This window comes from Rhinatrema bivittatum, chromosome 6 (assembly GCF_901001135.1).
Source record: "Rhinatrema bivittatum chromosome 6, aRhiBiv1.1, whole genome shotgun sequence".
Classification (NCBI taxonomy): Eukaryota; Metazoa; Chordata; class Amphibia; order Gymnophiona; family Rhinatrematidae; genus Rhinatrema; species Rhinatrema bivittatum.
In genome coordinates, this window is record NC_042620.1 from 174,605,940 (window position 1) to 174,750,118 (window position 144,179).

The following is a 144,179-nucleotide window of genomic DNA, read 5'->3' on the forward strand; positions in this document are numbered from 1 at the left end:
GCATGCAAAACTTAAAGAGAATTGTGTGGGGGTCCATGACACTTTTTGAAACTTAAAAGGGGTCTATATTCCCTGAAAGGTTGGGAACCCCTGCACTAGGTTACTCCTCCATCAATAGCTATTGCTATTGATGCTGTAATTGTGCTTCTCTGTATTATTCAAACTCTCACACACACACATTTTTGTACCTCTTTGTTGCACAGGCCTCGACTGTGTGTGTGCCAGGCCAGCAATTTTCTTATCTATCCAATTAGCAGTAGGGACCCTGAGAGCACCATCCCTTGCTTGAGAATACACTGTTCTTGAGCTAGTTATGTATCTTGTTAGGGTGCTGAAGGAAGTATCTTTTTTGCCAGTGGTTGTTAAATCTCCATGTACCATGCCAAATGTCCTTGAAGCTGCCGGCCATAATTTATTTTTTCTTCTGTGGGAAACATCTGAGCACATCACCCCCATCCTGCGCGACTTACATTGGTTCCCCATCAAATTTAGAATTCTCTACAAAGTCCTCATGATAATTTTCAAAGCTACACGCAATCTTTCTCCACTGGAGCTGACCTCTCCTCTTCGGCTTCATGAATCCTCCAGACCGATCAGATCTGCTTACAAAGGTACCCTCCATGCCCCCCCCAGTCAAGACAGCACTAAGGAAGCGCACCTTATCTACCGCTGGGCTATCACAATGGAACGCCCTTCCCCACGATCTACGGCAAGAACAATGCCTGCTCTCCTTCAAAAAAAAACTGAAAACCTGGCTATTCAAACAGGCTTTTCCATAACTTCACGAACCTTCCACCTTATAACTGTCCTTTCGACTTTATTTATTTTATTTATTTCATCAATCTGCACTCATGTTGGAGGCAGGTTTCTCCTCCTGTGTCCTAATAAGACAAAGGTCCTCAAAGGCTTGTATCCTTTATTCAATTGTTAATTTGCCCCATTTGCCATTGTAATTAGCCGTTCAACGATCCGTTCAGTTCGCCCGGTTTTTCCCAGTTCTATGTAACCCCTGTTTTTGTTCTATGTTATGCCCTTGCAACATTGTTCTATGTAATGCCTTGGGCTCTTCTGTTGTTATATGTACACCGATTTGATATGTTTGCTTTCAACATGAAGGTCGGTATAAAAAAAAGTTCTAAATAAATAAATAAATAAAGTAACTGTGTTCATGATGTCATCTAAAATTGTTTCTGCATGCTGGCACAAAGGTGGGAAGAGGCTGACAGTCAAAAGGTGTGAGCCCTTCATCTGTGGGGGGATTAGCGCTGCCCGGATAGCGAACCAGCTGGGCCCCACCAACAGTAGGCAGACTCGCTCAGACTGGGACAGGAATTAGGCTTCACATTCACCAGCCTCTTTCCCCTGCAGGTTGAGCCCTTGGGTTCAGAGGCTGGCAAGACTTAGGCGAGGGTCCTGTGGAGAGCAGTCAGGGATGCCGAGGTCAGCACCAGCTGAGGTCGGGCAGCGTCAGGATCAAGGAAATGCTCGGAGCAGGCGGAGATCAGGCAACATCAGTATCCAGGCAAAGGTCAAGCACAGAGATCAGGCAAGGAGGAGGACAGGAGAGTCTGGAGCAAGGAAGTGCAGGGCGAAGACTGAAGCAAGGCAGGGGCGAGCTGGATGAAGTAAGGCTAAAGAAGGCAAGACAAGAACAGGCTGGAGAAGGCAAGGCAGGAGCAGCAGACTGGATGAGGCAAGACAGGACAGGCTGGAGCAAGTCAAGGAGAAGGAGCAACATGCATTGCTGGCAAGGCTCGACAGGGGACCTGTTGCTGAGGCATTAGTGGATTGCAAGGTTCTGGTGACATCATCAGGGAGGGCTGTGATCATTTTCCTGCTGTGGGATCTTTAAGACTCAGGGTGCACATGTCTAAGGGGTGGCAAGGAGACAGAGCCATGGTGTTGTCCAGCCTGTTTGGCATCTCGCAGCCTGCCATATCGATGGCATCCTGCAGTTTGCAGTGTCGGCAGTGACCTGGGGTGACTGAGGCTGGTTGTGGAGCCAACACATGACAACCCAAATGTTATAGCTGACAACCCTTAACCTGACTGAGTAGGCCTCACTTCTAATGCTAAGTTAATGCTCATAGAAATATAGAAGTTTACCCATCTGTCCAATTAATTTAGCATCACAATTCTCATCACTTCCATAGAGATTGCCTGTATTTATCCCATGCTTTCTTGAAATCAGATACTGTTTTGGTTTCCATTACTTCCACTGGGAGTCTGTGTTTCGGGTTCAGACCGTGCACACTGGCATTCTGCCTAGAGGCTCTGACCTTGTGGGCTAATCCCCCTGAGGTCTACACTGGGGGCTACCTGAGGGGCTTATCGCCTGCGTGCACACAGGACTACTTTGGGGGCTTACCCAATATAAACACACACAATTACTGGGTTTATACCTGGGGGCTTGAAACCAGGAGCTTATTCCCTACACAAACTTAGATTCAGTACATCACAGTTCCAGGTACTTAGGATAGTAAGTTTAGTTGAGCAATAGGAGGATAGAACAAATAAAATCAGAACATACAGAAGAAGTAATAGTAGATAATAACAATTGCTACATATATATAAAAAGCTTACATGTGTTCAAAGGATCAGCCTGTGCTATCACGTCCAAAGTGCGCTCTCCCTCTCCCTAGCTGTTATTATTTCTTATACTCTAAAATGCTTGGGAAAAGCAGTGATGTTCTCTCTCAGGCCTTCATTCTCTCTCAGGCTTTAGTATAAGTTAATTGTTTGCTTTCTCATCATAGACCAACTGGAATAACTAAAATAAACAGACTCTTGCCTGTTCATAAACATTTCACAGTGCAAAACAGTAAATAGGAGTTCACTCAGAGGTTGGCCTGTGGCCTTCAAACTAGTCTGTGTCTGGGTGAGAACTCTGAATCCATACGACCTAATCTGTACCCAAAAAATGACTCCAACAGGCTGTTCTACACATCCACCACCTTCTCCGTAAATAAATATTTCCTAAGATTACTCCTGAATCTACCCCCTTTCAACCTCATCTCATGACCCCTTGTTCTAGAGCCTCCTTTCCAATGAAAAAGACTCACCTCCTGTACATGGAAACCTTTGAATGTCTCTATCATATCTCCCCTATCTCGCTTTTTCTCTAGGGTATATACATGTTTAGATCTAAGTCTATCCCATATGCTTTACAATGAAGACCACTTACCATTTTAGTAGCTACCCTCTGAATGGACTCCATCATGTTTATATCCTTTTGAAAGTGTGGTCTCTAGAATTGTACACAGTATTCCAAGTAATGTCCCATCAGGGATCTATACAGGGACAATATTACCTTCCTTTTTCTGGTGACCATTCCTCTCCCAATGCAGCCAAGCATTTTCTGGCTTTTACTGTCACTTTTACCATCTATTTGGCCACCATACGATCATCAGATACAACTACCTCCAGATCCTGCTCTTCCTTTGTACTTAGAAGAATTTCACCTCTAATACTGTACCTTTTCCTTGGGTTTTTTGCATCCTAAATGCATTACTCTGCATTTTTTATTATTAAATCTTAGCTGCCAGACCTTAGACCAGCGCTGTCCTAATACTAACAGCAAGAATGAAGAGCCTACAGGAGGCATGGAGATTGTTCAAAAATACCATCTTGGAAGCCCAGTTCAAACATATCCCACAAGTTAAAAAAGGTAGATAGAAGTCCAAATGTCTGCCAGTTTTACTAAAAGGTGCTGTAAAAAAAATTAGGGAATAATTTTCACATAAAAACTGGTTTTGTGTGTATAAGTAGCTTTTTGAATATAGCACTGGCAGGTATGTACATAAAAATACATGCAGACCCACAATTTTGATTGCAGTTTTACACACATTCTAAATTGGTGTTCCAGGGAGGGTGGAGTTGAGGTGGGATTGGGATTTATATGCATACTTTTTATTTCCAGAAGTATGCGTGTAAATCCACATGTACAAAGTTAGACCTGTTCTCAAGCAGGTGTAACTTTGTGTGCCTATGCTGCACGGGGTTCTGCACGGGGGTTCTGCACGCACCTTCATTTTCAAAGCAGATGTATGTGGGCATATCTACTTTGGAAATACTGGTTAAAGTCTGTAAAGGAAAAAGTGCCGGCAGACTTTAGCTTATGTGGGCTGTTTCAAAGTTACCCTCCTTAATCTTAAAAAGCAGCCCTTAGAAAATGGAAAGTAAGACTAAATGAGGAAAACAAGAAAGAGCATAAACACTAGCAAATTAGATGTAACAAGTTTAAAAGAAAGGCCAGGGAAAACCGATAGGAAGCTATTATAAATGGGCCATCTTGGTGAATGAATCCACCACTACCAGATTCATGATCCTACCTTGTGAGCGAGGCTCGGGGGTGATGACGTAGGCAGACCCTAGGAGCAGGAAGCCCGAGTTGACTCTCCGAAGCAGTGACGTAAGCCGCCCTGAGGAATGAGGCTGCGGACAATGGTATCTCTGGTAGAGAATCAAGAACTGCCCCAAGGAGCTGGGGAAAGCCCGGAGTTCAGTCACTATGTAGAACGTAGACACTACCCAGAGGAACAGGGAAGCACGGAGTACAGTCTCTTGTAGAACGTAGGCACTGCCCCGAGGAGCGGGGAAGCCCATGTTACGATCCTGTCCGTGGACCCCATCCCATAGACAGGCCCTCACCTCTTCTCCAGCTCTGCCTCCTCACCGCAGCTCGGACTGCCGCCAAGCCGCTCCTCCCTTCAACTTCATGGCCTTGCCGCCGCTGCTTCGCCTTCGGGGAATCCCCTCATGGGGATTCCTCCCTCCTGCGTGGCTCGAGTGCCGCCACAGAAGGCCTTCTTTGCGGCAGGAAGCTGCCACAGCTGCTCTCTTCTTTTTCGGGGCTTGGGACTCCCCGGTGCAGCTCCTCTTCGGCAGCGGAAGCAGCCTCTGGCCTACCTCTTCTTCACCAGCGTGGCAGGATGCTGTTGCAGGGCCTAGCTCCGCCCACTTACCTTCAGGGCTCCCTCTAGCGGTTGGCCGCATGGCTTTCTTCTTCTTTTAAAGGGCCAGAGACAGGAAGCACTCCTGTCCCCTCCCAGATGACGTCTTCAGGGCTCTTCCTAGTCCTGCCCTATAAATAGACACTGCTTCAGTTCCTCAATGCCTTCGAATGGAGTTACAACCTTTCCACTTCCCATCTTCAGAGTTACGTCTGCTCCAGTATCCATCTTCGGAGTTTCACCCTCCATGGAGTTCCACTGCTTCCACCGTGGTCCATCTTGCTCCTCCTGTCTGGAAGACTTCATGTTCCATGTCTTCTTCCTGATGTCTGTCAGATGCTCCAGGTTCCATTCCTCATCGGATCGTCTTCATTGTATGTTCCGGCCCTTGGCTTCCCTTCCTGTAGCCTCAGGGTTCCTCATCCATACCTAGATGTCTCAGATGTTCCCGTCACCCAGATGTCCAGATGTCCTCTGGTTCATGTGATTCAGATGTCCAAGTGTCCAGACGTCCTTCGTCCTGATGTCCGTCGCCCTCTTCTCTATGACCTTCTGATCTCTACTCGTCCTGTAGTCCACTCTTCCTGTGTCCACCATTCCAGATGTCCTGAGACCCTGATGTCCAGTTGTCTTCTCGTTCCGAGATCCAGATTTCTAGGTCTCCAGATGTCCAGGTGACCTGCACTTGAGGCTTCCCCTCTTGCGTATCTTCTTCTATCTCTCCTTCTCTTGTTACTGAAGGACCCCTGGCAGCCTTGTCGTCCCCCGGACTTCTCCTCCAGTCATCCTTCGCGGAAGCGTCCGGTGTCCCCAGTATCAGTCTTCAGGTGACCGGAATCGTCTCCGGCTGGACTTCTTTCAAGTACTGCCCGGACTCTCTTCTCTCTGTGCACATCCCGCTCTCAGTGTGGTCCACAACCAGCCTTCCAGGCTGTGTAGGGCTCTCCAATTGCTGCCAGCTCTCATCTAAGTTCGACAGTGACACTTCTGTCCCTATCCTCTGGACGTGGACTCTTAAGGCTCTGGCCTTTCTTTGCTCAAGCACCTTCAGTCAGTCCTCGTTCCTTGATGCTTGGGTTCCTGTACTGGGACCAGTCCAGGATAGAACTACGTTACCTGCTGGCTGCTGTCTCTGGGCTGAACTACCTGCCTTCGACATCCAATCTTGAGGCCGGCCTAAGACCTGCCGGTCCTGGCTCCCAAAGGCTCAGTCCGAGGGGAACGTGGGCTGGTATAGGTGAAGTTCCAGTAGCCTCTAGCTTCAGCCCACTCCACCTGCTGATGGTGGGGACCCATAGGCCCTTGCCTGCAAGTTGTGTCAACCCTATCTCAGCCCAAGAATCCACCTCCAAGCAACAGTACCTTACATTTTACATTTACATTTATTACATTTATGAATCTCCTAACTCAAAACAGGCCTAGGCGATGAACATAATAGCACATACATAATAATTAAAAGCAGCAAAATGAAAAGCAAATGTAAAAGCAAACTAAATTAAAGCCACACCTCTGGCCTTCAAACCCTGCCCCATTGTCCAAGTTCTTCCTCCGTAATTTATTCTGCCCTCCCTCCCTCCAAGTCCCTTCCCAGCTGAATCATCGTGCACCATGTAAACTGCTAAAATTCCAACAGGCCAATACAGTACGGAAGTCCTAAAAAAGGTTCGTCTGTTTCGGCGCCCGCTCTCAGAACGCACACACAGCCCCCCTCCAGGGCGCATGTTACATAATGCAAATGAGGGATCACCATAAAAGGAGGCGATAGGGACGATTACGCACCCTTAGCGCCTCCTTGGTTCAGGAAAGATGGCTGTCTGGCACTTTTTAATTTTTTTTACCTTTTTGTTTCCTCTGACTTAATATTGCTACGATATTAAGTCAGAGGATGTACAGAAAAGCAGTATTTTCTGCTTTTCTGAACACCTTTTTGGGCCACTCAGAAATGAGCACCTGCCCAAGGTGCACCTGTGGAACAGCTGCACTTTTTTTTTGGTATCCCGGGTGACTGACTAATAGCCTCATCAACATGCATTTGCATGTGCTGAGCGCTATTAGTTTGGGGGGGGGGGGTGGATGCGTGTTTTTGACACGCTAAACCTCTTTTTGTATAAGGAGTAGTGGGTTAATGCAGCTGAGCACACTTTACAGTATCAGCCTGCAAAGGAGGAACTGCTGGTTTGAGCTCATTTTTCATAATAATATGGTAAATGACTGCAGATAAAACTAATTGGTCCATCCAGTCTACCCAGTTGTTTTGGTCCCAACTGCCAGCTACATAATCAAGGATATAGCTCCTTTTCCATGTCAGTTTTTGTAATCTTCTCATTGTTTTTCTACCACCCTAGGTATGTGGCATGCAAGTTTTCTTAAGTAGACAACACCGAACCGTTCCTAACCCCCCCCCCCCTCCCCTTAGCAATAATCTAATCAATTACCAAAATGTCCTTTATCTACGCCTTGTTTTCTTATTACTTCTCTTTTCCCCTCTGCTTTCGAAAGATGGGTTGTTTGTAATACTGCTGCCTCCCTACCCTCTTCATACTTCTGCTTTACATATTTTAAACTGACAACAGCGGCTGGCAATGCCGTTCTTCAACAAATCTGCTGTCTGCAGAAATTCATGACATATAAAACTTGTGAGATTTCTTCAAGATTATTCTGAAAATCGTGGTGGGCACTAGTTTTCTCTATTGTGTGCTGCAATAGGAGTTCAAAAAAAAGATGCTTAGAGTGAATAATTAAATGGAATAAACTTATATATGGAGAGAAGAGCTGTAGTACTTGGTTTATAGTCACCAGTTATGTAAAAAACCAAGAAACACAGCCTGTACCAGAAAATAAACTGCCTCCAGCCGGCCAACGAGCCACCCATCTTTAGAGTGCGCGCGCGCCGGATGGGTGTCTGGTTTGGCAGAGAGCGGCGCGCGCGTGGACGTCGGGGGCGGTTCTACGCCGAGGGCGCGCGCGCTGAGAAGAACGAAAGGCGGTGCCTGATCTAGCGTCAGAGTTTGTCTGAAAACTTTTGTGTCGTTTGTTTTTTTTGTTTCTCGAATGAAAAAAATGGTGAAAGAAACGCGAACGCTCACAGCGTCCTGATTCTGTGTTGCTGCAGGCGAGGGGGACGGCCAGAAGTGGCAGAACGTTAACCGTGTTTTTGAAAGCGTGAGAGATTTGTTTGTGTGTGCGTGCGTACAGCGCCTGGAGAAGCCGCTACCTCGGTAACTGTTGAGAGCCCAGGGAAAAGGGTATTTTTTTTCTCCCTTGGCAGGGGGAGCGTTCTCTCGGTAAAGCTGTGTTGTGAACTTCGGAGGAGAAGATGCTGGGAGTCGGGCTTGGGGGACGCTGGCTCCCCGCCGCTCTGTGTGGGCTGTCGGCTCTGGGGCTTGCCCTGGCCGCACCTGACGCAGGTGAGCTGAGATTGACCCAGCACGAGCGCTTCCAGGAGGTGGGTGAGAGCCCACGCGCCCTCCTTAGCATGAGTGTCTTAGGAAAGAAGAGCTAACTTTGAAGCCTTGTCGATTGCCCTTCCTACTTGCAGATGTCCAAATCTGTGCTGCGTCTACCCTGTTGGGTGTCTGTCGATCCTGGTCCAACTAATTCTAGTTAAGCAAGATACTTTCCACTTGGATTACTCATTTCTAGCGCAGCCCCAATACGACCCTGCAGATGAATGGAGTTTTGAGTTCCACTGGCATATTAAATGGGAACCCAGTGGCGAAACCAGTCATGGGTGCATTTTGGATAAGGTTTCTAATATGAGTTGAAAAGCATGTAAACCCAGGTTCTTTAGTCTGGTTTACGTAATCTAGAAATAATACTTTTTTGGCAGATATCTAAGATTAAATTCAGGATTTTAACTTTAAGGCAAGTCTTTTATACAGCTATTTTTAAGAGACTTCTATAGAATGGGAGAAACACTTTGGAAAATAGCATCTTTAGTATGTCATGGTTTGAGTACATCTATTTTGAGGACTAAATAGGACACCACTTTTAAAAGTAAGAATCTTTTTATAGTTTTTCTTCCTTTTTTTTTTTTTTTGAGGGGATCCCTATCTGAGTGTTGTACTAGAAATTATCATAACTGAAATTTAAATAGTCATAAATCACAGAATTGCTTTAAATATCGAATTTATAGCAATTATTATAGTACTAAATATAAAAAAAATACCCTATAATTAATTATGACCACTTATAAAATATTAGAATTTACAAAATTATAGCTTAACTACAGCTCTTGAAAATAAGTTATAAAGGTAATTACTGAAACTCCAACTTATTCTCATTAACTACTTTTAAAAATTTATACATCATTTCATTTAGTCAGTTTTGATGAATTTCTGTATAGTTAGGGGGTGTGTTTTCTTGTTTTCCATTTTTCCTATTTTTTATAACCATCCCTATCTAGCTCACTGCCATGGTATTGCCAGCAAGGGTTACTGCAGTAGTAGTGCCCTCTTCCTCCTTAGGCATACTGTGCTCCCTCCATACATAGCCTGTAACAAAGCCCTCCTGGTTATGACGCAAATTTGAGTGTGCTGTACTCTAATGCTCTAAAATGCGCTTGCCACTCTATCTACTATGTTACTATGTAATCTGTGAAAACATTCAGTTTTAATAGATTACCTAGTAGTATCTACCATGTCACAATTAGCAAGGGTACTGTGACAGAAGGGATGATAGAATATGAATCAAATGTAGAATTTTCAGCAATCTAAAGATTATCCTATCTAAAACTCTGATATTCATTATTAGGCAGAGAAAATAAAAGGTGTACTCTTGTATACAGTTTGAGTTGTTTGGAGTGGGGTGGAAAATACCAGGCACCCCTCTGCCTGAGCCACCAAATTTTCATGATTGGTATCTGCTAGGCTATGTTGAACACTCTGCTTTTTAATATAATAAATATTTATTTATTTATTTAGGAGTTCTATATACAGGTGTTCCAAGATAAGATCACAACTATTTACAAAGTCATCATTAGGTTTCTGGGTCAACATTCATTTTAGGTCAGCATTTGTATTCTGGGTTAATACAAACAGCTAGCTAAAACATAGTCCAGTTCCTATTCATACATAATGTAGTTTCATGCATTATCTAGTTTCTTACAATTCTAAATACTAATTCTAGGTAAACGCAACATAATTAAGTATGCATTAATTAAGATGTTATTTCGCCTCCTTTTTGCTGGTAAGCACTGAATTGGCAGTGAACTTAAGCAAGAAGCTGCTAATGTTAACTTAGATCAAGATTTAACAGCTTACTTGGAAACGCCATCAGAAGAACAAATTGAACAACGAGGTATATTGCTAGTCTCATTTAATTTTCCATCTGATAGAGACTTGGTTTTAAGAACTTTTATGAAAAATCGCAATAAAATGTATCTCGGCCAAAAGTTACAAATATATCCAGATATTGTTAAAGACACGCAGATCCGGAGGAAAGCCTTCGTAGAATTAAGTCAGGAAGCCAGAAAGTTAGGTGCACAGGTAAATATCAGATACCCATGCAAGTGTTTAATGTTATATAAAGGGAAGAGGTTTGTCTATTTTGAACCTGAGTTAATGAAGAATTTTTTGGAGAGCCTAAAGAAAGAACTAGTAACTCATGACCAGTCTGGTAATTAAATATTATGGCTGTACTGTTTCTCCTGATTATGTATAATGATCGATTAATATGTTATGCTCCATATTTATTCAATTCAGATTCTTCGTATTCCTTATAACTGTTAAGTGTAAGATTATAGTTTGCAACTATGGATGTAAACTTTATTTTGCATTATAAATTTGGAAAATTGATAGATAAATAAATAAAAAAGATGTTATTTCATTTCATTATCCTATGTGCCATGCTCATAAAAATGTAAAAGACTACATTATATTCAGTTTTTTTACTCAATTTACTGATATTTTTAAAGATTTGGTAGTGACATTGTCAGTTTATTGACCTTTATGTTGGATTATATAGGCTTTTCTAAAGAGCCATGTTTTCAGTTCTCGTTTGAAACTTTGATATCCAGAATCATTTGTAATGCATAAAACTGGTTAAGTAAGGAACAATTTGATATAAACTGCACTTTGTCCTTGTGTTCCTTTATGGCCCCTTCATGAGTGCTGCTTATTCACCTCCACCATGGCTCCTTCCTGAGTGCTTTGCCTTCTGCTCTTTTCTCTCTGCAGTCCCTTTCTTCACTGGTTCTTGCTCTCTTGCCTTCCTCATGTGACCTCTTCCTGAGGGCTCGCCCTTTTGCCTCCATATGCCTTCCATCCTGTCCTGCTTGCCTCCACCCATGACTCTTTCCCTCATGCCTTCCCTTCTGACTTGTCTCCCCCTTCCCTGATGCTTCCTCCATTCTGATGTGCCTTCCTCTATGGCCCTGTCAGTTTTGTGCTCCCTCTTCATGACTAAGTATTTTTGGATTTTTTTTTTATATCCTGATTTCAGTAATTTCTCACTGTAGGGGCTCCTAGGGGGAATTAACTGGCTATTGAATTCAAACTTCATAATTTAACTTAGAACATTTATGAAACATCTCCCCTGTTTAGGAATCAAATCATGGTGGTGTACAGAGGTTAAAGTTGTATTGGCTAGTACTCATTTACTTCCTGTATCGCAGTGGATAATTTTTGGCTCCTCCCAGTCTTGGTGGCAGATTATTTCTTGTCTTTTTTTATTTTTTTTTAATTTTTCATTCTGTACTTGCCTTTCTATGTAGTTCATTTTTTTCCCTTCCGTTGCAACAGGGTCCTCCGTGATTATTTCATGTACTTGTGTTCTCTTCCACAGGCTCTGAGAGCAGCAGCAGGATGTCTAATTTGTAGGGTCACAGTCAATATTCAGTTAGTTACACTGGCTACTCCTCCCTCCTTTCCCCTTCTGACTCCACATCAGTGTTTCCCAACCTTTTCAAGCCCCAAGGCACAATTACATTAACAAAAATGTGTGGCGCACCAACGGTCACAGAACAGGTAGGACTCGTATTGCCAGAAGAAGCACCAAAAGCACTACACATGAACCATCACAATTGATCACATTCCCTCTAAATACAAGTATGGGAGAAAGCAGAAGCTGATGTGATGTGTGCAGCCAGCTCACAGGCTGAAGTAGTAATCTGTGTGTTAAAACACCATACATTGGATTTCAGTGCACAGCTTTAATGCTTAGTTTAAAAATAATTTTAGCTCCTGATGCAGTAAGCTGATGCTATGCAAATGCATCAGGAGTTTAAAAAAAATATTGTGTAAAATATGTGATTGGGCTGTACTGAATTCACATTTTAACTCAGGTGGTGGGGTGGTCCGACCATTATCTAATAGAAAGTCATCTCATCATCAATGCCTCCCCCGTGAAGACAAATCCTCAATACACTACTATAATAGCCAGAAAATCCTGCCCCAGTGAGGACCTCGCTTCTGCCCTCTCTTAACGCCCTGCCCAACCTAGACTGCTCTGCTCCTGCTTCTGCTTTAACTTCTTGGAGCAACCTTACAGAAGAGATAGCTAATAAACTCTGCCCTAATTCTAAATGTGTCAAACACTCCAACCCATGGTATACCACTGAATTAAAAACACTAAAAAATAAACTTAGACATAAAGAGAACCTGGCACAAGGACCCCACCCCGCAGCATGCTGCCAGTTTTAAAACTGCCCTGCACTATTACAGGCTCTCTACCTTGAAGCATAAACGAGACTTCTATGCCACTAAGATCCACGACTATAGATATAATCCTAAAGCTCTCTTCGCCTATGTGTCAAGTCTCGTCAAGCCCACCTTGCCCAGCATTCCGGACTCAGACGCTGATGCCAAGTGCAATGAACTCGCACTCTTCTTCCACAATAAAATAAAGAATCTCCTCTCTAGATTCCCCGATTCTACCTTCTCTTCCCTCTCAAGTCCTGCTCCTCCCACCTCCGCCCTCCCAGAGTGTTTGACCTCACTTCCTCTAAGGAAATAGAATCCATACTCAGAAAACTTAAACCTGCATTACACCCAAGCGACACTATGCCTACCAAAGCGCTTCTCGCTATCCCTAACACCATTTCCAGAGCGATAGCTGACGTCATCAATTGCTCGCTATCCACAGGCTCTGTCCCTGATTCACTTAAACAAGCAGGGGTCAAACCCCTCCTCAAGAAGCCCTCCCTAGATCCAAAAGACCCTTCAAATTTTCATCCTATATCAAACCTTCCTTTCATCGCCAAGATAATAAGACCATAAGCACAACCCCTACAACCAGCAAGAGTTCCTCATCATATCATTCTCCAGGACCTACTTGACTCTGTATCCATTCTCTTGCTGCAGGTCTCATGTGACATCTACTGTTTTGCTTTTATGCTTTTGTTTTTATTTATACTGCTCTCTGAGATTTGTTAGACAATTTGTTTACATTACAATGTTTTTTTTGATCTAGTTTACCCTCTTCCAAGTTCCACAACCTTGTTCTATGTAATGCCTATTGGCAAAAAAATTTATGTTCAGTTTCAGTGTAAACCGATGTGATTTGTATTTCATACAGGAACACCGGTATATAAAAATCTAAGAATAAATAAATAAAAATAATGGAAAGAGTAGTTAATTCGCAGCTCATGGACTACTTAGAAAACCACAACATCCTACATGCCTCACAATTCGGTTTCCGAAAACATCTTAACACTGAATCTCTCCTGCTCACCTTTAATGTACACCTTCTCATAGGTATGGACAAGAGTAGTAGCTACCTCCTTGCCCTCCTGGACATTTCTGCAGCGTTTGATACTTTATACCACAATCATCTACTTGCCCGTCTAGAAGGCATTGGTATCTCAGGCCTGGCAATAGCATGGCTCAAGTCTTACTCATCCAATAGAAATTTCTCAGTCAAAATTGGTAATGCTATCTCCTCTCCATACCCCCTACAACGTGTCCCCCAAGGCTCTTCCCTCTCTTCCACACTCTTTAATATTTACCTCACCCCCTTATGCCACCTCTTAACTGAGCTTAAACTCAAGTTCTTTCTTTACGCAGACGATATCCAAATCATAATCCCCATCCAAAATTCCGTCTCCGATGCGCTGCAGCACTGGGAATCCTGCCTTGCTCCCATAAACTCTCTCCTCACAAACCTCCACCTTGCCCTGAACACCAATAAAACCGAACTTCTTCTCATTTCACCTCATCCCCATCCCAAACCCTCCCCCCCCCTTCTGACACCCCTAAACCCCCCTCACTTTGTCTCACCTTGCATTTCAACCACTAACCAACCTTGTGTAAAAGATCTTGGAGTCCTCCTAGATAATCAACTAAACATGAAAAAATATGAGTTTCATTTTCAAAGATGGATTTTACAAACTTAATGTTCTAAAAAAAACTTAAGCCCCTGTTACACACTCAAGACCTTCGTACAGTGATTCAATCCTCCCTCTTATCCAAAATTGACTATTGTAATTCTCTCTTCCTTGGACTCCCATATGCTATGATAAAACCTCTCCAAATGTTGCAAAATGCAACTGCCAGAGTCATTACTAACACCCGTAAAACAGATCACATCACCCCTATTCTGAAAGACCTACACTGGCTACCCATCCCATCCAGAATTACTTATAAAACACTCACAACTATTCACAAATCCATATACTCCCACAATTCCCTCTGGTTGGACATACCTTTCAGTGCCATCCAACAGAACCGACCTATGAGATCAATTCACAAGGGTATCCTGCATGTTCCTTCTTTAAAAATAGCTCACCTCTCTTTGACTAGGGAGCGAGCACTGTCTATTGCAGGCCCCACATGCCGGAATTCCATGCCCATGATGCTTCGCATAGAATCTTGTCCAAATAAATTTAAAAAGAAATTAAAAACTTGGCTGTTTCACCAGGCCTACCCAGATTAGTGTACTTTTCATCCTCACCCTCACTGTCCTGCCCTCCCAGCTTCTTCTTCCCCTCTTGATTCTCTCTTAGGTTCCACTCACTTTACATTGCAGGTCCCTCGCTGTTCTCACTCTTCCTGAATCCTTCCAGTTCTACCCTTACGAGACAATGGAATCTCTAGTATGTTGATTTTATGTAATCTTGTCATTTAATGTTGATATATGTAATGTTAATTTTGTTATGCTGAATTTGTAATGTTGATTTTGTAATTTATTCTTGTCATCTAATGTTGCTATATGTAATGTTGATTGTAATGTTGATTTATGTAATGTTGATCTATTTTATGTTTTATGTAATCTTGTCATTTAATTTATAGTTGAATCTTGTTTTAATCTCAGTTTTTTAGATCTGTATTTTCATAGCCTTTTCCTTGGTTATTTTTATCCTGTTTCCCTTATCCCCTGTTATATTGTACTTTCCACTCCTTTTGTTAAAATGTAAACCGGCTTGATGTTTCCGACGAATGCCGGTATATAAAAGCCTTTAAATAAATAAATAAATCTGGCGAAGTGGTGACAGCAGTTGCCTATGTCAGATTTAGGCCTAGGCAACTGCTTTGATGTCAAATTTGATAAACGCTGAAGCATTGCTGCTGCTATACTTCTATCCAGGCCTGTCTTCCAGCCACTTATCTAAAGCAGTGATATCTAGATTGGCAGAAGTAGCAACTTTGGTGGGGGGGGGGAAAGAATTCAGCATGGGGTCTCCAGATGCCTGTCGCATGCTCAAGGTCCTAGGCAGTCCCACCCCTCGCATGGGTTTCCATTGTAATAGGAAGTCCAGGTGGAAGGAGGGGATGTGGCTACCACAGGACCTTGAGTGTTCAGTGGATGAATGGAAGCCCCATGCTGAGTTTATTTTTTTAAAGTTGTTGCTGATGCTGCCTGATTGGGTCACCACTATTTTAGGTATCAAGCAGTTGGAAGGGGAGGATCTAGACAAGGGTAATCTGGGTTTTTCTTTTTATCTCCCCCCCCCCCCCCCCCCAACCCTTCATGTGTTATGACTTTGGGGGTGGGATCAGAGTTGACTCCATACAACATCTTGCAGGGGGGATGAGGGGTAGAGCACCCACCTGCTGCCTGTGGGCACTCAAAATGTAAATCCAGTCATGTAACAGAGTAAAGAAAACTGGGTCCATTTGTAAAAATTGCTTCCCTTATGTGTATGATACATCTTTCTTGATTTATCCTCAGCATGTTCCTAGGTGGATGATTGTCACCCAGAGTATAAGTGTTTATATACCGCTTTTACAAATATAATTTAATCAAAATGGTTTACAATAATAGTAGACATTCATAATGCAAGAGAAAAGCTTATAAAATTACAAGAACTAAAATTAGAAATAAAATAAAATCATAAAACTTAAAGAATTTAATCAGGTGCCATGAATACTGCTAAAGGTGCTGCAATTCTGGGGGGGGGAGGGGAGTTTGAGTTAATGATGTAGGTGTGAGTTTATGATATAAATGTAATTATGGATGTTCTGTTGGGATTTTAAATGCAGTTTGAAATAAGTTTTTAAAAATTTCTTGAATTGTAAAGAGTTGGATATTTGGCAAAGAAAGTTAGGGAAGGACCAGCGACAGAGAATGCTCTTTTTCTGGTGATGTCTAGTCTCCATCGATGAATTGATGGAATATCCAAAAGATTTTTTGTCAAGGATCTTAAGTGTCTTGTGGGTTTGTAGATACGTAAAATGGAACATAACCAAGTTGAAGAATTATGTGAGTGAGTGAATTATGATTAAGATTTTGTATTGAATTCTGAATTTTATTGGAAGCCAGTGGAAAGATTTGTAGAATTGGAGTGTTATGGTTTCTGGAAGAAGTACCTGATAGGATGCGTGCGGCGGCATTCTGTACCAATTGTAATGGGTGAATGGTGGTATTGGGTAAGCCCAAGTAAAGCGCATTACAATAGTCGAGACCAGAGAACACGAGAGATTGAAGAACAGTACAAAAATCTTGAGGGAAGAGTAGAGGACAAAGACGTTTTAACAATTGAAGTTTGTAAAAGGATCTTTTTAGTACAGCTGAAATATGTTGAATCATTGTCAGATCGGAGTTAATTACTATTCCGAAGTTGGTTGCATATTTTAGAGTAGGGACAGACACTCCATTTGTGAAAAGATTGGATGGGGGACCAATCTTAGAACTAGAAATAGAGGTAAGATGAACAATTTCAGTTTTTGAAGGATTTCGTTTTAAACTGTTATGTGAAAGCCAAGTATAGTGACACCACAGAGTGGAAGAGCAGGAGGTATTGTACAGAACCAGGAACTGAATATCATCAGCATATATTTTGAATTGAAGAGAGGATATGACAGAGGAAGAAGATAAATATTGAAAAGGATAGGAGATAGGGAAGAACCTTGTGGGATACCGGAGGGAATTGTATATTGATCTGATGAATGGTTACCAAGGTAAAGGGTTGTTAACGTTTTGTTTTTTTTTCAGGAATAGGAGATGTAAAGAATGGGTTAAAGAAGGCAAGGTCTAGGGTATGTCCCCTAATGTGGGTAGGTACTTGGATCAGTTTAGGCTGGGAACAGCTATCATAGCCTCTAAAAAAAGAGGTTCTCACTGGAGAGAGTGGAAAGGCATTAATATGTACTTTTAAGGTGGACTGTATAAATGCTTGGACAACTAAGAATAAGTTTTTCTATGTCTGAATTGATTATTGAGCAAGGTCTTGATGTTTTGTGTACACTTAAATCTCTGTTGTCAGATACTAATGGCCTAATTATGAATGAGATGTGCCTACCAGGGTATTTGTATGATCATCAAGCCAGGTCACAAAATAAACTTGGTTCTCATTTATAAATCCTTTTACTTGTCTATTTCATTAGGGCCAAACTGAGGATTTAGTATTGTGGGCCAAAGATTTAACCAATATGTTGCCCTCCAAGACCTGAAGTAATTGTTCTTAGCTTTTTGGCAGAAATATTCCTAGCCTTCAATATTAAATAACTAATATGATAGCTGAAGATTTTAGCATTCATTACAATAGGCCCCATATGGTTTAGTTAATGTGTGGTGGTTTTTTTTTTTTGTTTTTTTGTTTTGTTAATTTAAACTTTAATGAGATCAATGCAGTTGATTGCTTTCCCCATGCATAAGACTGGGCATGTGTTGGACCTTTTTTTTTGTTCCTTTGTTGGGTGGAATTTAATTTGATTCAGGATCTTAGTTAAAGCAGGGTAATATGGTCTGATCATGTTTTTAATCATTTTAATTTAGAGAGATCGTAGTCAACCATAGCTATAAATAGGCCATTTGAGAATGTTGAGCCGGTGCCCTGTTGAGCCTGCCGCCTTTAAAACAATGTGGGAGGAATAGACAGAGGATCATAACTCAGGACCAGGCAAAGTCATAGTTAGTGGATAGTTTTGTTCCTCATCTATCAATTTAAATTAAGTTGCCCTGTTAAAAATGATTCGAGCTAACCTTCCCTGGTTTACGTCTGAGTGCCGTGAGAATGTCATGTGGAAAATTGAGGTGGTGGCACCAGATACTTGGAGAAGTTAGATATTTATAGATTAGTGTTAAAATTTTACAAGGCTGCCCTTGTTAAAGCAAAAAGACAATATTTTTCATTAAGATTGAAGTCAGTTGACCATGTGAGTTGTTTGTAGTGAATGAACTTATATCGAAGCCTAAGACTGTTTAATATTGAGATCCTTAGCTGTAGAGGATTTTTCAAAGATTAATATCATTTAAAAATCTCTGTGCCAAATTTTGATTTGGAAGGTCAGACTATTAATATTACAGCTGCTGTGCCCGTAAAAGTTTTGCATTTCAAAGACGCTGCAATTGTTGATTGCAGTACTTTTCAGTGGGGATGTGCATTTGTTACTCCATTTTTCATTCATTTTGGCTGTATTTGTATTTTTTTTTTTTAATATTCTGCTATGCAATAGACAATTTATATTTTGTGTATTTATACACCTCTAAAGTGAGAATATAAGCTATTCATATTCTGTGAACATAACATTGGATTCACTCTTCATTGCTTTTTAAATTTATGAACACCACCTCTAGCCATGCAATAAGCCTCAAGTGGTATTCAGTGGTAAGCACTCTCTCTTGCTCGATCATTTGCTGGTTCAGTGTGCCTATCTCAGTGTATTCATCTACAAAATCTTTATTAATCTCAAAAAGAAAAAATCTTAGTCTAAATTAAAAAAAACAACTTTTTTTTTTTTCCAATCAAAGGTGTCCTGGGGTCCCACTATCAATCAGTCTTTCACACTATCACCCGACACGAGCTTATGATTTGGTGAACACTGCCGCCTTCCTCAGGGGTTAACCATTCTGAAATTAAAACAAGTTGAAAGCAGTATCTAAATAGGTGGTTCCCAAACCTGTCCTGGGGACCCCCAGCAAGTCAGGTTTTCAGGATATCTGCAATGAATATGCATGAGAGAGATTTGCATGCAGTAGAGTGTATGGATAATTTCTCAAATGGTAAAACTTGGTCATTGAATGATAGAGGGCAAACAGAACAACATTGTGTGCCAAATGGACCCTTCTCTCCCAGCTGGTAGAGCTTTTGCTATATTTATTTTATTTTTATTTATTTAACATTTTTATATACCGACCTTCATGAAAGAAATTCATATCAGATCGGTTTACAAATAACATGAGGGGAATAACAAAGTCAACCATATAACAAGAAATGAAAGTTACATATAACAAGGGGTATTAACCTGGAGGGCTAGGATAGCCGGAGCGATAGAAGGCATAACTGAACAAGTTAGATAATACAATAATATGATGAGAAGAGGCATAAGTGTATAGGCTACACTTGTCAGAGAGTTTTGGTAGGAGTCAGTGTCTGAATTAGTGAGGAATTGCTGGATCTGTAGGTTAAGTGAAGGCCTGGATGAAGAGCCATGTCTTAAGTTTTTTACGGAAGGTAAGCGGGCATGGTTCTAATCTGAGTTCTGTGGGCATGCGTGGGATTTCCTGCTGTGCCTTGACTTGTGAGCCTCTGTCTTTTTTTTTTTTTTTCTTATGTTGGTGGTCAAGAGGTATACAGGCAGGGGTACCAGCCTGATGGCCCTGCTGTGGGAAGAGATAGGCTTGATGCAGGGGGTTATTCTGTGTCATGACCCCAACTTGTGTGCTATTGGCAGAAATTGGTGAGTGAGGCAACAGCAGGATTTGTGCTGGCTGCCTCCCACTGCAGAGAGAGAGATTGGGGTCGTGTGAAGAGAGACCACGGGAGTGTTTCCATCGCCAGGGGAGTGGGGAAAAGTGGTCCCACAGAGATTAGTGACACTGGGGAAAGGACCATGGAAAATTGCAGTCCCATAGAGCCACAGCTGCAGGGAGAAAAAAAGAAAGAGAAGTATAGGCCACAGGAATCGCAGCTGTGGGAAAAAGCAAAAAAAACAAACAAACCCCAAAAACCCCCCAGAAATGAGCAAAGAGCCTTGGTGGAGGCTCCTGTTCTGCCAGAACCAGCCTGCTGCCGGCCAGGTGTTAATTGCAGTGGCTATGCAGACATGGGGCTGCTGCGAGCAACACGGGTGTTTGTGTGATTGGATTGACCAGCCCATTGGAGCATGGCTGAAGCCCTGATAGACCAGTCAGCCCCTGATGGCAGTTGCCCTTCTAATATCTAACTCCATTGAGGAGATTTGCAAGGTTTATGATGTAGAAATGTCATTCCATTACTGTCCAGATGCAGATTCTCAGGGAGATGGTAGTTTTGGGCTCTTTGAGAGGGGAGAAACCAACTCCATCTCTTCTAGGACCCATTTTTAGAATTTCAGGGGGTCTTCCTGCTTTTAAAAAAAATGGAAAGGATTTTCCCAACAAATATTTCTTCAGTGGATGTTTATTGACAATTCTTAGCTAGGGAGTTCTACGTGTTTGGATTGGTGAACTGTCTGTAAAATAAAGCCAAGCTGATCACCTGCAAGATAAGTTCTTTGAAACCAGCAGTTAACCAGTCACATACACTCTTCTCCCCCAGTCAAAACCTTTATATGGAACTGAGGGGAGTCCCTGAGGGGTCCACTGAATTCAGGGACTACCATGCAAGGCAGTGAAAAGCTTTTGCCTTTTCAGAAAGCTCTGGAAGATTTATGTATGTTTCGAACTGAACAAAGTCACGATTCATCTGAGTGACTAGTCAGCTGTTGTCTTCAATTGAACGCCTGCCTGTTTCAAAGAAACAACTTTATTAGTTTGTTAGTTAGCCTAGGCCCCAGTAAAAGCAGGGGATGGGCTAGCTGTATATTAAGGAATATTATATTTTATTCCTGATACATAATTGTTACTATATTTCATTGATATAATTATTTTGACACACTGGAGACTGAGCCAAACATTAAGTTAAGGGCTAGATCATTTCTAAATAAAACTACAGCTATGATGTCTGACATGACAGGGTATGCATTGCCTTACCACCAAACATTCCTTGGTACATAGGACGTGTGACTGACTTGCACACCCAAAAAGTGTTATGCTTAGATAAAGCCTGTTTTGGGATATTTTTAATGTCACTGTAAAAAGGAGATTTTCTGTTTGTAAAATTTGTAATGTCATTTGTAATATGTTCGTTACAACACAGAGCCAGCTTTTATAACCAGTTGCATTCCACGCTGCATTTGAGGTGGTGATACAGACTCAAAATATCCAGATCACGACACTTTGCAATATAACTGTTCTTTCTAGTCTGTCCAGAGAAAATGGATGTCAGCACAAGGTCTTGTAGTGTTTTAATTAGTCAGTGTGCAGTTTGTTGAACTGATGTCATTAAGTCATAGTACTATAGTATAAAGCAAGGGTAAACAACGTTGGTTCAGGAGTGTCACAACCAGGTCTAGTTTTCAGGATATCCAATGAAAATCTGAGGTATGTTTTCATACACTATCTCCATTGCATGCAAATATCTCATGCATATTCATTGGTTTGTGGCACTCCAGGAATGAAGTTGCCTACCCCTATTATAAATCCTGCCCAGGCTTAAAAAAAAAAGAGCCTATCTCAAGATTAGTCAGATTGGAATTGCTAGTACAGGAACAGAGATGGAATCAAAGTATGTTTTTATAGCACAGATATTTAATAAACTGTGCTCTGAGACTGTATTCAAAGCATTTTGAAATTGGAAAATAAATTGGCAAAATGGAAAAGTAAACCATACAATGGCATTCATTCTGGACATCTATAGTATATTAAAGTGCATAGGACACATCAGAAATAGAGAATTCTTAGAGAAGAATCAGTGTGACATTCTTCTTTTATTTCCATAGGTTGCTCTAAGTATACCAATACCAGCTGCGAACAGTGCCTGAGCAATGTTACAGTAAGTAAAAGAATAGCAAAGCAGATGTCTTAGTTCAACAGATTTTGCTGATTTTGTTTGAAGAGCAAGAAAGAAAAAGAAGGGCTCTTTCATCCTTCAACAGCAATATCAGCTGGCCTGGTAGGTCTTCATGCTGCCGCAACTTAGCTGAGAATGTGGAGAGGAAGGGAGTCATGATCATTGCACATAGGTGATGGTGCCAGGATACTAGCCCTGATTCCAAGTAGGCTGGAGTCCCAAAGGAATAGGTGGAAACTGCCAGGACAAAAAGAAACAGCAAATAACTTTTTATTAGAAAATACTGCTGATTTGTTATAGCCTGAAAGAAACTGATAAAATGGGGAACAATTTTTAAAAACTGTGTATAATGCATCAGAGCATGTTTCGCTATTTATTTGTCAGGAATTAATATCCATATTTCCCTGAAAGAGAATGGACAATTGAGCCTTCATTATCAAATATCCATGTATTATACAAACATGTATTAAAAACATAAGAGATGCCATACTGGGTCAGACCAAGGGTCCATCAAGCCCAGTATCCTGTTTCCAACAGTGGCCAATCCAAGTCGCAAGTACCCAAACATTAGATCACAAATTACTATTCCTTATTAATTATCATCATAGCAGTTTATGGCTTTATCCTCTAGGAACTTACAAACCTTTTTTAAATCCAGTTACACTAACTGCTATAACCACATCCTCTGGCAATATATTCCAGAGCTTAACTATGCACTGAATGAACAAACTTTCTTCAATTTGTTTTAAATGGGCTACTTGCTAACTTCATGGTGGGCCCCCTGGTCCTTCTGAGAGAGTAAATGACTGATTTACATTAACTTATTCAAGTCCATTCATGATTTTGTAGACTTCTATCATATCCCCCCCTCAGTCGTCTCTTCTCCAAACTGAACAGCCCTAACTTCTTTATCCTTTCTTCATAGGGCAGTTGTTCCATGCCCCTTATCATTTTGGTTGCCCTTCTCTGCATATTCTCCAATGTAGCTATATCCTTTTTGAGATGCGGTGACCAGAAATGCACAGTATTCAAGGTGCTGTCTCACCATGGAGCATTAGAGGCATTATGACATCTTCCGTTTTTATTTTCCATTCCCTTCTTAATTCCTAATATTGTTTGCTTTATTGATTGCCACAGCACACTAAGCCGATTTCAATGTATTGTCCACTATGACGCCTAGATCTTTCCTGGGTGGTAACTCGTAAGATAGAACCTAACATTGTGTAACTACAGCTAGTTATTTTTCTCTATATGCATCACTTTGCATTTGTCCATGTTAAGTTTCAGCTGCCATTTGGAAGCCCAATCTTCCAGTCTCAAGGTCCTCCTGCAATTCATCACAATCCGCTTGAGATTTAACTACTCTGCTGATTTTTGTTTCATCCGCAGATTTGATTACCTTACTCGTCCTACCCCTTTCCAGATCTGTAATAAATGTATTGAAAAGCACTGGTCCAAGTACAGATCCCTGAGAGACTCCACTGTTTACCTTTTTCCATCGCTGGTTAAAAGACCAGGAAACAGAGAGCAGGATTAAATGTTTCTCATTGCTCTTGTTTTTATTTTCTGCAGTCTGAGGTACCCATGATTTCCTCTCTTGCATATCACTGGGATCTCGGAGGTCTCTGAATTCTGAGGGCCAAAACACATTTTGAATAGGAGACCTTGGTGGACGCAGAAAGGCATCAGATAGGACTGAGCTGCCTATATGATTGAATTTCAAGGATTCATTAGTTTATTACTTGATTTGAGTTAACACAGCTAGGATGCTTAAATGGTTTCTCATTTGGTGGAAGAAAAGATGAGCACAATCAGAACACTGGAATGGAGGAGTAGCTTAGTGGAGAACCAGAGAAACCAAGGTTCAAATCCCACTGACACTTCTTGTAACCTTAGGCAAGTCACGTCATCCTCCATTGCCTCAGGTACAAACTTAGGGCTCTATTTACTAAGCAATACTTGTAGGCTTAAAAACCAGGTGCACAGAGGAGTGTGAGCCTAAACTACCTGCTTGATTCAGGTATTTCTCTGTTTTTTATGATTGATTTATGTCCGTAATCCCATAACCTAATCTGCGTGCAACAAAACGAGACTGAAAGAAGAAAACTGTAAATTTGACTTGTTCAACCATGTTTCGAGAAGTACACAGTGGCTCTCTCCTTCATAGTAAATGGGCTGGGAGCTAATTGAATTCTTATGTTATTTCTTGCAGCAGTCTCATTCTGCTGTAAAACATGCTTAAGTTAACTTCAGGCGGCTTCCACTGTAAATAATCATAAGTCAAACATATTTTTAAAACTTGGTGCCCAGGAACATTTTTTGCTAAGTTATTTTATTTGAGGTTTTTTGCTTCATTGCTGCTTTTTCTTGCCTGTATTTTTTTTTCTCTTTTTTTTTCCTTCCTCTTCATAAAAACATAAGAAATTGCCATGCTGGGTTAGAACAAGGGTCCATTCAGCCCAGCATCCTGTTTCCAACAGAGGCCAAACCAGGCCACAAGAACCTGGAAATTACCCAAACACTAAGAAGATCCCATGCTACTGATGCAATTAATAGCAGTGGTATTCCCTAAGTAAACTCGATTAATAGCAGTTAATGGACTTCTCCAAGAACTTATCCAAACCTTTTTGAACCCAGCTACACTAACTGCACTAACCACATCCTCTGGCAACAAATTCCAGAGCTTATTGTGTGTTGAGTGAGAGAATTTTCTTGGATTAGTCTTAAATGTGCTACTTATTAACTTCATGGAATGCCCCCTAGTCCTTCTATTATTCGAAAGTGTAAATAACAGATTCAGTACCTGCTAACCTGTTTCTCTTAGTTTACTCTCCACCCTATCTGCCTCTGGGTGGGTAGCAAATCTCTAGTGATTCTTTTCAGACTTGAGCCTCCTGCAGCAGCAGTTGTCTCCTTCTGGGAAGCTGCAAACTCAACAGGAAAGCTATTGTGATCTCACTTCATAATGCATAATAAAAATCCAAAATTGTGAGAACCTTATATATACCGATAAACTAGATGCATTTAATTTTTGGTCAGTAACCTGCCAGTACGAGGTCAGTTTTGACGACAAACACATCTTTATCTAATCATGTACTATCATGGGTAAAGTGAGAAACACATTTTTGTTTTACCCTCCCCCCCCCCCCCCGTATGCAAAACACACTTTATTTAAATGGCAAAATAAGCCAGAAAAGCTTTTTTCCAATACACTTATCTCTGGCTATCAGTATCTCAACTCCTCAAAGTGGATAGCTAGGACACTTAGCTAAAGACCAGTGAGAGGCCCAACACTAGTATTTTGACATGGCGGAGCCTTTATATGTGGCCAGAGCTTGGCTGATCTGACATCCTGGTTGTGACTAAGATGCCTTGGGAAAGGATGATCCACTATATTGGAGGGAAAATTTGGTGAAACACAAGTGTTGTAGTTTCAAATGACCTAAATAGCTAATTTATGGACAGTGAAACAATGCTATAATTTTCTTGCTATAATTTGTTCAAATGCTTAGTAATATTTAGCTCTCTACCTTTGATTTAGGGATTTTGCACAGTAAAACAAATGAAGCTTTAAAAATACTATTAGAGTGAAAATAGTCATAGTTAATTAATACAGCTTGATCAAACAGTTTTTACTTGGATAATTGACAAATATTGAAGCTTTAATACCTCTCTGTAGAATCTGTAGCTTTAGGATTGTATTTAAAATGGTGATAACTGATATATTTGTGAACATAGCATATTGCCATTTTGAACAGCAGACCCTTTTTGTTTAAAGGATGTGATGATGTTTTAATTGCCTTGCATTGAAGATGAATTGCACTAACATTTTTAAAAATGAATACAGTGTACTTATTTGTTTTGGAATGCGGGTATTCAAGTTTTCCACCCAGAAGGCAGTTTCTCTGTCTGCTTTGAAATTCTGCAGATGGTTTTCTGCTTTTGTTTTGTTTTTGTTTTTTTTATAGTGTTTCAGGTCACAGATTAACCAATGAAAGCTTTTGTTCGCCTGCATTTAAAACATTTTTTAGATGGCTGGTTTATTTTTTAAATAAAATGTGAACTTTTATTTTTTTTTTTAAATGTCCATGTCTCTGGTATTTAGTTTACTTATGGAAACTAACTAAAGCTCTGAGAGTGGCGTCTAACTGAAGTATTTGAAATATGCTCTTTTTTCTGAAGTTAGAATGGATTTGTCCGTGCATGCAACTTGAATGAGATGTTCATGCAGGCAAATTTCCCAGGCTTTGAGTAATAGTTGGGTACCAGAGTGTGCTGTTCTATCACACCAGTGTGCTGAATGAGGAATCCCAAAATGCTGCTTAAATTGAAGATTATGCAATACTTGCACGGATTTGATTAGACAGCCCCACTCCCAGTATCTGCATGTTTTTACCTTTTTTTTTTCTTTTTGTGAGCTTTGCTATATAATAGCCATTTCATTGCTTCTCACCATCTTTATTTATTCAAATAAAGTATGACTGTTAGTTTTTATAGATATTTTAGTAGTATTGCTAATCCACAAACTTTATCTTTTTTTTTTTTTTTTTAACTTAGATCTTTGTTACTCAGACGACACTGGTAGCATATTTCCAAACTTTGGTTACACATGTTACTCTTGATTTTTATAGACAAAAACTATTTTCCTTGGTAGCCACAAGCAAAGTTTGGATTATAAAATACATAGAAATAAAGGTCAACAAACAAGCTGTAAATGGTACCTTTTTAGGTGGACTAAACACATTTGTGATTTGCTTTTGAGAGCTATACTCCTTTTTATTATGTCAGTTTTGGTGCATTGTGCCTTTGCTGCTGCATACAGCGGTATGTGGTATCTTCCATCTACTAGATAAATGAAACTTGACAGACGTGCTGCAAATGTGCAGTAGAGAGCAAGTCTACCGCGCATGCGCGGGCGAGCACGTCTGTCAGAGTTTGCCTGTAACAAAAATTGTGCTGGGAGGAGCAGTAGCGGCGGCGCGTGTGAGGGAGGGACCTCCCCCGGAGATCTTCCGTTTGTGCCGAAGGGGTTGTGAATGAGCTGAGAGGGGAGTGACTGGGGTAGAGAGGAGGGAGTGACTGAGGGGGGGAGGTGGGAGGGGGAAGGAAATGGACTGAAAATTTTTTTTTAATGTAGCCCGTTGTTACGGGCTTAACGGCTAGTTTTCAATAAAGTAATATAGTTGCAGTGTTACTCCACGTTAGTAGGTAGAAATAAAGGTTGACCAACAATGCTTGTAAGTGACCACTTTCGCAGCATTTCCAGTCCCAACTGGTTCAAGTATCAGAAATCAGGTTTGGAAATATAACACAGATCTCTGATAACACGCAAGCAGGTTAAATTATAATGTTACTGCAGGCATGAAATTTTGAATTGAGAACTCTGCAGTTCCTTCAGAAACCCAGATCTAACTGAATCAGTAGCAATGGAATCGATTTAAAAGTACCATGTTAGGAAATATTAAAAAAAAAAGTATTTTCCATAGGAGTCATTTTATATTAAAATTCTTAATGCATGAAAATCTTTTCATTTTAAAGAAGTGTATATCTTAATAGGTCAAAGTAGTGAAATGACCATTTTGCTAGAAATACAAATACATTACAATAAGTTTTGTATCTCTTTATTGGTGGTATAATTGAGGCCAGGAAACTTTTTAACAAGGTGCCCTAGAGTATGTATGTTTTGGCAGATGGCTCTGTTGCAGCCATAGTGAGGCACCAGGAATGTTGGTGTGGTGAAAGTGGAGTAACTAGGAAGATGTAGGCTTGTCTGCTGAGCTGGGGCTGAACAGTTTCAGCACTTTCAGAATAGCCCTCTTGTAATTTAAACAACTTGAGTAATAACATTTGTATATATAGTTGGTCATTTTATTACATAAAGGAAAGTTGTATCAGTAGGATAACATTGTGAGATTGAAAATATGAACACAGCTTCACTTGTTACTACTTTACAGAATTACATGAGGCAAAAAACTTGAAATATCAGAAAAACAATGACTAGCTGAAGCAATTTTCTCTAGTTAACTTGTAACTGGTCAATCCAGGATAATTTAAGGGGCAAAAAGTCTTTGACCTATGTTTGTTGGGAGTATGTTATCAGTTAGAATTTGTATCCATTTTATCAGATGAAAAATTGAAATGTCAAAATTGTGTGGGTGTTTTTTTTTTGTAAATTTAAGACTGCCTGTCATGTATCACTGTTGTCTAACATCTTCTGATTGGGTTGCGGTTACAGAGCAGCTAAAGTATCAAATCTTTAACAAACATAAGTGACTTGTTTTGTTTCCCTCTTTTTGTTCTAGTGCCTTTGGTGCAGTAGTACCAATGAGTGTCTGGTGTATCCAGTTAGAAATATCTTACCACCCAGCTCACTTTGTAAACTGAATGCAGCACGTTGGGGGGTTTGCTGGGGTAAGCCCAATAGTCTTCATTGCATTAAATTTATTCTGTTGTCTTCCTCTGAATTTTTAGGTAACATTTGTTGTGTATTGCCATTTGCCTAACTTTTTTCTCCATTTTCTCTAATTCTACTATAAGGCTGTAAACATTTTCTAATCCTCCTATCCCCAAAGGCCAGTTTGATCATACCTTTGGTTTTTGTCTTGGCAGTCTACACTCTGGGTTAATGGAAAATAGTGAGTGCCAAGCTATAGGTTGGTTTAGGAGATGTTTTTATACATTTATATCTTTTGGGCTGTAACACTGTCATTGTCAGAAAGATGATCTTCAAATTTAAATTTCTTAATTTCTTATTTCTGTCCTTTTGTAAAAAAAAAAAAAAAAAAAAATTGTGAATGTGGAATGCATTTATTTGAATATTTTGGTTCGAGCCCCTGCCTTGCGCTATAGAATTGGTTGGTTACTGCAGAATTGCTGGAAACCAGATATGCTGCCAACCTGGTCCCTGACCGTGTTGTAGTATATAATAATTTTTGAATTTGAGCTGGCTGAGCACTTTCCGGCCTCACCAATTCCTTGATTTTCTGGGGGAGAGGCTTGAGTGTATATCAGCCTGCTGAGTCCCTGCAATTATAACATTCTGCTGCCACTGCCAGACTAAAGACTATCCCTAAGGCCATCCCATCTACACCAAGGGAGAGGAAGATGGTGGTGCTTGTAAGGGTGGAGGAGAAATCCATGGGGGGGGGGCCCAGGGGAGAAGTCATCTGGAGGTGGGAGGCAGAGGAGGGTAAAGAGTAGGGTTGTTAGATGAGAAGATCTGTCATGATGGACTTGGAAGGAGTTCATGATCCTCTTCACCTTCAATTAACTTTTTTTTTTTTAAATCCCAAAACTAAATTAGCCAGAGACACAGCAAATAAAATAAGTGTAGAAATTATTTTTATTATACATACATTGTTTTCCAGTGAACTTTGAGGCCTTGATTATTGCAATGTCCGTGGTAGGAGGAGTTCTTATCATTGGTTTGTGTGTCTGCTGCTGGTGCTGCTGTTGCAGAAAGAAGAAGAGCAGAAAGTAAGTAGCTTTTCATGTATTTCTTGTATGCACTGCTGAAGGCTTTATTTTTAGCTAGATCTCCAATAGTTGTGATTAATTATTAACTCTGCAGATTAAACTTAAATCACAAGTCATATTTGCTATTTAATGACTAAGTTCTTTTCTTGCAGGCCAGATAAGGAAGATGAAAAAGCTGCTAGACAGAATGAGCAGAGGAGAGTTCGACAGGAGGAAAGGTAAGCAATACATGACTAACTTTCTAATTTAGTAGATCTTAGTTGCCATTTTCCCTAGTCTTAAATATTATACCATGCTTCATGTCATGTTGTTAAAGTGAGACCATTTGAATTATATAACTGCTGCCTTTGATTTCTCTGGACCATTTCCTTACCTTATTAAATATTGCAGAGAAAACGACCTGGTTAATTTCCATCTGTACTGTTTTTTCATTATTTCCTACTTGGATTGTTGTGGGTTGTTTTTTTTTCCATGATATGAATGTTCAGAAGGAGGTAGAACACAGAAATCTACCATGCCTTTATTGCATTAGTGTGACAGTCCAATTTTTTCCCTGTTGAAATTGTGGCCTTATTCATTCTTTGAGAACATGCTGGTGCAATAGTAATGCATACAAAATTATCAAAACAAGCATTGTTTCACTGTAAATTTGTATAACTTATCACTTAACTCTATATTTATTTTTTTATAAACTTTTATATACCGACATTCGTGGGAACATCACGCTGGTTTACAAATAACTGAGAAAGATTGGAAAAGTACAATGAACCAAGGAAAAGGGGAAGGAGGAGCAGGCGAGAAGAGATGGAGGCGGCAGCAGGGAAATAAAGAATTAGCGAAAGAACAGATAGGAACAATGCCATTGAGAGATACAGGCGGTGGATAACCTTATTATGGGAACATGGAGTGCCCCCTAATAGAAAGACTAGGGGGCACTCCATGAAGTTAGCATGTGGCACATTTAAAACTAATCGGAGAAAGTTCTTTTTTACTCAACGCACAATTAAACTCTGGAATTTGTTGCTAGAGGATGTGGTTAGTGCAGTTAGTATAGCTGGGTTTAAAAAAGGATTGGATAAGTTCTTGGAGGAGAAGTCCATTACCTGCTATTAATTAAGTTGACTTAGAAAATAGCCACTGCTATTACTAGCAACGGTAACATGAAATAGACTTAGATTTTGGGTACTTGCCAGGTTCTTATGGTCTGGATTGGCCACTGTTGGAAACAGGATGCTGGGCTTGATGGACCTTTGGTCTGACCCAGTATGGCATGTTCGTATGTTTTTATATGTACAAAAATAAATTTACAAAGCTGTACAAATTCTGAGGGAACATGGGAGGTGCATAAGAGCAGTAGTGGGGGGGGGGGGGAGGGGGTACAGGCATTGGAAAAAACTGGTTATTTAAGCAAACAGTGACAGTGTTATAATTACAGGTATAAGCAATTTACAATCTGTATGTTCTGTGGAGGCTAAGAGAAACGCAGGCGATATTAAACACAGATGAGGAAAACAAAGTGATAGCTACGGAGAGAAGCTTAAGGGGCGGCATATAGGAGCTGTACCAAATATTGGGCATCTGGCTAGGTTTGGTTCGAGTCAGGTTATGTAGAAATAAGTCAAACTTCATTAATGCATGCAAAATGATCTTGGCTATACATTTATCATAACTATGAAATAAATATTGCTCTATACTAATGAACATTTTTCACAAAATGTAGTACATTTTTATATGGGCACCTATAAATTCTGGTTTATGAGCATAAATTTGTGTGGAAGTAAAAGGAAAAATGCTGTTTTCTGAGTATGAGTGGTTCCGGCTCACACACATTGACATGACCACACTCTATGCCAATGGATACATTGTTCCAGGGCTTTCTGGAAAAGGCAAAAGCCTTTCATTGCATATATTCATTAGTACTGACAGTTCTATTTTGTCTGACACAAAATGCAATTTCCCAATTCTCTTGCATCTCTGCAGAGCTTTAAAGGTTTTTTCTTTATACAGTTTTACAATTAACCTACCTTGATTATACTACTTGGGAGGAAAGGGGGGAGGGGTTTGGCAATTTTGAAGTTCTATTTACTCTCATTGGGGTAGATTTTCAGACCGCGCGAATAGGCGTACTTTTGCTGGCGCATCAGGCGCAAGCAAAAGTACGCGGGATTTTAGTAGATACGCACGTAGCCACGCAAATCCTGGATCGGCGCGCGCAAGGCTATTGATTCTGTATAGCCGGCGCGCGCTGAGCCGCGCAGCCTACCCCCGTTCCCTCCGAGGCCGCTCCGAAATCGGAGCGGCCTCGGAGGGAATCCTCTAACGCCCTCCCCTCACCTTCCCCTCCCTTCCTCTACCTAACCCGCCCGCCCGACCCTGTCTAAACCCCCTCCTTACCTTTGTCGGGGGATTTACGCCTCCCAGAGGGAGGCGTAAATCCCCGCGCGCCAGCAGGCCGCTAGCGCGCGGGGACGGGACCTGGGGGCGGGTCCGGAGGGCGCGGCCATGCTCCCGGACCGCCCCGGGCCGTAACCACGCCCCCGGGCCCGCCCCCAAAATGCTGCCGACCCGCCCCCTCGCCAAACCCCGGGACTTACGCGAGTCCCGGGGTCTGTGCGCGCCGGTAGGCCTATTGAACATAGGCGCACCGGCGCGCAGGGCCCTGCTCGCCTAAATCAGCCCGGATTTAGGCGAGCAGGGCTCTTAAAATCCGCCCCATTCTGTTTAATGAGCACTTAGTGGTGGTCTTCAGCATGGTAGTGCCAGCAGGCCATCTGGTTGAAAAAGCATCTTCAGACCATTTTTCTTTTAGGAGGATGCTTTTTTTTTTTTTGGTCCTGAGATTAGACTTAAGCTGTACTGAGCATGAGCTATCTTTTATGTGTTTGTACAGTACTGCATATGTTGAGTAAGCCATATAGAAGTGTTAAGCAATAGTAATGAGATCCAGGAAGGTAAAGGAGGTTCCATACTATTCAGTGTCTGTACTGGTTGTGAACTCTGCCTCTTAGGTACAGTCAGTGCTGTGCCAGTCTCCAGGAGCCATTTGAGAATCTTCAGCAGCAACTTCCAGAGAGCCATGGAGTTTGTCTATTCCCCCTATGAGGCTAAACCTGGCATTGTCATTGTACTGTTAAATGTAGTCAGATTGAAGAATTGCTGTTGAACAAAAAATTGACCACAGCAGAAGGCTTAATTGTAAGTGAAGATATACTTGGTCAAAGTTGAGAATGTTAGACCTTCTGGCTTTCACAGTTTGTGTTAATCTCATAGTATATCTTCATATGAAACAGGCAAATATACCTGAAAATCCCAGTTGATCCAAGTCACTTGGGAACTCCAAAATTGCATCTGTCTCACAGAAGAACTAAAGTATCCTTCTTATCAAATTCCTTAACTACAGATTTTAACCTAGGCTGGAGAATTTACCAAAGAAGGCTTTGCACCCAGGATCCCTGGTCTGTCCAGGAAGAGAGGCTGAACATCAATCTACTGATTTTTAGGTGTACTGTGTAAAGGATTTAAATGTTTAGTGTTGCATGTTAATGTTATGTTGTAATCCGCTTAAAATAGTTGTACTAGAGGATTTAGGGAGGCAAGATGGCCGCATGAGTGCAGACTCCGAAAGATGTGCCTTTTTCCCCCAATTGCTTTGGATTCCTTTCTATCATCTATGGCGCCTAAAAGGAAGGGAAAGGTCAGGATTTATCCTTCCGAAACCAGTTACCTCGAGGGGCAGAAATTGATTACCTCATTTGCGTCTCTGTCCCTGATGTTGCTAGCAATTTGGTCCCCACTGAGCATGTCGGCGGAGGAGTACATGCCTCTCCAAGGGGAGAGGATTCTTTCAGCCCTCGGAATAAAAAAGCACTTTTGCCTACCAGCTACAAGTAAATCAATTGCAAAAAGGGTTTTAGAAAGAGAGATTCCATGTAAGCCAATGGTAAGCTACTTAAATTGTGAAAAAATAGATTGTGCTTTCTCTTAAAGATTTTATCCAATATGAGGGAATGGGTGAAAGGGGAAATGGATAAGGATGAATACTACTTACCAAAACATTTTCCCCTTCCAGGAGAGCAGAGATGAAATCTAGACATGATGAAATCAGGAAGAAATATGGTAAGACACCATTCATAACTGATTTCATGTCTGTAAGATAAGACTTTTCAATAAGCCATATGTATTTTAAAAGTGAAGTTTGTACTTAAAAATGCTTAAGCAAGCATAACATTTTATTCTCATTTACAACCAAAAAAAACAGTACCTGAATTTAATCCACTTTGAAATGCTGAAAAGCAGAATATATATCAAAATATTTAAACAAAACCTCATACTTCTTGAATATCAGCTACAATATTGCTGTGAGTGGCAGGCATAGAATGTAAATGCACGTGTCTGTTCTTGAGTTAAAATCATTGTCAGTAATGTGCGCATATAGTGATAACTTACAACTAGTTTTATGTACCTATTCATTATGTCCAAAAATGCAATATTTTTAAGTGATTAAAGCCTCTTAGTATACAAAATTAGGGGCAATGGGAAGGCCTGCCTGCCTAATTTCCTATGGCCTCAAGAAGCTATGGAGGGTCTGCTCTGTTCCCCAATTTTACTCTAGCCAGACATGGATTTATAACAAAAAGAATTTTATATAGGCCAGGTAGTGGTATTTGTACTTGCATTGCTTATTTTCAAAGAACTTTGGTACACCATTGAGGTGTGAAATATTTCTTTTTAAAGAACATAAACTGGTAATACTGTCGGAAAAGCTAAGTAATCCCAGTCAATGTAAGCCATAAAAAATGATCTGGTTACCACTTTCCTTTGGCAGCATTTAGCAATTTAGGTACATAGAGTGGATGATAGCATTCATGCTTATTTTGAGTGAGTATATACAGACACATTTAATTTTATTTATATATTCAATATTTGCTTGTGTGTGTTCTGTGCCTGCTACCTCAACATCAAAAGTCAGATTTTTTTTTTTTTTATTATGGGGATATATAATTTAAAACTAGAATTTTGTAAAACATTTGCACTATTCTGCAAATTATATTTTCTAGAGGTGGTCCTAAATATTTAAACATTATCTGCAACTTACTACTACAATTTTGAGTGAAGTGATTAGAGCAGTGAACTGAGAAACAGGGAAGCTAGGGTTCAAATTTTGCTTCTCCCACTGATGGTCCTTGTGATCTTGAGTAAGCCACTTCACCCTCAATTGGCTCAGGTAAAAATTTACATTTCTTAGATGAATCCAGAACAAGTGGATTATGCACCTCTACCAGCAGATGGAGACAGAGCAAACGGATGTCACTGCAGGGGTATATATACACTATAACCTCATCCTGCCAGTATTCTCTGCTCCAGTAGATGGTGGATGTGCATTTCCCTACTGGGGATTGCTTCATTTTGTAAAAGGAGAATTAAGGATATTATATTGCCCTGCTCTCCTGCAGGGATATACCACAAAGTCCCTCCCCCAGTTGAGTATTCCTGAGGTGATTTCCATGGTGTCTCAGATGAATGAGTAGCTGGTTTTTCAGCTGGCATGGACTTAGCTGCTTAAGTGGCTGAAAGGCAGTGGGTGCAGGAAGCTGAGCGCAGTGGTGACTGCATATGCTTTCCGCACCCCCGCAGTCTCTGTAATCAGCCAGGTAAGGCTGAACTCAGGTAAGTGTTTTGTTTTTTAAATCAGCTAGACGCATGCCTCTGGCTGCTGCTTAAGCGCACTGTTGGCCATTGCACTTCTCTTTGCACTGCCTGACATATTTGGGCATCTCAGGAGTGCCCACTAACTTGTGCCAACGCTGTTTGGAGGCTCAGGGAGAATTGCCTTTTTGGCAAGAGAGCATTTACATTTTTCAATTGTGTGTGCAGTCTCCAAGTGGACCACTATTCCCATGGAAGGAGTAGCAGCCTCGAAGGATACTCATGATAGGATTGAGACTATCCTTAAGCATCTGATTTCACTAAGCCTGGTTCTTCCCAGCTGGATATAGGCCTGGGTACAAATGGCTCAGATGGGGAACCTGATTTTGGAACTCCTCTAACTGATTTCTTAGCAGGGAATGGTAGCTTAGGGTGTATGCCTCAACAACCGCCTGGATTTGGAGGCTTCTACCTTTTTTTGGGTAGTTTTTTTTTTTGTTTGTTTGTGTTTCCCCCCCCCCCCCCCCAGGTGTTGCAATCCTTTCTTCAGGCGCAATGCCTCTGCCTCCTCCTTCTGTTCCAGAGCCGGGGCTGCTTGCTCCAAGTCTCCGAGGAAAAACTGGACCAGATGGTTCAGGAGGCCATCGACAAGGCGATGCATCGACTCCAGGTTCCTCAGACACCGGTACAGATTGTGGAATTGACCACTGACCTGATTCCAGCAGCATTGGCACTGCTGCTCTCGGATGGAAGCACTTATGGCCGCTTTTCCACCGATGGACCCTGGGTCACCGATGGCTCCGGTGCCCTCCCCACTTGCGTTGTCATCCGCATCCCTCCTTCGGGAGTTCTGCCGATACATCGGTCGGTGCCGACGCATCCATCGATGCCTTCATAGGTGTCTCGAGTTATTCCTTCGGAGCCTCGACCAGGACCTTCAGGGATCCACCGCCCCGTCCTCCTCTAGTCCCTAGAGGAGCAGGTGCTGATCCCTACGACACCTGGACTGATGATTCTTCACCAGACACCGATGATTTGCCTTCACCACCTTCACCTACTGAAAGTAGAAAGCATTCTCCTCCAGAGGAACTTTCCTTCATAAATTTTGTGAAGGAGATGTCTGAATTGGTATCTTTCCAATTACAGACTGAATAAGATGACAGGCATCAAATGATGGAGCTGTTACAATTCCTGGATGCTCCCAAGGAAATAACCTCCATCCCTATCCACCAGGTTCTTCTAGATCTCCTCAAAAAGAACTGGGAACATCCTGGCTCTGTGGCTCCAGTCCACAGGAAAGCTGACACCACCTATCTCGTTCAGTCAGCTCCAGGTTTTTGCAAACATCAATTGGATCACCAATCTGTGGTTGTCAAATCTGCCCAGAAAAGAGCAAGGAGAGCAAAACCTCACACTTCTTTCCCCCAGGCAAGGAACAGAAATTTCTAGATGCCATTGGTCATCGTGTCTTCCAGGGATCAATGCTAATCTCTAGAATTGCCTCTTATCAGCTCTATATGACCCAATATAATAGGGTCTTATTTAAGCAGATACAAGACTTAACAGACTCCCTGCCTCAGCAATTTCAAGAGCAACTCCAAACCCTAGTCAACAAGGGTTTTGAGGCAGGCAAGCATGAAATAAAATCATCTTATGACATCTTTGATCCTGCTACCAGGGTATCTGCAACTGTTATCTCGGCAAGGCGATGGGCCTGGTTCAAGTCTTCCGACCTTCGCCCTGAAGTACAGGACAGATTGTACAACCTGCCTTGTGTAGGAGATAATCTGTTTGGTGAGCAGATTCAATGGACTGTGGCGGAACTAAAGGACCATCATGAGACCCTAAGACAGCTCCCTCTCATGCCTTCAGAATACTGTTCAAAACAGCCTTTTAGAAAAGGCTCTAAGAAGTCATTCTTCCGCCTGAAGAAGTCCTACCCATCACCAACCAGAACCTGTTCTACAAGACCGTTTCAAAAAGCCCAGTCTTGTCAGACACGGAAACAAAAACCGCAAACAGCCCCTCAGCTGGTCCCTGCTTCCACTTTTTGGCTCTTACGTAGAGAGCAGCAGCCAGTTTCCATTGCCCCACATACCGGTGGGAGGTCGATTGTGCCATCAACAACAGGTGGCACTCTATCACCTCAGACCAATAGGTCCTAGCGATAATTGCTCAAGGTTATCATCTGAACTTTCTCTCCATTCCACCGGACTCCCCACCTCTACCGATGTGGAGAACATCAGACCACTCACTGCTCCTGGAGCAGGTCGTCTCCCTCCTCCTCCAGTCCAGAGCAATAGAACCAGTGCCATACTCACAAAAAGGCCTAGGGTTCTATTCCCGGTACTTTCTAATCCCCAAAGAATCGGGAGGTGTTTGTCCAATTCTGGATCTACGTGCCCTCAACAAGTACCTCCAGTGAGAAAAGTTCAAAATGGTAACCTTGGGCTCTCTTCTTCCTCTTCTACAAAGAGGAGACTGGCTCTGCTCTCTAGACCTCCAGGACACATACAATCATATCACAATAATTCCATCTCATCGCAAATACCTGAGGTTCTTAGTAGGCCCCAAGCACTGTCAGTACAGAGTGCTTCCATTCGGCCTTGCGTCTGCAACTACAACGATGCATTTTGTGAAGACTCGTGGTGCAGTCTTCCTTAGAACTCAAGGTGTTCACGTCTACCCCTATCTAGACGATTGGTTAATCAGGGCTCCCACTCAGCAAGCTGCTCTGTCGTCCCTACGTCTTACTTTACACACTCTAATTTCACTCGGATTTCTCGCCAACTACGACAAATCCTACTTAGTCCCATCTCAAACCTTATCGTTCATTGGGGCAGACTTGGACACCTTGCATTCAAAGGCTTTCCTGCCTTGACAGCAAGCGCTCTCTCTCTCTCTCTCTCTCTCTCTCTCTCGTGTCTCTTGCACACCGCTTTCTCATCCTCCTAGGGCACATGGCGTCCTCAGTTCAGGTCACCCCAATGGCCCGCTTGGCCATGAGTCATGCAGTGGACTCTAAGGTCACAATGGACTCAATCCATTCAGCCCCTGTCAACCACTGTCCACGTAACAGACTCACTCCGTCTGTCACTCGCCTGGTGGAAAAATCAGATCAAACTCCAGGGTTGCCCTTTCAGGCTGCAGACCCTCAAATAAATAACTCTCACCACTGATGCTTCAACCTTGGCTGGGGAGCCCTCATGGCCAATCTGCAGACACAAGGATCTTGGTCTCCAGGGGAAGCCAAACATCAAATAAACTTCCTAGAACTTCGAGCAATGCAATATGCTCTCAGGGCTTTTCAGGAACGCCTGTCAAATCACGTCATCCTGATTCAGACTGATAACTAGGTGGCCATGTGGTACATCAACAAGCAGGGAGGTACAGGCTCCTTCCTTCTGTGTCAGGAAGCTGTGCAGATATGGGCGGAGGCCCTCTTCCACTCTATGTTCCTCAGGGCCACCTACTTGTCGGGAGTGGACAATGTGTTTGCGGACAAGCTGAGTCGCACCTTTCAGCCGAACGATTGGTCTCTCAACCCCTCAGTAGCGAACTCAATCTTCCACCAATGGGGTTATCCTCAAATAGATCTCGTTGCGTCACCTCAGAATCGCAAAGTAGACAACTTCTGCTCTCTCACTCGCAGCCAACACTATCAGCCAAGAGACGCGTTCTCCCTATCATGGGCAACCGGTCTCCTATACGCATTCCCTCCACTTCCATTTCTCTCTAAGACTCTCGTGAAGTTACATCAGGACAAGGGAACTATGATCCTGATGGCACCCCACTGGCTGCGCCAAGTGTGGTTTCCAGTACTTCAGGATCTCTCCATTCGCGGGCACATTCCCTTGGGAAAGGACCCATTTCTAATCACTCAAAACGACGGGTGCCTACGCCACCCCCCAATCTTCAAGCCTTGTCCCTGACAGCATGGATGTTGAAAGGTTAATCCTTCAACCACTTAACCTTTCTGAACCAGTTTCCTGTGTCCTGATTGCGTCACAGAAGCCTTCCACAAGAAAATCTTATTCCTATAAATGGAAAAAGTACAAATCATGGTGCACTTCGCAGTCCCTTGATCCCTTTTCCTGTCCAATCCCAAGGTTTTTGGACTATCTCTGGCATTTGTCAGTCAAGTTTAAAGACCTCTTCAATCAGAATGCATGTCAGTGCGGTAGCCGCCTTCCATAAAGGTGTCGGGGATGTTCCTATATCAGTACAACCCCGTGTAACACGCTTTTTAAAGGGCTTGCTCCATATCAAGCCACCTTTACGTCCTCCGGCCCCTTCTTGGGACCTTAATCTGGTTCTTGGTCGGCTCATGAAACCACCATTCAAGCCTCTTCACTCCTGTGACCTAAAATATCTCACATGGAAAGTAATTTTCCTTTTGGCTATCACTTCAGCTCGCAGGGTTAGTGAGTTACAGGCCCTAGTTACCTATCTGCCTTACACTAAACTCCTGCAGGACCGGGCGGTACTCCGCACTCACCCTAAATTTTTACCTAAGGTAGTTTCGGAGTTTCACATTAATCAATCCATCATACTACCTACCTTCTTTCCCAGGCCCCATTCCAATCCAGGGGAACTGGCTCTGCATACCCTTGACTGTAAATGGACTCTAGCGTTCTACCTAGACCGTACAGCTGCCCACAGGAAAAGCACTCAACCGTTTGTCTCTTTCCATCCTAACAAGTTAGGGCAGACTGTGGGTAAGCAGACTCTCTCCTCCTGGTTGGCGGACTGCATATCTCTTTGCTATCAGCAAGCAGGCATTCCTTTTCAAGACAGTGTCAAAGCACACTCTGTGAGGGCCATGGCGACTTCAGTAGCACACCTACGATCAGTGCCGCTTCCTGACATTTGCAGGGCTGCCACCTGGAGTTCTCTCCACACTTTTGCAGCCCACTATTGCTTGGACAAAGCCGGAAGACAAGATTCCATCTTCGGCCAGTCTGTCCTGCGTAACTTATTTCCAATGTGACGTACCTACACCCTTCCGCCTGCCCGGTGGGGTTCAGGATGCCCTCTACCAAATTCCACCCCAGTTGTTGTGCCTGTTGCATGCCATTGGGTACATTTGGTGCATATTCGGACATCCTCAGCTCGGTACTCACCCATATGTGAGGACTACCATCCTGCTTTTCCTGTGAGAAAGCAAATGTTGCTTACCTGCATCAGGTTTTCTCACAGGACAGCAGGATGTTAGTCCTCACGAAACCCGCCCGCCGCCCTGCGGTGTTCATAACGTTTTGTTTTATTTTTTGGCACTACCTGTAGCTTTCAAATAAGACTGAAGGGGGACCCTTGCTGGCTGCTGGGTTAGTGCCATGCTGAGCATGCCCAGTAGGGGCCAGTCAAAGTTCTGGAAACTTTGACAGAAGTTTTCCGTGATTGGGCTCCATCCTGATGATGTCACCCATATGTGAGGACTAACATCCTGCTGTCCTGTGAGAACACCTGTTACAGGTAAGCAACATTTGCTATATTCTGAGTGGGCCATGACAAATCTGTTTGCATTTCCTTTGAACAGAAAAGTCTTGAATTTCAACTGCAGAAGAAACTCAAGGTAAATTAGCCTCAGATGCCTCTTCTATCCTTATCTATTAATTCCTCTAGTGACAAAAATTCCTTGTTAAAAATTTTTTGAAGAGACCATGGACCCATAATCCTTATAGCACCCTAATGCCTGAGGCAGATTTGGTTTTCCCCTTTGCTGGTGGTTATCTATCAGGGAACCAATGAAGTTAGGAAATTCTTATTTAGAATTAGGGAACATTTTGGAGGTATAGCTGAAGAACTGTTGGAACAGGAGTTCTCTGTTTAAATCTCAAGAATTTTCTTTGGAAACTTATGACTTGCTATTGAAGGACTGGGAAAAACTTTCAGGTCAGTATACCCAGATGTCTCAGATAATTTCCCTCAATTCTACAGTTTCAGCCCAGGAAACAGCCCTTATAGATTGTAAGAAGAGCTAGAAATTCTTGAAACCAGTTTTGAAGAAAATTCAACAAGATGAGATCTTTCTTTAAGGAGAATATGTATAAACTGGAAACATTCTGAAAATGCTTTTAAACATAAGAACTTGCTCTGGATTAACTTTCCTAAATTAGCACAAATTTCTCATAATGAAATGTTTAAAAGATATTTTCAAGAGATACTTAAAAATTCTTCTGGAAGCTATTTCCTCTGTATTAAGGACTTATCTGCCTAGACCTAAAAGAACAGAAACATCTGGAATTTGAGCTTTATCCAATTTCTTCTGAAAGTTTGGTGTTGAGTCCTTCCCAAGCTCTGTAATAAAGCTCTTATACCTGCTACCTTAATTTTGACTTTTGTGTTGGAGTTGGATAGAGACTGAATTCTACGTTTTTGTTTTTTAAATCACAGGGAGGATTTATTTGGAAAAATTAGATTAAAAAGTTTCCTGATGTGGTGAAAGTCACTCAGAAGAGGCAACAATTTTTATGACCTATAGTTAATACATTTGGGAGTGCTATTTTTTCTTGAGTTTCTATGTAAATGTCAAATTTTATGGTGGTAGGTTTTTTCTTTTTTTAGCCTGTTCAACTGATCTCTTTTCTTTAGTAATTTTCTTCAGGCCCCACTCCATTAACTCAGTCCAGGGAAGGGGTGACATTTGAGAGTTAGTTAATTATCAGTCAACCTGCATTTCTTCCTGTAATAAGAATGATGTTTAGGCAGTTGAGGTGTAACTTTTTTTTGCTTTTTTTCCTATGCGGTGATAGTTTCTATTTTTTCCTTTCTGATTTGATGCTTTGCCCTCCTTGTGTGAATGTGTGTGTTTTTTTCTTTTTGTTTGCCATGTTGATCATTTTGCTTAAGGTATCATTCTTGGAATTTTTGTTTAAATGCAATAAATAAAAAGTGAAGAAAAAAAATGGCATCCTAGCATCAGGTCCCTAACTAACAGTCTGGAGGGTAGCATTGAATTCTTTTGATCTTAAGATGTCTCTTGAATTCTTTTGGCTTGTAGAAAGGATTTTACAAAAAAATCCTATGGTTTTAAATAGAGATGTTTTTGTCTTCTGGTGTGAGGGAAAAGCTTTAGACCCTTTTTTCCTGCTTCACACACAAACTGTGAATACCTTTTTACATCTGAATCTATTTTGAAGACTATTAAGATTCATGTCAGTGTGATTGGTGCTTATCCATCACCATCTAGAAAGAAAACCCAACTCTGTACAGCCCTTAGTTTATCATCAATCATAAAGGGACACTCTTTCCTATTCACCCTGCTATTGTTGGACGTAATGTCATTAGACCATCATAATAGGCATCATAGTGTGGTATAATTTAGGGATGTGAATCGTGTCCTCGATCGTCTTAACGATCGATTTCGGCTGGGAGGGGGAGGGAATCGTATTGTTGCCGTTTGGGGGGGGTAAAATATCGTGAAAAATCGTTAAAAATCGAAAAACCGGCACATTAAAACCCCCTAAAACCCACCCCCGACCCTTTAAATTAAATCCCCCACCCCAAATAACTTAAATAACCTGCGGGTCCAGCGGCGGTCCAGAACGGCAGCGGTCCGGAACGGGCTCCTGCTCCTGAATCTTGTCTTCAGCCGGCGCCATTTTCCAAAATGGCGCCGAAAAATGGCGGCGGCCATAGACGAAAAAGATTGGACGGCAGGAGGTCCTTCCGGACCCCCGCTGGACTTTTGGCAAGTCTCGTGGGGGTCAGGAGGCCCCCCACAAGCTGGCCAAAAGTTCCTGGAGGTCCAGCGGGGGTCAGGGAGCGATTTCCCGCCGCGAATCGTTTTCGTACGGAAAATGGCGCCGGCAGGAGATCGACTGCAGGAGGTCGTTCAGCGACGCCCCTCGCTGAACGACCTCCTGCAGTCGATCTCCTGCCGGCGCCATTTTCCGTACGAAAACGATTCGCGGCGGGAAATCGCTCCCTGACCCCCGCTGGACCTCCAGGAACTTTTGGCCAGCTTGTGGGGGGCCTCCTGACCCCTACGAGACTTGCCAAAAGTCCAGCGGGGGTCCGGAAGGACCTCCTGCCGTCCAATCTTTTTCGTCTATGGCCGCCGCCATTTTTCGGCGCCATTTTGGAAAATGGCGCCGGCTGAAGACGACAAGATTGAGGAGCAGGAGCCCGTTCCGGACCGCTGCCGTTCCGGACTGCCGCTGGACCCGCAGGTTATTTAAGTTATGGGGGGGGGGGTTCGGGAGGGTGGGGGATTTAATTTAAAGGGTCGGGGGTGGGTTTTAGGGGGTTTTAGTGTGCCGGCTCACGATTCTAACGATTTATAACGATAAATCGTTAGAATCTGTATTGTATTGTGTTCCATAACGGTTTAAGACGATATTAAAATTATCGGACGATAATTTTAATCGTCCTAAAACGATTCACATCCCTAGTATAATTATACCGATATTACTCAGCCTTATATTTAATCATAGGTCCAAGCACAAAGTATTTTTTTCTTTTTTTCTTATGCGTGATCACTACTACTAGTGCATATCTTAAAATTCCTTAAGTTTAGTCATGTGAAGCTTGCTTGGGGCCTCACTGTGGTTCTCACCAAGTTGATGAAAGCTCTCTTTGAATCATTAGACTTTTTGTGAACCAAAATAGTTGACGCATGGAGTCAGTGTGCTTCAGGCCCTAATGACTTATGCATCTTATGCTAAGTTTTGTGTCTGGGTTGTGTGTAGGTTTTTTTTTTTTTTGATGGGTTGCGTGGCATCGAATCATCCTAAGTTCCTGCCTAAAGTAGCATCGGACTTCCATTTTAAATAGCCCATCATCCTTCCAAATGTTTTTCACAGGCCACATGTCCACAAAGGTGAACAAGCTTTGCAAACTTTGGATTACAAAAGAGCATTGGCTTTCTGTCTGCAGCAGACTGAAGCCCTTAAAGACCACCTGGCTTTTGTTTTGACCCCAATAAACCTGGAATTGCCATTGTCAAGTGCATCTGTTCTAACTGCATAGCAGCTTACATTTTTCTGGTATGCCCAGGTAAGTCTGACTGGGCATGTCAAGGCTCAGAGCTATAGTGGCATCGTCTGTCCTACTGAGATGAGTCTCCATGGAAGAAATTTGTAAGGCTGCAATTTGCAGCTCTGGGTTCACCAGAGGTGGCTAACTCCAGTCCTTGTGAGCCGCAAACAAGCCAGGTTTTCAGGATATCCACAATTTATATGCATGAGATTTGCATACAATGGAGGCAGTGCATGCAAATCTGCCTAATGCATATTCATTGTGGATATCCTGAAAACTTGGCCTGTTTGTGGCTCTTGAGGACCAGAGTTGGCTACCCCTGATTTACACATTCACATCATTATTGTTTGGATAAAGACTCCAAGCATGGCAGGTTTACATAACATAGAAACGGTCCATCCAGTCTGCCCAGCAAGCTTATGGTAGCATCAGCTGTGCCATACAGGTCTCCCCCCATAATGGTAGCATCTGCCGTGCCATACTAGTCACCTCCATACTTTCCCAAACAGTCAGTTCCCAGTACGTACCAGGATCAGTCCAGACAGCTGGGTTATGCCTCCCCTCCAGCAGATGGAGTCAGAGAGAAAACTGAAAGCACCCCCTAGATATACTGGTGTGCCACCTGCGATCCCTCAGTATATTCTCTGACTCCAGCAGATTGAGAGGCATAACCTGCGGTCCTGGTCTGGTCAGTTTATCGGTACTGGGAAACATTTAAAGTGTAAAAAAAAAAAAAAAAAAAAGGGACAAGATCAATTGGTTTCTTCCCTCCTATCGTCTGTCTGTCTGTGTTTTTAGTGTCTGGCGCAGCGCTGTTGGAGCTCATTGCGGGCAGGCAGGAGGGCAGTGTCCTCCTTAATTTCCCGGCTTACAGTGTCCTTGAACCTGGGGGAGAGATTACCGGTGGGCCGGTCACCCTCCCCCCAATTCCAGGGGATTCAGCCCTGAAGGGGGTTTGCAAAAAAAAAAAAAAAAAAAGTTTTTTGAATTGGGCTAGCTGAGCCACTTAAGTCCTGTTGGGGACAGGCAGTGAGCTATTTTTTCCCTTAACCCCGGCCTGCCAGCGTGTTCTTGGACCCGGAGGGGGTGGCTAGTTCACCCGGCGCGCTGTATCTGTGAGGCTCTTTCCTCACCTTGCTTTTGGCGCCGTTTTTGTGTTGCAGCTCCGTTCTCTTCGCTGATGCCGCGGTCGTCGCTCTGCGTGTCCTGTGGGGGGGCGGGGGCGCGACTCTCCCGAGAGGGTCTCTGTCCCCGATGTTTTCCCGGGGGCGAGGGATCCTCTCGGGGGCCGAGCGCTGCCCGCAGCAGGTCTCCTCTCCCCTCTCCGTCCCGGCATCGCAGCGCTGCAGGCAGTTGTTCTCCGGCCCCTCCTCCCTCGGGGAGGAGTGCGGCGGCCATCTTGGCCACGAGGCAGGCTGAGTCGTCAGCGTCGGAGGAGGAGGAAATCTCCCCTCCTCCCTCTCCTGGTGCACAGAGCGCGCGCTCCCAGCCCGATTTGGGGACTCCTCGAGCCCCCCCCTCTATTGATGCCCCGAAGAAAGGTTTGAAAAGGGCGGTCCCCTTTTCTTCTGATTTTGTGCTCCTAATGCACAAAGCCTTTTTGCAGGCAGAATCTGGCTGGGAGGCAGAGGCGCCCGCTCCCCCGAAGGTCCCCAGGACCACTGCCTTGCCCCAGGGGACCCCGCCGGGCGCAAGGTCCTCCGGGGGCCAGGGTCCCCGTCCGCGGGGGGGGGAGCTGAGGAGCCGGAAGACTCAGGAGCCGCGCCGGAGTCCCCGGGGGCTCCGGACTTGCTGACGGCGGATACTCAGGGGGCCGTAGAAGGGGATGACCCCCAGGTGCTACGTTTGTTTGGAAAGGAGGAATTGAGCTCCCTTATTCTCCACGTGTTACAGGAGCTAGAGTTAACGACTCCGCCGCAGGAGGCAGGACACGTCTACAGGGGATATTGCAATGGCAGGGATTAGAGCTCCCCCGCAGACCTTTCCCTTTCACCACAAGGTCTTGCAGATCGTTTCCAAGGAATGGGACCTCCCAGAGGCGTCCCTGCGGGTGAATCGGGCCATGGAAAGGCTATATCCCTTACCCAAGGAGTCATTGGAGCTCTTGAAGACGCCCGCGGTAGATTCGGCTGTCACGGCTGTGGTGAAGCATACGACTATCCCCGTGACGGGGGGTATAGCGCTGAAGGACCTCCAAGACCGCAAGCTTGAGGTCTTATTAAAGCGTATTTTTGACGTGGCGGCTCTGGGGGTCCGAGCGGCGGCTTGCAGCAGCCTTGTGCAGAGGGCCAACCTCCGCTGGGTTCAGCAGCTGCTGACCATGCAGGAGCTCCCTCCGGGAGAGGCTGAGCAGGCAAATTGTGTTGAGGCGGCGGTCGCTTATACTGCGGATGCCCTGTATGACTTGTTGCGCACATCGGCTCGCATTATGTCCTCGGCGGTCTCAGCCAGGAGGTTGCTGTGGCTCCGTCGTTGGTCGGCAGATGCCAACTCCAAGGCGAGGTTAGGTTCCTTCCCCTTTAAGGGCAAGTTGCTGTTTGGCGAGGAGCTGGATCAGCTCATTAAGGACCTGGGTGACAACAAAGTTTACAAGTTGCCTGAGGATAAGCTTCGGCAATCTCGGTCGTTTGGTAACGCTAGGGCTCGCTTTCGGGGGCAACGGCGTTTCCGTGGGGGAAGAGGGGGTTCCCTTCCCCAGCGGCAGCAGGCGACAAGATCCCAGGCCTGGTCGTCGTCTTCCTTTCGCGGCAGGAGGCCTCTACGCGGAGGCTCTTCCCAAGGCTTTCCTGCCATCAAGCCCGCACAATGAAGGTGCGCGGGCCCACTCCTCCGTTCCCGTTATCGGAGGTCGGCTGTCCCGGTTCTGGGAGGAGTGGGTCAAGATCACTTCGGATCAATGGGTCCTCGACGTGGTCCGGTACGGCTACGAGTTGGATTTTGTACGTCCCCCCCGGGATCTCTTTCTGGTATCGCCATGCGGCCCGGTAGAAAAACAGGTAGCTATCGCCCAAACGGTCGCCCATCTGCAGGCTCTGGGGGCGGTGGTTCCGGTGCCGCGGGACCAGCTACGGACGGGTCGGTATTCCATATACTTCCTGGTGCCCAAGAAAGAGGGCACCTTCCGACCCATTCTGGATCTCAAAGGAGTAAACAAGGCGTTGCGTGTGCCCCGCTTCCGGATGGAGACCCTCCGGTCTGTTATTGCGGCCGTCCACAAGGGAGAATTCTTGGCTTCTTTGGACCTGACAGAGGCCTATCTTCACATCGGAATAAGAGAACGGCATCAACGGTACTTGAGGTTCATGGTGATGGGGGACCACTACCAGTTTTGCGCCCTCCCCTTCGGGTTGGCCACCGCGCCGAGGGTGTTCACCAAAGTTCTCGTGGTGGTAGCGGCTTCCCTCCGCCGTCAAGGCGTCCTCGTGCATCCCTATCTCGACGATTGGCTCATTCGAGCAAAGTCGCAGGCGGCCTGCACCCGGGCGGTCTCCTTAGTGGTGCACCAGCTGCAGGAGTTGGGTTGGGTAGTCAACTTCACGAAGAGCAGACTCGAACCGACCCAACAGCTGGAGTTCCTGGGAGCTCGGTTCGACACCTTGGTGGGCAAGGTTTTTCTTCCGCAGCAACGCATGCTCAATCTCATGACTCAGGTACGGCGCCTGTTGGAGCTCGAGATTCCCACGGTCTGGGATTATTTACAAGTCATTGGTCATATGGTGTCTACTATGGAAATGGTACAATGGGCTTTTGCGCATATGCGTCCGTTACAAAGAGCACTTCTATCTCGCTGGGATCCCCGCTCGGAGGAGTACGGGATAGAATTGCCTTTGCTGGAGCCGGCTCGCTCCAGTCTCTCTTGGTGGCTGACTCCAGACAATCTTCTACAGGGGGTGGACCTCGAACCCCCGCCTTGGTTGGTGGTGACAACGGATGCCAGCCTGTCGGGCTGGGGAGCGGTCTGCCAGTCCCGTGCAGTCCAGGGCACCTGGTCAGCACTCCAAGCGACTTGGTCCATCAACCGATTGGAGACCAGAGCAGTTCGCCTGGCCTTGCGTTGTCTCCTTCCACTGGTACGCGGACGTGCAGTAAGAGTTCTGTCGGACAATGCGACCACAGTGGCGTACATAAATCGACAAGGAGGCACAAAAAGCCAGGCGGTAGCGACCGAGGCGGCGCTGTTGATGTCCTGGGCGGAAAGGCACATAGAGCGTCTCGCGGCCACCCACATTGCCGGCGTCGACAACGTTCAAGCGGATTACCTCAGCCGGCAGCACCTAGATCCAGGAGAATGGGAGATCTCGTCGGAGGCGATGGCTCTCATCGCGCGGCGGTGGGGGACTCCGCGCTTGGACCTCATGGCGACCCGTCAAAATGCAAAGGCGGTACGCTTCTTCAGTCGGAGGAGAGAGCACGCGTCAGAAGGGGTGGACGCGCTAGCACTTCCGTGGCCTCGTCACATTCTTCTTTATGTGTTCCCTCCGTGGCCCCTGGTAGGGAAAGTGCTAAGACGCAAAGAGTCCCATCACGGTCCGGTGATCCTCGTGGCTCCGGAATGGCCGCAGCGTCCGTGGTTCGCGGATCTGGTCAACTTGGCAGTCGACGGCCCACTACGTCTCTGTCATCTTCCCAATCTTCTTCGTCAGGGTCCGGTATTTTTCGATCTGGCGGATCGTTTTTGTCTGGCGGCTTGGCTTATGAAAGGAAGCAGTTGAAGAAGAGAGGTTATTCGGACGCGGTGGTGTCTACTCTCCTTCGGGCTCGTCGGTCGTCCACTACGCTCGCCTACGCGAGGGTTTGGAAAGTTTTCCATGATTGGTGTGACACGGTGGGTACTTCGGCCAGACGTTTGTCCGTGGCGGATATCCTTATGTTCTTACAGGATGGATTGAAGAAGGGGTTAGCGTATAATTCGCTTCGAGTTCAGGTGGCGGCTTTGGGCTGCTTGCGGGGTAAGGTCGAGGGCTCTTCCCTTGCGAGTCATCCAGATGTGGCGCGTTTTTTGCGAGGGGTTAAAAACTTGCGTCCTCCCGTCAGGCTTCCCTGTCCGTCTTGGAACTTGAACTTGGTACTCCGTGGCTTGTGTGCGGCTCCGTTTGAACCTATTAAGGCGGCTTCCTTGAAGGATCTGACTCTCAAGGCTGTCTTCCTTGTGGCCATTTCCTCGGCTCGTCGGGTGTCGGAGCTTCAGGCTCTCTCTTGCAGGGAACCGTTTTTGCGCATTTCGGCATCAGGGGTTTCCCTACGAACTGTTCCTTCCTTCCTGCCCAAGGTGGTCTCCGCGTTTCATGTCAACCAAACGGTGGAATTACCTTCCTTTTCGGACGAGGACCTGCAGTCTTCTCAAGGTAGGGACTTGAGGCGTCTGGATGTCCGTCGGATCCTTTTACGCTATTTGGAGGTTACCAATGACTTTAGGAAGTCAGATCACCTTTTCGTGTTGTGGAATGGACCCAAGAAGGGTCTCCAGGCATCCAAAGCTACGATTGCACGCTGGTTAAAGGGTGCTATTGTGGCCACGTATGTCGGATGTGGTAAACCTGTTCCTGCTGGGCTTAAGGCTCATTCTCTGCGATCTCAAGCGACTTCATGGGCGGAGAATTACTTGGTCTCTTGCCAAGAGATATGCAGGGCGGCCACATGGAAATCCTGGCATACTTTTGCCAGGCATTATCGCCTGGATGTCCGTGGTCCTCCTGCAGAGTCCTTTGGAAGCAATGTAATTCGAGCGGGACTCTCAGGGTCCCACCCCAGTTAAGGCGGCTTGGGTACATCCCAGCTGTCTGGACTGATCCTGGTACGTACTGGGAAAGGAAAATTAGGTTCTTACCTTTGCTAATTTTCATTCCCGTAGTACCATGGATCAGTCCAGACGCCCGCCCTCAGTACTTCTGGGAGTCCGCTCGTGTTCCATTTCTGTTTTTTCTTCCATTACAGTTTGTATTTGTAATAGATGCCACAGTTTCGAGGTGAAGTGTCTCCTTTCCTCGTGTTTTATTGTTCGCTCTGTGGTGTCCTATTTGTTATTTCTGGTTTTATCTGTTCTCGAGGAGGTTTCTACTTGATCTCGTCATTTAGGTGATGATATAGATAACAATTTTTGACATTCTCTTGGGGGTACAGTTGAAGGTGATTCATTCCTTATTTCTGCTTTGATATCACATATACTGAGGGATCGCAGGTGGCACACCAGTATATCTAGGGGGTGCTTTCAGTTTTCTCTCTGACTCCATCTGCTGGAGGGGAGGCATAACCCAGCTGTCTGGACTGATCCATGGTACTACGGGAACGAAAATTAGCAAAGGTAAGAACCTAATTTTCCTTTAGGGCCCTTGGTTGCTGTCTGAGTCCAATTTCCCCATTACCTCTTGCCATTGAAGCAGAGAGCTATGGTGGAGTTGCATCACAAGTATAAGGCTTTATTGGTTAAGGGGAGTAACAGCCACATCAGCCTTGACAATGCCCATACTTATTTGTTTTCCCAGACTGTAAAATTCAATGTCCTTGTTGGTTGCTGTCTAAAACTAATTCCCCTTTACCTCTTTTCCCCTGCCCTCAAAGCTGAGAGCAATAATGGAGTTGCATCAACAGTATGAAGACTTATTAAGGGTAGTAACTGCCACACCAGCAAGTCCATCCTCAAGCCTTTAGGGATCTACAGTGTTTATCCCATGTCCCTTTGAATTATTTCACTGTTTTCATCTTCAACTCCTCTGGAAGGGCATTCCAGGCATCCACCACCTTCTCCATGAAGAGATATTTCTTGTTGTTGGTTCTGAGTCATCCTCCCTGGAGTTTCACTTCATGACCCCTAGTTCTACTGACTTCTTTCCAAAGGAGAAGGTTTGTCGATTGTGCATTATTAAAACCTTTCAGGTATGTGAAGGTCTATAATCATATCTCCCCTGCATCTCCTGTCCTCCAGGGTATACATATTTAGGTCTTTCAGCCTCTCCTAATAAGTCATTTGATGGAGACCCCCCCCCCCCACACACACACACACACACTACCACCACCATTTTTGTTGCCCTTCTCTGGACTGCCTTCATCCTCTTTCTGTCCCTTTTGAGAGAGTCTCCAGAACTGAACACACTACTCCAGGTGAGGCCTCACCAAACACCTGTACAAGGGTATTATCACCTTTTTTTTTTTCTTACTGGTTATTCCTCTTTATGCAGCCCAGCATTTTTCTGGCTTTAACTATCACCTTGTCACATTGCTTTGCCGTCTTCAGATCACTAGACACTATCACCCCAAGGTCTGTCTCTTGCTCCATGCCCAACAGCCCTTCACCCTCATCACATACAGCTTTTTTGGATTACCACACCCCAGATGCATGACTCTGCACTTCTTGGCATTGAATCCCAGCTGCCATATCCTTTACCACTGTTCAAGCTGCTTGAATCACATCTTTCTCTCTACTCCTTACTGCGTGTCCACTCTGTTGCAGATCTTAGTATCATCTGCAAATAGACAAACTTCACCTTTTATCCCTTCTGCAATGTCGCTCACAAAGAGTTTGAACAGGACTGGTCCCAACACCAATCCTTATGGCACTCCACTTAACACAGTTTTCTCTTCACAGTAGGTTACATTTACCATCACATGCTGTCTTCTATCTGTCAACCAGTTTGTAATGCACGCCACCATCTTGGCGTTCACTCCCAAGCTTCTCATTTTATTCATAAGCCTCCTATGCACAACCGTATCAAAAGCTTTACTGAATATTGAATGCTCTTCCTTGATCCAATTCTTTAGTCACCCAATCAAAAAAATCACATTTGTCTGACAGGACCTTCACCTGATGAATCCATGCTGCCAAGGGTCCAGCAATCCTCCTGACTGTAGATAGTTCACTATTCTTTACTTCAGCAGAGTCTCCATTAATTTTCCCACCACCGAGGTGAGGCTAACTGGTCTGTAGTTTCCAGCCTCCTCTCTGCTCCCACTCTTGTGAAGTGGGACCACCACTGCTCTTCTCCAGTCACTCTGCACCTCTCCCGTTTCCAGGGATCTGTTGAACAGGTCATGCAGTGGACCTGCCAGCACATCTCTGAGCTGCCTTGATATCCTGGGATGAACCTCATCAGGCCCCATGGCTTTGTCCACTTTGTGTTCCTAGCTCTTCCCATACATTCTCTTCTGTAATCGGAGTTTTGTATACCCTACCCCAATCCACTGTCTTGTTAACTAGCAATGGTACTTCTCCAGGGTCGTCTTTAGTGAACACCGAACTGTAAGTATGTTTAATATTTCTTCCATTTTTGTCTCTCTCCACACATTAATACTTTTCAGTTTTACTATACCACTTCAGACCTTTCTCTGATGTATCTGAAAAATGTTTTGTCACTTCGCTTATTTCTTTGGCAATCCTTTCTTCTGCCTGACTTTTTACTTTCTTGATTACTTTCTTTGTCTCCCTCAGTTTCACCAGATATTTTTCCTCGTGTTCCTCTTTTTGGGATCCTTTGTATTTCTTGAACACTGTTCTTTTTGCTTTTATTTTTTCAGCCACTTCCTTTGAGAACCAGATAGGTTTCTTATTTCTCTTGCTTTTGTTTTACTTTTCTAATATATAGATTTGTTGCCTTTGTAATTCCTCCTTTTAGTTTGGCCCACTGTTCTACCTCTCTCATTTTTTCCCAATCTTCTAGTTCTACCTCCAGGTACTTCCCCCATCTCAACAAAGTCTGAATTTTTGAAATTCAAAACTTGGGTCTTCGTGTGACTTCTGTATCCTGTTTGTGATATCAAACAAACCATTTGATCTCTGGTGCTGAGGTGGGCACCCATCTGGACATTAGAGACATTATCCCCATTAGTTAGAACTAACACTCTCTCGTGGGTTCCATTACCATTTGTTTGAATAGAGCCCCTTGCAGGGCATCCACTATCTCTCTACTTCTGGTAGATTCTGCAGAAGGGATTCTCCAGTCTATGTCTGGCAGATTAAAATCTCCAACAATCAACACTTCTCCCTTCTTTCCCACCTTTTGGATGTCTTAAACCAGATCTCTGTCTAGTTCTTCCATTTGAGTCTGAGGCTTGTAAACAACTCCAATAAAAATGGATGCGCCATCTATTTTTTTTTTTTTTTAGGATGGCCCATAGTGCTGCTTCTCTACCCCACATTCTTTGCAGTTCAGTTGCTTGGATATTGCTTTTGACATAAAGAGCTGCTACTCCCCTTTTTCTGACTTCTCTGTCCTTCCTTAAGTTATAGCCTGGTATGGCCGTATCCCAATTATGAGAACCATGAACCATGTTTCCATAACAGCAGCAATGTCCAAGTCTGCCGCCACCATTAGGGCTTGCAGGTCTGGGATTTTATTGCCCAGACTACGAGCTTTGTGCTCATAGCTTTCTAGCTTCTGTCCTACAGGTTTCTGCTCTTCTTGGACTTTTGTGCCTTATTCAGCTGACTCTTGTTATCCCCTTCACCCATTTCATTGAGATTTGGGGGTGACATTCAATTTCCTTCTGCACCCCTGTCTGCTTTAAGGCATAGGATTAGAATTTCTCTTAGGATCCTTTTTCCTGCCATTAGACAGATGTAAGCTATCTTTGATATAAAATCTTTTACTGTTCCATACATGGACTCTGCCTCCAATATATCCAAAATTTTATTCCTTACACAAAGTTTTGAGCCATGCATTGAAGTTATCTTTATGGCTTAGCCTCTTTCCCCTTATCATGAACAGGTAATGCTTCTGAAAAGGCAATAGTCTTCACTATGTGACTACTCTACTTCACCAGAGTCTGAAAATCTCTCTGTACCACTTTGGATGTTTCTAGCAGGGTCATTGGTTCCCAGATGGATGATCATCAACTTCAGAGTCTTTACTTTCTTCTTGGATTGGATTGACTATCTGAATAGCATTTCTATCAGCTGATGATCCTGGAAGGCTTTTAACTATGTCTCCCTCCAAAAATAAATAAATAAATTCCCATATTAGTGCTTCTGAGTCACCAGCACAATGAACTGTTTCTTATGGTTATTGGTTGTATAATTGAATTTCTTCGTGCATTGGGTTTCTTCTTTCCTTTCAGATACCACTTCAGTCTCCATCGCAAGAGCTTCTTCGTTATTTAAGACAGAGAAAAGAAGGCATTTTGTACCCTCGCAGGTCTTATTATACCAGAGCCCACTGTAATCCATTTGTTCTTGGGTTCCTGTATGCTCTGTTTAAGTGGCCTGGGGTGGGGGGGCATGTGGGTTTGGTCAATCTGTCTTGTGGAGTCTATTTGAAGTTCAGTTCCACTCCTCCTAGGGCTCATTACCAAGTTTCCCCTTTAATAAAAAAACAAAACTTGTCGCCACCAAATACTTCTGTCCAATGGTGCAGTTTTTTCCCCCCACTTTTTTCATTAAGAGCAGCCTGTAGCTGGGGATTCTCCACCTGTAAGAACTACTGCATCCTGCTTGTCCTTGGAGAAAATGAAAGTTGCTTCCCTTTAACAGGTGTTCTCGGAGGACAGCAGAATGTAAATCCTCTCAACTCACCTTCCTCCCCTTGGATTCTCAGTCACTATTTTTGAAAAATTAAAGGAACCCTGTCTGATCATAACGTGAAATGGTGCACACATGCTCATAGCGTGTTAGAAGCTCTGTAGTAGTCTTTCTCACAGGACAAGCAGGATGGTAGTCCTCACATATGGGTGACATCACAGGATGGAGCCCAATCACGGAACACTTTTGTCAAAGTTTTCAGAACTTTGACTGGCCCCTACTGGGCATGCCCAGCATGGCATTAACCCTGCAGCCAGCAGGGGTCCCCCTTCAGTCTTCTTTTTTCCATGCAGCAGTAGCATCGTGGTTAAGGAGCTCTGCAGAGATTCCTGACAGGAATTTTCCTCACGGAATTACTAAAAGTTAATTTGCCCCACAGGGGGGTCTCTAACTTTTTCAAGCGTGGTACTCTGGTAAGTTTTTTACCCGTTCTCCGTCTATTACTGTCGAGTTTGGCCCTCGAGGCCTACTGGCTGTCAACCGTACTGCAGCTCAATTTTTGCCATGGCGTCTGGGTTCCGTCGGTGCCTGGACTGAAATTGCACCATGTCAATCACAGACCCCCATAAAGTCTGTGTAATGTGTCTTGGACGAGAGCATGATGTCTTGACCTGCACCAAATGTGCCCTAATGACACCAAAAGGTCGCAAGGCCAGAATGAAGAAGATGAAACTTCTCTTCCGTGCTCAAACCCCGACTCCGTCCGTTGCATCGACGTCGTCGTAACCAGCTCAGTCAACTTCGCGCCAGCATCAACCACCGGCCAGTGACCGTCCGGCATCGACATCTTGGCCTTTGACACCCTCTACTCTCCCCCTCATGACCAAGGAGATCGTAGAGACAAACATCGACATCTAAAGTCTCGGTCCATCGAGGGAGCAAAATCATCGACCTCTCCATTGTCCGAGTCGCCGTCGAAGAAAAGGCACAGACATTTTTGGCAACCGGGTCACCGAGGCAAACCTCACCCGACAGGGTATCGGGAGCCGCGACTCCGCCTTTAACTTTGGTCCCTCCAGTTATGCCTCTGCCTCCTTCTGTTCCGAAGCCGGGGCTGCTTGCTCCAGGTCTCCGAGAAGAACTGGACTGGATGGTTCAGGAGGCCATCGACAAGGCGATGCAATGACTCCAGGTTCCTCTGGCATAGAAACAGATTGTGGAACCGCCCACTGACCCGATTCCGGCAGTGTTAGGCACCGCTGCTCTCCAGGATGGAAGCACTCATTGCCGCTTTTCCACCGATGGACCCCGGGTCGCCAATGGCTCCGGTTCCCTCCCCGTTTACTCTGTCATCGGGAGGAGAAACACCGTGCCACATCCATCCATCGGGAGTTCTACCTCAGCCATCGATGCCGATACGTCCATAGCCACCGGTCCAACCATCGGTGCAGATACGCCCGTCGATGCCACAGCCATCCATCAATGCTCTCGATGCCTTCATCAGTGCCTCCAATTATTTCTTCGGAGCCTAGACCAGGACCCTCGGGTATCCCACCACCCCGTCACCCTCTAGTTCCTAGAGGGGCAGGTGCTGATCCCTATGATACCTGGACTGACGATTCCTCCCCAAACACTGATTTGCCTTCACCACCTTCAACCACTGAAAGTAGAAAGCATTCTCCTCCAGAGGACCTTTCCTTTATAAATTTTGTGAAGGAAATGTCTGAATTGGTTCCCTTCCAATTACAGACTGAGCAGGATGATAGACATTAGATGATGGAGTTGCTACAATTCCTGGATGCTCCCAAGGAAACTACCTCCATCCCTATCCACCAGGTTCTTCTGGATCTCCTCAAAAAGAACTGGGAACAACCTGGCTCCAGTCCACAGAAAAGCTGACACTACCTATTTGGTGCAGTCAGCTCCGGGTTTTCAGAAAACTCAATTGGATCACCAATCTGTAGTGGTTGAATCTACACAGAAAAGAGCAAAGAGATCAAAGCTTCACACTTCTTTTCTCCCTGGAAAGGAACAGAAGTTTCTAGATGCCATTGGTCGCCGTGTCTTCCAAGGATCAATGTTCATCTCCTGATTTTGCCACTTATCAGCTCTATATGACCCAATATAATAGGGTCATTTTTAAGCAGATTCAAGATTTCACAGTCTCCCTTCCTCAGCAATTTCAAGATCAGCTCCAAACCCTAGTAAACAAGGGGTTTGAGGCAGGCAAGCATGAGACCAGATCATTTTACGATATCTTTGACACTGCTACTAGGGTATCTGCAGCTGCTATTTCAGCAAGGAGATGGGCCTGGCTCAAGTCTTCTGACCTTCGCCCTGAGGTACATGACAGGTTATCCGACCTACCCTGTGTAGGAGATAATCTGTTTGGCGAACAGATTCAACGGACGGTGGCGGAACTTAAGGACCATCATGAGACCCTCAGACAGCTGTCTCTGATGCCTTCTGACTACTCTTCTAAACAGCCCTTCCAAAAGGACTCTAAGAAGTCATTCTTCCGCCCGAAGAAGTCCTACCCGTCACCAACCAGATCCTGTTCCACGAGACCTTTTCAAAAAGCCCAGTCTCGTCCGATACGGAAACAAAAACCGCAAGCAGCTCCTCAACCAGGTCCTGCTTCAGGTTTTTTTACTTCTACCTAGAGAGCAGCAGCCAGCTTCCATTGCCTCACATTCCAGTGGGAGGTAGACTGTGCCACTTCAACAACATATGGCACTCAATCACCTCAGACCAATGGGTACTGGCGATAATTGCTCAGGGTTACTATCTGAACTTTCTCTCTGTGCCACCGGACTCCCCCACCTCTACTGACATGGAGAACATCTGATCATTCCATCCTGCTGGATCAGGTGGTCTCCCTCCTTCTCCAGTCCAAGGCAATAAAACCCGTACCATACTCTCAGCACGGCCTAGGATTCTATTCCCGGTACTTTCTTATCCCCAAAATATCAGGAGGCATTCGTCCTATTTTGGACCTACAGGCCCTCAACAAGTACCTCCAGTGAGAGAAATTAAAGATGGTAACCTTAGGCTCGCTGCTTCCTCTTCTACAAAGAGGAGACTGGCTCTGCTCTCTGGACCTCCAGGACGCATACACTCATATTGTGATAACTCCATCTCATCGCAGATACCTGAGGTTTCTAGTAGGCCCCAAGCACTATCAGTACCGAGTACTTCCATTTGGCCTAGCGTCTGTGCCACGAGTATTTACAAAATGCCTCGTAGTAGTTGTAGCCTTCCTTAGGACTCAAGGTGTTCATGTCTACCCCTATCTAGACGATTGGTTAATCAGGGCTCCCACTCAGCAAGCTGCTCTGTTGTCCCTCAATCTAACCTCACACACTCTAATTTCATTAGGATTTCTCATCAACTACGACAAATCCTACTTAGTCCCATCTCAAACCTTGTCGTTCATTAGGGCAGACTTGGACACCTTGCATGCAAAGGCATTTCTGCCTCGACAGCAAGTTCTCACTCTCGTGTCGCTGGCACACCAGCTACAGTCTCAGCACTCCGCGACTGCATGCTACTTTCTCATCCTCCTGGGGCACATGGCGTCCTCAGTTCAGGTCACATCAATGGCCCGTTTGGCCATGTGAGTCATGCAGTGGACTCTAACGTCTCAATGGACTCATAGCATTCAGCCCCTGTTGACCATTGTCCACGTCACAAACTCACTCCGTCAATCTCTTGCTTGGTGGAAAAATCAGATCAATCTCCTCCAAGGCTTGCCCTTTCAGGCTCCAGACCCTCAAGTAAATCTCACCACCGATGCTTCCAACATCGGCTGGGGAGCCCATGTGGCCAATCTGCAGACACAAGGATCTTGGTCTCCAGAGGAAGCCAAACACTAAATAAATTTCCTGGAGCTTCGAGCATTCAGATACACTCTCAAGGCATTTCAGGATTGCCTTTCAAATAAAGTTATCCTGATCCAGACGGACAATCAGGTGGCCATGTGGTACATCAACAAACAGGGAGGCACGGGCTCCTTCCTTCTGTGTCAGGAAGCTGCACAGATATGGGCGGAAGCTCTCTCCCATTCGATGTACCTCAGGGCCACCTACTTGCCGGGAGTGGACAATGTGTTGGCAGACAAGCTGAGTCGCACCTTTCAACCGCACGAGTGGTCTCTCAACCCCCCTCAGTTGCAAACTCCATCTTCCTACAATGGGGCTATCCTCAGACCTCTTTGCAGCTCCTCACAACCGCAAAGTAGAGAACTTCTACTCTCTCATTCGCAGCAAACACTCTCAACCCAGACACGCATTCTCCCTCTCGTGGGCAACCGGTCTACTTTATGCATTCTCTCCACTTCTTCTTCTCTCGAAGGCTCTCCTGAAGTTATGTCAGGACAAGGGAACCTTGATCCTGATAGCAACTCACTGGCCACGCCAAGTGTGGTTTCCAATACTTCAGGATCTCTCCATTCGCAGGCACATTCCCTTAGGAAAGGACCTGCTTCTGATCACTCAAAACGACGGGTACCTGCGCCGCCCCAATCTTCAAGCCTTGTCCCTGAGTGCATGGATGTTGAAAGGTTAATCCTTCAGCCACTTAACCTTTCTGAACCAGTTTCTCGTGTCCTGATTGCTTCACGGAAGCCATCCACAAGAAAATCTTACTCTTACAAATGAAACAGGTTTACATCATGGTGCTCTTCTCAGTCTCTCGACCCCCTTTACCTGTCCAATCATGAAGTTTTTGGACTGTCTCTGGCTCTTATCAGAGTCAGGTCTAAAAACTTCCATCAGAATGCATGTCAGTGCGGTAGCCGCTTTCCATAAAGGTGTCTGATGTACCCATATCAGTCCAACCCCTTGTAACATGTTTTCTGAAGGGCTTGCTTCACCTCAAGCCTCCACTGCATCCTCCGGCCCCTTCTTGGGACCTCAATCTGGTTTTGGGTCGGTTCATGAAACCACCATTCAAGCCTCTTCAATCCTGTGATCTTCGCTATCTCACATGGAAAGTGATTTTCCTTCTGGCAATCACTTCGGCTCACAGAGTTAGTGAATTATAGGCTCTAGTTACCTATCTGCCTTACACTAAACTTCTGCAGGACCGGGCAGTACGCTGCGCTCACCCTAAATTCTTACCTAAGGTAGTATCGGCGTTTCATTTTAATCAATCCATTATACTACCTACCTTTTTCCCCAGTCCCCATTCCAATCCAGGAGAGCAGGCTATGCATACCCTTGACTGTAAATGGGCTCTAGCATTCTACCTAGACCGTACAGCTGCCCACAGGAAAAGCACTCAACCGTTTGTCTCTTTCCATCCTAACAAGTTAGGGCAGCCTGTGGATAAGCAGACTCTCTCCTCCTGGTTGGCGGTCTGCATATCCTTCTGCTATCAGCAAGCAGGCATTCCATTTCAAGACCGTGTTAAAGCACACTCTGAGGGCCATGGCGACTTCAGTAGCACACCTTCGATTGGTGTCGCTTCCTGACATTTGTAGGGCTGCCACCTGGAGTTCTCTCCACACCTTTGCAGCCCACAATTGCTTGGACAAGGTCGGAAGACAAGATTCCATCTTCGGCCAGTCTGACCTTCGTAACCTCTTTACAACGTGACGTACCAACACCCTTCCGCCTGCCCGTTAGGGTTCAGGATGCCCTTGGTCAAATTTGTATCTGTCCTTGTGCTTGCACACCTGGGTACATTTGGTGCATTTCTCGGACATCCTCAGCTCGGTACTCACCCATATGTGAGGACTACAATCCTGCTTGTCCTGTGAGAAAGCAAATGTTGCTTATCTGTAACCGGTGTTCTCACAGGGCAGCAGGATGTTAGTCCTCACGAAACCTGCCCGCCGCCCCGCGGTGTTGGGTTCGTAACGTTTTCTTATTTTATTTTTCGGCACTGCCTGTTGCTTTTAAACAAGACTGAAGGGGGACCCCTGCTGGCTGCAGGGTTAGTGCCATGCTGGGCATGCCCAGTAGGGGCCAGTCAAAGTTCTGGAAACTTTGACAGAAGTTTTCCGTGATTGGGCTCCATCCTGATGATGTCACCCATATGTGAGGACTAATATCCTGCGGTCCTGTAGGATCACCGGTTACAGGTAAGCAACATTTGCTTTACTGGCCAGACCTTTTTCTGATGACAGCTCTTGTGAGGACTTACATCCTTCTCTTTGAAAAACACCTGAAACAGTTAAGCAATTTTAGCTTTGCAGACTGAGGGGTCTGGAAGAATAATGGTGTTTATGGAGATAGAAAGGGGGAAAGTTGGCTTGGGAGGAAAGATAACTAGTTCTACAGAGTTGACAGTAGGGCATCCAGGTGATATCAGATAAGCAGATTGAAGACTTGATGCTGAATAAAAGTTCTCAGGCACAGAAGTAGACCTGGGAGTCATCAGCCTAAAGATATATAAAAGGCCTTGGGGTGCTATCAAAGCAGCAATGAAATAAGTGAAAAGAGGAGAGTTGCCAGGAGAGACACATGAGGCACATCAACTGATAGTGGTTCAGGGAGGATCCATCTGAGGATATACTACACTAAAAGTGTGATGGTAGAGATAACACAAGAACCAAGATAGGATGGAATCCTGAAATCCAAGTGAGGATAGTGTCTGAGTAGGTGGTAATCAACGTTATGAAAGTAGTTGATAGATCAGAGACTGAAGACTGAGTAAACGCCCCTGGTCTTGGCCATGAAAATGTTGGAAGCTTTTTGTCCAGGGCTATCTCCATGGTGTATAGAGAGCTAAAGCCAGATTGGAGTGGGTTGAGATACAGAAAATCAAGGCAGTGGAGGTATAGCACACTTGTAGTTTGGATATGACAGGTTTGTAAAATAAGATAAATATTCCAGTGAAGGTTTTTTGAGTAGAATAATCAGATTTATGGAAATACGAATAGTTACAGTGGAAAGCAGCAGATGGAGGGGAATGATTGCAGGGGAGATAAAACTGAGAAGCTCACTGGGAATGTGGTAAGGGACTAACAGTTATCTAAACTTAAATATCTAGTCATAACGCCCTCCCCACCACACTCAGGCTGGAGCCATGTTACTCCAAGTTCAGAAAAAAACTTAAAACATGGCTCTTCAGACAAGCCTACCCTGACTAATCTTCACCTCCTCCCCCCTCTACCCTAACTAATTTCTCCTCCCGCCCCCTACCTGCCCCTGCCTTATTGAACCCTCTTTTAAACTTTTCCTGTAAGTAACCTGCTTAAATTTGTATATAGTCCTGTAAATAGCCCGTTACAGTTTTAATGCTCTAATTTCTATGCCCCCTGCTCTTTGTATAATCCTCCTTGTTTTCCCCTCCCTGTTGATTGTAATTTCTGCCTTTAGTTACAATGTGAACCGGTATGATGTATGCTTACTAATACCGGTATATAAAAAGTTTCAAATAAATAAATAACATGAAATGGATTTATTCTGTCAGCTGTTGATGACAAGCTGCATTTTAAATAAACAAGAACATACAATGCATGGAGTATTCACGTGGAAATGTTTTTAAATTAAATTTTCCTAGCATGTAGACAGACTCAGAACCAAGTGGGTTATGCTCCCCTGCCAGCAGATGGAGACAGAGCAAGCGGAATCACAGTATATATATTCCTGCAGTAACCGCAGCCTGCCTTTATTCTCCATCTCCAGCAGATGGTGGACATGCATCTCCCTACAGGGATTGCCTTTGTTTTGGAAAGAGAATTTTAAATTGAAGAAAAGGAAAAGCCCCGCTCTTGCGGTGATACCTAAAGGTCCCTCCCCCATTGAGATATTCCTGAGGTGATTTCCATGGTCCCTCGGAGGTGTTCCTTGGTATGGTAGTCTGTTCCTGGCATGGACTTTGCTGCTTGTGCAGCTGAAAGGCAGCAGGTGCGCAGGCTGAGTGCGGCGGCAACAGCTAAAGACCCTCCCCAGCCAGAGCACATCTTGGTACTTGGCTGGTAAGCACTGAGCTCAGGTAAGTGTTATAAAATTAAAAAAAAAAAAGTTTTACTCTTTGCGACACAGTCAGAGGGGTTTTCAGGGCTTCCTCCAGTCTCTGTGCTTGGCACACCTTTCTGATGTCCTTTCCCGCTCCCATCAGTTTTTGGGACCTGGGCAGCCTCGCGGGTTGAGTGGGCCCCGGTGGGCTAGGCCCCGTTTTTTAGACTTTTGTCAGCACTCCGCGGCAGCAGTTTTATTCACACGCTCTTATGCCTGCCTTACTGCCCTCTACAGGACATCAGTGTGCGCAGTGCACTTAGTGTTCGGCACGTGCACAATTTTTTAGTTTGTGCAATGATGCTCTGACTTGGCCCACATGTGAGGATCCTCCCATTCTGATGATCTGGTTTGTTTTGACTGGAGGTATGCCAGATCTTGGTGCTTCCTTGACTGGCTTCTCTGCAAGAGATGGCAGTTCTCTTGGGCCCCCTCCAGTACCTTCTGGGCTTGGCATGAATAGCTTACAGGCCTTTGTTCAGGCTCACACTTCTGCTTTAACAACTCCTGTCAAGTTGGATCCTCAGCCGGTGGCCCCTCCCTCTTCCACTCCTATGGTTAAGCACCTAGGCACATATCATTTTGCTACAGGTTTCCATGACTGGGACCCGGATGGTACGGACGATGAGGCAGATTCTCGTTCCTTGGAAGATGGGGAAATTCTTCCTGGTTTGGAACCACATCTTATGTTACTGTTCTTTCATAAAGTTGAGTTGCCTACCCTGATTTCCCAGACTTGAAGATGCTGCGAGTGCCTGGGGTGGATCCTATGTTGGAGCAGAAGAAGAATCCCATTTTGGTTTCCTTGCGCAAAGCTTCTTGCTTTTCTCCTGTTATGGATGCTGATTGATCTTGAATGGGATGCCCTGAAAGCAAGTTTTGAAGGGGGACGGGAACTGGAGGGTTTCTACACTCTGGATCCAGCTGTGAGAGAGCGTTTACGATTTCCCAAGGTGGATACGCAGGTTTGTGCCATTGATAAGTGAACGACTATTCTCATGGAGGGAGGAGTGGCCTTGAAGGATGTGCATGATTGCATATATCCTTAAGCAGGCCTTTGCTACAGTGACAATGACCTTACAGATTGTTTCCTGTTGCACTCTTGTGGTCCGTTCTTGTCTGCTTCTCTCAGAAGGTAGATGATACTGGGGCAATTCCAGAGCAGTTATGGAACCCGCTACTGCATTTTTAGCAGATGTGAGTTGTGATTTGGTCCATACCTCAGCTGGAGGTAGGGCTTTGGTGGCAGCAGCCAGATATCAGCTATGGTTGCAGAATTGGTCTGCTGATTCAGTGCCCAAAGATAATCTTATGAAAACGTCCCTTAAAGAGTCGCTCTTTTTTGGGGAGCGAATTAGAAAAGCTGGCCGGTAATTGGGGAAGGGAGTCTCTTCTTTCCTGATTGCTGGGGGATAAGAAGAAACAGGTGCAGCACCCTTTTTCTATGAGGAGTCGTATCAGGGTCTGCCAGCACTTCATCACTACAGGAGGTCTTACTTTCAGAAGCCTCGACATTTTTTGTAGGTCTCGCTTATTTCACCCCCGACAGTCCAAAAGAGGACCGATCTTGAGTTTCGGTCCATCCCATGCTTCCCAATGAAGGCTTGACGACCCACCTTCGGGACAAGGAGATAGGGGAGTGCCAATCTCTCTTCTGTCAACTGTGGGTCAAGGTCACATCGGATCAATGGGTCCTGGAAGTGATATGGGAAGGATATGTGCTGGGTTTTCACAGCACTCCTCGGGATGTGTTCATGGTGTCTCCTTGCCACTTCCTGCAGAAGTAGTAGGCAGTGGAGTCTATGCTTCTGTCTCCTCAGGCTGAGGGCTGTGGTTCCAGTACCTGTGTCTCAGGAAAATGGGGGAGTTATTCCACTTATTCAATTTATTTTTGTTGTGCCCAAGAAGGAAAGTTCCTTTCGCCCCATCCTGGATCTCAAGGGTGTCAACCATCATCTGTGGGTAACTCATTTTCATATGGACACCTTGTGCTCTGTGTTAATGGTTGTGCAATCTGGAGAATTTCAGACCTCCCTGGACCTGACCGAGGCTTCCCTTAATATTCACATCCGATTGGAACACAGTTTTCTGCCTTTGTAGTACTGAATCGCTATTATCAGTTTTGGGCACTGCCCTTGGTCTGAACACTGTGTCCAGAACATTTTCCAAGGATATGGTGGTAGTGGCGGTGGCATTACGAAAAGATGGAATCCTGGTGCACCCATACTTGAATGACTGGCTGATTCGAGCCAAGTCATTGGAAGAGATGACTTCAGCCTCCCACATCGCAGGAAAAGACACTGTACGAGCAGACTTTCTCAGCAGGGAGAGTCTGGACCCCGGAGAGTGGGTGTTCTGCCGAGGCATTTCAGCTGATAGTGGATTGCAGGGGCCTCCTGTCCCTTGACCTACTGGCGACTTCTGGCATTGCAAAGGTTTCTCACTTCTTCAGTCACAGGAGAAAGAGCTGTGGTCCTGGGGCATCGATGCTGCTGTTCAGTCCTGACTGGAAGATAAGCTGCTTTATGCCTTTCCTCTGTGGCCCTTGGTGGGCAGGATCGAAGTCCACAGAGGGCTTGTACTCTTGGTGGCTCCGTTTTGGCCCAGGCATCCATGGTATGCGGATTTGCAGAGACTCCTGGTGGAGGATCCCTTTTGTCTTCCGCCGCACATGGATCTGTTGCAGCAGGGGCTGGTTCTTCATGAGGATCTGGCTTGGTTCTGTCTTATGGTTTGGCCCTTGAGAGGGCTCACTTATTGAAGCATGACTATTCTTCTGCGGTGCTTGCTACTTTACTCCGCGATCGGAGGTTCTCCTCTTCTCTGGCATCTGTGGGTCTGGAGAATGTTTGAGGCCTGGTTCGAGGAGCGCAGTGTTCTTCCTCATTTGGTTAAGATCCTGCTTATTCTGGATTTTTTACAGGATGGGTTGAATAAAGGATTGGCCCTCAATTCCTTTATGGTTCAGGTTGCGGTTCTTTCATATTTCAGAAGCATGATGAGTGGTGTCTCCTTATCATTCTATCCTGTTGTGGCCAGTTTCTTGTAGAGTGTGAAGCAACTTTGGCCTCCTTTGCGATTGCCAGCTTATTGTGGAGTCTTAACCTGGTGCTGGAATTTTTTTTTGCGGGCTCTGTTTCAACTGCTGTGCCGCCTTCCTCGCTGTTATTGACCCTGAAGTCAGTGTTCCTGGTGGCTATATGGTCTGCACGTCGTGTTTTGAGTTGTTGTCTTACCGGGAGCCATTCCTTCAGGTGACTCTAGGGGCGTTTCAGTTGTGTACTGTTCTGTCCTTCTTGCCTAAGATGGTCTCAATTTCATTTAAGTCAGTCCATTTCTTTGCTATCCTTGGATAAGGTCACAGACTCTGAGGAGTATCGCCTCCTGCATTCCTTGTATGTCAAGAGACTTGTGCGGTATTTGGAGGTTTCTAAGCCTTCTGTTTGTCCCTAACGGTGGAGGGAAGATGGGTGAACCAGCTTCGCAGGCTGCGAAAGTTCACTGGATTGAGGAGATGGTCACAGTCATGTATGTAAATGCTAATCAACCATTCCCTATTCAGGTTAGGGTTCATTCCACTAGGGCTCAGGCAGTGTCATGGGCAGAGGTTGGATTGTCTCCTGTTGACATCTGCAGAGCTGCGACATGGTCCATCTTATAGTTCTTTTCCAGGTTTTATCATCTGGATGTGCAGGCCCAGAAGGATGCAGCCTTTGCACATGTGCTGTTGGCTGGGCTGCAGGCAACTCCTGCCCTATCCAAGAGTAGTTTTGGTACATCCCTCTTGTTCTGAGTCCATCTGTCTACAGCTAGGAAATGGAGAAATTATTTACCTGATAATTTTGTTTTCCTTAATGTAGACAGTTGGGCTCTACTTCCTGCCCCCTGTTGCCAAATGCTTGTCAACATTTCTCCTGCAAGGCTATGAGTTCCATGGGATTATTGGTAAGTGTTCATGAAGTCCCTAGCTTGGGGTACCTGTGTTCTTACTTAAGCTTTAGTCTTTATTGTTGGTTGAGTTCAGTTATGTTTTACTGTTTTAATCAAGTTTTTTTTAGTTTGTCCACAGTTGCTTTTGAAGAGCATGTTGGCAGGCTGGGCTCACTGCAGGAATATATATACTGTGACGTCAGCTTGCTCTGTCTCAATCTGCTGGCAGGGGAGCATAACCTACTTGTTCTGAGTCCATCTATCTACACTAAGGAAAACTAAATTATCAAGTAAGTAATTTCTCTAATAGAGAATGCTATTTCAATAGTTTGCCCTTTTTATAAGAAGAAACTGATTTCCATAAAATGTGTAAGTACTTGTAAAAACCTCTTGACTATATCATTAATCACAGATCTAAATGTTTGGTTGTTACCTAGAGTATTTCCCAAGAGGCTAAAGTGGATAGAGTAAACGCTAATGCTATTAGGAACATGGTCTCTGCTTACTTTGGCCTTGCATCTGACCTGCTTGACTAATCTTTATAATTGGGATAGAAAAAAGTGTTTCTGCTAGACAAGCTGAAATGAACTAAAATGACATCTGTATTGTAAATCAGCAAATGAAAGGGTAGAATCATGTTGCACTACAAATGTTGTTTGATAAATCTGTAGATGCCTAGAAATCTATTCTTGTTGTAAAACACTAATATTATCCCAGGACAAGTAGGATGCTAGTCCTCACATATGGGTGACGTCACTGAACGGAGCCCAGGCGGGAAAGCTTTGTCAGTTTCTAGAAACTTTTGACTGGCCCTGAGAGGCCACTGAGCATGCTATGATATTCTCTGCCACAGGTGTCTCTCTTCAGTCTTCACTTTTCCGCGCTGCCGTTCGCACCGCGGACCGATTGCCCTACCGTTGGGAATCTCTTTTTGACTGAAAAGTCATTTTTTCAAAATATTCTCTGTCACGGGGAAGTCTCTGCCTCGCCGGCTGGTGAGTACTGTCTTTTAAATAATTTTCAGCTGAAAATTTTTCTCACACACACGTTCGTTTCATTGACGGCCGTTGATCGAAAATTGCGACAGGTTTCAAAAAATGCCCGGTCTGCAACCGAAATATGTCCATCACCGATCCGCATTTGGAATGTGTACTGTGCCTCGGAACAACACGATGTCAGTACATGCACCAAATGTGCAGAGATGACAGTCAAGGGACGAAAAGCCAGGCAAGAGAAGATGGAACACCTCTTTTCTCTTCAGCTAATCCCTTCTTCCTCAAAAGCACCGAGGTCGTCTCCGGCTGGAGCAACAAAGAGAGTTTTACTGAAGAAACTGCGTCCGGATGGATCCGGTGATCGTCCGTCCTCGCCATCGTCTGTGATCTCCACAAAGTCGGCAGAACGTTCAAAAGCCAAACATCGCCATTGACATCGATCATCGTCCGCATCGGTGTCCCAGGACGAGTCGATGCCAAAGCGGCCTAAACATCAAGATAAGTCGGTGGTTGGGCCTTCTCAGTCACTGATACCTACAACGTCATCGATGGACATCGCGGCACCGCCACCGCATACACCATCGGTGTCTTCACTCACACCACAGCCAGAATTGTCTACACTTATTAGACAAGCTGTTCTACAAGCTCTACAGGAGCAACAAATTCCGACAGGCCTGTCGATGCCGATACCTCCACCGTCAGTATCTATGCCGATGTTTTTTCCTACAACATCGATGCCGGTGATAACACCGATGACTACAATATCTCTCCTTCCAAGATCCTCGACGGGTTTCATAACCACCACACCGAGGCTCCAAACACAATCTACATCGATGTTATCTCAAATTCCATCGATGATTCCATTGACAGCATCCCTGCCACAACCTGATCAACCTCAGGAACTCCAGGATGAGGCATTTTACCGTCGCCTCCTACAGAGGTATCAGAATGTCGTCGACAACTTACCACCTATCACCCCAAAAAACATCTGCAGAAATTTTCATCGATGATCCCCTCAGCCTGGACCTTCAGGACTTCATGTCACACCAGCACCAACAACCCAGACAACTTATAGGGAAGATTCAGAAGACTCCTGGGATGATGAACCCTCTCAATTTTCTTCAGAGGAGTTCATGTCTAACCCTTCTTCACCTGACCGAAGGAAGAAGTCACCCCCAGAAGATCTTTCCTTCTCATCATTCATACAAACTATGTCTGATTCCATTCCATTTAAGTTGACTGCTGAGGAGGACACAAGAGCACAAACGCTTGAAGTATTACAGTTTGTGGATCCACCCAAACAGGTATTAGCAGTACCTGTACATGAAGTCTTACTGGATCTTCAGAAGAGAATCTGGGAACACCCAGCTTCTATCCCTGCAGTGAACAAGAGTGGAAACCATCTACATCGTTCAACCAGCTCCAGGGTACCAAAAACAGCAATTGCCACATCAGTCTGTCGTTGTGGAATCAGCACAGAAAAAATCCAAGCGTGTGCGCCCACATTCTTCCATCCCACCAGGCAGGGAGCACAGGTTCCTGGACACAATGGGTAAGAAGATCTACCAGAGTGCCATGCTGAGCACAAAAATATCTGCATATCAGCTCTATATAACTCAACACCAGAGAAATCTCTGGAAAGAGATGGAACAATTCATCACTTCCTTACCCACACAATTTCAAGAGCCTGCTCAAGCAGTTATATCAAAAGGTCTTGAAGCAGGAAAACACGAAGTAAGAGCAGGGTATGATAACTTTGAAACTGCTTCAAGAACAGCAGCAGCAGGAATCACTGCTCGCTGGTGGGCCTGGCTCAAAGCATCTGACCTCAGGCTTGAGGTCCAAGATAAGCTTGTTGACCTTCCCTGCCTTGGGGACAATCTCTTTGGAGATAAAATTCAAGAGGCTGTACAACTAAAAGATCACACGGAGACCCTTAAACAACTGTCTCAAACCCCTCAAGAACCTGCTAACCAAACTTCTCGTCGTCCTCCACGTAGAGATGTGAGGCGATCTTATTACAGGCCACGCAGGTATTACCAACAAGCAAATAGGGGTAGATCTACCAGGCCAACACAACGATCCCAAGCCAGACAACCTAGACCGGCCCGTCCACAACCTCCTGCACAGACAGGTCCTGCAACAGGCTTTTGAGGACTACACCAGAGGACAAATTCAACCTTGCAATCCCAAGCCAAATCTTCCAGTGGGAGGCAGAATATCCCTTTTTCACAAAAATTGGCAATCCATAACCACAGATCAATGGGTTCTTTCCATAGTCGCCAGAGGTTACAAACTAAATTTCACCTCCATGCCTCCAGAGTTTCCACCAACATCCTGTCATCAACAAAACTCTCAACTTCATCAATTACAAACAGAATTATCCACCCTTCTGAGATCCAAGGCCATTCAACCAGTGCCCCAGACACAGAAGGGCAGAGGATTCTACTCCAGATATTTCCTCATTCCAAAGAAAACCGGAGGCCTTCGTCCTATCCTAGATTTCAGAAATCTCAACAAATTTCTAAAGAGAGAAAAATTCAGAATGGTTTCTCTAGGCACCATGCTTCCACTTCTTCAAGCAAGGGATTGGCGTTCTCTGGATCTTCAAGATGCTTATGCTCACATTCCAATATACCCTCCTCATCGCAAGTACCTGCGCTTCATGGTAGGCCATCAACATTTCCAATACAGAGTTCTACTATTTGGACTGGCGTCTGCTCCAAGAGTCTTCACCAAATGTCTAGCAGTAATAGCAGGACACTTGCACAAGGAAGGTGTCCATGTTTTTCCATATCTAGACGACTGGCTCATAAAGAGTCCATCTCAAAAAGGAGCAACAACTTCTCTCAGCCGAACAATTGCTCTACTTCACTCCATGGGGTTTCTCATCAATTATCAAAAATCCCATCTCACTCCAACTCATCTACTTAAATTCTTAGGAGCAGAGTTGAGCACAGATCTAGCAAAGGCTGTTCTACCTATAGAACGAGCAGAGGCCCTCATTCTACTAGCAAAGTCCATTTCCTTAAGGACACAAATCACAGCTCATCAGTTTCTGATACTGCTAGGTCACATGGCCTCCACAGTTCATGTTACTCCTATGGCAAGGCTAGCCATGCGAGTTACCCAATGGACTTTAAGGTCATAATGGATTCAAGCCATTCAATCACTTCACTATCCAATTCAAGTGACCCACCAACTAAGATCATCTCTACTTTGGTGGACCAACAAAGACAGCCTGTGCAAAGGCCTACCTTTCCAACAACCAGTCCCAGAGATTACTTTAACTACAGATGCATCCACCTTAGGATGGGGAGCTCATGTAGACAATCTCCACACTCAAGGGACTTGGAAAAAACTCAAAGCAACATATCAAATCAATTTTCTGGAGCTTCGAGCGATACGTTATGCACTGCATGCATTCCAGGACTGCCTTTCACACAAGACTGTTCTCATCCAAACAGACAACACAGTTGCCATGTGGTACATCAACAAACAGGGAGGTACGGGCTCGTATCTCCTTTGTCAAGAAGCTGCACAGATTTGGGGCTGGGCCCTACATCACTCAATGTTCCTACGAGCCACTTATCTGGCAGGCATACACAATGTACTGGCGGATCGACTCAGTCGTCAATTCCAACCACAAATGGTCCCTGGATCCTGCAGTAGCAACCAGGATATTTCAACGTTGGGGTCAACCAACAATAGACCTCTTTGCGTCACATCTGAATCACAAAGTGGACAAGTTCTGTTCTCTACACAAACAGAACAATCAGCCAGCCAAGGACGCCTTTGCTCACCCTTGGAATTCAGGCCTATTATAGGCGTATCCTCCAATACCGCTCATAACCAAAACTCTAGTAAAGCTACAACAGGACAAGGGCTCCATGATACTCATAGCCCCATATTGGCCTCGACAAGTATGGTTCCCCACACTGCTAGACCTCTGTCAGGGATCCCATTCGTCTGGGAGTAGCTCCCACTCTCATAACTCAGGATCAGGGCTGGTTGCGCCATCCCAACCTTCAGTCCCTATCCCTGACAGCATGGATGTTGAAAGCTTGATATTACAACCACTCAATCTTTCATCTCACATATCTCAAGTGCTTATAGCTTCACGTAAACCTTCCACAAGAAAGAGCTATTCTTCTAAATGGAAGAGATTCACTTTCTGGTGCTCAGCAAAAGATATAAATCCTTTCACTTGCCCCACAGCTTCTCTACTGGAATACTTATACCATTTTTCGGAATCTGGTCTCCAGACTTCATCTGTAAGAGTACATTTAAGTGCAATCTCTGCTAATCATAACAAGATAGGAGATGCACCTATTTCCACAAATCCTCTCGTAAGTAGATTTATGAGAGGTTTAACTCACCTTAAACCACCAGTTCGAAAACCCGTCCCAAGCTGGGACCTGAATTTGATTCTAACAAAACTCATGTGCTCTCCTTTCGAACCCATCGACTATTGTAATCTTAAATTTCTCACATGGAAGACTATCTTCCTCATAGCCATTACCTCAGCTAGAAGGGTTAGTGAGTTACAAGCACTTGTCACATACGAACCTTATACAAAATTCCTACATGACAGAGTGGTTCTCCGTACACATCCAAAATTCCTTCCCAATGTAGTTACGGAATTCCACTTGAACCAATCCATAAATTTACCCACATTCTTTCCAAGGCCTCATTCCCATCCAGGAGAAACAGCCTTACACACCCTGGACTGTAAGCGTACACTCGCTTTCTACTTAAACCGTACTGCAGTCCACAGAAAATCCACTCAGCTTTTTGTTCCTTATGATCCAAACAAAGTGGGTAAACATACCCTATCCAATTGGATAGCAGATTGCATAGAGTTCTGCTATGAACAAGCAGGCCTTCCTCTTCAAGGGCGAGTAAAGGCACATTCAGTAAGAGCAATGTCAACTTCAGTAGCACATTTTCGTTCAGTGCCAATCCTAGACATATGCAAAGCAGCAACATGGAGTTCTCTTCACACCTTTGCAGCTCATTACTGCTTGGACAAAGAAGGAAGACAAGATTCAGCCTATGGACAATCTGTCTTAAAGAACTTGTTTCCAATTTAATCCCAACTCCTCCTACATCCAATGTTCTGTGATCTTCGGCTGATTCACTCAACAACAATACTTCACTGTTGCCTCAGTACAACATGACTCAGCCTCTAGCTCGCTATTCACCCATATGTGAGGACTAGCATCCTGTTTGTCCTGGGATAAAGCAAAATTGCTTACCTTATATTAGGTGTTATCCCAGGACAGCAGGATGAAGTCCTCACAGAACCCACCCGCCACCCCACGGAGTTGGGCCTCAGACCTTTATTATTTTATTTTTGCTAACGCTTATGCTATATAACAGACTGAAGAGAGACACCTGTGGCAGAGAATATCATAGCATGCTGGGCATGCTCAGTGGCCTCTCAGGGCCAGTCAAAAGTTTCTAGAAACTTTGACAAAGCTTTCCCGCCTGGGCTACGTTCAGTGACGTCACCCATATGTGAGGACTATATCCTGCTATACTGGGATAACACCTATTACAAGGTAAGCAATTTTGCTTTGTGTTAAATCCATTTTTATAAAACTCATTTGATTCCTTAACAGAAAATTAAAATTTTAAAAATCTAGATTGTGCAATACCAAAACAGCATAAACTATCTTTCAAATGCAAACATTGCGGTCTGTAGCATTTTTGTATGCAATTACAGTAGAGTACTGTCTGAGAGGATTTTATTCAAAAACTCCTTTTGACCAAAAGATTTTTGGTCCATGTTCTTATCTGCAAAACTTATCAGAATATTGGTTGTTTCATATGCTCAGTTAGCTGGAAAAATTTGTTATCTAGATGAAGCCTGGTCTCATCCATTTTGGAAAAAGGGTGCAGTACTATAGCTGCTTTGAAATATGAAAAACCCTCTTCATGTCTTTTTTTGCTCCATAAAATGAAAGGTATAATATAATTCCATTTAAAGTAAAGCTATAATCGTGCTAAAAAACCCCACCCAAAACATTCCTTCCAAAAAGTCATCCTAAAATAAGACTGCAATAAATACAGTAATATTTATTCAAGAAATCACAGCTGACCAGTTTATGTAAGTAATGCATATTTTGTTTATAAACTATTTGTAATTTTCCACAGCATACAAGAGAGAACTTGTAATGAATATAAATTACAATACCAATTCCATCTCACTGACAGCAAAAACAAGAGAAGGCAGTAAATGTATACACTTTTAGTATTTAATGTACTTTCTGGAGCATTTCTCTTATTAGCATTATTCCTACAATACTGATGATATAATCCCCAAACACTATTATACTTTTGCTGTTCGTGTTTCAAAATCACAATTGCTCCATATTGGCCGGTTCACACATGTAATTTCCAATAATCCATACAGGGACTGCACTTCCAAAATGTGGCTATAGTGAGCCAAGCAGTGAGCAAAAGCTGGCTCGTGAGCCCTCTTAAGTTTTCTGGGGATCCAGACCCCACCCACCTACCCAGTAATCCTACCAGAGCTGTGATATGCACAGGAAAACAAAGAATATCAGCCCTTGCTGGAGTAGTAAGTAATGTATATTTGATTTCCAGTTAAGCTTAAGAAATTTCAATTTATGGGATTTGGATGCAGTAGTACATAACTGTGTGTTTCTCTAAGTGATTTAATTTTTAGTTATGTATCTTTTTCTTTCAGGTTTATTTAAAGAGAATAATGCCTATACGAAATTTGAAAACTAATATTCAGATCTACACAAACCTCTGAAAAATTTGAAAGCCTTGTATCGGACAAAATGGAATATTGCAGTGTTATGAAATTGTCTCGTTTCAAACTCATGGAAAATCTAGCTACTGAATAACTATGAAATCCTGTCTTAAAGCACAAACCATAAAATAAAACATACATAGTGTAGCCCTTAATAAAAATGAGTCTTAAACTGAACAGTTTAATCCTGAGAAGTTATTCCAAAGTATATTGTTGAAATAATACTAGCAACTATAACATGATTCTGAAAATGTTTGTGTAAGTCAGTATGCTATTAAATTTCATCTATCCCATATATTTACTTTCATTGGCCTTCTAAATGAACTTTTTTTTTCTTATCCTTTCAACATTTTTAATGATCTAGCAACACACCTAAGAACATAAGAATTGTCATACTGGGTCAGACCAAGAGTCTATCAAGCCCAGTATCCTGTGTCCAACAGTAGCCAATCCTAGGTCACAAGAATATGGCAAGATCCCAAACAGTAAATAGATTCCATATTGCTGTCTCGCAGTGATAAGTGATAGCTATTCCTTAAATCTACTTGGTTAATAACTATGGACTTATCCTCCAGGAGAAGTCCATCTCTCTCTCATATCTCCATTTGGGAAAGCAAAAAAAAAAATCTTCCCATTCAAGAGGTGAAGACATGGTGAACATGTTTGCCCTAGTAATGCTAAGTAACCAATGTTGGTATGATTAGGATGATTGAGAAGTTATGCAGGTTCATTGAAAACAAAGGCAAGTAGCATTTGTACTTCCAGTTGTAATTGATTTTGGAAAGCCTAAGTTAAGCCACCTGTCTTTTTGAAGGAAAAAAAAACTTGCTCAAACTAGTTTTATATTGCTGTTTTTCCCCCTCAGCATTTTTTTAGGGTTTCTATAAGATATTGTACAGATTTTTAAGAACTTTCTTACAACATAGATGTGGTAAGTTAAATGCAGCACTTTCTACAAAGCTTTATTGTAATTTTATTTGTATCTAATAGATTTGGGATATCAAAGTTTAATACCCAGACATCAGTAAAAATGAGAACAATTTCAAAACTCATCTTCATAGTGAATTTTCTTGTTCATTATGCAAAGGTTGAAAAGTAACTATACACTGATTGCTTTTTAACACAAATGAATTTTTTCTACTTGATAACATGTGACTTGTTTGAAATAGCAAGGCCTGTCTTACAGCTAGAGCAATGTATAATTCTGGTATACTGAACAGGCAGGAATATGGAAAAGGTCTTTCCTGGCATACAAACTTGATCTCCATGAGTTTTGTTTTTTTTTTGTCTTTAGAGGCTTTTAATTGTCTAGCTAATGAAACAAAATTAATTTTTTGTGCTACCAATACCAAACATATATATGTCTATAATGATTGGTAAAATCCAGCCATGTGAAGTAACTTAAATTTTTTTAATGGGCTGAATGTACAGTACCAGAAATTATAACTCAGTTGAAAAGTGAGAATCTCTTGACTTGCCTTTAACCAGCTCAGAAAAGAATCTAATCTCCATAAAAATGTTGGCTCGGGTAATATTAGTAAAAATCTTAATGCATGGTACTTTAGCATTTATTTCAACCTGTTAGCACAGGAAGGACTATCATGCAAGAAAGTGAGACCAACAACCTTAACATCCAGTGTGACCAACTATTTTAGTTTGATATATTGAGATTTTGCTTTTTTTTACACTCCAGATAACTTTTTCATGATAGATTCATTTTCTGTAAATTAATATTTGCATGATGGAATCTGTAATGTTAAAATTAGGGTCCTTTGATTTCAGTTTAAACTGATTTTTACCCATAAATTCCTGAATTTTAGGCTGACTAAAATGCTAAAATAGAACTGCAGATGAGATGTAGCATTTCAAGGCCTCCTGCCACTGCTGAAAGCCAGCAGGAGCCAAAGCACATGCTGTGTTTCAAGTACCACCCTTTACCAGTGAATTTCTCCCACTCTAGCGCCACCCCTGCCATGTTTCAAGTCCTGCTGCCTCAACCCCCCCCCCCCCCCCCCCCCAAAGCAGCCGAAGTGCCTGCTGTCTGGTGCCATGAATGCATTTCAAGCAGGCCCTATCCACCAGAAGCACTTTCTGGCAGGCTTCCTGGCCCTGCATAAAAGTAGAAATGCAGTGTTGCAGAGTGAGGGACCCTGGAGTCACCACTGGTAAGGATGAATGCTATTGCAGTGTGGGGGGAGGTGGGAAGAAGATTCTCAAAAGGGGTAGGAGGAGATAGAGGGGCATGTTAGGCAAGAGGTGGGGGTAGAGATGGGGATGCTGAATGGGTGGGTGGGAAATTCTAATATTGGCTTCTGTCCACCAAACTAAATTCTATTTACCTGGAAAAATAGCCTTTTTTTTTTTTCCAACTGATTTTTCTCCTGTTTTTTGTGCTTATAATAAACCCTGATAACAATAAAAACAGAAAATGAAGGTCCCCAGTTAAAATATATCTTCAATCATTCCTACTACAAATTGTTTTGTTTGTTTTTTTACATTTTTTATACTGCATTTTCAAATGTAGAATTATTGCTAGAGGTGTTCCAACAAAATGGCATTAGGTTTCACCATGACCTAATAACTGGTTTTCCAACACCACAGCTTGTTAGTCTTGTGGAATACTTACACAATAAAACAGTATCTCAGGACCAAAAATAGCATGTTACTGTTGAACCTGTAATCCAAGTGGTTACCAAAGAAATATTTTACTGTCACGGGTTAAGAAATTACATTAATATTGCTCTATGTAAAGGCTTCCTTGGTAATATAGGAGCATATACATGTAACAAAATATGTAAAACCTTTGTATTGCTGAACATCTGCAAATTGATGCATTATCTTAATGTGTAGAAATTGTCATGCATCGAATAATGAATTATATATTTTGTGCAACTGTGAATTAGCTACATTCCTTCCAGCTGTGACTGCTTGAAATGATGATGTGCATCTGTAGTAGCTTTTGCTAGTGCTTAATAAACATTTGTGATAAGTAAACCTTCAGTGTACTTTTATTCTTAATACAGTCTGATTTGTTTTGAGTTAACGCAAAAGAACAGTATATGTACATTTCTTTAACCCTCATAAGGGAAATCATTGTTCAATGTAAACAAAGAATTAAACCTTTTTATACATCAATATAAGTCCAGTATGGCTATGAGAAAAACTGTCACCTTGCATATTCTTGCCAGAGATTGATTGCTGTCTATAAAACCAGTTTCCTCAATGTTTTCATGTGTTTGGTAGTTCTGATCTGTTCCTTTTGGATTTGTTCTCTTTGTGATAGTAAGTTAAATAGTTGAGGAATGTGATTTGCAGTATCACTTTCATTTCAAGTATTAACCTAGTTAGGAAAATAGCCAGTTGGTTATCTTGGTGTGACAGCATGGTTTTTTTAGGTTTGTTTTATTTATTTTTTTAATCCTTTCAAAGTTCTCTGATCCATAAGCCTTTTATGTCATTGGACTAGTATCACAAAACTAAATAGAGGGTGAAAAGGTACAAAACAATATGACAAAATCCTCTCTTCACGATTGGCTGTGAAGGTACTAATAGCCAGTCAAACTAGGAACTACTGGCAGTACAAATACCTTCTTTGCCTTATGTATAACCATCAGAGAGCCTGGTTGCCTCCACCGGCAGATAGAGCACAGAGAGAACAGAGGTAAGGATACCTCCTCCTACCCCTGAGCAATGAGAGAGATGCCAGCACCCACAAGCCTGGGTCATCACTGCCCACCCACTGTCGGAAGCCCTACAAGGTGGCAGCGATGCCAAAGGAGCACACCTCTTTGTGTGCCCCCTGAAGTGAGTATTCGGTGCATCCTGAACCTAATGGTGAGGTTCATGCATGAGACATGCTTCATCAAGCCTATGCTAGGATGGGGTCTTTATGGAGATCTAATGAGTGTACCAAGAATGAAGCAAAGAAGGAATACAAATCTGGTCTTCCTTACGATATCTGCTGCTATATCTTCCTGCTTAATGTTTCCTCTGCTTTTATTAAATGTTCAGTCAAAAAAAAAAAAAATCCTCCTGATTAATTACCTGCAAGAAGACTTAAATACCAGTTTTTTGCATAACTGAAACCTGGCTGCATGACAAAGATAATGTAGTCTTAAATTTCTAATCCTAATTATGATATATTTCATCTACCTTGAAATCAATGAAAAGGTAAGGGATGAATAATTAGTAAAAAATAAATAAATAAAATACATTTTAGCAAGAACCTTACCAACTTGAAACTAAACCTCCCTATGAGATGGCAATTCTAAAATCTTAACTAAACAGGGCTGGTTATTGTCCTCCAGGAATCCTACAGTGCTGTCCACTGATGGAAATACCTTAGTAAATAATTCAATCTCCAGATTCAACCTTTAATACTAGGAAACTTTAAACTCCATATAGAAAAAACACTGAGAACCATAGCCTGTGAAACATTTTAGAGACCATGGAAATTCTGGGATATCCCAATTTGTTTATAAAGTGACTTGTAAAGCAGAACAAATTCTAGACCTAATATTTACCAAGACCAATAACTGTCTAATCAACACTTCACTCACAATATTGGCCTGGTCTTATCACCAGTTAATAAAGGTGGAAATAACCTTCTCACAGGACAAGCAGGATGGTAGTCCTCACATATGGGTGACATCAGGATGGAGCCCAATCACGGAAAACTTCTGTCAAAGTTTCCAGAACTTTGACTGACCCCTACTGGGCATGCCCAGGATGGCACTAACCCTGCAGCCAGCAGGGGTCCCGCTTCAGTTTTATTTAAAAGCTACAGGCAGTGCCGAAAAATAAAATAAAACATTACAAACCCAACACCGCGGGGCGGTCCTTGGAGGGAACGGGGAAGCCATCGGGGCTCGGCGCGCACAAGGTGCACATGTGTGCACCCCCTTGCGCGTGCCGACCCCAGATTTTATAACATGCGCGGGGCAGCGCGCCTATGTTATAAAATCGGGTGTAGATTTGTTCGCACCGGGTTGCACGAACAAATCTACGCCCGCGCGTAGATTTTAAGATCTGGCCCATTATAAAGAGGACTCCAGGCCACTGGATCAATAGTATCCCTCTGTGCAGCTATATAGAAGTCATCTGATTGAATTGCCAGATCAGAGCCCAAAGCACCTTGGCCTGCAAAAGGAATCAAGTGAGCAGCACCTCTTATCTGCTGCTGCTGCTGCCACCTCCATCTTCCCTTTCAAGTCAGAACCATGCAGGACCCCATAGTCAGACTTGCCGGATTCACACAGTTCTGACTTCAGAGGGAAGCTGGCGGAGGAGGAAGCAGCAGGTAAGAAAACATAGCTATTTAAACAGGCCTTCAATGAGAATAACAGCTAAGCAAGCTTTGAATCATGCTTAGGCAATGTACAAAAAAGAAGCAGGTGTATATTGGCTCCTTAGGGTTTTTTGAAATGTATGTTATGTATAACAAAACATATTTTGTTTTTTATTTCGTTTTTATGATGTATGCATATTTTATTTTGGTTTTATTGTAACGAAATTGTAAACCGATGTGAAGGTTAAGTCCATACACGGTATAGAAAACTGCGATAAATAAAAGTGCTGCCCAGAGGCAATCACACATTGGAGGGGGAAAGAGATTAAGACTTTGCAACTAGCAGTAGTAGCTATGATCTACCCATGTCTTCTCTCTACAGGTGGCAAAATTCTGGTAGACCTAAGGTTTTCCTACATCAGATCAGTTGGAACTTCTGCTCTAGAGTCTAGATTGCAATAGATCTATTGCTCTGTGATCACTTTTTTACAATTAAGGATCTTCTTGAATTCAGTTATTGTTTTTGTCTCCACTACCCTTCCCATACTGCCACCAAATCTAACCCATGTGAGAGCAATATGACATTTTGTTCAGGAAAAAAGTTGAAAATATGCACAGCCCTTGGCAATTTTGTTTTAAAAAACATTTTAAAATATTTGTTCTTGATTTTACCTTGTTTTATTACAAATCCTAGATATCAGCTAATGTAATCACAAATTATCAACTACCTGGTTGAGATGCATCAAGCTATTTTATAATATACAAACAGTATGCAATTAGTTATGATTTTAAGTGATTTTTCTTGGTGAATTCATTTTTTTTAAACCACACTCACTAAATTAGAAATACCTGCTGGATAGTGATGCTTAAGACCTTTACCATCTCAAAATGGTTCACCTATTCCAATGTGAAAAAATCCCTTCTCACCAATGGCTGTGACAGTATTAATAGCCAGTCATACTAGGCACTACTGGCAGTACAAGTGCCTTCTTTGACTTACGTGTAATCATCGGCTATGGTAGAATATATTTGAAACATTGAGGGTTTTTTTTAGTTTTTTCTTTTGCAAATAAAACTTTAGCATTGAAGCCCGCTTAAAGAGCAAATACATTTTAAGTAACACTTATCTCAAGAAGTCCAGCAAAACGCCCCAACACTGACCGTGTTTCGAAAACTGTATAAGGGGAGCCGATGGAAATAAGAACTTTACACATCACTTAACATCGCGCTGGTTAGTGTTGCACAAGAAGTCTTCTGAAAGACAAAAAATGCTTTGTAACAAAGATCTTCCATGTTTCACAGGACATAGACGCTGCAGGACTTACTTGCTATGACGGCTACAACTGGTTCAGTGCCATATGGAAACTGGAAGTTCAAGACCGGTTTTCAGAATATAAAGAGCCATTAATTAGTTACTTGCAATAAATTTTAGGATTAAACAATTGAATACCATACAAGATCTAGCTTAAGATCTGATGGAGCTATTATGTTCAATGTAAAAATCCCAAATTGTTCATGAATAAGGAGATAGAGCTCTTGATCTCTTCCTCATGAAGGTATGTGCTCCAAAGTGCCCCATTTTAAATCATAAAACATATGTTGGTGTTTCAAACAATGGGCTACTAAAGGAGTTTGAATTTTCTGATTTTTTTTTTTTATACAGCTTTTATGTTCTATAAATCTGGTCTTAATTTTTCTCTTTGTTTTACCAATGTAAAGTTTATTGCAGGGGCAGATAATGTAGTTTACTATAAATGAAGTTTGGCAATCAGTTCTTCATAACAAACAAATCGTGAGATGAGTGCCAGGGAGCTTAGTCTCTTTTATTGTAAATTTAAAAAAGGCACAGGAGCCACATTGAAAATGACCTATTTCTGTGGTATTGTTACAAGCTGTGACTGGCTCGAAGTATCAGGTTTTACTATCCAATCCCGAATATTTTTGCCCCTAGTGTATACTATAATAGGGGACCTAGCAAAAATTGAGTGATGCTGTAAAATGTACCAATATTAGAGATGTGTAGCGGCAGTTCTTTTGTTTCATGTTCGGGTCATTTTGTTTTTAGAGCCATTTCGTGGGTAAAATGGTTCAGGGCGGTGTTATTTAGGTTTTTTTTCCAATTTTGGCATTAGTGCACACTAACTTCCGGTTACTGTGCACTATTTGGGTGTTAGTGTGCACTGAATGAATTAGTGCGCACTATCATGAGCATGCTCATTGGGTTTTTGTAGTGTGCACTATCTGGCAAGTAGCGCGCACCAACTTTAATTAGTGCGCACTAATGTGAGCATACTTAGGTATTTTTAGTGCGCACTAATTCCCAGTTACTGTGCACTGAATGAGTTAGTGCACACTATCACGAGCATGCTCATTGGGTTTTTGTAGTGCGCTTTAACATCCGGATAGCATGCACTACCAACTTTAATTAGTGCACACTAACGTGAGCATGTTCAGTAGGTATTTTTAGTGTGCGCTAACATGCGCGTACTCAGTATCCCCAAAGTCATTTGGGCTTCTTTAGAATTCACCAGCAGGGGAGCTCAGCAGTCAGCCTGCAGGCAGAGACAGACTTAACTGCCTGTGAGTCAACACAGCACCAGTCCAGTTCATCAACAAAAACATGTGGCTGTAAGTTTAAGCGTTTGCTTTAATTTTACTATGGTACTTTTTTTAAATGTAAACAAAGTTTAAAACACAAATTGTAAAACTAATGGTGAGAAAGCTGTGACCAGCTATTTTAATGAAAAAAAAAAGTTTCACACAAACTGGCAACCTGGTCACAGCTTTCTCACCATTATTCTTACAATTTGTGTTTTAAAGTAGTACTTTAATTTTAAATAATGTTTTAATTTCCACTCCCCTCCCCCATTCAACTACTGGTACATTCAAATGCAACAATTAAAAAGTTACCTCTCTTCAGGGGACTGTCTCACCCATAACTCCCCTTCTGTCCCTCATATCCCAGCCAGTGAATGATGTATGTGTGGCTGGGGGGGTTCTGACAGGTGAGGCAGCCCCCTGCATGAAGGTCAGTGGGAACCCTGAGAGGAGAGGATCACCTTGCTGGTGGCTGAAAAGAATTGGTAAGTTTTGCTTGGGAAATTTTTTTTAAAGTATTGGGGCGAAGTTAACTATTGGGGTATATTATTTAGTGTGTGTTTGTGCTTTTAATAGTAAGGCAGCAAATAAACAGAAGTTAGAGTGTTTGTATAGCCCAACTCTCCCAACCCTCACCCACCCACCCCTAGCTCATCCTTTAATTTATAGGCAGGTGCCACTTTCACACTAAAATAAAAAAAAAAAAAAATCAGCCTTTTAACTTCACTTCCCGAATTCCCCACACCTTATTGAGAGTTTGATCATTCCCCTGTAGGCCACTACCAGACATATATTGAATTCACTAATACATTGAAAGGACACTAGACATTCCTATTCCCATAGCAACCTGAAACTTAACTAGGAACTGAACAAATTTGAGATGAAGGCAGCAGTCCAGCAGCAAGAGGGGGGCCTCCCAGTCTTTTGCATCGAGTGTCATATGTATGATTTTTTAATCACCGGTGAGAAATTGTACATGTGCATGCGATGCAAAGAGCTCCTGTCTCTCAGAAAACAAGTCTGATCTCTGGAGGCTACAGTGGCAGACCTGGAGGAGCTGAGGCAGGCAGAGAGGTATATAGATGAGACCTTCAGGGACATAGTAGCCAAGTCCCAACTTCAGACTGGCAGCCCTGGTGCTGCTTTGGAGGAAGAAGGTCTCATGATGGGAGAGCATCAACCTGGTGCAGCAGGAAAGGCTCCTGTAGCAAGGACCTGCTCTCCAGGTGGTGCTTTGTCCTTTCGCAACAAGGATGTGTCTCCAAGGGCTACTGCCCAGGAGGAAAGGGTTAGGTGGGCTGTCATAGTTGGTGATTTGATTATTAGGAATGTAGACAGCCGGGTAGCTGGTGGGCATGAGGATCGCCTGGTAACATGCCTACCTGGTGCGAAGGTGGCGGACCTCATGCGTCACCTAGATAGGATTTTAGACAGTGCTGGGGAGGAGCCGGCTGTCGTACATGTGGGCACCAACGACATAGGAAATATGGGAGGGAGGTTTCTTTAAGCCAAATTTAGGCTCTTAGAAACTTAAATCCAGAACCTCGAGGGTAGCATTCTCTGAAATGATCCCTGATCCACGTGTAGGTCCCCAGAGGCAGGCAGAGCTTCGGAGACTCAATACGTGGATGAGACGATGGTGCAAGGAAGAGGGATTCAGTTTTGTAAGGAACTGGGGAACCTTTTGGGGAAGGGGGAGTATCTTCCAAAGGGATGGGCTCCACCTTAACCAGGGTGGAACCAGACTGCTGGCACTATCCTTTAAAATGGAGATAGAGCATAGAGATGTGAATCGTGTCCTCGATCGTCTTAACGATCGATTTCGGCTGGGAGGGGGAGGGAATCGTATTGTCGCCGTTTGGGTGTTTAGAGTATCGTTAAAATCGTGAACCGGCACACTAAAACCCCCTAAAACCCACCCCTGACCCTTTAAATTAAATCCCCCACCCTCCCCAAATGCCTTAAATTACCTGGGGGTCCAGCGGCACACTAAAACCCCCTAAAACCCACCCCCGGCACACTAAAACCCACCCCGACCCTTTAAATTAAATCCCCCACCCCAAATGCCTTAAATTACCTGGGGGTCCGTAGCGGCGGTCCGTAGCTTAAATTACCCCCGGGTCCGTAGCTAAATCGGGGGAAGGGGGAGAGCAGGAAATCCGGCACACTAAATCGTGGTGTCTTCAGCCGGTGCCATTTTGCAAAATGGCGGTGGCCATAGACCAATACGATTCGACGCAGGTCGTTCCGGACCCCCGCTGGACTTTTGGCAAGTCTTGTGGGGGTCAGGAGGCCCCCCCAAGCTGGTCAAAAGTTCCTGGGGGTCCAGTGGGGGCCCTGGAGCGATCTCCTGCCGCGAATCGTTTCCGTACGGAAAATGGCGCCGGCAGGAGATCGACTGCAGGAGGTCATTCAGCGGGGGTCCGGAACCCTCGCTGAACGACCTCCTGCAGTCGATCTCCTGCCGGCGCCATTTTCCGTACGGAAACGATTTGCGGCAGGAGATCGCTCCAGGGCCCCCGCTGGAGGCTGAACAACGGCTCCTCATCCTTGTTCAGCTTTATTTTTGGAAAAGTTTAAGATAAGTATTACTTTTCCACATTCAAATGTTGCTAAAAGTTCATGCTTAAAAGAAATTTACTTTCGTTAAAATTTAGAAGGAATAATGTCTGCCTATTTTTGTACGGCAACTTCATTACGTGTTTGGTGAAAAAAGGACTCTCTAAAAAATGTGAAAAATTACAAAAAAAAGAGAATTTGGGTTACCCCGTGATTATTTGTACGAGTGCTTGCACATAAAATTTAAAGTGCTTGTATGGTTTAAAAACACCGGTTTCGGTGTGTATGAACAGTCACTCAGGTATGAGGGTAAACCCGTCTGATTATACCTTTTGTGTGTGATTTTTCTTGATATAGTGTTCATTTTATCACATACCTCACCAGTTTTTTCGATTTTTTTTTGCTTGTTGATCAAGGCAGTAGTGCGATGTGAAGGTATGGAGCGATGACCATGTAGCTGCCTTACAAATGTCAATGGGTTGTACATGTTTAAGGTGTACCAAGGAAGCCGCCACTGCTCTAACTTGATGAGCTTTGGGAACAGAATGTAGCTGTAGGTTCTGTTTGTCATAGCAGAACTTGATGCACTGTGCTATCCAGCTGGAGATGGTGCGTTTAGCCACCGGTAGTCCAGGTGCTTTCGGGTCGAAAGAGACAAAGAGTTGAGAAACACGGGAGTCCGAGTTTGTTCTTTCTTTGTAATATGCTAACACTCTTTTGCAGTCTAGCGTATGCAGTAATTTTTCCCTGTCATTTGCATGAGGTTTAGGGAAAAAGATGGGTAGTTCTATGGTCTGATTGAGATGGAATTGAGACACCACTTTTGGTAGGAAGGATGGGTGAGTTCGGAGAACCACTTTTTGGTGATGAAATTGTAAATACGGAGAATAATGGACCAAGGCCTGTAATTCACTGACTCGTCATGCTGATGTTACTGCCACGAGGAATACCATCTTCCATGTGAGGTATTTAATGTGTGCCGAGTCCATGGGTTCAAACGGGAAAAACATGAGCTGTTCAAGAACTATGTTGAGGTTCCATGGAACTGGAGGCTTGGAGATCGGAGGACGAAGGTGAGTTAACCCCTTGATGAAACGAGATAGTAAGGGGTGATTGGAAATAGGAATATTGTTAAGTGGTCTGTGATATGCCGCTATGGCACTGAGATGGATCCTGATGGATGAGGTTGCCAGACCAGCTGTGTACAGTGTATGTAGATAATCAATGAGTAACTCAGGTGAACAGTCTAAAGGTGGTACACCGTTAGAAGTGCACCAGGTAGAGTAGCGTTTCCATTTATAGCTATAGTTTTTCCTTGTTGAGAGTTTCCTGGATTCTAACAAAATGGATTGTGCCAAAGTGGAAACTCCCTGTTCTGTTAAAAGGAGCCTCTCAATCTCCATGCTGTTAAATGGAGAGATGAGTGTAGCAGGTGTAGAAGCGTTCCTTGATATTGGAAGAGAAGATCTGGGCGATTCGGTAATCGAATGGGGTCCATGATGGACATCGGAGAAGGAAACTGTACCATGGTTGCCTTGGCCAGGCTGGAGCTATGAGTATCAGTTGAGCCTTGTCTGCTATGCACTTCTGAAGTGTCCTTGTTATGAGTGGTATGGGAGAAAAGGCATACAGGAGGCCTGTCGTCCACGGAATGAGGAAGGCATCTTGGGCGATCCTGAACTGACTTGGTCTTATCGAGCAGAATTTGGGAATCTGAGCGTTGATCTCTGTGGCAAAGTGATCCATCGCAGGTGTCCCCCATTGCATGAAAATGTCTTGGGCTACCTCCGAATTGAGTGTCCATTCATGAGGATGAAAGATGCGGCTTAGCCTGTCCGCTCTTGTATTTGCTATACAATGTTGGTGAGCATGTTTGAAGATTGTCAGGGTCTCCTTGCAAAGGGGCCAGGAACCGGACCCTCCTTGCTTGTTGATATAAAACATTGCCACTTGATTGTCTGTGTAGATCATGACTCTGTGGCCCTTTAAGTGATCTTGAAACACTTGTAGCGCATTTCGAATTGCTCTGAGCTCTAATAGATTTATCTGCAGGGACTGCTTGGAGATTGTCCATAACCCTTGGGTTTCGTAAATCTCGAGATGTGCTCCCCATCCCTTGCGAGACGCATCTGTGGTTAAGACTGCGTTGTGCGGAGGAGGACTGAATAATGCTCCTTTGGACAGGGTGGATTCTAGGAGCCACCATGTTATGTCCTGTTTCATCTCGGAGGTCAACGATAACTTCTGTGTCAACGGTTGTGAGTGTTTCCATTGAAGTTTTAGTCCCCATTGCAGGCATCTCATGTGTGGCCTGGTGTTGGGAACCATGAAAATAGCCACCGCCATGTGGCCGAGGACTACCAAAATTTGTCTCACCGGCCTTTGAGTGTTGTTCAACGAGTAGAGAAATTGGCGTATTTGTATTATTCTTTCTGTTGGGAGATATGCCCGATTGCGAACAGTGTCCAGGCCTGCTCCTATGAACTGTAGTCGGTGTTGGTTGGAGATGTGATTTCTGAAAATTGATCACTAGTCCCAATTCCTGTAAGCACTGTATCACCTGTCTGAGGTGATCGAGTAAGATCTCCGGGGTCAAGGCTATTATTAGCCAATCGTCCAGATATGGAAAGATGGTCATACCCTGTTGTCTGAGATGAGCCACCACCACAACCATGCATTTGGTGAAAACCCTGGGTGCAGCCGATAGTCCAAAGGGAAGAAACTTGTACTGGTAGTGTTGTTGGCCGTAGCGAAAGCATAGGTAATATCAAGAGGATGGATGGATTGGAATATGTGTGTACGCATCTTTCAGATTGATGGAACACATCCAGTTGTTGGGTTGAATCAGAGGTAAGATCAATTTCAACGATAGCATCTTGAATTTCTCTTTGTCAGGAATTTGTTCAACTCCTGTAGATCTAATATGTGGCGAAGTCCACCCGACGTTTTGGGGATGAGGAAGTACGGGGAATAGAACCCTGTTTTTTGGGTTTTCGGAAAAATTCGTCGAATGGCCTGTTTGCGAAGCAAAGCAATCTCCCCCAGTTGTGGTTGGAAGCTTTGACTCTTTAGAGTGGAAAAGTGAGGTAGTATGGGTTTTGTGGTAAATTGGAGTTGATAGCCAAGTCATACTATCTCTAAAACCCATTGATCGGTTGTTATTTTCTCCAAGGCTGCCAGGCAAGAATGAATTCTGCCAGGTGGTGCTTGATGTAGTGGTAGTGGCTGGTTTATTAAAAAGATGGCGTTGATTTTACTGCAGCAGCCGGTTGTTGTGTTTGCTGTCTCTGGTTACGTGGTTTACCCCTACGTTGAGTCGTGTTGTTTTGTTGTGGTGGAGGACGCTGGTAAGATGGATACGTCTGTGTACGAAAAGATTGATAAGACTGTAAGGCCTAAGATTATAAGACTGTCTACGTGTAAATCCCACATAACGACGTGTGGTCGAGTAGTGAGATTGTGACGTTAAGGACTGGACTGCTAGAGCTTCCTCTTTTAATTTGCCGACTGTGTCTTGAAACCGTTCTCTGAACAGGTTGTCTCCTGTACATGTGAGGTTCATCAGTTTCTCATGTAAATCTTCTCGTATCGTACTAGAGCGTAACCATGCCATCCTACGGGCTGCTATGGCTGTTGCAGACGCCCTACAAGATGTTTCAAATGCCTCATATATTGATCGTAGAAGGTGTCGAGAACACTCCTCCATATCATGAAGAGGCGGTGGCACCTGATCAGCCGTCAAGGAGAGCATACCTTTTGTGGCTTGTATGCACTCATAGAGGTATTGTACCATATAGAATTGATGGTGCATAATGCGGGCATTCAACATTGAGTTGTGATACATCTTCCTGCCAAAGTCATCTAAACACCGGTTGTCTTTACCTGGTGGATAAGAGGAATGCGATTTTTGCTTTTTTGAATCTTTGCATTGTCGACTCTATCACAATTGAAGCATGTGGTAATTGTGGTATAGAGTAAGGTGATGTTTTCTTCATACGAAATTTTATATCCGTTTTCTTGGAAACTGCTGATAGAGAATAAGGCGTTTCCCACGACTTTTGCAAGACAGAATGTAATAATTCGTGTGGTGGGAGAGATGTTGGTTCTCCCGGAGCATCGAAAATCTTTAGGATACCAAAGGTTTCTGACCTAGGGTCTGTCTCCTTTTGGACCTCCAGATGTAATATCGTGCCCAATTTTTCTAAAAATTTTGGGTATGTCAGGTCCTCTGGAGGAGAATATGGTTCCTGTGGTTGTTCCTGTGGATCCGACGGGAATCCAGTAGATGACAATGGTGACGTTTGTGGAGATAGAGAATCTATAGAGGTATCTTGCTGTTGAATTGGTGAGATTGGTCGTTTCGTCATTGGGGATGCTGGAGGCTCCACCGATGGTTCTCTAGAGGTATGTATATTGTGTTCCGGAGAACTCACAGATAGCTCATTAGACATCTTAAAGGTAAAGGATCATTTTCCTTCTTACTCCAAGTTCTATATTTCCTTGTTACATGTAACTGCTCCTTCTGCACTATTGTTCAAGTTGTTAAGTTTATTATAATTGCACTCCTGTTTCTTGTGAACCAGCATGATGGGACAATCGTCTTGAATGTTGGTATATAAAAAACTTAAATAAATAAAATAAATAAATAAAAATGATTGAAGAGTTTCATAAAACCCTGCCAATGATTGGGATAATTGAAGAAATGCCTCTTTTGTTTGAGGAGGCATTGTTGCACGACCAGATTGTTTTGGTAGTTTACCTGTTTTAGGTGATACTATAGGAATTTACAGAAGCAGCTGGTACGTCATACTTGTTCCTCATCTTGACCTCTGTGGTCTTAACAGAAATATCTGAGGACAAAGATGCAGCAGAGGAAGTGATTTGTATTAATTGTCTGCGAGATAAGGACTCTACACTTCATGGGTGAGATGACCTAGAAGTGGAAGGGCTCATTGCCCATGTATCTCTCCTCTTTGCAGCTTTTTGATGTGAGTGACGTGATCGCCTATGGTGATGGTGTGACGATGATCCTGTATGGGTTCCATCTCCCGACAGTGATCGTCTGATTCTTTTTGACTTCACCTCTGTAGAACTAGAGTCTGAAGAGGTGGAATGAGGTACATGTGGAGACTGATGTCTTTGTTTTGACTTTTGTAGTCCACTGTGCGCCGATCTGTGTGTTGTTGAGTGCGCTAATGCCTTCGGTGCCATGTGCGTCGATATTTCTTGTAAGTTGTGCGCATATACCGACATGTGCGCAGAAGTCGTCAACGCTGTGCACTCAGATGGTTTCGGTGCCGAGCTCGCTTCAGACAGCTCCCGCGCCGTGCGCGCAGAGGTCTTCGGCGCGTTATGCGCATATGCTTCCTGTGTTGTGTGCGCCGGTGTCTTGTGCACCGATGATGATTCGGGCGCAGAAGTATTATCCGCCAATGGTGATTTGGGCGCATAAGGTGCTTCAGGCGCATAACTCGTCGGCGCTGCAGATTTAGGCGCCGTTGTTTCCTGCGCTGCTCGCCGAGGCTCTTTCAGTCCTCTCGGATCCGAAGGCCTATGTCGGCTTAGTAAGTCCTTACCTCCAAGCCTGGAGGGTTGAGGATCCCACGACGACGCTCTTTTCTGTGACGGAGCTGCCGTCGATGAGGGACCCAGTGAAGAATGAGCCTCCGATGGCTCGGAAAACGTGAAAAGTTCAAACATTTTGTAAATTATGCTCTGGTCCCAGGCATCGGTAACATCGGTCATGGCCATCCATGACAGACATTACCTTGCCTCAGGCACAGGGTTTAAATCCCGGCTTTTTTGACATTTCAATAAAATAAGAAATGCTGAGGAGAAGTCAGCCCCGCGTGCGATCCAGCTCGCGGAAAAAACAGACTGAGGAGAATCTGTTACTTTCCTGCGCGGGAACACACGCGCAGCCGCAGAGAGCTAAAATCTAATATCTCTGCTTTGTAAAGCTCCGCCTCCCGGACCTGATTGACAGATCCCATGACAGCATGGCTAATTCAGCCCTGCTATCGACGGGAAAAAAATTGATAACTTATTCCTTCTCTCTGTTTCCTATCTTTTAACCAATTTGCAGTCCACAATAGGATATTGCCTCCTATCCGATGATCTTTTTATTTTTCTCAGGAGTCTCTCATGGGAGACTTTGTCAAATACCACCTGAAAATTCAAATACACTGTTTACTGTAATCACTGGATCATCATTATCCACGTTTAATTCCTTCAAAAAAATGTAGTAGATTGGTGAGGCAAGACTTCTCGTGTGGAAATCCATGCTGGCTGTATCCCATGACAGCATGCATTTCTATATAATCTATGATTTTATTCTTTTAGATCAGTGCCGGGAAAAATCATAGAAACTAAAGTCCAGCTCATTGATCTATAGTTTCCTGAATCATCCCTGGAGTCCTTTTAAAGATTGGCCATCCTCTAATCTTCAGGTACAATAAACTATTTTAGTGGTAGGTTACAAATTACTAGTAATAAATCTGAAATTTCATTTTTTAGTTCTTTCAGAGCTTTGAAGTGTAAACCATCTGGTCCAGGCAATTTGCTACTCTTTAGTTTGTCAATCTGCCCTATGACATCATCCATGTTCACTGTGATTTGTTTCAGTTCTTCTAAATCATTAATACCATTTCCAGCACAAGTATCTCCCCACCATCCTCAGTTGGCAACTGTGACTTTTGAACGGTGATCGCAGTCTTAAAATGACATGATTTCTATGAATGCACACAAAATGGTGATTATTGATACAAGTATGTATAACCAATTAAAGAAATAGGCTCATTTTATAATGTGCATGCATCGATGTCATACTGTTTCAAGATGGAAACTGTGACTTTTGAATTATGATAGCAAACAGGGAATAGGTTCTATAACAGCAGGAGTTATAGGAATATGGTAGTAGCTAGTTGGAACATGTGTACTCCGATGAAGATAGTCGCTTGCAGACTTTGCATTTTATTTAACCAAGCCTTGTTTATGGGAGACTTTTAAACAATGACTATGTTTAATGTAAAGTCTTTCTTTATAGTTGCACCTTTTAGTTTCTTTTCTAATTCTTTTCATTTTATTAAAGTCTTCTTTTTGAAAGTTAAATTCTAGAGTAGTAGCTTTACTTAATATTTTTCCTCCAGTCTTTAATTCAAATTTGATCACATTAGAATCGCTGTTGCCAATTGGCCTCCCCCTAAATCCTGTGTTTCACTAACAATTAGGGCTAAAATGGCTCCCTGTTCATCAGTTTCTGGACCAGTTGCTACATGAAGCAATCACTTATTTCATCTAGAAGCTTTACCTCTCTATAGCATATGCTTGTGTGAAATTTCACATTATTACTGTGCTACCAAAGTTGTTAGCTTCCCTAATTTGTTTCAGCGTTGGTCTGTTCATTTTGGCCAACGGGACAGTGGTATAGCCCCCACCCTTATCCTCTTCTCCATCTAACATGGAAGTTAAACCCCTAAAGCTTCTAATGTGCATTTGGTCTACTGTGGAGTCTTTATCCTGTTGGGCCCTATGCCATCCCTACCCTAAAATATCACCCTCTTCCCCGCATCCAAGTTTATCTATCCTAGCAGGGTGCTAGAAGTTCTATCTTGGTATAGCACTTTCCCATTGATAATCCTCTTTCCACTAGGTCTCTGAGATACCACTTTAGTGCTGCCAACCTGGGTGTTGTAATTAACTTGGACTTATCAATGACTCAACGTATTTCATCAGTCACAAAAAAATCATTTTACAAACTTCAATTACTAAAAAGACTTCGCCCATTCCTGTTTCAACATGATTTTCGAACTGTCCTTCAATCCTTAGCCTTTTCAGGTCTTGATTACTGCAATGCACTTTACTTAGGTTTACCTGATTCCACTCTCCATCCACTTCAACTGGTACAGAATGCCGCTGCGCGCATCTTAACAGGTACCCCCCACCAAGAAATCACATATCTCCAATTCTTCATTCTTTTCATTGGCTCCCCATAAAATTCAGAATTCAATACTCTCATTTATAATCCCTCATCCACCTGGTTATGCTCCACTCTCCTTATTTATAAACTGACCAGACACTTAAGATTTCTGACCAAGAACCTTCTGGAAATCCCCTCAATAAGGCCAGCTAGATTAGATATTACTAGAAAACGAGCCTTTTCAGTCGCAGGTCCATCCCTTTGGAACGCCATACCCAATTCTCTTCATCAAATATCAAACAGACTACAATTAAAAAATTTTCTAAAAACATATCTCTTTCAGATAGCATTTAAAATCCCAACAAGAGAACAATCATAAAGAAAATAAGTTCCTCCTTACTCCAAAACATATGTAACTCTTGTGGTTCTTTTCGGCACTAGTTCTTTTACTGTCTAGTAGTTGTGGATCTTGGTTTTCTGCCATTACTACCTAGTGAAAAATTTTATTTTTGGACAACCCCTCCACTGTGGTGATTTACTTTTGCCTGGACTGGTGTGCAGAAATGCTGTGCTCCAACCATCAGAGAAAGCTTAAGTTCCTTGAAAGATGGGAGAAATTACTTACCTGATAATTTTGTTTTCCTTAGGGTAGACAGATGGATTCAGGACCACTAGGTTTTTTCTCCTCTGCCAGCAGATGGAAACTGAGCAAACTGACGTCTCAGTATATATAACCCTGCAGTGACCCCAGCTTGCCGTTATTCTCTTCAAAAACAACTGTAGACAGTCTAGCAAAAAACTTGATTAAAACAGATAACCAGAACTGTACTCAACCAACTATAAACACTGAACTCACATAAGATTCCCTTGAGACCCAGAGCCCCACAGGAGGACTACTGACAAACTCATGCAGCAGCCGACGGCGGGAAGCTGAGTCCATCTGGCTATACTAAAGAAAATGGAATTATCAGGTAAGTAATTTCTCCATTTCTTAGCATGTAGACAGATGGATTCAGGACCAGTGGGATGTACCAAAGCTACTCCGCCACAAGGTGGTAGGCTGCTTGCGGGCCAGTCAACACCAAACGTACAAAGACTCCATCCTCCTGGGCCTGCACATCCAGACAATAAAACCTGGAAAAAGTGTGTAAGGAAGATCACGTCTCAGCTCGGCAGGTATCGATAGGAGACGACAGACTGACCGCCGCCCATGACACTGCCTGAGCAGGCAACAGCTTTCCAAGTATCCACATACGCGGCCATGACCACCTTCTTAATCCAACCAGCTATGGTAGCCCGCGAAGCTGGAATGCCCTACTTATTCTTGCTGTGGAGAATAGACAGGCGATCCGTCTTTCGAAAAGACTACGAGACTTCCAGATACTGCACGAATAGACGTTTAACATCCATGGAGCCCAAAAGGCGAAACTCCTCTATATCCTTGACCTTATCCAAGGATGACAAGGAGATGGACTGATTCATATGAAAGTCCGAGTCTACCTTGGGCAAGAAGGATGGAACAATACGCAGCTGTAATGCCCCCGGAGTCATCCGAAGAAACAGCTCCCAGCAAGACAAGGCCTGCAGCTCAGAAATCTGCCACGCAAAACATATAACCACCAGAAACACAGCCTTCAAAGTAAACAATCGTAAGGAAATGTCGGAACGTAGAGCCTGCCAAAATGTCCAGCACCAAATTAAGACTCCACAATGGAACTGCAATTAAGAAATATTTCCCATTTTAGTTTATTTACATATTATGACATATTTAAGTCTTTGTTTCGGTTCTAGTAATTAATCAAGGATGTCTACTATGTCACTTTCATATAGCAGTTTTGTTTGACAAGAAATTTATATATTATATATGTTAGGTCCCCTCCCCCCCTTTTTTTCTGGCTTCAAATTTAGTTTTACTAATAGTCTGTTTAAAGGAGTAAGTTTTGATATATTTAGTATTTAAGCCAGATTTTAATTATGAGCTATTTTTGTTAATATTTTTCTGGTAGCCTCGGTCTAAGATATTAGTTCCAATTTTAATTTTGTTTTTTATTTGGTAGTATATTTTTCTTTATTGTTGATTGGTATAGTGTTTCTCCTTCCATTTAATTTATTGCAGAAGCATCTGACCACTAGACCTTTTATGCAATTATTTTAAGAATATTTTGGTACTCATATTGCTCATCTATATATACAGGTAAAGATCTGTTTTGACACTGTCTTCCAATGTCTCATTTTCCATTCTGTTGTTGTCTGCATCAGTTTAAGTGTTTTTTATAATTTTTGTTCTCATACGTGTTACCTGTTTTACACATATTAATGTTTTTAATTATTATTTTAACTTATTTTTAAATTATGTATGTCCTATATTGTTTACATTATTTGTATTCATTCATTCTAGCCCCTGAGGCAGCCCCGGTGTGGGCGAAACTCGGCCTGAGTCAGGCACACACACAGACCATTGGTCTCCATTCTAATAAAGTTTAACTTGGACATTTCTTTGGCGTCTAACCTGCATATTTGCCTAAACGGCTTTTTTAGATAGCCTACCCTCCTGTTTTATTGGTACAGCACCAAATTAAGACTCCACAATGAAACTGGTAACCTCAAGAGAGGCCTAAAGTGTTTCACTCCCTTCAAAAAAAACAGGAAACATCAGGATGAGAAGACAAGGAAACACCATTCACCAGGCATTTAAAACAGGCAAGAGCTGCAACCTGCAACTTCAAGGAATTAAGGGCCAAGCCTTTATTCAATCCATCCTGCAAAAAATCCAGAATGAGAGGGATCTTAACTGAACAAGGAAGAACACCATGCTTCTCACACCAGGCCTCAAAAACTCTCCAAACCTGCACATAAGCCAAGAAAGTGGAGAACTTCTGAGCACGGAGTAAAGTGGCAATCACTGCAGAGGAATAACCATGCTTTAACAGGTGAGCCCTCTCAAGAACCAAACCATAAAACAGAATTGAGTTGTATCCTCATGAAGAACTGGTCCCTGCTGAAGCAGATCCATGTGTGGCGGAAGATGAAGGGGAGCCTCCACCAGGAGTCATCGCATATCCACATACCACAGATGCCTGGGCCAGTCCAGCACCACCTGGAATACTAGCACCCTGTGCCCTTTGATCTTGCGAATTATCCTGCCCAGCAAGGGCCACGGAGGAAAGGCATAAAGCAATCTGTTTTCCAGCCAGACCTGTATGAGAGCATCTATTCCCAGGGACCATGGATCTCTCCTGCGACTGTAGAAGCAAGGAACCTTCGCATTTCAAGAAGTTGCCAGCAGGTCTGGGAACCGAAGGCCCCAGGATCCACAATAAGCTGAAATGCCTCTTCTGACAACACCCACTCTCATGGGTCCAGACACTCCCTGCTGACAGTCCGCTCTTATGTTGTCTTTTCCTGCAATGTGAGAGGCTGAGATCATCTGCAGATGCCATTCCACCCATTCCTTCAGTTGAGCTATTTCCTGTGATACTTGCTGGCTCTTGGTTCCTCCCTGGCGATTGGTATAAGCCACTGTTGTCCGTGTTGTCCGATATCACAGGAACCGCTTGATTCCACAGCCTGTGGCTGAACTGCAAGCATACTAGCTGAAACGCCCTGGCCTCCAGGCGATTGATGTTCCAGCAGGACTCTTCAGCATTCCAGCACTGCTGGGCCATTAACTCGACAGTGAGCCCCCGAATCGTGGAGACTTGCATCTGACGTGAGTCCAGACCGGAGAGGACAAGGGAATTCCCTTTCTCAGATGATCCTCCTGCAACCAACATGTTACACCCGTCGATCGCAGACGGCTGCGACCGCTCTTGCTCACCTCCTTCTTTGCTTCCCTTTCTCCATGGGGTAGATTGGCAGTCTCCGCCAACTGCCACTGACCGCCATCTTACCACTGGGACCCTCTAGGCATGCACGGGCCAGTCTTAACCACGTCATGGCAGGAACCTCAGGGTCGTTCCCTCCGGATGATGTCATCCCTCTTGGGTATTTAAACCAGCTGGCCCTGCCTATGGACGACTTGGCAAAGTGTTCTGTCCTTGCCATGTCCGCCTCGCTTCCTGAGGACCCTGTGTTCCAGTTCCTGCTTCCCAGTGTGGATGTCTCGGGTACCCACTCCACGGGGGCCCTTTTCTCATCCTGGCTATCCGCTCCTCGGAGGGCCTAACGCCTGGGACTCTGCCTGTCCCGTTCCCCGGGGCTTCCCTGAAACCAACACTGCTCTTTCGTCAGTACTCTGCTCTGCAGACCACTTCCTACTCTACCAAGGACCTCCCCAGTGTACCCCGCGCTGCGGACCATTACCATCTCTATGGAGGTATCCTTCGGACGCACTCGCTCTGAGGACCCTTACCAACTCTACCGAGGACCTCACTAGCGCACCCCGCCTTGCGGACCGCTACCATCTCTACCAGAGACCCTCACTGGTGTACCCTACTCCGCAGGTCATTACCATCTCTACTTGGACCTCATCTGCGCACTTCGCTCTGCGGACCACTATTATCTCTATTGAGGACCTCACCGGCGTACCCCGCTCTATGGACCACTACCTTCTCTACCAAGGACACTCTTTGGTGTACTCCGCTCCGTGGGCCACTACCATTTCTACTAGAGATCTCTTCAGTGTACCCCGCCCCATGGGCTACTACCATCTCCACTGAAGACCTCGCTGGTGTACCTCGCTCTGCAGACCATTACCAACTCTACAGAGGTATTCCCTTTGGGTATTCCCCATTTCACCGACCCTGTGCCTCTGGGTCTGTGAGATCTCCTCTCTGGCACCCCCCGCTCCGTGGGTAGTGCTTCTGTCTCTTTAATAAAGACTCTAAGACTGTTTCTGTATCTGACATTAGCTGGGACCTTGCCTCCCGACAGTGAGGTTCATGGGGCTCCTCCCTGTGGGCTGTACCACCTCTCACTTTGGCCCAGGGCCAGTTACCAACTATCCTAACAGAATCCTAACACAACACTGGAGTCGGGAGCATATTTTCATTGGCAAATGGAGCCAAACCGCATAATCCTGAGACTACGGGTTCCAATAAGATAAGAGAGCGCTGAAGAGGATGCATATGTGCTCTTGCCCAAGGCACCTCTTCCAGGGTAGCTGCCATCAAGCTGAGTACCTGTAAGTAGGACCACACCATTGGGGGTATGGTGTTCATCAACTGATGCACTTGAGACATCAATCTCTGATCTGAACCTTTGGTAGGAAAACTCTGTCCTGTCCATGTCGAACCGGACCCCAGCTACTTCAACGATTGGGATGGTTGAAGATTGCTCTTGGTCAGGTTCGCCACCCAACCGAGCTCCTGCAATGAGATCACCTTGTGTGTCACCAGGCGACTTGCTTCCTGAGACTCGAATCAGCCAATCATCTAAATATGGGTGCACCAGGATTCCTTCTTTTCGCAAGGCCGCCGCTATCCCCCTGATATCTTGTAAAATGTTCTGGGAGTGGTGGCTAGACCAAAAGGCATAGCCTGAAACTGATAATGGCGCCCCAACAATGCAAACCAAAGAAAGCGTTGGGGTTCAATCAGATGGGAATATGAAGGTAAGCCTCTGACAGATCCAAGGAGGTCAGAAATTGCCCCGACTGCACCACCATTATTACAGAGCATAAAGTTTCCAGTCAAAAATGAGTCACGTTCAAGTGACGGTTGACCCTCTTCAGATCCAAGATGGGATAAAAGGAACCCTTCTTCTTGGGCACATTAAAATAATTGAATTTTGCCTCATACTTACTTGAGATGCGGGCACCAGAACTACAGTTTTCAGTCTGAGGAGCCTTTGAAGAGTCAACTCCACTGCCTGATTCTTCTGCGGGGAGTGGCAAGGGGCCACCATGAACATGTCCCGAGGAATACTGCAAAATTTCAGTTCATATCCTTTGTGTATCACCTCCATCCTACGTGATCTCGACCCTCCTCCGATAAAAGAGAGACTTCCTTCTATTTCCTGTTCCAGAAGGTGGGTCGGCAAACTTTCATTGGGAAGCTCGGGAGGGTCCAACACTTGAGCCCGCTCTTCTCTTAGGCTGCCAGGGACAAAAGGACTGAGACCTACCGAAAGGCCAAGTCTGCTGATAGGTTGTCCCTTTGTAGGAACGAAAATGCCTGGAACTCCAGAACGACCCCTCATCCCAAAGGGGCACTGTAACTGGAGGAAGCAGAGGACTGCGCCTGAAGAAAGGCTTGAAAAAGAAGCCGGGTCCAGATCAAGCCCAGAAGGAACTGGGGCTAGTCCCACAGAACTGCCCTTGCCAGCGGAGGAGCCAGTCAAGGGAGAAGCAAGATCTGATGTTCCCCCAAGTAAAGATGCGCCCAAAAACTGAGCACACAACGCGTACAGAGCTGACCCATGGTCTATAGAGGGCAGCAGCACACGCACAAGAGCACGCGAAAACGACCACCACGGCCTACCACACAGCGTGCAAGAAAAAAGCTTATGTGCGGGGCCTAGACCACTGGGGGCCAACTCAACCCACCAGGCTGCCCAGTTCCCCAACCCGAGCGAGAACGAACGTTGGCACGGCGCACTGAGAATGGAGACCGGAGGAAATCCTAAAACCCCTCCAACTGTCTCTAAATTCAGGTAAAAAAAAATTTATTTATTTTTTTTTTTAAACCTTACCTGAGCTCAGCGCTTACAGAGACTATCTCTGGCTGCGGGGGGGAGAGGGCATCTGCTGTTACCCCTGTGCTTGGCCTCCTGCATCTGTTGCATTTCAGCTAAACTAGCAGCTAAGTCCACACCAGGAAACCTAGCTACCAGACGAAGGCACGCCTCTGAGAGACCACGGAAATCACCTCAGGAATTCTCAACTGGGGAAGGGAGCTTTAGGTCTCACCGCAGGAGAGATGGGTTTTCTTTTCCTGAATTTAGAATTCCAAATTTCTCCTTTCAAAAAGCTCAAAGCAATCCCCAAAGGGAGATGCATGTCCAACATCTGCTGGAGACAGAAAATACTGGCAGGCTGGGGTCACTGCAGGATTATAAATATTGTGACGTCAGCTTGCTCCGTTGCCATCTGCTGCCAGGGGAGCATAAAACTACTGGTCTTGAGTCCATCTGTCTACACGCTATGAAATTTCCTTTCTACGAGTGTTGGTGAAGATGCTGAAGCCCATGTTCTTGGTGCTGGTCTATAAGCTCTCTGTCTGAGCCCCTGTACTTAGTAAGCAATAGAGACAGGCCTTGCCTAGGACTATGGAAGAAGGGATAGTTTGAATAGAGGTGTGAAGTTTCACACTTGCCAGTGCATTTTAAAAGCCTGGGGCACTATAAGAGCCTTAAATTTAAGGGTAACAAATTTTCCTATAATAGATCAACTGGGTCCAAGGGAATTGTTTAAAGAATATACTATGCAAATTCTCAATATTCCAGAGGCTAACTATCCAGTTATAATGAGGGCTTTTTATATAGGTATAAAGAAAAAAGGACCAACTAAATTAGAACAAATACAAGTAAACTCACAAAAAAATCAGGAAAGCTTATATCAGGGAATTCCATCAGAACACATAGATATTTCTGATCTATTGCAAATAGATCTGATCTATCACAAGAAAAATTAGAAATAAAAATTAGAAGTACATTGATGTTACAGTTTGCCTTTATTACTAAGGATACTATATTAAAATCCTTTTTTCACAATAGATCAAAAAACTTTTATGGACAAAAAATATGGATCTTTCCAGACCTGGTAAGGGCCACTCAGCTCAGTAGAAAGAGCTTTCTAAAACTTAGATAAAGGAGGATTCATTTTGTTAAAATACCTCTGTAGATGTACCATCAACAGTGAGGGGAAAAATTATTCATTTCTAGAACCAGACCAACTTAGAAATTTTCTAGGGGGGGAAAACAGCTGGTTAATATAGATAGATGGAAATACCATAACATTTCCTGGATAGATTGAGATTTCAATCAATATTTCGCTCGTACTGTTTCACAGAGGATATTCTTAGTTTTCCTGTAGTTAGATGGAACAAGAAACATTATGGTATTCCCATTTACAGGATGTATATTTAACTATTTTTCTTGTTCTGTAATTACCTTCTTTACAATTATGACTGTATAAATTGAAAATTCATAAAAATAAATAAATAAATTAAGCCTGGGGCACGCCAATCTTGAGAGATATATGTACAAGTTGGGTGGGTGCCCACCAAGCGCTTTTTAAAAGCTGCTTATGACACACACAACTGAACAGTTCCAAAAAAAAAAAAGGTTGGGATGTGGTCTGGATAGGGCATGGGTGTACCTGGATTTCACCTTGAGATTAGCTTGTAAATATTTATTAGCTTGTAAATATTTATGCACATAGGCGTGGGCTGGGGTCTCTTGCTGTGTATATTTAGTTCTGCTATGGCTGATGTGCAAATTATAAAATAAAGATAAATAGGCAGCTTGGCATGGTTTTCAGGGAGAAGGGAGGCTATTAATCTAAGGCCACTTGGAAGTCCTATTCCGTTCCTGGGCGAATTCCCAATGAACGGGGAAAATAGGTTATGGCTTCGGCATGCATGTCTTCTAACATCTCCCCACTTGTGCAGTAGAAGTGGCATTTGCGCCCATAGGCACATGTTCATTTAAAATTGTGTGTTATTTTGTAACATGCATGCAAATGTTATAAAATCCTTTGGTGTGGGCCAATGAATGCGTGGACAGGTGTGCCTGCACCCTGGTTTAAGTTATTGTCTTAGTGGTGAGAGCCATGGCATTAGATTCGTGTTGTAATGGAATCTGGCTGTAATTTAGCTAAGGCAGTGGATGGCAGTGTCTGGTATTTCTAGTGATATTAGCGCTATGCATCACTTTCCTATTTCATATAAACACGTTTCTGGAGAGAACTTTCAATCGATTCAGTAGTATCAAGCAACAATAAAATTACTAAAGGGGTGGCGTTAAAAAATATATATAATAGAGGGCATAGGACACCTAGTTTAACTACAGTCAGCACTTGAGGAGGGGATGCCGTAGGCTGGGCTACTGCTAAATTTCGTTGTACGTCAGCTTGGTAATTTTCATCCTGTCAAGGGTGCTTGTTACGTATATAAGTGCATTGTCATTGACGTTATACACCACCCACTACTCGCTCGAGACCAATACAAGCTGTCCAATTTTAAGTTTAATTAACGACGTTCAATTATACCTGTAAGACACTGGCACGATCACCATTGTAGCCATACTGTAAGAAAGCCGGCACACCCAGCCCCAGGCAGCCTAACCTTTCAGTTGGGTGTCTTTCCAACTTCCTGTTTTCCCCCATGACGTATTTCCATCGGCATCTGCGCCCTTCCCCCACCTCATTCAAAAGCGCGCTCCCGACGGAGAGCGCACGCGCGTCGTGAACGCGCTTCTGTCACGTGGCTGCCCTGCTACCTATCAGAACGATCGAATATTGGGGGTAAAGCGCGTTCACGACAGCCGTTGCGGCGGGATAGGAGCAGACCCGAGAGCGTGCCATCCCCTTTCTCTTCCGTTTCCTTAAAAAAATAAATAAATAAATAAAAATAGGCCCTGCGATGTCTGAGGAGAAGCCAAAGGTAAGGTGCGGGTTTCGGAGATGGGGGCTTTGTCGGGATTTAGAGCTCACTGGCCTTCCGCGCCCCCGTTATGATTCAAATCCTAACGGCTGCCAGGGGCTTCCTGCTGGGGCTGTGGCATATTGCTCAGGCCTTGGTGCAATCCAGACTACCATGGAGTAGGGCGAGCGGGTGGGGGCGGGCGATGCGGTCTTCGGGAAAGCTCTGGCTGGTTGTGCTAGGCCGGCTCCGAGGTGTAGGAGCGGCCAGCGGTGTGTGAACAGCGCCCGATTTCCCCCCCCCGCCCCCAGTGTCACTGCGGGGGAGGGGCGGAGAGGAGGTGGAGAGTTTGGAGTTGGTAGACTTACCGACGGTTCCTTATACTGTGTAATTATTATAATAGTCGTCTCCCATATGATTGAAACAAATGTTTTTATCCATTTTGGTTTGGTATGCAAATTTTCCTTTATTTTTCTGCAGTTACTCTAGTAGTGGGGGCAGACGAGGTGACCAAATAGTCCTCTTCTGCTGGAGAGTTAGCAGATGGAGGTGGTAGAGATTGGTGGTGGAGAGAGGGGTTGATGGTATGGACTGTAGGAAGGAAGTGGATGTAGGGTGAGGAGGGATCAGGGTTGTGATGGGTGAGATGAGGAAAGGAGTAGGATGGAGGAAGTGGTAATATCTAGTTCTATTTTTGCCCACTTCCTCACAAAAATCTCATTTGAGTATTTTCTACCCGAGGGGTCCCCTCACAAATATCTGCATTAGAGAGTATCATCCAACCAAGGGGTCGTCATACTTAAGAGAAGGGCCAGATAAAAAACGTCAGATCATGAAATGGAATAGATGAAAAAATTAATGACCTACTTTGAAGAAACATATTCAAACACAGAATATACAAAAGTTGACAAATCTACATATGCATACCATATCAATTAGCTTTAAATCAGAACGGAGGTTCTGGTTTTGTACTAGCTTCTATTTATTATAATAAGTAAACAGTTTTAACCACGTATTAAATTATTTTACCCACCAAAACAAATGCAATATACATAAATGTAGACATTTTTTCTCTGCTAGGAGAGAAGTAGGTAACAAGGAAAAGCTAGAACAAGGTGGGGAGGAGAGAGTGAGGGAAGCTGGAGAAGTGGGGTAGGAAAGAGGCGGAAGAGCATCTGACAGGCACTATTCCTAGTGCAATTCTGTGTCAGATATACAATTTTTATTTGTCAGAATGATAGCCACTATGTAATAATTTCACTTACAATGCAGAAAAAAAGCTGTTCAAAGATGCAGCAATTTTTTTTAAAATAATATTTCCCCAGGCTACAGTAGTCAACATTAGTCCCCACCAGCTGCTGCCTCCTATCCCAAACCTTGCTGCTTGCCTCTGGCCCTCCTGCTCTCCATCCTTCTTTGCTCTTCTGCTCCTCCCCCAGCTTTTCTATTTTACCCTCCTTAGTTTCTCTTCAGCTCCTACCTCTCTTCCAGCTTCTCTCTCTCTCCTTCCCTGCTTCCTCCAGCTTCTCTTCTTTCCCTCAGACCCCACCTTCCTCTCTTCTATATCACTTCTTGTCTAACCATCTTGTTCCTGCTTCTTTGTTCACCCCACCTGTTTCCTACCTTCCTTTCTCCCTGTCTCTCTCCTACCCTTCTCTTCACGCTCTCTCTCTCATAGCCACCACCTTTAAGCCATTCACTCTTGCCCTCTTACTCACATTTTTCATGTTTGTTTTTCTCTTTTTCTATCCCTCCTACCTAAACCTACTTTCCCCCTCCACACACACTTTCTCTATTTCTGGGGATAACACTGTTGTTCTCCCAGTCCCCTCAGCCCATAACTTTGGGGTGATGTTTGACTCATCTTGCTTTTTCTTTACACATGCCCAAAATATCACTAAAATGTGATGTTCTTTATCCTACTGCTAGCCAGCCCTCACTAATGGGTATTCTCTCTTTTCTGGTGGAGACAGGCCACACCTCCTCAGACTTGCATGCACTGTCAGGGTTACCATAAGAGGCTGTGGTTGAAGATGGACTCCAGTAGTTCTGTCTCCAGCAGAGGTGCACTGATAAACATCTCCTGACCTTTGTGCCCAGCGCCAGGAACTGCAGACCTGCCTCCCATTGTAATTTGTGGCCCCTTCCTTGATGAGTCCCTTGGGCAATGCTCCCAGTTCCCTATGGGATTTCTGGTGCAGCGTCCCTTATAGGGGTTCCCGCTTCCTGCGGGGAGCCTGGGAACCGGGGTGGTCCTCCTCCCCTTCCAGAGTGAGAGAGAGAGAGAAGCACTAGCTGGGGAGGAAATTGATCCCTGGTATCTTGCATTGACGGGGTTTTCTGAGCAGGCAAAGAATAAGCGTCAGAGACTGCAGTGTTTGGGGACATCTCAAACAGGAATGTGAGGGCAAGAGCACATGCACTGTAAGTTTAAAAAAAAAAGTGTCTGTGTTGTCCTGCTGGTTTAGCCCGCGTTCCTTTCACAAATATGCTACGAGGGAGATGATGTTTTGAATGTGGAACCAAAAGGATTCCCACGAAGGCCGGGTCACACTGTCCCTTCTGCGATACAATTCCAGGGAGGCAGAACCCAATAATCCAGATACTCCCCATCCTTCAGAGGAGCATATGGAAATGAGTAAATCTCCAGGTGGAGAGGTTGTGAAATCTTGAGATCTAGAGGCAGACGGTAGCTTGCCTAGAGATCTGATGGGTCCAAGCCTGCCCTCAAAAGCTTCCTCTGGGGAAAGGCAGCTGGTCAAGACTGAATGAGAACCTCCTGGACCCTCATAAGGAATCTCTACCCCCCCCCCCCCAGAGTTTGTCCTCTTGATGCACCAGTTATGAGGCCATGCAGGATAATCAGGATCCTACAAGCCTTTCAGCTTCTGGGAAGGGACCTCCTCACAAGAGGTTCAGAGCAGCCTCTGGGATCTCAGGTTCATTAAAATTTCCCATCCAAGAGCCTAAAGGAGATTCCCCTGGGATTTTGAATTCAGCTCACGCCAATTGAGAGGAATGGCTTTCTGAGGACGAGGATGAAGCAGCAATAATGTGCCTGTTTAGAAAAGAGGAATTACTAGCTCTGATCTCAGGCTGAACTCAAGATATCCCATGTTAGGGATGAGAAACTGGTTAAAGGGGGGAATCCCATTCTTCAAGGCCTGTGTAAACCATCCAAAGCATTCCATTTGCATCCATCCTTGAAGGCAATGGTAATGTTGGAATAGGAAAACCCCAAGGATTTTTAAAAGGGACCAGAGCCCCAAGGAAGCTATATCCCCTACCTCAAGAAACAAAGGAGTGGTAATATCCACTATGCTCAGGGCCCAAAAGACTTCCACATCACTGGCATATCCGAATATGGTGCCTGTTTGAAAATTTCTGTCATCAAGGGGGTTTTTCACTCTGGAAGGTGGATATAGCTCAATTCCTGGACTTCCATCAATAGGGTCTAGCCGTCAACTCCCTAAGGGTACAGATAGCAGTCATCTCTTGTTTCAGAGACCCAATAAAGGGCAGGTATGTAGCAATGCACTCAGATGTAGCTTTCTTCCTGAAAGGGGTAAAGCACATTAGACCACCTTTTCACCCTCTTGTTCCTCATGGGACCTTAATCTGGTCCTTAGGGCAATAACACGGTCACCCTTTGAACCATTAAAGCGAGCCTCTTTTAAGAATCTGACCCTTAAGGCTGCATTCCTGAGAGCTGTGTGTTCAGCAAGGCGAATCTCCGAACTACAGGCCCTCTCCTGTAGAGATCCTTTGATTATCTCCAAAAATGCAGTCAAAGTTAGACTTATTCCCTCCTTCTTGCCAAAGGTGGTATCTGTTCATTTGAATAAGACTATTACCTTACCAGCCTTTGAGAAAGGAAGGTCGGAAACTCCATTGTCTGGATGTCAGACAAACTTTGCTAGGATACTTGAAGGACACTAATGTCTTTAGAAAGTCAGACTCTTCATTCTGTTTGCCAGTCCTTGGAAGGAAGAAGCAGCTTCCAAAGCAATTCAAGACAGATGGGTTAAAGAGGCCATCGGATCAGCATATCTGCTGAGAGGTAAATTTGTGCCACCAGGATGGCAGGCGCACACTATGAGAGCCCAAACGGCCTCCTGGGCGTGTCAAAAGTATCCCGGCGGAAATTTGCAAGGCTGCCACTTGGTCATATTTGCACTCTTTACAAACACTATAGACTGGATCTGCTAGCCAATGCGGACATGACTTTTGGAGCCGGAGTACTGAAGGCAATGCTCGCGGTCTCTTGCCTATCACATCGATAGCTTTGTTACATCGCATCAGTGAGGACTTGTCTAGCAGGAGGCATAGGAACGTTAAATTATTTCTTGCCTGACAACTTTCTTTCCTTGACTACTGCTAGACCAATCTAGTTCCCACCCGACAAGCCAAGTAAGCGTGTGCCATCATGAAGAAATTTCCTTTGTCAGACTTACCTCTGGGAGGTAGGTAGGACCCTAAGCTGCTTCAGGTTTTGTCTTTCCATTCCCTTTGTTTAAAAAAAAAAAAAATGTGTTTCTCCAACCACTGGTCAAACTCTTCTGGAGAATTGAGAGAAGTCTTCTTACTTCAATTTATACTTATTCTGTTTCATTTACTTCGAGTTTGCGGTCTCCAAAGCAGCTAGACGTAGGTCAGCTCTGGCAATAGGTTACTGGAATCAGTCTCCAACCATACCCCTCTTATGCTAAACCTGACGGCACGAGCAAGTTTGAGGAGGTGTGGTCTCTGTCTCCACCAGAAACAGAAAAGAGAGTAAACCCATCGGTGAGGACTGGTCTAGCAGTAGTCAAGGATGAAAATTATCAAGTAAGAAATAAAAATCATTTTTCTCTACATTGCCACCAAAATCTTCCTCCCTCTTTTCTGTGCCTTTCTCCAATACCAATTACTGTTTATGCTTTTGACCTTACTATACCATCCACTTTGAAAAAACTTTCTGAGTTGGCGTGTCATGCTCCTTCCCTTGTCACTTTCAAATTAACCTAAAAACTTACCTTTTTGAGATTGCTTTTAAATCTTAACCCCTAGTTCTCATTGACAAGCAGGGTTGAATTAGCTATGACATCATGGTGCCAAAAAGACCCTTTTCTCCTACCTCATTGAGCTTTTGCTCTACTGAGAATGTGCGGGAGTTCCCAGTTGGGTGCTGCCTCATGAGCCCCTCAGTTGTTTTCATCTGAGCTTCTGCACTATTGTACACCCACTCTCTCTAACTTAGTTTTTTCTAGCTAGTCTGTAGTTTAAATGCTTGCTTTCCTAGATTGTTGGACTTGCCCTGCTGCCTTGTCAGCCTTGAAACAGCACATTTCAGTGCTACTGAAAAAGTTAGTCATCTGGCTCAAAGAAAGCCACTCTCAGTGGCTTCAAGGACTGTGTGTGTGGCAGAAAAATGTCTTATCTCCAATGGTCATGAAATTTGCTGTTGATGTCTGGGCCAGATCATGATGCAGCTGTCAGTCATCAAGGACTCAGATGCAGAGCATGGAAGATGGAGGCGTTATGCAGTCTGCTGAAGAGACTCAATTAATCTTCCTCACAGTAGATCCTCCTTGAGTTAACCAGGTGTTGCATTGAGCAGGAACTCCTCGAGCAAGAATCCCCCTTCTATGGTACAGGTGCCTGAACCTACCACCTCAACAGGGTTGTACAAAGCGTGGAAGCTTTTCACAGGCCCCAAGTTGCTCAGTGGCAGGGCAGAATTAGCCATGCTGTCAGGGGAACTGTCCATCAGGGCCCAGGGGGAAGGAGCTCTAAGCAGAGGTTAGAATTTTGTGTCCTCTGCGGCTGCGCGTGTGTTCCCGCGCAGGAAAGTAACAGATTCTTCTCAGTCTGTTTTTTTCCGCACACGGTATCGCACGCGGAGCTTTCTTCTCCTCAGCAGTTAATTCTAAAGAGTAGAATATGTCCAAAAAACAGAGCTGTCAGCCAGGTTTCAAACCGTGCCCATGAAGAAAAAGTCATGTCCGTGATAGGTGGACATGATAAATGTTACAGGTGTCTCGGGCCCAACCACATTCAGGCCAACTGTGAAAACTGCGGCCGAATGTCTCCGTGGGCCCGGCGTAAACGGGCACAGAAGATTAAAAGTCTACAACCGGATAAAGGTGGCTCATATGCCCCCCTCCAAAGCTCACTCCTCGCCGGGACTGTCGAAGAGCGTCGTCTCTTGATCCAAAGATCTCCAGGCCTGGAGAGTCGAAGGGATTGAAAGGTAAACAATCCCATGACAAGGCGGATCGGGGTTTGTTGATTTGAGCGACCCCAAGCGGTATGAGAGGGATCTGGGCTGACACTGCATCCGGCACACGAAGCCTCAAGGCACCGAGAACACTCGACGCATATGCTGCCGAGGCCGACTCATGGGACGCTGGAGCCGACGCAACCTGCACCGACACTGAAGCATCAGGTGAAGCCAACGCAACCTGCTCTGAGGCCGGCGCCGAAGCAGACGCAGTCTACAAAAACGCCGACGCAAACTCACAGGTCTGACTCCTCACATAAAAAACATAGACGCAAATCGTCCATTGATGCCTCAGGTCATCATAGGAAGCATTCTACTTCTGCAGGGAGTCATCACCATCATTCAACACACAAGCAGGTCCATAAAGAAAAAAAGAAGGCACAAATCTGAACATGATATTTCGGATTCTACTTCGTCTCACAATACAAAAGCCTCAAAGCAAACCTCCGGTTCGGATGGGGATGTAGTGAAAATTCCTTCCTCCCTTACATTATCTTCTTCCTGTTCAGGATCATCGTCACAAGTGAATGCACGTCCTTGGTTTGAAGACAATCCTCAGCCACCATCTAAAAAGGTAGCAGAGGACCAGGATCTAAAGTACTACCTTCAAACCCTGACTTAGGAGACTCACCATCATCTCAATCTCATGTTCCACATCCAATGATGCCTCCATTGGCTCAACAGGCTTTTTCTAATTTATCAGAGGCATTATCAGGGTTTTTTGACTCCTTTCAAATTGCCACACATATCCTCCTCTAGTTCACCTGAACAGGAACGGGAAGAGATTCCTATAGAGCCATTACACTCACCAAAACTTTCGGTGCATGACTCACCTGTTCACAAGCCTCCATCACCAGCTGATTCACCTACTCGCTCATCACCTTCTTCGTCTACCGGATATCCTTCAGATCCGCCAGAACAACCGCAGGAACCATACTCTCCTCACGAAGATTTATCATACCCAAAATTTTTAGAAAAACTTGGGACCATCCTACATTTAGATGTCCAAAAACTACCTGACCCAAGGTCAGAAACACTTGGCCTTCTGAAGATTTTTGATACCCCAGGGGAACAGACATCGCTTCCTCCACAAGAGGTACTGGACAATGTCCTTCGAAAATTGTGGGAAATCCCACGCTCACTTTCTGCAGTATCACGGAAGACTGATCTAAAGTTCCGTATACTAAAATCATCACACGATACTGTACTGCAGTTACCACATACATCTATAGTGGTATAATCCGCTATGCAGCGGTCTAAAAGATCAGACACATGCCTCCTATCCTCCGGGACGGGACTATCATTCCCTGGATGAATTTGGAAGGAAATTCTATCAAAATTCCATGTTGGTTGCTCGTATTCACACTCATCAATTCTACATGACACAGTACATGTATGAATGCATCCAAGTGACAAAAGGTCTACTAATCTCCACCGCGGAACCAATTCCGCCTCCTCTCCAGGACATGGAAGAATGCTCGCGACACCTACTGCGAGCAGTTTATGAAGGCTTCAAAAATTCTTCTAGAGCTTCCGCTACGGCTGTTGCAGCTTGTAGGTTAGCATGGCTCAGAGCTAGTGCTATCAGGGAGGACCTTCATGATAAGCTCGTTAATCTACCCTGTACTGGAAACAATTTGTTTGGAGAGAGGTTCCATGATGCTGTCACGCAACTGAAGGAACAAGCTGGTAGCAGTCCAATCGTTGACGACACCATCTTCATTTTCGTCATCCTGTCGCTATTTTGGAAATAATCTGCGCCAAACCTTTTCAAGGCATCCTTATCATTCCTTTCAGCCTTATAGGAACCCTTCATACCACCGTATCAAAGGCCACAAACACAACAATCACAAAATAGAAGAGGCAAGCCACGGACCCAAAGACAACAGGTTTAACAACCTGCAGCCCCTATTAAATCATCAAAATCTTTAAAAAAAACAAAACAGCCACCACTACTACATCAAGCACCCCCGGGAAGAATTACACACCTCCCTGCGGGGGAGTCGATAACTTCAGACCGCTGGGTTCTCAATATAGTACAACAAGGTTATCAACTTCAATTTACCTCAAAACCCCTTCTCCCTCACCTACAGATTCGATCAACAAAGAAGTATCATCCTCAACTCGGAGAAGAGGTCGCCACACTTCTGCAGCACCAGGTGAACTCCAAAAACTACCAGTACAAGGTTCTCCCCTTTGGTCTTTCCTCTGTTTCCAGAGTCTTCACCAAATGCCTGGCTGTGGCGGTAGCCCACTTGCGGCGTCAAGGAATTCAGATAGTCCCTTACCTGGATGATTAGCTAATAGTTTCACCCGATTGCACCTCCCTTGTCTCAACACTTGACGACAACAATCACATGTTTAGAGTCCCTAGGGTTTCTGATCAATTATGAGAAATCAATACTCAAACCGAATCAAATTATACAATTCATAGGGGCAAAGATAGACACAGTTCAAACCCGTGTATTCCTTCCTCAGGAAAGAGTGGATCGCCCACTTTATCTTGCATCAAATCTACTGACCACAACAAATCCAACAGCCCACCATGTTCTGTTTTTTTTTGGGAAACCTAGCAGTAGCAGTTCACTTTGTACCCCATACCCGACTCCATATGCGTCGTCTTCAATGGGGATTGAAAACTCAGTGGATACAGTTCCTGATGCCCATGTCAACAAAAATATCTATATCAGACTCAATGGCAAGCAAAATCAATTGGTGGCTAAATACAAATGATCTAGCATTGGGATCTCCTCTTCGGGAACCAATACACGACTTAATCTAACCACAAATGCCTCAACACAGAGTTGGGGAGCACACATATTATAATACAAAACCCAAGGACAATGGACACAACTCGAAGTGTTATCTAATCAATTTGTTGGAGCTCAGAGCATGAGGTATGCACTGAAAGTTTTCACACATCTGCTAAGGGGCCAAACCGTAATGATACTCATGGACAATCAAGTAGCAATGTTCTATATAAACAAACAAGGAGGGTCAGGTTCCTGGACCCTTTGCAGGGAAGCCGTCTGGATATGGGACTGGGCTCTCCAAAATTCAATATTATTAAGAGCAACCTAACTACCAGGTGTGGACAATATGTTGGCAGATCATCTCAGCAGAATTTTTCACCCTCACGAATGGTCGCTGAACCAAAAAATTGCGGACAGTATATTTCTCCACTGGGGTTACCCTTGGATAGACCTTTCTGTAACGGAACACAATCAGAAAGTTCTACAATTTTGCTCAGTCCACCCCAGCCCCATCAGATACAGACAGGATGCTTTCCTGAAGTCATGATCTCGGTGTCTTCTTTATGCATTTCCACCAATTCCTCTCATATCAAGGACAATTCAGAAACTGATACAAGATCGTTTACGAATGATACTCATAGCTCCTGCATGGCCCAGATAACCCTGGTTCACCTATCTTAGTACAGTACTCTGAAATGGATCCTTGGCATCTAGGTCAAGATCCAAACTTCCTGACACAAGGAGAAACACTCCATACCTCCCTTCACCTGATGGCATGGATGTTGAACGCGAGATCTTAAAGGATTTCACTCTCTCAGAGGACATTCAACACATCATTATAGCATCTAGGAAACCATCAACAAGGAGAAATTACTCCTTCAAATGGAAATGAGACATTACCTGGTGCCACTCTCAAAAAGTACCACCCTTTTCTTCAACTCCTACGCAGATACTGACCTATTTACTTAATCTTTCCAAGTCAGGCTTAACCACCCCATCAGTGAAGGTACATTTAAGTGTCATAGCAGCTTATCATGAAAACCTAATCGGTATTTCCATAGCTTCACATCCTTTGATAACTCGTTTCATGAGAGGTCTTCTCAACCTCCACCTGGGACCTAAATATAGTCTTATCTTATCACAATTAATGAAATCTCCATTTGAGCCTATACACTTCTCATTTAAAATATTTAACATGGAAAGTAGTTTTTCAGGTCTCAATAACCTCAGCTCGCAGAGTGAGTGAACTCCAAGCTTTAGTTCCCTACTCTGCTTACCTACAATTTTTTCATGACAAAGTAGTTCTGAGGACTCATCGAAAGTTTCTGCCTAAAGTAGTTTCAACTTTCCATATCAATCAAAACATTACGCTACCAATATTTTCCCTAAACCCCATGCTAACAAAAGGGAATCTCAACTCCATACACTAGACTGCAAAAGAGCATTAGCGTATTATAAGCGAAGAACTCAAAGTTTTCGCAAATCTTTGCAATTATTTTTATCCTTCAACCCGAATTTACTAGGGATTGCAGTCTCTAAAAGGACTATATCTAACTGGATCTCAAACTGTATTCAGTTCTGCCATAGTTCATCATAAATTCCTCTTATCCAGCTCAGTTTCAGCACACCAACTCCAGAAAAAGGCATCTTCTATTGCCCGTCTAAAAAATGGTGCAATAGAAAAAATATGTAAAGCTGCAACTTGGTCTTCAGTTCATACCTTCACAGCTCATTACTGCCTAGACCACCCAACATCTTTGGACAGCATGCTCTGTCAAGCAGTTCTGTCTTGTTTTAGATCAGAAAACCACATCCACCAAGGAATAAAAAAAAAAAAAGAATCAATATATAACAAGTATTTAAACTAATGCTTGGTTCCATATTTTACTTTTATACTCGTGCTTGGGGACTCCCAAATAGGGCTAATTCAGCCTGCTTATCGATTGGAAAAGAGCAAGTTTGCTTACTGTAAACTGTTTTCCGTAGGTAGCAGGATGAATTAGCCATGCTTCCCACCCTCCTCCCTGGATGTGGACTTTTCTGCAACTTTCTATACATTCAAAACCTGATTAGCTTGGAGAACAGCTGCCGTTGAGAAGCTGCGAGCTGCGCGTGGGAAGTGCCGCACATGTGCAGCACCAAAAACCTTGAATCTTTGAAGACAGTTTACGGAACTGGTAAGCTATCTGATGATGTCACCCAAATAGCATGGCTAATTCATCCTGCTATCTACAGAAAACGCCGTTTACAGTAAACAAACTTGCTCTTTCTAGTTTTGTCAGGTCCAAAATCTGCATACACTGAATAATTTTGTCATCTGCAAACTTCATCACCTCATTCATTGTATCCCTTTCCAGATCATTTATAAATATACTGAAAAGCACCATTCCAAGAACATATCCTAAGGCACTCCACTGTTTACCTTTTTCCACTGAGAAAGCTGACCATTTCCTAGCATATGGAGAGATGGATTCAGGACCAGTGGGTTATGCACCTCTACCAGCAGATAGAGATGGAGCAAACGGACGTCACAGTATATATATAGTCCTGCAGTGACATCAGCCTGCCAGTATTCTATGTCTCCAGCAGATGGTGGACATGCATCTCCTTACTGGGGATTGCTTCAGATTTTAGAAGGCGAATTAAAAAAAAAAATTGATGCCCCGATCTCCTGCGGTGATACCAAATGGTCCCTTCCCCAGTTGAGAATTCCTGAGATGGTTTCATGGCCCCTCAGATGTATGCATTGGTCCAGTTGCTGGTTTTTCAGCCGGTGTGGACTTAGCTGATTGTACAGCTTAAAGGCAGCGGGTGGAGGAAGCAAAGCGTGGCGGTGTCAGCAGACCATCTCTGTACTCAGCTGGGAAAGGCTGAGCTCAGGTAAGTAAAAAAAAAAAAAAAAAAGTTACCTTAGAGACAGCAGGGTTGTTTAGGTATTCCCCTTCCCCAGTCTTTTGAGTTTGGCGCACTGTTCGTCCCGCTCCAAGGAAGGTTCGGAGGTTGGGAGGGGGAAGCCTGGTGAGTTGAGCAGCCTCTTTTAGCTAGGCCCCTCTCCGAAGCTTTTAGACTGCGTGCTGCGTGGTAGGTCGCAACAGTGTTTTCGCACGCTTTTACCTATGCATTCGGCTGTCCTCTAGCGGACCTCCATTCAGCCGGTGCGTTCCGGTATGCTTCTAGGTTGTGCATCCAGGTTAGTTGAGAGTAGGCTTGGGCATGCACATTAGGCAGCATCCGGTTTGGATGCGTGCTTATCCTGTGTACACAATTGGGTGCATGTTTGTGTGCACTTAGGTTGAGACGCTGCCTAGATTTTGGATGCATAAAAAATGTGTGTGTATATGTATGTATGTGTGTGTATATATATATATATATATATATATATATATATACACACACACACACACACATATATATATATTCCCTGTAAATAGTTACCCAGTTACTGTTTGTTGATGTTTATCTCTTGTATGCAAAGTTTACTGTTCTATGTAATGGCAGTGCCAAAAGTTCTGTATAATGACACTGTCAAAAAGTTTTAGTTATCTGTAAACCGATACGATGTGCAAACGGCTATCGGTATATAAAAACCTATAAATAATAATAATAAATAATATATATACATATATATAATGTGTATGTATATATATATATATATATATATATATATATATATATATATTTATTTAATTTATTTATTTAAAATTTTTATATACAGACATTCAACAGTGATATCACATCGGTTCACAGTGTAACGCAAACAGACGCCTGAGGTGGCTCTTTTCATCGAACAGTTATATAACGTGTATATATACACATATATATTCACATATATATATATATATATGTGTGTGTGTGTGTATATATATATGTATATATATAAAATGGAGCCTATAGCGAAGAAGCCTAAGTGCCTTGCCTTGTGCGCCACTTGTCATATTCAGGCATCTCAGCCTGGTGTGTCCTCCAACTTATGCCAGCGCTGTTTAGAGGCTCAGGGAGAATTATCTTCCTCTGATTTTTATCAAGCCTGGTTCTTCCTAGCCTGATGAGGTTAAGGGTAAAAATGTGTCAGGAGATCCGCCTGATATTGGAGCTCCCGTAACTGGCTCCTTGGTAGGGGATGGCAGCTCAGTGGGCATTGCACAAGTGCCTCTTGGTTTTGGCATGGATCCTTCTGCCTTTTCTTGGCTAGAATTCTTTCAAGGATTGCAATCCTTTCTTCAGGCACCAGTCCTCAGCACTGTCCAATTCTGTCAGGTCAGTTCCTCAGGCAGTGGCCTTTCTCTCTTCTGGTACTACTTTTAAGAACCAAACTACACCTCGAGCTGAAAGTGTTCCTGACAAGAATCCGAGGGCACTGATGATGAGGCAGAGCCTGACTCTCTGGAGGATGGGGAAATTCCTCCAGGATTAGAGCTGTTTTGGACTTTAAGAACATGCCATACTGGGTCAGACCAAGGGTCCATCAAGCCCAGAATCCTGTTCCAACAGTGGCCAATCCAGGCCATAAGAACCTGGCAAGTACCCAAAAACTAAGTCTATTCCATGTTACCATTGCTAATGGCAGTGGCTATTCTCTAAGTCAACTTAATTAATAGTAGGTAATGGACTTCTCCTCCAAGAACTTATCCAATCCTTTTTTAAACACAGCTACACTAACTGCATTAACCACATTCTCTGGAAACAAATTCCAGAGTTTAATTGTGCGTCGAGTGAAAAAGAACTTTCTCCGATTAGTTTTAAATGTGCCACATGCTGACTTCATGGAGTGGCCCCTAGTCTTTCTATTATCCAAAAGAGTAAATAACTGATTCACATTAACCTGTTCTAGACCTCTCATGATTTTAAACACCTCTATCATATTCCCCCTCAGCCATCTCTTCTCCAAGCTGAAAAGTCCTAACCTCTTTAGTCTTTCCTCATAGGGGAGTTGTTCCATTCCCCTTATCATTTTGGTAGCCCTTCTCTGTACCTTCTCCATCGCAATTATATCTTTTTTGAGTTGCGGTGACCAGAATTGTACACAGTATTCAAGGTGCGATCTTACCCTGGAGCGATATAAAGGCATTATGACATTTTCCATTTTATTCACCATTCCCTATCTAATAATTCTCAACATTCTGTTTGCTTTTTTGACTGCCGCAGCACACTGAACCGATGATTTCAATGTGTTATCCACTATGATGCCTAGATCTTTCTTGGGTGATAGCTCCTAATATGGAACCTAACATTGTGTAACTACAGCATGGGCTATTTTTCCCTATATGCATCACCTTGCACTTATCCACATTAAATTTCATCTGCCATTTGGATGCCCAATTTTCCAGTCTCACAAGGTCTTCCTGCAATTTATCACAATCTGCTTGTGATTTAACTACTCTGAACAATTTTGTATCATCTGCAAATCTGATTACCTCACTTGTCGTATTTCTTTCCAGATCATTTATAAATATATTGAAAAGTAGGGGTCCCAATACAGATCCCTGAGGCACTCCACTGCCCACTCCCTTCCACTGAGAAAATTGTCCATTTAATCTTACTCTCTCTTTCTTGTCTTTTAGCCAGTTTGTAACCCACGAAAGGACATCGCACCTATCCCATGAATTTTTACTTTTCCTAGAAGTCTCTCATGAGGAACTTTGTCAAACGCCTTCTAAATATCCAAATATACTACATCTACCGGTTCACCTTTATCTACATGTTTATTAACTCCTTCAAAAAAGTGAAGCAGATTGGTGAGGCAAGACTTACCTTGGGTAAAGCCATGCTGACTTTGTTCCATTAAACCATGTCTTTCTATATGTTCTGTGATTTTGATATTTAGAACATTTTCTACTATTTTTTTCTGGCACTGAAGTCAGGCTAACCAGTCTGTAGTTTCCCAGATCGCCCCTGGAGCCCATTTTAAATATTGGGGTTACATTAGCCACCCTCCAGTCTTCAGGTACAATGGATGATTTTAATGATAGGTTACCAATGTTTACTAATAGGTCTGAAATTTCATTTTTGAGTTCCTTCAGAATCCTGGGGTGTATACCATCCGGTCCAGGTGATTTACTACTCTTCAGTTTGTCAGTCAGACCTACCACATCTTCTAGGTTCACCGTGATTTGGTTCAGTCCATCTGAATTGTTACCCTTGAAAACCTTCTCTGATACGGGCATCTCCCCAACATCCTCTTCAGTAAACACTGAAGCAAAAAAATAATTTAATCTTTCCGGTTCTTTCATAGAGTTGAATTGTTGGCCCTGATTTCCCAGACATTGAAGATGCTGGGAGTTCCTAGAACAGATTCCATGTCTGAGCCAAAGAAAAATCCTTTTTTTTTTTTTTTTTTTTTGCGTAAAGCCTATTTTTTTTCCTGGTTATGGAGCCCATTCAAGAATTGATTGATCTTGAATGGGATGCCCCGGAGGCAAATTTTAAAGGGAGTCAGACCTTGGAAGGCCTGTACCCCATGGATCCAGTGGTGAGTGTGTCTGCATTTCCTGAAAGTGGATGTCCTCGTCTCTAAATGGACGACTGTCCCTGTGGAAGGAGGCGCGGCCTTGAAGGATGTACATGATAGGAGACTTGAGACCATTCTTAAACAAGCATTTGAAGTAGTGGCATTGCAGATAGCTTCCTGTTGTTCCCTGGTGGCTTCCTCTTTTTTGCTTCTCTCAGGAGATTGATGACTTTGAAGTGACTTCAGGGCAGTTATGGAACCCACCACCGTCATCTTAGCAGATGCAGGCAGCAATTTTGTCCACCTCGGCCAGAGGATTGGCTTCGGTAATAGCAGCCAGACGCCAGTTACAGCTGAGGAATTAGTTGGCCGAAGTGACCTCCAAGACTAACCGTACAAACTTTTGCCTTTTAAAGGTTCGCTCTTGTTTGGGAGCAAGTTGGAGAAGATGGCCAGTAAATGGGGCAAATCTCTGGTTCCTTGGTTGCCAAAGGATAAGAAGCAGTTGCTGTGCCTCTTTGGTATGAGAGGTTGTCTCGGAGATTCCAAGCGTTTTTGTCCCTAGAAAGGGACGAATCCTCAGGACACAGCCTTTTGGCAGGTCTCAGTCCTTTCATCCCAGAATGCCTGGGCAGGGGCTTAGGTAGGGCAACTTCCCAACTCTCCCAATGAAGGTTTGCCTACCCACCCCCGGGAACAGGAGATAGGGGAACACCACTCTCTTTTATCAAAGGTGGGTCCAGATCACATCGGATCGCTGGGTCCTGGAGGTGATACGAGAAGGATATGCGCTGGAATTTTGCAGTGTACCTCAGGACGTGTTCATACTGTCTCCCTGCCACTCCCTACAGAGGAAGCAGGTGGAGGAGTATACACTGTCAATGCTCTTCAGTCTGAGGGCTGTGGTTCCAGTTCCCACAACTCAAGAAAATATGGGTCGATATTCCATTTATTTCATTGTGCCAAGAAGGGAGGGCTCCTTTTGTCCCATCCTGGATCTCCAAGGGGTCAACAGTCATTTGAATGTGACTCGTTTTCGTATCGAAACTTTGTGCTCAGTGATAATGGCCGTGCAGCCGGGGGAATTTCTGACTTCCTTGGATTAGTTCGAGGAGTACTTCCATATTCCTATCCGATTGGAGCACAGTTTTCTGCATTTTACAGTGTGGGGTGCCATTATCCGTTTCAGGCACTGACGTTTGTTCTAGCCACCGCTCCCAGAACTTTTTCCAAGGTTTTGGTGGTGGTGGTGGCGGCAAAACTGAGAGAGGATGGGATCCTAGTACACCCGTATTTAGACTGGTTGATTTGGGCCAAGTCTCTGGAAGAGAGCTAGCTGTCTGTGACTTGCAAGGTGATCTCCCTGTTGCAGGAACTCAGTTGGGTGGTGAACTTAGCCAAGAGCAGTCTTCAGCTATCTCAGTCGTTGGACTATCTGGGTGTGTGATTCGACATGAAACAGGGCAAAGTTGTGTGTTTGTTTTTGTTTTTTGTTTTCCTGCCAGAAGCTTGTATTCAGAAGTTGTCTCAGGTGCGTCTCTTGGTGAGCACTTTACATCCGACAGTGTGGTGCTATCTAGAGGTTCTTGGGTTGATGGTGGCAACCCTGGAAGTAATGCCATGGGGAAGGGCGCATATGTGTCCACTTCAGCGCTCCCTGTTGTCTTGTTGGAACCTGCAGTCTCAGGGCTATTCAATTTGGCTCCACCTGCTGATGGAAGTCTGCTCTCACATCTAGTGCTGGTTGCAAGTGGATCATCTGAGAAAAGGAGTTTCCCTGACATTGCTGGAATGGTTGGTACTCACGATGGATGTGAGCCTCCAAGGTTGAGGAGCTCACTGTTTATGTACTAAGGGTGCTGGAATACAGAGGAGTGTCTCTGGAACATCAATTGGTTGGAAGCCCGGGCGGTCCGGTTGGTGTGCTTGCAGTTCAGCAACAGGCTGCAGGGTTGAGCGGTCCGAATAATGTTGGACAATGCAACAACGGTGGTTTACATCAGTCGGTAGTGAGGAATCAGGAACCAGCAGGTATTGCAGGAGATAGACCAACTTATGAAATGCGCGGAAAGGCATCTTCAGGTGATTTCAGCATTGCACATTGCAGGAAAAGACAATGTAAGAGCAGACTTTATCAGCAGGGAGAGTTTGGACCCAGTAGAATTGGTATTGTCGGGTGAGGCGTTCCAGTTGATAGTGGACCGCTAGGGCCCTCCGTTTCTAGATCTGCTGGCAACTTCTCACAATGCAAAAGTTCCTAGATTCTTCAGTTGCAGGAGAGATCCGAAGTCCTTGGGTACCGATGCTCTTGTGCAGGTCTGGCTGGAAGACAAGCTGCTGTATGCCTTTCCTCTGTGATCCATGTTGGGCAGAATAGTTAAGGATTGAAGGCTACAGGGGAATTGTGTTCTTTGGTGGCACTGGATTGACCCAGAAGACCATGGTATGCAGATCTGCAAAGACTCCTGGTAGAAACCCCCACCCCTCCCCCCCTTTCATCTTCCACCACACAGGAATCTGTTGCAGAAGGGGCCTGTCCTTCATGAAGACCCAATTCGGTTTTGTCTTATGGTATGGCCCTTGAGAGGGCTCGCTTGTTGAAGCGAAGAGAAAAACCCACCATTTGAACACGGGCCCTCAGAGCCAAAACGACACCGGCCCCCTCAAGAGTCCTGAACGAAGGGATTCCCTGCCACTGCTAGTATTAGTATCGGAGCCTGAATACTCTGGTGAATCAGAAGAGGACACCCAACATCTTTCCCACCACTCCTCTTCCTCCACCACCGCCAGAGATGGTGACCAGACACGACGATCAGGAAAGAAGTCCTTCATCTCCAGACACTCATCTTGGAGTCGCCTTGCGGGGCCCTCCCCTTCTCCAAAAAGAAGGATGACTAAACCTTCTAGTGAGCTTAAGGGAGTGACCTCGCAACCATTGTCCCAGATCACTGGACTTCTCCAAACTTTCTTCGACTCTGTTGTCCTTGCACAACAACCGGGCTCTCCCTCAAACCTTTCTGTGGTGGACTCTGATCATTCAGCACCTCGCTCTTCTCCACACTCAGATCCTGAAGCCATTTTTTGAGAATTAAGCCCACATGGAAGCCCATATACCAGGGAACCAAAGGGCCTCTCTCCGCCATCACCCTATTCGTCCATGAGAATCCCTTCTGAGCTTCCTGGTGGTTTGCCAGAGCTGACGTCTCCACCTGAGGACTTTACCTACTCCAGATTTGGGAAGGTGGGCAAGTTGTTACGATACCAGCACTGGTGCATAGCGGAGTCCTTAGAACTTTTCCTTTCTTCACCAGAGCAATTACTTAGATAATTTCACCTCATATTTCGCTCTGGTCTTGCCATCTCCTCCATCAGGGTGCACCTTAGTGCCATCGCTGTGTACCATTCCTACGGTGAGGGCATCACCATCTCTACATATTCTCTAATATCACGTTTCATGAGAGGCGCCCTACGACTCAGACCCCCTGTAATGCCTCCTGCCATTCCATGGGTCTTGAATATTGTCCTGCAGACTCTGATGCTTCCACCCTTCGAACCGCGCAGAAAGGTAGAATTAAAAATTTTAACCTGGAAAGTACTCTTTCTCGTTGCAATCATATTGGCCCGACGGGTTGGGGAACTACAAGCACTAGTGCTTTATCCTCCTCTCTTCCAGTTCTGTCATGACAAGGTCATCCTGCAAATATATCCTTCCTTTGTTCCTATGGTGGTCTCTGCCTTCCACCTCAACCAAACAATTACTCTACCAACCTTTTTTCCGAAACCTCATGCCTCTGAAATGGAGTCACTATTGATTACGTTGGATGGCAAGAGAGCCTTGGCTTACTACAAACAAAGAACCCAGTCCCCTCACAGACCATCACAGTTTTTTCTCTCCTACAATCCAAATGCCCTGGAATTACCGGTGTTTAAAAGCCCGCTGGCTAGCTGGTTAACCCAATGCATCAACTTCTGCTATCACAATCGATCGGAGACTGTGTTATCAAAGGCAAAAGCCCATTAACTGAGGGCAGTAGCAGTTTCCATAGCCCACTTACTTCAAGTTCCACTTCAAGATATTTGCAAGGGTCTGTGGCAGTGAAGGACTGTCTTAGAAAGGAGAAAGTGTGAAAACAGCTTCATGTAATTACAACCCTCAGTCCCATCTAAACCTGTCTAAAAGGATTTTTTCTGTAGCTTTTAACTTATGCTGGTGGTGTTAGTGCAGTTTTTTGGGGCAATTTACAAAAATGCCCCTAACGATTTCCAAAACAGCCATACACAGCAGGAAATACCCGCGGTCACATTCTCAGCTGACAGCTCTGCATAGCGAGCAGTTCAGGCAAACAGCTGAGTGCTACCTTCTTACCGCTGGGGGGCTGGATGGGGGCAGGAGCCTTGGGACATGATTTCTGCAGCAGCAGCATGGCCCTTTCTTATTCATATGCGCCCTGCTGAATATCAGTTCCTCTTCTGGGCCGCTGGGGCAGGAAAAAGAAAAGGCCTTGTTACTGTTGCTGGCTTCCACGAACACTGCTACCGTTCCTCTCCAGGCTTGAATGTGCTGATAGCCTGGGCAGGAATGGCAGCAGTGTTCATTGAAGAATTGTGTCTCTCTCGCTGGGGTGAGGAGAGGGAGGGAAGAGCAGTGGGAGACCAGGAAGTGCGCGATACACCAATTGAGAACCACTGCTCTGGAAGGTTTGAAGTAGAGAGAAGGGATCAGATAGGGGAGGTATGGAGGAGTGATTGTTGGATGGGACCCATACCCTTGCTAACTTTTGGTCGTGAATTTTCAAGGGCTAAAATGAGGTCACATTGGCTAAAAATTTGGGAATCCCTGCTTTTAAGAGAAGCAGGATTCAAACAGTGTTTCCCCAGTTCTCAGCCTGCTGTTCTACCCACTGGGCTGCTCCTACTTTAAAATCTGCAACTAGTACAAAATGCTGTAAGTTAAAGTTCTTAGTAGGGTGGGCAGGAAAGAGAATTACTCCCACCCTAAGAAATACTGGTCAGTTTCATTTGAGTTAAATTCAAATTGCTTACCTTTGTGCTCAAATCTCTGCAAACTAATAGACCACTATACCTCAAAGAGCAATTGTCCTGGTGTTATAGGTCTGCTTTTGCTTTAAGAGCAATGTTGGGGGATATAGGGATGCATAATCATTTTTACTGTTATTTGTTGGACTTGTTTTGAATTGTTACTTATTAGGTTTTTATGTTTACATGATATCTAGTTCTTGCTGTATTTTAAAATGTTTGCTGTTACTGTTTACTTTTTAAATTTATGAAGATTTATTGATTTCTGTTTAGTCTGGCCTGTTTTTTTTATTATGTATACTCAGCGTTTTGGTCATTGCTTGTTTTATAACTAGTGAAAAGTGCCTGGCATTGCTCAGGCAATCCGGTCTATTACATTCTAAATTGTGTGTGCACACATGCCTGGGCCTGTGTATCTGTGTTTCAAGAGAAGCCTGTATATTTGCCTGTACCAATTTGTGTGTCCGTATACACAAACTTGTGTGCAGCTATGTATGTGTGTGCTAGCATGAGTTACAGGGCTTCACAGACCAAACTTATTGGTGAACAGTACCCTGTGTGGGTTATCTGATCAATAACAGTCTGTGTGCTTTGTCTGTGGGTTTGGGTGCCTGTGCAGCAGGGCTTTGCAGACAGAGCAAATTCTTTTCACAGTGCACTTTCCACTGTTCTGGGTGCCACCTGGTGGCCACAGAGACGCAACAATATGACTGACCTACACAAGCCTTACATAATACAATATAATATATATTATAGTTTTATATTGTAAATTCCTCCTTGATCTTTGGGAAAAGCAGTTTTATAAACTGAATAAATTGAATTGAAAATGGATGAAAAGGTTACCAAAGGGTAAGATGTTCCATATAACAGCAATAAGTAGGTTAGACCTCTGTAAACAACCAGAGGATAACTTAACTCTGGCAGGAGCACCCAGGCCATAAGAACATAAGTGCAAAGCTGGGTCAGACTGAAAGTCCATAAAGCCCAGCAACCAGTCGCTGGTAGCTAATTCGAGTTACTTGGAAGTATCCAGTATATCCAGCTTTGAAAAAGAGCTTTGAGATCTAAACGTGCGGCCAGTTCCAGCTTTAAAAAAGGCCAGCAGAAGCCTCATGATATGGGTATTTTGCATGGATAGAACCATTTTTTTTGAATCTTGGACACCAGTCAAAACTTTTTGGAGTCAGTATATTATGAAGAAAAACATTTTCCCCATTAATATTTTTTTCATCTTTATCTAGATTTTTTTGCTTATTTTAATTTTTGGCTTTACTTTTTCTTGTTCTCCCTCCACCCTGTCTCTGCTTTTCCCCTACCTATCTCTATTGTGCTCAGCTCTTTCCCTGGCCTGGACCCACTACAGTGCAGCAGGAACAGCAGTGCCACTCCTTGATCCAGATCCACAGTAGTGCTGCTAGCTGCCTTTGACAGGTGGTGGCATCTTTCCATTGCTTGTGCCGCTAATGGCAGCAACTATTGGGCTTGGGATGGAGTTGGATGACAAGCCCCAAATTCTAGGTGACCTGGAACCTTGGATTTTTCCAGCCCTGTTTTTAGTTGGGGGTGGGGAGGGTTGCTATGTTTATTTATGGAAACAAGTTATTTCATTTGGCTAATTCTTAATGTGCTGGATTCTTTATTCTCTTGGAATGAATCAAATTTAATGAAATCTGTATGAGAACTGTTATGTTTAAATATGTTTAAATCCAGACCTTTCTGTTTTATAGGAAGGAGTGAAAACAGAGAATGACCACATTAATCTCAAGGTAGCTGGCCAGGATGGATCAGTGGTCCAGTTTAAAATAAAACGATATACACCTCTCAGTAAACTCATGAAAGCCTACTGTGATAGACAGGTAAAACTGGAACTGAAATAGTTTGTTGGTAGTAGCTGTTTAGTGATTCCTTTAAAGCTTTTTGTTCATTCTTCAAATATATTTCTTGCTTTATATCCATAGTATAGAGTTGTATTGTTTTATTGTATTAACATCATAGAGAAGGTGGTATCATTCTCACCAGAGGCATTGCTCACAGCCCCTGGAGGGGAGGAATCCTAAACATAGTACAATAGTGAAACTTAATAATAAGGCGAGGTCCACATGTACAGGATTTCATGAGTACCCAGGGTCCGTGATCTCCAGTCAAGGATTGTCACCGCAGTTGTTGAGTTAGATAGAAAGGGGTTTAAAAATGGATGAGAGAACCAGAGTGGTTACAAATAAAGGCATAAGTCACTGCAGCCTAGTAGGAGCTGGTTCTGAGTGAGCTGAAAGCCCAGAGGAGCAGGAGAAAACTCCAGGCCCAAAAAGAGTGAGTAAATAAACATGGGCTCAATCACTCTCCAGAATTCATTCTGAAAATATTAACAATGAATATTCTCCGTTGACAAGCAGGGCTGAATTAGTCACACTAGATAATTTGAGTTTAACTCATAGAGCTAACAAGGACCAATGAAGACTAACATTTTAGTTCAATTAGAGGTCTTGACTTGTTTTCTTTTTTTTTTTTTTTTTTACTGTTTTACAGGGCTTGTCGATGAGACAGATTAGATTCAGATTTGATGGGCAACCAATTAATGAAACAGACACACCTGCACAGGTAAGGCACATAGTAGTAATTTACTGCATATCATTGCTTTTTCTGTTTTTCTTCTTTCCAGCACGTGGAATGTTGGAAAGAATTATGTAAAAGGGATTGATGTTCATCCCTCCATCTGTAAGCTCAAGGAGTCTCTAAAAAAGGATGTAAATTCACCAAACTTGTCATGCAGGAAGAAAATGTGAAATTCTCAGATAAGTTCAAAAACCAGAAACATCAGATCAGAATTTTTAGAACACTGAGCATCCCAAAATATCCCCCTTTCCTAGCATGTAGATAGATGGACTCAGGATCAGTGGGTTATGCATCTCTACCAGCAGATGGAGACGGAGCAAAGTGACAGCACAGTATATACACTCCTGCAGTGACAGCCTGCCAGTATTCTCCATCTCCAGTAGATGGACGTTCATCTCCCTTCTGGGGATTGCTTCAGCTTATAGAAGGAGAATTTTGAAAGGAAAATGGATTGCCTGACTCTCCTGTGGTGATACCAGATGGTCCCTCCCCCAGTTGAGAATTCCTGAGGTGATTCTGTGGTCCCTCAGACTTATGCCTCGGTCCAGTGGCTGTTTTTTTCCACAGATAAGCAGGCTGAATTAGCCATGCTTTCTGGGTGCGCCCCCTGGCAGCCTGATGCGGAGCTTCTCTTGGAATGTTGAAAAAACTTTGTCCTTGTCTTGCTCCTGTGCGGCTGAGCGGTAGGTTCTCACACGATTTACTCCTTTCTCTGTTCTATTTTTTCTTGTTGCGGTAACTGTCATGGTTTCTTTTTTCTCTTCACAGAACTAGACTCCTTTTCTCTTACCTCACTTAAGTGAGCCCCCAATGGCACTTTTAAGTGCCAAAGGAAGATGCCAAAACCCCGAGTTTCAAATTTTGCCCATATGGCAAAATAATGTCCATCCCAGATGGCCATGAAAGATGCTACCAATGTTTGGTACTGGGTCACAACCAGGCTGAATGCCTCAATTGCGGCAGAATATCTCCAAGGGCATGACGACAACGGGCAGCAAAAATAGCAATGCTTCGGGATCCAGGAAAAGGTACTTTGGGCTCATATGCACCGAGTCAAACCCACTCCTCTCTGGGCAGGCAAACTAAGAGATCAAAGCCAAAGAAAAGGGCATCTTCTCTTGAACCTCCGAAGGGCTCTGGATGGGGTACCGAGCCACACACGAAGTGCTTCCATGCCCATTCAGCCCATCAAGTGTCTAAGGCTTCCGAAGCGTCGAGTGCATCGATGGAGAGCTATCCTTCGAAGCTGACTCACAAATTCAGCAGTGAAATATGTCTGCCGACGCACGGTGCATTGATTTCGCCGATGAAAACACACTCTGAGTCGAAGCACCTTACTTCAATGCATACATCGACTAAATTAAAAGAAAAGACTCGACACATATGACGCAAAAATCAAAATCCTCGACGCATACCGCTAAAAAAAACACCAGGACCCAAGGTCCTGTTAAATGAAACAAATCTAACCCATTAACTATAGTGAATATGGAAACAAGTGACATTTTGGAAGAGGGTATTGAAACACCTCCCTCACGTCCATCATTCTCTGCCCACCAGAAACACCATAGGTCACTGGAGAATACCCTTTCTGCTAAACGGAGAAAAACATCTAATAAAGGCCTGCAAGCAGCAACCTCACAATCAAATCACAAGTATTCTTCAAACTTTCTTCAACAAACTGTTGTCAACTCAAATACCACATTCTCCATCCAGTCCTTCAGAGGCAGAACCAGATACTATAATCATTCCTCCTTCACCTGATCTCCCATCTGGAGACGATGACAGACAAGATTCCTCAAGCCCACCTTCTAAAGGATTGACAGAAGAACCTGTTTTCTCCTCACCATCTTCACCAGAATCTCCAGTAAGCAATCAGATCCTCCGGAAGAACAACTGGAATCTTCATTGCCCTCAGAAGAACTTCCTTATTCAAAATTCATAGAGAAAGGGGATAACACCTTACATCTGGAGATCAAAAAACTCCCAGATCCAAGGGCAGACATTCATGGCCTGCTGAAAATATTTGACATGCCAACAGAACCAACTGCTTTACCATCCCACTCAGTATTAGATGGCATGATGGATAAAAGCATGGGAATCACCCTTTTCTACATCTTCAACTTCAAAGAAAACAGATATAAAATTTAGAATGCAGAAATCAAGGCATTATGGAGCTTTTAAGCTACTGCACTCATCCATAATGGTAGAATCTGCCATGAAAATGGGAAGTAGATAGCTGGGTGGCTGGTGGGCGTGAGGATCGCCTGGTAACCTGCCTACCTGGTGCGAAGGTGGTGGACCTCACGCGCCACCTAGATAGGATTTTAGACAGTGCTGGGGAGGAGCCGGCTGTCGTGGTACACGTGGGCACCAACGACATAGGAAAATGTGGGAGGGAGGTTCTGGAAGCCAAATTTAGGCTCTTAGGTAGAAAGATTAAATCCAGAACCTCCAGGGTAGCATTCTCTGAAATGCTCCCTGTTCCACGCGCAGGTCACCAGAGGCAGGCAGAGCTCCGGAGTCTCAATGCGTGGATGAGACGATGGTGCAAGGAAGAGGGATTCAGTTTTGTTAGGAACTGGGGAACCTTTTGGGGAAGGGGGAGTCTCTTCCGAAGGGATGGGCTCCACCTTAACCAGGGTGGAACCAGACTGCTGGCGCTAACCTTTAAAAAGGAGATAGAGCAGCTTTTAAACTAGAACAAAGGGGAAAGCAGACAGTCGCTCAGCAGCGCATGGTTCGGAGAGATGTATCTTTAAAGGATACTAATGATGCATTAGAATTAGGGCATCCCGACAGTGAGGTTACAATAATTAGAAAAGTAGTCCAAGTGCCTGTAACTAAAAACTCACCTGAGCTAAAAAATTCTAACTTATCCCTATCAATTAAAAAGCAGAATAAAAATACAAACAAAAAACAAACTTTGAAATGTTTGTATGCTAATGCCAGAAGTCTAAGAAGTAAGATGGGAGAATTAGAATGTATAGCAGTAAATGATCCCTCATGATAACTATAACTTCTTCTATTTAACTCCTGAATCCTCATAAAAAAGAGTGAGAAAATTAAACTGTCAACAAGAAAAAATTTTTTATGGAAAGAGAGGAACGTTTCATATGCATAATCATAAATCCCCACCAGGGGTAATATGAATGTCAATTGTAATCATAAACATCCCTCCTCCGACCAATGTGTGCAAAACATGTGTAAACAGTGCTACAAAAAGCTTTTTTTTAAATTGATTTTTTGTCAATTGCTCTAAAACATTTTACGTTGTCAGAAAAAGGTGAAAAAATCACTCCAAATATTCAAAATACAGTCAAAATGAAGGCTCCTCGCAGCCTTGTGAACTGATTCCCGCAAAGGGTATGAATCTTGAAAAGCCGCTGATGGCGCGACCTAGATAGGCTTAACTGGCAGTCTCTTATGGCTTAAAAATAAGCTCATACAACACCCCGACTTATCTGGTGGTTTGGCGGGTCACCGACGCAGCCACGTTTCAGGTCCACACTGAGACCTTTCATCAGGGAGTTGATCCTCTTACGATGTCTCGTCGGTCAGTGTTGAGCCATTGCCTGCTAGGTTCGTGGCGTGAGTCATACGACTCTATCCAAGGCTGACGACGCTATAGGCTAACGGAAGCGTGAATTTAAACTGAATATTGGACTAGCTGTGCGACCAATCTCCATCAAGCTCTGAACCCATGACGTATACAGAAAATTCACCCAATCAAAAAATGGGGAAAGAAACCAGCTCCGTTCGATGCGCGATCGTTCCAGGACTTCACCGATCACAAAATTGAATTCCAGTCTAATAGTTCATTCAACCCTACTGGTGCTTGTGATTGCAGAGGAAAATCCAAAAAGCTTCTCGCTTATTTAGAAGTCGAGTCCGATCGCCCCCACGGGGAGGTAATGGGACTTGATCCAAAATAGTCCATTTCAAGTCTGCAAAAGCATGACTTGTCTGTACGCAGTGCGAAACAATTGGTGCAGTTAAAGTTGCAGTGTGCAGTTTGGACTTATGTTCATTGAGAAGGATTCTGATTTTCCTGACCGTTCGGCCAATGTATACCTTAGGACAAGTGCATGCGATGGCATACACCACATGATCTGATTCACATGTGGTGTGAGTCTTACGGTAAACTTTGTATTCTGTGACAGGATCAATCCATCTATCCCCATTAATACTCTGTGCGCAATGGGCACAATGTCCGCATTGATTGTGGCTGCCCCCTGGTACACGACTACTGCCATCTGTCACCGCATGTATCAATGTGTCACAAGCGTTTCAAGTCATTGAACAATGTTTATCACAAAGGTTGTCACATCTAAGGATTCCCAACTCAGTCATATTGCAATTGTTAGAAGTGGTGTTATATAATAACTATTTCATGTATAATGACCAATTGTTTGCTCAAATACATGGGATCCCCATGGGCTCCCCGTTAGCCCCCACCACCGCTAATATCTATGTAGCCCATTTTGAACATAATGTGGTTTATGTGTCTGAATGGTGGCGTGACGTCGTGATTTGGGTCCGGTACATCGATGATATCTTTTTAGTGTGGAAAAACACTGAAGATAACTTGGCATTGTTTTTTGAGTGGTTAAACCAGCAAGACTCCAACTTGCAGTTTACCAAACAGTCGTATTCCCAAGTACCTTTCCTTGACGTTCTGGTGGGTTGAAAGGATGGTCAATTTACAACTACAGTGTATAGCAAACCAACTGACAAGAATAATCTTTTAAAATTCCACAGTCATCATCCGCCATCGTTCAAGCGTGGCTTGCCTGTTAGCCAGTTCTTCAGAATTAAACGCATTTGTTTAGATCAGCACCAATTCGAACGACAATCTCAGATTCTTAGTAATAGATTCCTGGAACGGGGTTACCTGAAATCTGTGGTAAAACGTGCATATAAACGGGCAAAATATTCCGACAGATTGTCTTTGTTATCTTATAAGCCTCTTAAACAAGACCCCGGTCTTGTGTGCGTGTTAAATCAATCGGTGGCCACTTCTGCTATAGCTGCTTCTATCCGGTTACACTGGCCAGTTTTGGCCCTTCATGAAATTTTCAAAGATCTTCCATTAATAGTCACGACACGTGGTAAGAACATTCGTGACACATTGATACATGCGGTGACAGATGGCAGTAGTCGTGTACCAGGGGGCAGCCACAATCAATGCGGACATTGTGCCCATTGCGCACAGAGTATTAATGGGGATAGATGGATTGATCCTGTCACAGAATACAAAGTTTACCGTAAGACTCACACCACATGTGAATCAGATCATGTGGTGTATGCCATCGCATGCACTTGTCCTAAGGTATACATTGGCCGAACGGTCAGGAAAATCAGAATCCGTCTCAATGAACATAAGTCCAAACTGCACACTGCAACTTTAACTGCACCAATTGTTTCGCACTGCGTACAGACAAGTCATGCTTTTGCAGACTTGAAATGGACTATTTTGGATCAAGTCCCATTACCTCCCCGTGGGGGCGATCGGACTCGACTTCTAAATAAGCGAGAAGCTTTTTGGATTTTTACTCTGCAATCACAAGCACCAGTAGGGTTGAATGAACTATTAGACTGGAATTCAATTTTGTGATCGGTGAAGTCCTGGAACGATCGCGCATCGAACGGAGCTGGTTTCTTTCCCCATTTTTTGATTGGGTGAATTTTCTGTTTACGTCATGGGTTCAGAACTTGATGGAGATTGGTCGCACAGCTAGTCCAATATTCAGTTTAAATTCACGCTTCCGTTAGCCTATAGCGTCATCAGCCTTGGATAGAGTCGTATGACTCACGCCACGAACCTAGCAGGCAATGGCTCAACACTGACCGACGAGACATCGTAAGAGGATCAACTCCCTGATGAAAGGTCTCAGTGTGGACCTGAAACGTGGCTGCGTCGGTGACCCGCCAAACCATCAGATAAGTCGGGGTGTTGTATGAGCTTATTTTTAAGCCATAAGAGACTGCCGGTTAAGCCTATCTAGGTCGCGCCATCAGCGGCTTTTCAAGATTCATACCCTTTGCGGGGATCAGTTCACAAGGCTGCGAGGAGCGTTCATTTTGACTGTATTTTGAATATTTGGAGTGATTTTTTCACCTTTTTCTGACAACGTAAAATGTTTTAGAGCAGGGGTCAGGAACCTTTTTGGCTGAGAGAGCCATAAACGCCACATATTTTAAAATGTAATTCCATGAGAGCCATACAATATGTTTAAAACTAAATACAAGTAAATGTGTGCATTTTATGTAAGATCACACTTTTAAAGTACAATAAGTCTCTGAAAATATTACACCAGGCCTTAAGACACCAATACATCTCCTATTAGGAAAACGGACCAAGTCAGGCTGCTATAGAGTCCTACACAGAAACTACACGCCAGCAGAAAACCTCACCTGAATCACGTGCTGTCCCTCACCTAACATAGAATAAAGAGACCAAAACGCATAACAAGAAGCATGCAGACAAAAACTGAATTGGAAACTGCAACAAGCCAGAGTCTCTGTATGCAGTGTAACAAAGGAAAAAAGAAACATCACACATCCTTATAAAACAAATCAAGAAATATAAAATCATCAGCAGTAAAACTGTACTAACAAAAAGAACATATTTCGAAACAGCTGATGAGTGGAATATCCAATAATTAAAAACTCATATAAAACATTTCCAGATACCAACAAAATATTTCAAAATAGCAGACACAAAGATCCAGTAATGAAAAATAATAAGGATACAAAAATTTTTTTGCTCTGCATACCTGGGAACTTTTGATATCCAGGTGTCCTGAGATTGTTCTGAATTAGCAGGAGGTGGGGTGGTTTGCTTGGAACTTTCTCCTCTCTCAGTCACATACCAGCGCTCTCTCTCACACTGGCTCTCAATGACACACCTATACACACATGCTCTCAGTCACTCACATATACAAATGTTTTTTCTCTCTCACTTATATAGGCTCTTAATTACACATTTACACACATGCTGTCTATCTTTTCACGCTTACACACACACAGGCTTTCAATCACATAAATACATGCTGTCTTTTTCTCTCACACACAGACTCTCATTCACATGCTTACAAACATGTCCTCTCTTTCTCTCATTTACACACAGGCTCTCAATCACATACTCACATGCTCCCTCACCTAAATCAGCTCTCAATCACACACAGACACACATGGTCTCTCTCTTACTTATACACACAGGCTCTTAATCATACATACACATGATCTCTCTCACACACAAAGGATCTCAATCATACACACATACTCTTTCAAACAAACAGGTTTTCAATTACAAACTTACACATACAGGGTCCCAATGGTAAACTTACATTCATGCTCTCTCTCTCACAGGCAGGATCTCAATCACAGACATACTCTCTTTCACATATACAGGCTCTCAATCATTCACATACATGCAATCTCTCACTCACACACACAGGATCTCAAACACACATGCTTGCTCGCTCATTCACTCTCTCTCTCCCCCTCCCCCCCCCCCGGGAACTCGCGGCAGCAGCAGCCACCTCCCAACGCTAACCTCCTTCATTTTCAGCCCTCGCGAAGGCGGAGTCCCATCAGCCGCGGTTTGAAGATTTCATTTTCCTCCGAGCCGCGCTGCAGTCTTCTTCCCGTCGGACACTAGCGTGCCTGCGCGGGTCTTCCCGCGCAGGCACCCGATGCTCTCCACTTCCTCTTCCGGGCCGCGGGAAGAAGAGAGCACGCCGGTGCTCTCTTCTTCCCGCGGCCCGGAAGAGGAAGTGGAGAGCATCGGGTGCCTGCGCGGGAAGACCCGCGCAGGCACCCGATGACTCCAGCGCTGGCACCCGGCTGACACCCGATGACTCCCGCGCAGGCACCCGGATGACTCCAGTCGGCGTGCTCTCTTCTCCTCCCCCCCGCGGCCCGGAAGAGGAAGTGGTGAGCATCGGGTGCCTGCGCGGAAGAAGAGACCACGCTAGTGTGGTCTCTTCTTCCCGCGCAGGCACCCGATGCTCTCCACTTCCTCTTCCGGGCCGCGGGGGGGGGGGGGGGGGAGGAGAAGAGAGCACGCCGGTGCCGCTGACTCCAGCTGTCCTGCCGCGTTCCGCCCGGGCTGACAGCATTTTAAGCCCGGGCGGCGGAGGACCGGGGAGCAGCTGGGTCAGCGGGGAACCGCGAAGTATGGCGACACGTGTCTGCGAGCCAGATGCAGCCCTCAAAAGAGCCATATCTGGCTCGCGAGCCATGGGTTCCCGACCCCTGTTTTAGAGCAATTGACAAAAAATCAATTTAAAAAAAAGCTTTTTGTAGCACTGTTTACACATGTATTGCACACATTGGTCGGAGGAAGGATGTTTATGATTACAATTGACATTCATATTACCCCTGGTGGGGATTTATGATTATGCATATGAAACGTTCCTCTCCTTCCATAAAAAATTTTTTCTTGTTGACAGTTTAATTTTCTCACTCTTTTTTATGAGGATTCAGGAGTTAAATAGAAGAAGTTATAGTTATCATGAGGGATTTGCTTTGAGGTTTCAATTAGCATTGTAAGGATCCCTCTTAAATAGTTTTGGTGCCTTTTGATATTTGGTTAGCAGTAAATGATGACATAGACTTAATTGGCATCTCAGAGACATGGTGGAAAGAGGATAACCAATGGGACAGTGCTATACCGGGGTACAAATTATATCGCAATGACAGAGAGGAGCAGTCGGGAGGAGGTGTGGCGCTTTATGTCCGGGATGGCATAGAGTCCAACAGGATAAACATCCTGCATGAGACTAAATACAAAATTGAATCTTTATGGGTAGAAATCCCTTGTGTGTCAGGGAAGACTACAGTGATAGGGGTATACTACCGTCCACCTGGTCAAGATGATGAGATGGACAGTGAAATGCTAAGAGAAATTAGGGAAGCTAACCAAATTGGTAGCGCAGTAATAATGGGAGACTTCAATTACCCCAATATAGACTGGGTAAATGTATCATCGGGTCTCGCTAGAGAGATAACGTTCCTGGATGGAATAAATGATAGCTTTATGGAGCAATTGGTTCAGGAACCGACGCGAGAGGGAGCAATTTTAGATCTAATTCTCAGTGGAGCACAGGACTTGGTGAGAGAGGTAACGGTGGTGGGGCCGCTTGGTAATAGTGATCATAATATGATCAAATTTGATTTAATGACTGGAAAAGGAACAGTGTGCAAATCCAAGGCTCTCGTGCTAAACTTTCAAAAGGGAAACTTTGATAAAATGAGAAAAATTGTTAGAAAAAAACTGAAAGGAGCAGCTACAAAAGTAGAAAATGTCCAAGAGGCATGGTCATTGTTAAAAAATACCATTCTAGAAGCACAGGCCAGATGTATTCCACACATTAAGAAAGGTGGAAAGAAGGCAAAACAATTACCGGCATGGTTAAAAGGGGAGGTGAAAGAAGCTATTTTAGCCAAAAGATCTTCATTCAAAAATTGGAAGAAGGATCCAACACAAGAAAATAGGATAAAGCATAAACATTGGCAAGTTAAATGTAAGACAATCATAAGACAGGCTAAGAGAGAATTTGAAAAGAAGTTGGCTGTAGAGGCAAAAACTCACAGTAAAAACTTTTTTAAATATATCTGAAGCAGAAAGCCTGTGAGGGAGTCAGTTGGACCGTTAGATGATCGAGGGGTTAAAGGGGCACTTAGAGAAGATAAGGCCATCGCGGAAAGATTAAATGATTTCTTTGCTTCGGTGTTTACTGAAGAGGATGTTGGGGAGGGTACCCGTAATGGAGAAGGTTTTCATGGGTAATGATTCAGATGGACTGAATCAAATCACGGTGAACCTAGAAGATGTGGTAGGCCTGATTGACAAACTGAAGAGTAGTAAATCACCTGGACCGGATGGTATACACCCCAGAGTTCTGAAGGAACTAAAAAATGAAATTTCAGACCTATTAGTAAAAATTTGTAACTTATCATTAAAATCATCCATTGTACCTGAAGACTGGAGGATAGCAAATGTAACCCCAATATTTAAAAAGGGCTCCAGGGGCGATCCGGGAAACTACAGACCGGTTAGCCTGACTTCAGTGCCACGAAAAATAGTGGAAAGTGTTCTAAACATCAAAATCACAGAACATATAGAAAGACATGGTTTAATGGAACAAAGTCAGCATGGCTTTACCCAGGGCAAGTCTTGCCTCACAAATCTGCTTCACTTTTTTGAAGGAGTTAATAAACATGTGGATAAAGGTGAACCGGTAGATATAGTATACTTGGATTTTCAGAAGGCGTTTGACAAAGTTCCTCATGAGAGGCTTCTAGGAAAAGTAAAAAGTCATGGGATAGGTGGCTATGTCCTTTCGTGGATTGCAAACTGGCTAAAAGACAGGAAACAGAGAGTAGGATTGAATGGGCAATTTTCTCAATGGAAGATCCCAATACAGATCCCTGGAGTGCCTCAGGGATCTGTATTGGGACCCTTACTGTTCAATATATTTATAAATGATCTGGAAAGAAATACGAGTGAAATAATCAAATTTGCAGATGACACAAAATTGTTCAGAGTAGTTAAATCACAAGCAGATTGTGATAAATTGCAGGAAGACCTTGTGAGACTGGAAAATTGGGCATCCAAATGGCAGATGAAATTTAATGTGGATAAGTGCAAGGTGATGCATATAGGGAAAATAACCCATGCTATAATTACACAATGTTGGGTTCCACATTAGGTGCTACAACCCAAGAAAGAGATCTAGGTGTCATAGTGGATAACACATTGAAATCGTCGGTTCAGTGTGCTGCGGCAGTCAAAAAAGCAAACAGAATGTTGGGAATTTTTAGAAAAGGAATGATGAATAAAACGGAAAATGTCATAATGCCTCTGTATCGCTCCATGGTGAGACCGCACCTTGAATACTGTGTACAATTCTGGTCGCCGCATCTCAAAAAGATATAATTGCGATGGAGAAGGTACAGAGAAGGGCTACCAAAATGATAAGGGGAATGGAACAACTCCCCTATGAGGAAAGACTAAAGAGGTTAGGACTTTTCAGCTTGGAGAGAGACGACTGAGGGGGGATATGATAGAGGTGTTTAAAATCATGAGAGGTCTAGAACGGGTAGATGTGAATCGGTTATTTACTCTTTCGGATAGTAGAAAGACTAGGGGACACTCCATGAAGTTAGCATGGGGCACGTTTAAAACTAATCGGAGAAAGTTCTTTTTTACTCAACGCACAATTAAACTCTGGAATTTGTTGCCAGAGAATGTGGTTCGTGCAGTTAGTATAGCTGTGTTTAAAAAAGGATTGGATAAGTTCTTGGAGGAGAAGTCCATTACCTGCTATTAAGTTCACTTAGAGAATAGCCACTGCCATTAGCAATGGTTACATGGAATAGACTTAGTTTTTGGGTACTTGCCAGGTTCTTATGACCTGGATTGGCCACTGTTGGAAACAGGATGCTGGGCTTGATGGACCCTTGGTCTGACCCAGTATGGCATTTTCTTATGTTCTTATGTTCTTAAGAAGAACAAGGTTTATATTCATATACACCTCCTACTAAAGGTAGTAGATATCTGGATGATTTTGGAAAAAAGGTGTTTCAAGGAGCAATACTTAATGCAAAGATCCAACAACACCAATTTTGTATTGCTCAATATTTATACGAATGTCTCCGTAACATTAAGATCGAATTGAACTCAGACACGCAAGACACCCAGAATAAAGAGGGTATACTTGACATGGAAGAAGGACTTCGTCATCTACTTCAGATGATTTACGAAGGATTTGATACCTTGTCACGAATTTCAGCATCAGCTATAGCAGCTTGTAGAATACCGTGGCTTAGAGCAAGTGTAATCAAAGAAGAGGTCCATGACAAACTAGCTGACCTCCCATATAGAGGAGATAATTTATTCAGAGAGAAACGTAAAGATGGTAACACAGTTAAAGGAAAAAGGTATAGCAGTCTCATCTCTAACAGCACCCGCTGACCATACAACCGTGCAAGGAACACCAATATCTACTCATCCTCTAGTATCTCAATTCATGAAGGGTATCTTAAAACTCAGACCTCCAATCACAAAACTGGCAATACCTTGGGACTTAAATGTTGTATTGGGAGCATTAATGGTCCCATCTTTTGAACCGATGCAAACATTTTCATTAAAATTCCTGACTTGGAAGTATTATTTCTGGTAGCCATAACATCAGCTCGACGAGTCAGTGAACCGCAGGCCTTAGTCCACTACCTCCCTTACCGTCAATTCTATCATGACAGAGTCACCGTACAGACTCACCCATCCTTCCTTCCAAAAGTAGTTTTGGCTTTTCATATGAATCAGACCATTATCCTACCAACTTTTTTCCAGAAGCCACATTCCAATAGTAGAGAAGCCCTGCAACATACACTGGACTGTAAACGTGCATTGGCCTACTACAAACAAAGAACTGCCACTGCCAACAGACATTCCCAACTTTTTCTCTTTCAACCTGAATGCTCCTGGCCTATCAGTGACAAAAAGTACACTATCCAACTGGCTTACTCGGTGCATATATTTTTGTTCTACAAGTTCTCAACAACTATCTTCTAAGGTGAAAGCTCATCAACTGAGAGCAATTTCAACTTCAATAGTGCACCTTAAGCAAGTCCCAGTGGAAGACATCTGTAAAGCAGCTACATGGTCTTCCCTGCATACCTTCACTTCTCACTATTGTCTACAAGATCAGGCAAAATCTGATGCACTCATGGGAAAACAGATATTGCACCACGCAACAAATTCATAAACTGTCCACGCTTTGCAAGGATCTAAAAAAAAAAAAAATGAAAGGGGAGAAATACGTAACAAATATATTTCTTCCTTATGGAGTATCCTATGCTTCAAATTCCAGCTAGGGACTCCCAGAAAGCATGGCTAATTCAGCCTGCTTATCTGCGAGGAAAAAACAAGCTTGCTTACCGTAAACGGTGTTTTCCATGGATAGCAGGAAGAATTAGCCATGCTTATCCACCCTCCTCCCTGGAGAGTGTTTTTTTTTTTTTTTTAATCCTATCTGGTTTTTTTCCCCAAAAGCTCCTGTGTACCTTTGCTATATTATGAACTGAGAGAAAGGAGTCAATCGCACGGGAACCTACCACGCAGCCACACAGGAGCGAGACAAGCACAATGTTTTTTTCAACATTCTAAGAGACGTTCCACACCGGGCTGCTAGGGGGCGCACCCAGACCTGGACGACTGGCTGGTTCAGAGCGACACACAGGCATGGGCTCCTAAGGTTTATAATCAACTACCCGAAGTCAAATCTCCACCCTTCGTCGCAGCTGGCTTTCATTGGGGCAATCCTGGATGCGACATAGGCCAAGGCCTTCCTGCCATGCCACAGAGTGTGTGCCCTGGTTTCCTTGGCAAGGGAGATTAACTGAGTCTGCTAGTTTCAACGAGGTGTATGCTGCAGCTTCTAGGACACTTGGCTGCGACGGTGCATGTTGCTTCTTTTGCCCGTCTCCATGTACGCCGAGTCCAGTGAACCCTGCGTTCCCAGTGGCCACAGGCGACCCAGAGCCTTCGGGTCCACATTCAGGTGTCCCGCCTCACTCAGGACTTCCTTGACTTGGTGGACATCTCCACGCAACCTAGAGTGGGGTATTCCCTTTCGAGCACCCTTGCCTCAGGTTGTGCTGACCACGAACTCGTCGCACTTGGGGTGGGGAGCCTACATCGATGGCCTCTATGCCCAGGGTTTCTGGACTGTGCAGGAGTCGCAGTTTTAGATAAACCTCTTGGAACTGAGGGTGATCCAGTACACCCTATGAGCCTTCTGGAATCTCTTGGCCAACAAGGTCATCCTTGTTTGAACGGACAACCAGGTGAAGATATAGTATATCAACAAGCAGGAGGTTACCAGGTCTTTCCTCCTTTGTCAGGAAGCAGTGCAAATCTGGAGCTGGGCACTGGCGCAGGAGATGTTTCTCCGAGCCATGTACTTGGGTGCAGAGAACACCCTAGCGGACTGGCTGAGTTGCACCTTCCATCCCCATGAGTGGTCCCTGAAACGGGAGGTAGCAGATTGACTCTTCCATCTCTAGGGCACTCCAGACATGGACCTGTTTGCCTCCCCCAGCAACGCAAAGGTGCCCTGGTACTGCTTTCTGTCCAGGTCGGACGGCATGTCACCCACGGACACCTTTGCTGTCCATTGGGGGACGGGCCTGCATATGCCTATCCGCCTCTTCCATTAGTGTTGAAGACTCTTCTGAAGCTTCGCCAGGACAGAGGGTCCGTGATCCTTGTTGTCCCGCGTCTGCCACGGCAGGTATGGTTCCCGCTTCTGTAGCAACTGTCCAGATGGAACTTGATCCATTTGAGGATGCCTCCGAACCTCCTCTCCCAGAATCAGGGCAGGCTGAGCCATCCCAACCTCCGCGCTCTGTCTCACAGCATGGATGTTGAAAGGTTGATAATACAGGCTCTGGACCTTTCGGAAGACTTGGCCCGGGTCCTGGTGGCAAGAAGCCATCCACTAAGAAATCTTATTCCTTGAAGTGGAAGAGGTTCACCATATAGTGTGAGCAGAAGGGTCTCGATTCCTTCTCTTGCCCGTCCGACGACAAACTGGACTATCTACTGCACCTCTCAGAGGCGGGATTTAAGACCAACTCCGTGTGCACCTCTGTGCCATAGGTGCGTACCACCAGGAGGTGGATGGTTAATCCATCTCTGTGCAGCCTATCGTAGGGCAGTTCATGCGAGGGCTGTGGCCCCCTGCGGTTTCATGGGACCTGAATGTGATACTGGCCCAGCTGATGAAGCTGCAATTTGAGCCGCTGCGCTCTCAAGCATTTGACATGGAAGTTCGATTTCTTGATAGCGGTCATGTCGGTGCGCAGGGTCAGTGAGTTGCACGCCTTAGTGACTTATCCACCCTGCACGAGGTTCTACCACGACAGGTGCATGCACCCTATGTTCCTGCCGAAAGTGGTTACAGACGTCCATCTTAACCAGTCTGTTGTTCTACCTACCTTCTTTCCCTGGCCTCATACCAGCCCAGGAGAAAGGGTGCTGCACAAGCTGTATTGTAAGAGGGCTCTGGCCTACCTGGACCATACGACGGGCCAGAGCTGTCCATCCAGCTGTTTATCTTGTTCGACCCCCAGCCGGCTGGGCAGGGCTGTTACTAAGCAGACTTTCCATCTGGCTAGCGGACTGTATTTCTTTCTGCGAAGACCAGGCAGGACTGCACCTGGAGGGCCATGCCATGGCGCACTTTGTAAGGGACGTGGTGACCTCTGTGGCCCACCTGCGTGTAGTTCCGTTGAGAGAGATCTGCAGGGCTGCAGTGTGGCGTTCTCTCCATATTTTCGCTGTGCACTATTGTCTGGACATGGATGGTTGGCAGAATAGCAGATTCAGCCAATCTGTCCTGAGAGAAACCTTTTTCAGCTGTGAACCAAACTCTTCCACCGTGGACCCTGGTTTTTAATTCAGGCTGTTGCCGCTGTTACATACAGCACCTCTGTTGTTGTTGTGCCCGTTGGCACTGCTTTGGTGTCTGTTGTTCTCGCCAGTTCTGGTCCAGCTTGTAGCTAGGGATTCACCCATGTGTGAGGACTACCATCCTGCTTGTTCTAGGAGAAAGCATATTTGCTTACCTGTAACAAGTATTCTCCTAGGACAGCAGGATGTTAATCCTCATGAAACCTGCCCGCCACCCCGAGGAGTTAAGTTCTCCTAGTTGGTTTGTTCTTTTATCGTATCTACATACATGACTGAAGAGAGACCCTGCGTGGACGCAGGGATAGTAGCATGCTGGGCATGCTCTGTGCCAGCCAAAGTTTCTAGAAACTTTGACAGAAGTTTTCTGTGCCAGGCTTGATCTGATGTCACCCATGGGTGAGGACTAGCATCCTGCTGTCCTAGGAAGAGCACCCATTACAGGTAAGCAATTGCACTTTCTGCCATTTCTTCATCTCTCTCCACACATTGAACTTTGTCACTTTTCAGTTTCACTATCTCACTTCGGACCTTCTTCTTTCTCACAGGACAAGCAGGATGGTAGTCCTCACATATGGGTGACATCATAGGATGGAGCCCAATCACGGAACACTTCTGTCAAAGTTTCCAGAACTTTGACTGGCCCCTTCTGGGAATGCCCAACATGGCACTAACCCTGCAGCCAGCAGAGGTCCCCCTTCAGTCTTCTTTTTTCCGCGCAGCAGTAGCCACGGAGTAAAGGAGCTCTGCAGAGATTCCTGACAGGAATTTTCCTCACGGAATTACTAAAATTTAATTTACTCCACAGGAGTCCCTCCTTCAACTTTTTCAAGCCACGGTACTCCGGTAAGTTTTTACCTGTTTTCTGTCGATTAGCGTCGAGTTTGGCCCGCACGGCCTACTGGCCGTCGACTGTACCGCAGCTCAATTTTTTCATGGCCATGGCATCTGGGTTCCGCCTGTGCCCGGACTGTAATTGCACCATGTCCATCACAGACCCCCACAAAGTCTGTGTAATGTGTCTCGGATGTGAGCACGATGTCCTAACCTGCAGCAAATGTGCCCTAATGACACCAAAGGTCGCAAGGCTAGAATGGAGTAAATGGAAGTTCTCTTCCATGCTCTCAAACCCCGACGCCGTCGCGGCTTCAGATACCCTGTCGGGTGAAGGTTGCCTTGGTGACCCGGTCGCCAAAACGGTCGGTGCCTTTTCTGGATGGGGTTTCTTCGGCGGCTCGGACGATGGCAATCACTTCCGCTCGCAGAGTTAGTGAATTATAGGCTCTAGTTACCTATCCGCCTTACACTAAACTTCTGAAGGACCGGGCAGTACTCCGCACTCACCCTAAATTCTTGCCTAAGGTGGTTTTGGAGTTTCATCTCACTCAATCCATTATACTACCTACCTTTTTTCCCAGTCCCCATTCCAATCCAGGAGAGCAGGCTCTGCATACCCTTGACTGCAAACGGGCTCTAGCATTCTACCTAGACCGTACAGCTGCCCACAGGAAAAGCACTCGATTGTTTATCTCTTTCCATCCTATCAAATTGGGGCAGCCTGTGGGTAAACAGACTCTCTCTCCTGGTTGGCGGACTGCGTATCCTTATGCTATCAGCAAGCGGGCATTCCACTTCAAGACAGTGTTAAAGCATACTCTGAGGGCCATGGCAACTTCAGTAGCACACCTACACTCTGTGCTGCTTCCTGACATCTGCAGGGCTGCCACCTGGAGTTCTCTCCATACTTTTGCAGCCCATTATTAGTGCTTAGACAAAGCCGGAAGACAAGATTCCATCTTCGGCCAGTCTGTCTTGCGCAACTTATTTACAACATGACGTACCAACACCCTTCCGCCTGCCCGGTGGGTTTCAGGATGTCCTCTGCCAAATTTCATCCCAGGCCTAGTGCCTTGTACGCTTGAGTACATTTGGTGCATACTCTGACATCCTCAGCTCAGTACTCACCCAAATGTGAGGACTACCATCCTGCTTGTCCTGTGAGAAAGCAAATGTTGCTTACCTGTAACAGGTGTTCTCACAGGACAGCAGGATGTTAGTCTTCACGAAACCCGCCTGCCGCCCCACGGTGTAGGGTTCGTAACATTTTATTATTTTATTTTCGGCACTACCTGTAGCTTTTTAACAAGACTGAAGGGGGACCCCTGCTGGCTGCAGGGTTAGTGCCATGCTGGATATGCCCAGTAGGGGCCAGTCAAAGTTCTGGAAACTTTGACAGAAGTGTTCCGTGATTGGGCTCCATCCTATGATGTCACCCATTTGTGAGGACTAACATCCTGCTGTCCTGTGAGAACATCTGTTACAGGTAAGCAACATTTGCTTTCTCTGATATATCTGAAAAATGTTTTGTTACCTCGCTTTATTTCACTCACTGTTCCCATCTCCCTTCCTCATACACTCTCTACCCCTGGAATGGGAAATTTGGAACTTTACCCTGCCTTTCTAAGGAATGCTCAAGGTGGCTTACAGTATTTTTAGAATTTAGGTACAATAATTTCTTGCCTAAAAGCCTCAATCCCCCCTCTTGTTCCCTCTCCTTGCTTTCAATCCTCCTCCCCTCCTTTACTTCCTGTCCCATTCTTTCTCTCATTCTCTGTCTAGCACCAGTTTGTAGCCAGCCCAGTATCAGTTTGCAAATCCTGCTCCCACCCTGGCCAATGTTCAGCAACAGTTTCCTCCCTCTGCCCAGGTCAATCTGCGAAGTCACTCCCTTCTAGAATTCCTCTAACTTGCATAGGCCAGGTCTTTTTAGTGGTGGCCAGGTTCCAGTTTACCCCTTAATTCACCTTTGGTGGTGTTCACAGATGCAGTACTTGCAGGTTTAGGGGGTTCTTACTGGTGGCAGTACCATAAAATAGCTCCTTTGATTGTTTGCAGTAAATATGAGACTCCCACAGAATCAGCTCTATGCTTCTATTTTTCTTCTTGGATTGACTGCAATCAGCAGCTGTATCCTGATTCAGGTGGGGGGAGGGGCACTTGGCATCCTTGGGCATAGGTTTGGACTTCCTGGGAACTTTTGAGTTGTGGTTCCCCTGAGATTCAGCGTGGACTGATGGGGAGAGCATGTGTGCACGTGATCTTTCTTCACTACTCCCCCACTCACATACACACAGACATTCTCTCCCCACTCCATAGATGACTCTAGCACTCCTCCCCCCTTCCCTAATCTAAGCTCTGTCTGCCTGGCTAGGTATGGGCACACAGGGCTACTGCAAGTAATCTCACTCAATAGAGAACAGCTCTCTGCTTTCTCC

At 44.1% G+C, this 144,179-nt stretch overlaps 2 protein-coding genes across 3 annotated transcripts in view; both read left to right on the forward strand.

The window, feature by feature from the left end:
- Nucleotides 1-7,964: 7,964 nt before the first annotated feature.
- Nucleotides 7,965-75,458, forward strand: PTTG1IP (PTTG1 interacting protein). 2 transcript variants are annotated; one of them, XM_029606170.1, is made up of 8 exons: nucleotides 7,965-8,114; nucleotides 8,221-8,359; nucleotides 22,130-22,182; nucleotides 28,503-28,611; nucleotides 29,568-29,676; nucleotides 29,829-29,894; nucleotides 33,746-33,792; nucleotides 74,359-75,458. In XM_029606170.1, exons 2-8 carry the CDS (start codon nucleotides 8,269-8,271, stop codon nucleotides 74,400-74,402), a joined length of 519 nt encoding a protein of 172 aa, XP_029462030.1. In that variant the 5' UTR covers nucleotides 7,965-8,114; nucleotides 8,221-8,268; the 3' UTR covers nucleotides 74,403-75,458. The 2 variants fall into 2 exon arrangements, with proteins under 2 accessions (XP_029462030.1, XP_029462029.1); XM_029606169.1 differs by having other exon boundaries at nucleotides 7,965-8,359.
- A 26,740-nt stretch (nucleotides 75,459-102,198) lies between these two features.
- SUMO3 (small ubiquitin like modifier 3) overlaps nucleotides 102,199-144,179 on the forward strand; it is a 60,921-nt gene continuing 18,940 nt past the window's right edge. Inside the window, exons 1-3 of the mRNA XM_029606175.1 lie at nucleotides 102,199-102,331; nucleotides 124,538-124,666; nucleotides 125,337-125,408. Coding sequence (XP_029462035.1) covers nucleotides 102,311-102,331; nucleotides 124,538-124,666; nucleotides 125,337-125,408 — 222 coding nt within the window. The 5' untranslated portion in view covers nucleotides 102,199-102,310. The remainder of the gene's footprint in view (nucleotides 102,332-124,537; nucleotides 124,667-125,336; nucleotides 125,409-144,179) is intronic.

Excerpts from the sequence above, each read along its gene's own strand:
- PTTG1IP (XM_029606169.1), top strand. The coding sequence starts at position 8,269 with ATGCTGGGAGTCGGGCTTGGGGGACGCTGGCTCCCCGCCGCTCTGTGT. Across the intron at positions 8,360-22,129 it reads CCTGGCCGCACCTGACGCAG|GTTGCTCTAAGTATACCAAT; the intron begins GTGAGCTGAGAT and ends TTATTTCCATAG. Across the intron at positions 29,677-29,828 it reads AGAAAGAAGAAGAGCAGAAA|GCCAGATAAGGAAGATGAAA; the intron begins GTAAGTAGCTTT and ends CTTTTCTTGCAG.